This window comes from Bubalus bubalis, chromosome 15 (genome assembly GCF_019923935.1).
Source record: "Bubalus bubalis isolate 160015118507 breed Murrah chromosome 15, NDDB_SH_1, whole genome shotgun sequence".
Taxonomy (NCBI): Eukaryota; Metazoa; Chordata; class Mammalia; order Artiodactyla; family Bovidae; genus Bubalus; species Bubalus bubalis.
This window is the reverse complement of record NC_059171.1, coordinates 52,590,557-52,712,452: the sequence shown is the minus strand read 5'-3', so window position 1 is coordinate 52,712,452 and position 121,896 is coordinate 52,590,557. Positions and strand designations below refer to the sequence as shown.

The 121,896-nt window shown below is 40.2% G+C and overlaps 1 long non-coding RNA gene across 1 annotated transcript; it reads left to right on the top strand.

Moving 5' to 3' along the window:
* The first annotated feature begins 1,870 nt into the window (after positions 1 to 1,870).
* Positions 1,871 to 55,800, top strand: LOC112579172. Its single transcript, XR_003103630.3, has 4 exons — positions 1,871 to 3,479; positions 48,023 to 48,149; positions 54,750 to 54,846; positions 54,963 to 55,800. It is a non-coding gene; the product is annotated as an uncharacterized LOC112579172 (long non-coding RNA).
* Positions 55,801 to 121,896: the final 66,096 nt, after the last annotated feature.

Below are 121,896 nucleotides of genomic sequence, written 5' to 3'. Positions count from 1 at the left end.
CCCTTTTGCTTTTGTAACCCAGTGTCAACATCACTATATTCAATCCAGTTCAATTTATTTTACTTCCAAAGCATGCCTCGATTTCCATCACTTCTCTGACAGAGATGACTAGTTGACCCACCATGTCTGCCCACTCCTCCTCATAAGGGTCCTCAATTTTTAACTCAGCACATGGCTGTCCATTACAAAGACTGCTTTCTCAGCCTTCCTTGTATAAATAGTTAGATATAACCTTGTGACTGAATTCTCACGGTATACCAAGTTTAAGGTGTTACTTAAGACAAGCGTCCTTAATAGGCATGGCCAGGCCCTTTACTTCCGTTCTCTTTTCTGCTATTTAGAATATAGACACTATGCCTGGAAGCCAGGCAGCCATTGGAGCATGTATAAGTATATCGCAAATATTACATTCAGTGTTTTTTGTTGTTTATATGAAATTCAGATTTAATGGGATCCTTTGTGTAGAGCCAGACATCCTGGAATGTGAAGTCAAGTGGGCCTTAGAAAGCTTCACTATGAACAAAGCTAGTGGAGGTGATGGAATTCCAGTTGAGCTATTTCAAATGCTGAAAGATGATGCTGTGAAAGTGCTGCACTCAATATGCCGGCAAATTTGGAAAACTCAGCAGTGGCCACAGGACTGGAAAAGGTCAGTTTTCATTCCAATCCCAAAGAAAGGCAATGCCAAAGAATGCATTACACTCATCTCACACGCTAGTAAAGTAATGCTCAAAATTCTCCAAGCCAGGCTTCAGCAATAACTGAACCGTGAACTTCCAGATGTTCAAGCTGGTTTTAGAAAAGGCAGAGGATCCATAGATCAAATTGCCAACATCTGCTGGATCATGGGAAAAGGAAGAGAGTTCCAGAAAAACATCTATTTCTGCTTTATTGACTATGCCAAAGCCTTTGACTGTGTGGATCACAATAAACTGTGGAAAATTCCGAAAGAGATGGGAATACCAGCCCACCTGACCTGCTTCTTGAGAAACCTACATGCAGGTCAGGAAGCAACAGTTAGAACTGAACATGGAACAACAGACTGGTTCCAAATAGGAAAAGGAGTACGTCAAGACTGCATATTGTCACCCTGCTTATTTAACATATGCAGAGTACATCATGAGAAACGCTGAGCTGGAGGCAGCACAAGCTGGAATCAAGATTGCCGGGAGAAATATCAATAACCTCAGATATGCAGATGACATCACCCTTATGGCAGAAAATGAAGAGGAACTCAAAAGCCTCTTGATGAAAGTGAAAGTGGAGAGTGAAAAAGTTGGTTTAAAGCCCAACATTCAGAAAACGAAGATCATGGCATCTGGTCCCATCACTTCATGGCAAATAGATGGGGAAATAGTGGAAACAGTGTCAGACTTTATTTTTTGGGGCTTCAAAATCACTGCAGATGGTGATTGCAGCCATGAAATTAAAAGACGCTTACTCCTTAGAAGGAAAGTTATGACCAATTTAGATAGCATATTCAAAAGCAGAGACATTACTTTGCCAACAAAGGTCTGTCTAGTCAAGGCCATGGTTTTTCCAGTGGTCATGTATGGATGTGAGAGTTGGACTGTGAAGAAAGCTGAGCGTGTAAGAATTGATGCTTTTGAAGTGTGGTGTTGGAGAAGACTCTTGAGAGTCCCTTGGACTGCAAGGACATCCAACCAGTCCATTCTAAAGGAGATCAGTCCTGGGTGTTCTTTGGAAGGACTGATGCTAAAGCTGAAACTCCAGTCCTTTGGCCACCTCATGTGAAGAGTTGACTCATTGGAAATGACTCTGATGCTGGGAGAGATTGGGGGCAAGAGAAGGGGACGACAGAGGATGAGATGGCTGGATGGCATCACTGACTCGATGGACATGAGTTTGAGTGAACTCTGGGAGTGGTGATGGACAGGGAGGCCCGGCATGCTGCAGTTCATGGGGTTGCAAAGAGTCGGACACGACTGAGCGACTGAACTGAACTGAACTGAACTGAACTTTGTGTGTTTTGCTACATCCGGTAACTAGCTTAATTTCAGCACAGGACATCATAAAGCATCCACATAAGGCAACAGTAAAATTCTAGTTGCCCAACATCCCCTTCAGAAATCAGCCAAAAATTTCTCCTTCAAACACTGGCTACCAATGTTAGTGTCTTATGTACATTGGCTCTGCTAATTACACCAGAATCAATAGTTAGGTATAAAGGTCATGGGGTGGCCTTTAGATTTTGAGATACCCAGACATGGAAATGTTTTCAGAATAGATAGCAACTAGCCTAATCATCTATCTTCAGAAAATACTAATTATGAATCACATGAAGAGAGAAAAATACATGCAAAAACAGAAGTAGGACCAGAGGAAGTAAAGGGAGAAGATGCTAAACTGGAGTCTCTAAAGGGAGAGCCATGAAGGTCCAGATGACAGGGTGTACCCCAAAGCCTTCTGCCTCCAGCCCAGCTGACCCTCATCCACCAGACGGTCTAAGCTGTCTGCCTTTTTTGCTGTCCTCTTTCTAATCTATGATTAAGGCTTGAATCTCGGCCCTGCTTCCCTTGAGGCCTTCTCTTTTACATAAAGCATGTTTGGAAATCACCAAAACTTGAAAAATGGCTATGTCCCTGCATTTTAATGTCTATGTCCTAATCCCCCTGCTCTGACTTTGTTTTCTTTTGTTCTGTTTTTGACTGCTTGACTGTGGGATCTTAGTTCCCCAACCAGGGATTGAACCCAGGCTGTATGGCAGTAAAAGTTTGGAGTTCTAACCCCTGGACTGCCAGGGAATTCCAAGTTCTGCTGTGACTTTGAAAATACAAATACATGGGCTTGAGACCTCCCAGTCCACCCCTATGTGACTGAGACCTCTAAGTCCACCCCTATGTGGTCAATAACTTCTGTTTAGTGCACATTGTGTCCATGGCCCTATGCCTGGCCTTCCAGAGCTGTAAAAGTGGATGAGATTGTTCTTTCAAAAAGCTGGACCTAAGAGGACTAGAAGGGTAGACATTGGAAGGGAGAAAGAAAGGAGGCTTGTCAACATGAGATTGTGGGGTGAGATGAGGGGATTTTAAAACACACACCCATATGGCTGCAATCTTACGAGTTCCTGGGAAACAAATAATGTGTTGGGAAAAGGGGAGCTTGTGGGCTCCAGTTATTGGGAAACATATGAAAGTCCCACTGTGGGAACTGTCAAAGAAGAATTCCACACATTCTCTTTTTTAAAAAATTGGGAGTCTTTTAAAAGCAGGTTTGAGTACTCAAGCCTTCAAGTTCCCGTTAACTTCTGACATAAAATGTAAATAGAGTTTGAGTCATATCTTTAAAAAGAATGACTGTAGTTACAATTCTCCCCTTCCTCATGAGCTTTGTCTTAACTAACCTTGACTTCCTGCCCCCCTGTTAGAATTACGACTGCTTCTGGGCCAGAGAGTGAAGGAGAGGAAGGGAAGAAAATAAGAAAGGAACAAGGATTAAGAGGACCTGCCATGTGCCAGGTACTGCTTCGTGTTTTACTCACATGTTTTTCCTGGTCTTCAAAACCAGTCTCTGATGTAGGCATTACTATTTGTTAGAGGCAAAAGAAAACTAGGCTTCCCAGGTGGCGCTAGCGGTAAAAAAAACCCCACCTGCCAGCACAGGAGACATAAGAGACGTGGTTCAATCCCTGGGTCAGGAGGGTCCCCTGGAGGAGGGCATGGCACCCCACTCCAGTATTCTTGCCTGTAGAATCCCATGGACAGAGGAGCCTGGTGGGTTATGGTTGATAGGGTCCCAAAGAGTCAGACACAACTGAAGCAACTTAGCATGCACACAAAAGAAAACCAAGACTCAAAAGAGCTTCAGGTTACCCGTGATTATTCAGCTTGTACTATAGAGTCATTCTCCTTCCAGAGTACCATCCTGTCTTCTTTAGAGCTTTCTTTCACGAACCTTTCCCACCCAATCCTTCTGGCCTCCATTTTTAGGGATACTGTTTTTACCTTGAGCTGTCCATAACCATAGCACCCCACAAGGACAGTTGTTTCTCTGCTTTATACCTTGGCCTACCTCAGAGCTCTCTCACTAGCTCGGAGGCTAGTCTTGGTTTTTCCATCTGAAAAATGGCAGACTGCTTTCCCTATAGATTTATGAGAATGAAATTGTGAGCAGTAAATAAATGACAGTCAAAATGCCTGGTGCTTCTCTTTTTTTTTTTTTTTTTTCATATTTGAGCACCTTCTGCTCCATTGGCAGAGGGTGTAAGTAGAAATGAGCTTATCAGACAAGTTCAGCCCAGCTAAGGTGTTAGCTTGTTGATAATTACTTCTGCCCAATTAAAATGTAAAATGTGCCATTTCTTATTTGCTTAAGGTGGCTATTCTGATTGCATCTGAGACAGTAATTATATATATTTAATTATATATATATATTTATTTATATATATGTGTGTATATATGTATATATCCTGAGACTGCTGTTAGTATTGTTTAGTTATCACATAGTAAATAGCAAGGCACTTCAGATGTTGGCCCTGGACCTGACCAAAAATACCTTAAATCACAAATGCTTCCTCTTATTCTTTCTTTAAGATTAAAAAAATTGCACTTATTTTTCCTTTAGTTTTTCTTTCTCCTAAGAAGCCAGTTTATAATGTCAACCTAGTACTCACTTTAGACATACAGACATGGCAAGCAAGAATGCATATTAAAAAAAAAAATTGCTGTTGAATGAAGAGTGACCCAATAGTAGAGACCATTGTTAAATGTAAATCTTTTTCTTAATAAAGTACAATTTTAGGTAAGGCCTGGATGTAATTATTTTGAAGCAGCTTTAAAAATGGTGGAACAGATGGCTCTGATTATCTCCAAGAGGAAGGAAAAGATTCAAGAGTTTTGTCATTTCTTGTTTAATAGTCTTGGCATTCCTTATTCACACTTGAGTTTTGAATACTCTGGCTTATAAATTCACAATCCCATGCTAAACCTTAGTTCATTCTCATGATCTGACCCTACTTCCCATGCCAAGATTTGAGACTCCATCTCTGTTTCTGATTCACTGGCTTTTCCAACATTTCATTTTCTGATTAGCCTCTTAACCTAGACACCCAAAAACTCTTTTCTAGGGGGAGGGGGTGGGTGGTTTGGGCCAGGATGATTCTTAGAGAAGCCACAAAAGCCCTAGTCTGAAATAAAGTCTATCCACACCACCTCTCCACCACCACCAGGTTCTGCTGTTTCTACCTGTTACAGAAGAGATCCAGGAAGACAGACAGAGATAGACCAGCATGGGACTTTACTAGGACAGAGTCTGAGGATAAGTGCCAGGGGATTGAAACAGACAGACAGAGGGAGAAGTTTGCTCGGGATGCAACCTCAACCAAAGACTCGGGGTGGTGGGGTGGGAGGCTCATGAGGGAGGGGATATATATTAATATATACTTATGACTCATTCATGTTGTTTTACAGCAGAAACCAACACAACATTGTAAAGCAATTTAGTCCCCAATTAAAAATTTTTAAAAAACCAAAGACTCAGCCCACAAGGATATCTAGAGCCCATACTGCCCCTAGAATTGTCCCAAGATTAGGGTGAAGATCCAGGCTTTCAGAGCTCAGTAGCAACATGCCATTGGCTATGGACTGCCCTCAGGGTGACTGAAGGCCGGTGGTGGGGCGGAGGGGCACAACCTTGGAAAGGAGCTCTCTTTAGCTGAAGGCAGTTCCTAAAGCAACTGGTGACATTCCCAGAAGCTGGGAACACAGGTCCTCCCACCCTGACAGAATCTGAGTGACACAACCTCGTGAGCACATATGCATTATTCACTAAATACACAGTGTCCAGTACATACACAGTGTCCACCATATTCAGTGACCAGTACATATGCAGTGTCTGCTCCAGTGCCACAGAAATACAACAGGGCAGGTGACAATAGGTGGTGATGATTCCTGTATTCATCCATTTTGGAGTTGCTCTGTTTCTTACTAGCAGAACCACAGTAACACTAGCCTCTCAGCTTCTGTGATGACATAGCAATCATGTTTATTAAATGCTTCTAATGTTAAAGAAAAAAACTTTAGACTAAAGCCTGTAGACTGCAGTAGGCCTCTTATCTACAGGGGATGCCTTCCAGGATCCCCAGTGGACACCCAAAATGTCCAACCTTATATATGTTTCTCTTCCCCCTGACGGAGGCCAGCCTCTCTGTTTCTTCTCTCCCTCCAGAATTTTCCTCTTCAAATATCAAATACCTCCTACTTTTGTGAAGCCGAGCAGTTCAGTCCACACCATTTATTTGTGCCAACCACTCTCATGTCAAGAAGCAATAGAAAAATTTCTTCTGAACAATGAGCATATAATATTTTCCAAATACAATTATCATCATCAAAAATATCAATTAAAAAAATTTTAAAGCAAATTTAACTATGCTGTCTTTCAAAAATATAAGTAAATGTTAAGAAAATTAGAGAATACTAATGTTCCTTTCCTCCCATCCTTAAAGTTACTGAGATGATAGTGACTGGTCAATCAGAGTGCCTTGTTGTTGTTCAGTCACTGAGTCGTGTCCAGCTCTTTGTGACCCCATGGACTGCAGCACCCCAGGCTCCTCTGTCCTTTACTATCTCCCAGAGTTTGCCCAAATTCATGTCCATTGAGTCGGTGATGCTCTCTAACAGTCTCATTCTCTGCTGCTCCTTTCCTCTTTTGCCTTCAATCTTTCCCATCATCTGGGTCTTTACCAGCAAGTCGTCTCTTCGCATCAAGTGGCCAAAGTGTTGGAGTTTCAACATCAGTCCTTCCAGTGAATATTCAGATATTCACTGAATACTTGGTGGACAAATAATAACATGAGCCCCTTCTACATTGGTAGGTGTCTCAGAGAGTCCCACTTATAGACATATTGTGTCTTTTCTCTACCTGTTACTCCCCACCATTTTAACGATTCTTAATCTGGAAAGGTCCAAGGGCCAGTTTAACTTTTCAGAATTTCCTCCTTCTGCCTTCGGTATTCTAGAATCTCAAAATCCCATACTCTTTTCTCATGTCTCCGGGGTTTTTGCTTCTTCTGTATCAGTTCTTTGAACAGCCTGAAAATCTGTTCCTTACCTAGATTTCTCATCTGCCATTTCTCAGTAAGCCGCTTAGCCCTCTAGCATGTATACAAGCTCCAAGCCAAGAAAAGTGTAATACAATGCTGTAAGGTACTTTCTATGCTCACACAGAAATTAAGGAATAGGTTAGAATTCTACCCACCCACTTTTCTCTGCATTTCTGCATCTGGAATCAGAACATAACTATTTGGTAAGTAGAAGTCTGAAAATGAACTAGCATAGTTCTTTGCTGGTTTTTCAAACATTATCTCATGTGACCACTGGACAATCCAGCTGGCTGAATCTTATTATCTTCACTTGACACACATACCCGATAACTTCCCTGCCATCAAACACCTTGACTGTCTCACCAGTGTACACACCATGCTTGGCAGAGTATGTGCCACTTAGTAGAGTCTCAATAAATACTTGTTAAATGAATGAACATTGGAAAACTAATGTTCACAAATGAAATAGAATGAATATTTATTGAGTACCCACAGTGGGCTGATCACCAATCTAAATATTTTCATCTACATTTTATCTACACAATATTCCTATGAGGTTGACCAAGTGCAGGAGCTAGATTGTGCAAGCAAATGGATTTTCAATAAAATCTGAATTTTATTGGCACATTTTCTACTGTGTAGGGTTGCCTCACTATATTTAATGCATTTATAGATTATTTCTAGAAAATATATTATAAATATGTACTATGTATAATGCATATCAACCTACCATATAATTTTTCTCTTTTCTAAAAGATATTTCTAGATCTTGGGTCAATATTTACACAATATCAAAGCTTTAATTTGAGGAAAACATCATGATTACAGAACTAACTTAGAAGGAGCAAAGGGTAGGTTTAGTTGGTTGTTTCTGAGAAATAAAAAGAACAGACAGTAGGGGCTCTTAAGGGTAGAGGCTGGATAATTTTGTGTGTTTTATTTTTCTAAAGGAATAACCTAGAATAGATGGTTTGTAGACAGGACAAGAGTTGCTTGTCAAAATAACAGGAATGATTAACAACAGTCTCTCTTAAGGCTTAGTTAAGCTATCTGTTTTAGAAAGAAAACATCTCAACCTGTTCTTTGCCTCCTTAGAGTATTGAATTTCATTTTGCTGGCATTTATGACATGATCATTAAATAACAGTTACTGTAATGAACGGTTGAAAACCTTCTCCACAAGAATGTCAACTTCAGAAAACAGGGACTTTGACTGTCTAGTTCACAACATCCTCACACAGGGCCTTCAGTATAGTCAGTGCTTTATACATATTTGATAGATAGAAAATCACTCAGTATCTATTAGTCACTGTTTATGTGTTGCTTACTGTTCTGTGTTCTTGCATGTATATTTTCATCTGCCCTCACAATAACCCCACTAAGTTGGTACTTTTATAATCTCTATCTTAAATATGAGAAAACAGGTACAGGAAGATGAATAACTTGCAGGCATATAATCTCCATTCCTGCCACCATGACCATCTTGTCCATGAACTCATGGATTGACAATAGGAATAGCTGAGAAAAGAGGCTATTTATTGAGATCTTCTGCTGAAGTTGGTCTTTGGGAAGCATTAATATGAAACAACAAAAAAAATGCTTTTACAGTTAATAACCATGTGGCAAGGCTTATCTACATACCTCTGCTCTAGACCTCTTGTAAACAGTCTTCCAATCGTTTTTCTTCTAAATAACTGATTGTACAACTGAACTCTCATCTAATACCCATCAATCAATGAAGATCTGTATTTCTGGTCATCTTTCGTTTCTGGAAGAACAAACCACCAGGTGCATTGCCTGAAGTTCTGTCCATTTGGAGGGTTTATTTTCAAACCATTTTTCAGTTGTGAAATGGGCTGTACTGTTGCAGCCATTTATTTTTGGGTGGTGTCACCATATCATGCAATACTCTTTATACAGCAGGCTGAGTTTTTTGTTTTTTTTTTCTTTTTAAGTCATCACACTGCAGAAAACTGTGGTAGGTTGTGAAAGGAGGTAATGTAGCAGAAATCTGAGAATTGGTTCTAGAAATTAATTGTGCTTTTAAGATTTTCTTGAGCCTGATATATACATGTTACAATTGATGATGGAGTGCAGCTCTCTACATCCAACTTCATAGCTTGATGAGTCAGACCCAGTTCTCCATGGGCAGCTCAGGTTACATGGTAATTTGCTGGCCGCAGTCAAATGTTTTGTTTCCATGAGACCCAGAGGCAAGACAAAACTTTTTCAAAAGAATTGTTATAGGCAGAAAATTATGGCTTTGCTCTGAAATGTTATAGGTTTTTCTGTGACTCACCTTCAGAGACCTGCCAGTGGCTCCAGAGGGCATTTCTGTTGTCCATAGACACTTCAGACACTATCGGACCCGTTGGATCAAATGAACCCAGCAGCAGAGTCACTTACATAACAGCCTGAACCTGTTCAGGACTTTGTCTTGCTCTGAACCCTATCAAACTGGCAGGCTTCTGGGTTATTCAGTAAACATATTGGGGTATCAAACCCTAATGAGACACTTGTTTTCCTTAAAAATCCAAAATGTTCAGTAACTGTTGTGCTTCTTCCTTGAGGTAGGAGGAATCAGATGCAGCAACCTGCTTTTCTTGACCCTTGATCACCATCCCCTTAAAAAAATCCATCAAGGTGGCATACATGTGTCTAATGGGATGTCTAGAAAAGTTTAATTTCCTCTTCATAAGGTCAAATCAACATGATAACAATCAATGTAGTGGATCAGGAATGAAGAATGAATATGTGAATGAGGAATATGTGAATAGGTGAACGTGAATGAAGAAGCAATAAAGGTCTCTCCTAATTGGATTGTGATTAAGACAAGGGCTACAGACTTGATATAAGTGGATGGGACAGTGACTGTTTATTGCTGACCCTTCTAGGTGAAAGCAAACTGCATTTCTGAGATTAATAGCTGGTGTCCAGGGACGTATTGATGTGCTGCAATGGGGATCTTCCTGACCCAAGAATCAAACTGGGGTCTCCTGCATTGCAGGCAGATTCTTTACCAACTGAGCTATCAGGGAAGCCCACGTGGTGCAACAGCTCTAATTCAAATCATTGTCTTATTAAGCTCACAATATACTATTGTCATTCTTGAAGATTTACCTGTGTCCTGCATAGTCAACATAGGCAAGTGAAATGGGGATACAGTAGGAATTACCACTCCTGCCTTCTTTATGTTTTTGATGAGGCATAATATTCTTTAGTCATCTTTTTAATGCCCATGAGGTCTGTAGTGATGGCCCCTCTTTCACTTTTGATGTTAATGAGTTGCATAGCATCTCTTTTTAAATTAGTTAACCTGGCTAGAGGCTTGTAGATTTTGTTGATTTCTTCAAAGAAATAGCTTTTAATTTCATTGATTGTCTCTGCTGACAATTTCATTGATTCCTACTCTATTTTTATTATTTATTTTCTTCTGCTTATTTTGGATTAATTTGCTCTTCTTTTTCTAGTTTCCTTAGATGACTGATTTTAAACTTTCCTCTTTCCTAATATATGCATTCAATGCTATAAATTTCCCACTAAACATTGCTTTTTGCATCTCAAAATTTTGATAGCTGTATTTTCATTTTCATTTACTTCAAAATATTTTAAAATTTTTCTTGAGATCTTTTTCTTTGGCCCAAATGTTATTTAGAAGTATATTGTTTAATCTCCATGTGTTTGGGAATTTTCCAGCTGTCTTTGTGCTTTTGATTTCTATTAATTTCATCGTGATCTGAGAGCTGACATTGTAATATTTCTATCTTTATAAATACATTTAAGATGAACTTTATGGTCCAGAATGTGGTATATCTTGGCAAATGTTCCATGTGAGCTTGGGAAGAATGTATATTCTGCTGTTGTTGGATGAAATAGTCTATGGCTGTCCATGATACCCAGTTGATTGACAATGTTTTTGAGTTCAACTATGTTCTTTCTGTCTGCTTTATCTACCTATTTCTGATGGAGGGATGTTGAAGCCTCTATCTATAAAAGTGCATGCCTGCATGCTAAGTCACTTCAGTCATGTCCCACTCTTTGCAACCCTGTGGACTGTAGCCCACAAGGCTCTTCTGTCTGTAACATTCTCCTGGCAAGAATACTGAAGTGGGTAGCCATTACCTTCTCCAGGGGATCTTCCTGACCCAGGAATCGAACCCAGGTCTCCCAGATTGCATTCTTTACCATCTGGGCCACCAGGGAAGCCACGTATAGTAGTGGATTCATCTGTTTCTTCTTGCAGCTCCATCAGATTTTGCCTTATGTATTTCGATGTTCTGTTGCTAGGTACATACATTTTAAAGGTTGTTATGCCTTCTTGGAGAATTGGCCACTTAATCATTATTTAATGTCCCTCTTTATCCCTGATAACTTTCCTTGTCCCAAAATCTACTTTTTCAGAAATTATTATAGCTTTATTTTGATTAGCATTAGTATGGGTACTGTTTTCTCTTTGTTATCCTTGTTCCTTGTTCCTATTTTGTTCTCTACTCTTTTTCTGCCTTTTGAGGTTTTCATTGAATATTTCATATGAATTTCCATTTTCTCTTTCTCAGCCTATCAATTATACTTCTTCCTTTTACACTGTTTAGTGGCTTTCCTAGAACTTGCAATACACATTTACAACTAATTCAAGACCACTTTCAAATAACACCATACTGCTTCACAAGTAGTGCAAATTCCTTATAATAAAAAATAATTTTATTCTCCCTCCTATCCCTTAGGAGGACATCCTCATGGGTCATACTCTGTAGCTGAACCTCTGGAGTCATCTGGGATTTGAATCTGTTTGTAGAGTTAGAACCAATGAGAGGTGATGGGAGTAGGGCTTAAGGATGATAGTAATGCCCTGAAAATAAGAGATCTTTTACAGTTTCTTCAGACAGAAGGTAACTAATCTCAGAAAATGGTAGAAATCTCACTTTGATTGTCAAAGAAAATGGTAGAATTTGGGTCTTAAAAATCCTCAGCTTTCTTGGAATTTGTGTATGTGCCCTCCTCCCAAATTTCAGAAACTCAACTCTTTTCTAATTAATTTCTAATTAATTTTCTAAAAGACCTTGAGAACTTAGAATTAAATTTGCCTTGCAGTTCAGCCATCCACATGATTGAATTTTGGGTTTAGTTTTTAGGAATTTCAATTCTTTGACTACAATTTTAGTTTTTAGAAATAAGTCACCTAAGGGCTATTCTAGAAGTTTTCAATTCCTTACCAAGACCTTGAGTTACGAATTTAAAACCCTAATCCCATTTTCCCCCCTTCCATATTGCCCAGCACATTTAGAAACAACCAAATCAATCCATGGTAGTTTCATATTTATTTCCACTAAATTGTCCTATGGCAGGAACCACTTGGATATGCAAGGTCTTTCCAGGTGGCTAGAGGTGATACTTTTAAGTAGTGTTCTTTGAGGGCTTCCCTGGTGGTCCAGTGGTTAAGAATCTGCCTGCCAATTCAAGGTACATGGGTTCAGTCCCTAATCCAGGAACTATTAATATTAATAAGATCCCACAACTAAGCCTATGTGCCACAACTACTGAAGCCTGTGTATCCCAGATCCCAGGCTCTGCAACAAGAGAAGCCATCCCAATGAAAAGTCTGCACACCTCAACTAGAGAGTAGCCCCCACTTGCTGCAACTAGAGAAAGCCCACACACTGCAACAAAGACTCAGCACAGCCAAAAATAAATTAGCTAAAAAAAATTTTTTTAATATAGGTAGTGTTTTCCCATTGCATGCCATGGACTACCACTGCCCTATTTGCAACTGGAAACAGGATCATACTGCTGCTGCTGCTAAGTCGCTTCAGTCGTGTCTGACTCTGTATGACCCTGTAGACAGCAGCCCACCAGGCTCCCCCATCCCTGGGATTCTCCAGGCAAGAACACTGGAGTGGGTTTCCATTTCCTTCTCTAATGCATGAAAGTAAAAAGTGAAAGTGAAGTCACTCAGTTGTGTCTGACTCTTCATGACCCCATGGACTGCAGCCCACCAGGCTCCTCCATCCATGGGATTTTCCAGGCAAGAGTACTGGAGTGGGGTGCCATCGCCTTCTCTGAAACAAGATCATGATGGTCTTTAAATCCAGCCAGATCAAAGAACCCATTCTAGATTGCTAATACTAAGATCCTGTTACTCTGGAATTATTCTAGGTAAAAATAATTGTGTTGATCAAGAAGCAGAGCCTCATGCATACTGTGAGAGTAGGAAATTTATTAATCTGATTAAGCTTTACATGATTATGGTAGGAGCTAGGGAAGTGAAGGCATAGAAGGGAAACTCAGAAGACCACTGAGCAAAGCAACAACCAGGCCTCCTGAAGCACTGTGGCAGGTGGACGTGGTGGAGCTTACAGAGAAGTCATGGACGCATCTGCCCACATGGACTTACGAGAAGTGTGTGGGAAGTAGGGGCCTCTGTGTGGCTCTTGCTTTTACAAGTCTGCACTCCAGCATCGGGGGTAATCTTGGGGTTCCTGTGGGTCAGCCAGGCCAACAGTTGGAAAGACAAACAGGCCAGGAAGTGAAGTGAAGTGAGGAAAATCTGGGAAATTGAAGGTGCAGTGGTAACTTTAGAAGATAAGAGTCAAAGAGATTCTTCCTGCTTTCATCATTTACTATTGTGAACTTGTGAACCTTAATTAATTTTTGTGAATTTCTGTTTTTCTAGTTGGAAAAGACAGATGAAATATTTACATTTAGGGATTGCTTGCATACCTCTGATATTTTTTAAAAACTATTTTACCTATTTCCCACATTTTAAATTAACAGTGAAACGTTTTCATCATAAGGTAAAATAATATCAAAAGATGTGACTTTCAGCATATTTTAATTATTGACATTTGATATAGAAATCATATTGTCATCCTTTCAAACGTTCTAATCAATATAATTTAAGTGCTATAGTGACTTTATGCCCACCATCCTCATTTTAAAAATCCATGAATAAGCTCTTCTTTAACAACCAGAAATTTTACATTGTCCCATTTTCTCCTTGAACTCATATTTCCATTCCATTTCTCCTACAGAATTTTTTCCTAACATAATATATTTTTATGCTTGATGGTCTTTTATTGATCACATTTTATATGTTTCTGCTATAAAATAAGGTATATAAATTGAAATTAATTTTTTTATATTCTCTGTGACCAGAGGACCTAAGTGCTATTCTTCCTTCATCTGGATTAAGTTATCACTACAATTATTATTGGCTTATTATTGATCAAAGAAACTTAGTATTTTACAAAATGGATAGGTAAACCTTGAAAGTACAATTTAGTTAGAAATATACATTTTAATATTGATGGTTAAAATTATTATATTATTGGTGGTTAATTTATATTAATTTTATAATGGTGGTGGTTTAGTCACTAAGTTGTGTCCGACTGTTGAAACACCATGGACTGTAGCTTACCAGGCTCCTCTGTCCAAGAGATTCTCTAGGCAAGAGTACTGGAGTGGGTTGCCATTTCCTTCTCCAAGGGATCTGCCTGATCCAGGAATCGAACCCAGGTCTCCTGCATTGCAGGCAGATTCTTTATGACTGAGCTACAAGGGAAACCAGATGTATAATATATATGAATATATATGCATATATAACTCTCTCCTCTGACAGTGAGAAACATGGATTCCATCACCCTTAAAATATTTACTTATCTGATCAATCCTGCCTATGGACAGTTTCCCATCACCACTGCCCTGTCGCCATAAGCGCCTTACACCTTTTAGGTCCGACACCCCACATGTGGCCACCATGCAGAGTGCATGCATGCTCAATCCTAAGTCTTGTCCAACTCTTTGTAACCCCATAGACTGTAGTCAACCAGGCTCCTCTGTCCATGGGATTTTTCCAGGAAAGAATGCAGGAATGGACTGCCATTTCCTTCTCCAAGAGATCTTCCCCACCCAGGTATCAAACCTGTGTCTCCCTGCTTGACAGGTAGATTCTTTACCACAGCACCACCTGGAAGCCCTGGCCACCGTGCAGACACCTTCTTAATGATGCTCAGACAGACACTCAACACTGGGCATGTGCTCCTGTCTCCCCTCTTCATGTTATTTTGCTCTGCCCTAACTACTGGTGTATGGACTCAGTTATTCTAAAAGGAAACCAGATAGGGAGAGGGAAGGGACCATGCATGTTTACAAATCTTAACTTTTTAATTCTGAAATAGACATTGGACATAATTAGTTACAGCCTTTCTATGAGTTTCTATGAGAAATAGCCTACAATACCCTTTAGTATTTATTACTGGCACACTTTTGTTGCTTTCTTCTCAGGATCTTCCTCAGCATCCACAATTTTGTTGACGGGAATTAGGGGTATAGAAGAAAATAGATCTTTAGAGATGATTGTCACTTCTTCTTTAACCCAACTCTACATATATATCTGATTTCAGAATATTCCAACATGGGCAGAATACCCTATTTCTAATGCCCTAGTTTGTCTGGAACACAAAAACATAGTAGAAAGGGAAAGATAAGCCTTATCAAAGTCTTATCAAAAGTTTATGTTGATTCAGTTGAGGAAGTTTTCAGATACTTTTCCCTAAGATTTGGATTGGGTGAAACATAACCCTTTCTTCCCTTTCAGAAGAAAGGGAATATGAGGGAATATTCCCTCCCTAATATGAGGGAAATTTGATTGTTAGAAGGAAATGGAAAAAATAAACTAAATTGATGCCTTGACCCGAGACCTATTCTCAGGCAGATCAATTTTTGCAAAAAGTTGAGAATATGAAAATGGATTTTCGTCTACTGCCTACAAAGTTCTTGAAAAATCTTCATGGATACTCAGAGGCATATCTACTGAATTTGGTAATTATTGGCCTTTGTATTTGTCTCTTAGGCAATTTGAGTTGCTACAACAAAGTACCATAGACTCTATGGCTTATAAACCACAGAAATTTATTTCTCTTATTTCTTGAGACTGAGAGTCTGAGATCAAGGATTCTGTTGAGAGCCCTCTTCTGAATTGTAGATGGCTACATTCTTGTTGTATCCTCATATCGTAGAAAGAGGCTCTCTGGCCTTTTCTTATAAGGGCACTAGTCCTTTTCATGAGGGCTGTACCCTCATGATCTAATTACCTCCAAAGGCCCCACCTCCAAATACCATATTAAGAATTAAATTTTAACATAAGAATTTTGCGAGGGGGACACTGACATTCAGTCCATAGCAGTGCTTTACAAAATTAAATAGTGAATTGATGGCTGTGGAAAAACAGTTTGTGCAGATAATCAATAATGTGCACAGATGAGAATGAAAAGAAGTATGTTAAAATGTTATTCATCAAAGAGTGAGTAGGGATTGCGCTTTAATTCTATTAGGACATATAATGGACAACACAAAAATCATTTTTTAAAATTTTTGTCAAAACTTTCTGCCCTTTTAAATCCAATTTTCATATTAATACTCATCTCTGTCACATTAAAAGCCTCTTGATGAAAGTGAAAGAGGAGAGTGAAAAAGTTGGCTTAAAGCTCAACAGTCAGAAAACTAAGATCATGGCATCTGGTCCCATCACTTCATGGGAAATAGATGGGGAAACAGTGGAAACAGTGTCAGACTTTATTTTGGGGGGCTCCAAAATCACTGCAGATGGTGATTGCAGCCATGAAATTAAAGACGCTTATTCCTTGGAAGGAAAGTTATGACCAACCTAGATAGCATATTCAAAAGCAGAGACATTACTTTGCCAACAAAGGTCCGTCTAGTCAAGGCTATGGTTTTTCCAGTGGTCATGTATGGATGTGAGTGTTGGACTGTGAAGAAAGCTGAGTGCCTAAGAATTGATGCTTTTGAACTGTGGTGTTGGAGAAGACTCTTGAGAGTCCCTTGGACTGCAAGGAGATCCAACCAGTCCATCCTAAGGGAGATCAGTCGTGGGTGTTCATTGGAAGGGCTGAAGCTGAAACTCCAATACTTTGGCCACCTCATGTGAAGAGTTGACTCATTGGAAAAGACTCTGATGCTGGGAGGGATTGGGGGCAGGAGGAGAAGGGGCCGACAGAGGATGAGATGGCCGGATGGCATCACTGACTCAATGGACATGAGTAAACTCAGGGAGTTGGTGATGGACCAGGAGGCTTGGTGCGCTGAGATTCATGGGGTTGCAAAGAGTCAGATACGACTGAGCAACTGAACTGAATTGTCACATTATTTTATTAATAGATGTTTAATGAGAACTACCTCAACTATTTAGATTTAAGATGTTAAATTTCCGGGGCCACACCATGCAGCATGGGGGATCCTAATTCTTGGACCAGGGATTGAACCCATACCCCCTGAAGTGGAAGCATGGACCACCAGGGAAGCCCCTAAAATGTTAAATCGTAAAGGCAGGAAATATTTTTAGGCATTGGGTGAACTTATTCACTCTGTTGTTTCATGATTCAACATATAGTTGAATCCCTACCAAGAACTCAGTGGAGCCAAACACAAGGAATCTAACAATGAGTGAAATTCAGTATGGTCCCTGCATCCATGGAGATATATCACCCTTTGACGAAAGCAAAAGGAGCTATAACTTAAGCAAGAAAATGAGATCAATGTACAGAACCTAGATTAGCTTGACAAAATGAAAGATAAGCTCTAGAATATCCCTGTGGCTTTCAGCTTCAGGAACCTGAGAACTCTATTTTTAATAATTCTATTGGATCATCCAGTCATGGACACCTTCTGCATATATGGATCTTTGCTCTTATTTAAATCCCGCAAGGGTGAGTATGGTTGATGTAGCTTGTGTTGTGTTTCTATCTCTGGGAATCGTTGTGTGATTGTAAATGGTAGTTTCACCATAAGTACAAAAAAAAAAAGGTGTTCGTTAAGGTTAAAAAAATAACAGGGAGGGCAGGGTTTCCACTGAAAGGAAAAGAAAGTATATTGTGGGTAGGAATGTCTACTTCAATTTTCAGCCATGAACTAAAATCTGTATCTGGTTCATCTTCTTATAGAAAAGTCAGCTCATTAGTTTCTAATAGTTTATATTTTAAAACTGAACAGATAAAGAAGAGATACCCATAAATACAATGGAATATTGTATATTATACTCAGCCATAAAAAGGAATGAAATTGTTCAATTTACAGAGACGTGGATGGACCTAGAGAGTGTCATACAGAGTGAAGTAAGTCATAAAGAGAAAAATGAGTATTGTATATTAATGCGTATATATGGAATATAGAAAAATGGTACACATGAATTTATTTGCAAAGCAGAAATGAAGACAACAGATAGAGAAAAAATGTATGGACACCAAAGGAAGAAAGGGAGGTGGGATGAATTGGGAGATTGGGACTGATATATACAGTACTGTGTATGGTTTTTCCAGTAGTCATGTACGGATGTGAGAGTTAAACCATGAAGGCTGAGCCCTGAAGAATTTATGCTTTCCAAATGTACTACTGGAAAAGACCCTTGAGAGTCCCTTGGGCAGCAAGGAGATCAAACCAATGAATCCTAAAGGAAATCAATCCTGAATATGCATTAGAAGGACTGATGCTGAAGCTGCCACCTGGTGCGAAGAGTCAACTCATTGGAAAAGACCGTGTTGCTGGGAAAGATAGAGGGCAGGAGGAAAAGGGGGTGACAGAGAATGAGACGGTCGGATGACATCACTGACTCCATGGACATGATTTTGGGCAAACTCCAGGAGACAGTGAAGAACAGGGAATCCTGGCCTGCTGCAGTCCATGGGGTCACAAAGTAGGACATGACTTAGTGACTGAACAACAAACGCAACAGTGTTTAAAATAGATAACCAATGAAAACCAACTGTATAGCACTACTCAATGCTCTGTGGTGACCTAAATGGGAAGGCAATCCAAAAAACAGAGGATATTTGTTTATATATGGCTGATTCACTTTGCTGTACAGCAGAAAATAATATAACATTGTCAAGGAACTATACTCCAATAAAATTTTTTTTAAAAACTGAATCAGCACCTACAATGCTGTTTGTCTCCTTTGCTCCTCTCCCCCTCACCCTCTTTCTTTCTTTCTCCTGTTCCCTCCTGTTTCTCTCTTTGATAGTTTCCACTCAGTCATGTCCAACTCTTTGTGACCCCATGAACCAAAGCCCACCATAGAACTCCTCTGTCCATGGAATTCTCCAGGCAAGAATACTGGAGTGGGCTGCCATTTCCTTCTCCAGGGGATCTTCCCGACCCAGGGATCGAACCAGGGTCTCCTGCATTGCAGGTGTGTTCTTTACCATCTGAGCCACCAGGGAAGGTTTTCTCTCTTTATATCTAGGCAATTCTTTGAAAAGATACTTTGAAAAGATACTTTTTCAGTATACTTTTTCAGCTTTCTTTGAAAAGATACTCAACCATCTTTATATAAAATAAAGTCAAGGCTATAATATTTTTCTATAAGTATAATAAAATTAAGATAGAGTTAATAATTTATAGTTTTATAAAAGTTGGTTTCATGCATACAAACATTTGCTGTATGATTGACACATGGATGCTATTCTCACTGTGCAGCATGTAACACACAGAAACAACTCAGTCACAGCCAGTGCCTACAGTTTGTATCCTCTACGCTGTGGCCTGTTCATGTCCAGGGTGAAAGAAACACTCCACGGAAACCATCGAGGTTTGCAAAGGGAAAGCTGGCCCAAGGGAGGCAGTGAGAGCCAGTGTCTAAAACACTGGTTTCCTTTTACTATACCCTATGTTCATACAATGTTTTTGATCTTGATGTCATTTAAAAAATTTTTTTCTGTTTTTTTTTCCCTTATTAGTAACCATTTCAGTAGTTCTGGAAGCTCATTAATTGACCTCAGTGTGGAACCTTCGCACTGATCTTTTATTTTCAGTATTTATAGATAATGATACATTGCAGCCATTGAACCAATATTACATTCCTTGGTTCCGGGCTTGTATTTAAAACCATTGTTTGTTTTCTCTGTCCATGGAATCTTAATATGCATGGCATGTCTCTCTTGAGTAGCCGCCAAATTTCCCTCAGGCTGGACTTTTAACTACCCGTGGCAAGCCCATTGGATTTTCAGTCACATGGGCATGCCTGGGTTTCAGTGGTTCTTGAAGATGCCCGTCACTGGGTGGTTGGCTATTCCTTTCACCAAACTTCAAGCCTCAGTGTCTTTGGCAAAACATGCCTCTCCGAAGTGTCCTCAAAAGATTAACCTTTCCAGACTACCTTCGGACTCACTTAGAATGCTCACTTTTGTTTTCAGGCTTTTGATGATGTGAATTTAAGATTTACTCATTTTTGAGCTTGCCTTTTCTCTGGGATAATTTCTCATGACTGTAGCCAAAAGAACATTGAAATTCATGGTATTAGAACATCAGTGAACATTTGGAGCTCTCTTCATTTAAAACATAAAAGTGTGGTTTTTTTTCAAAATATGTACAGCATAAATAATGGAAATATTTAAAATTATGCTCCCTCAGCCCCCATACATAATTTGCATGATCGTGCACAGTATATAGTTTAGATTATAAATCAGAGCATTCCAAACATACTCTCAAAATTGGGTGAAAAATCTATTTGTTTTCATAGTGTGTGGTTTAAAGGAGTTAAATATACAGCCCCTTTATTTATAGAAATTAGCATCTCCCTGATGACACATAAGATGAAATTTCCACATTCTTGCTGAATTCCATGCTCTCTGTACACAGAATTGATAGTGTGTTGCTGAATATTTCTTTGTAAAGCCAACCCCTGTCCCCAACTCTCTATTATCCAACATTCCTAGAGCAACCCAGAGTAGCCACAGGGTTTCGTGTGTGTGTGTGTGTGTGTGTGTGTGTGTGTGTGCGCGCGCGCGCAGGCGCGCGCGCATGCGCGTGCACTCGGTTGCTCCATTGTGTCTGACTCTGTGTGATCCCATGGACTGTAGCCTGCCAGGCTCCTCTGTCCATGGGATTTCCCAGGCAATAATACTACAGTGGGTTCCCATTTCCCCTTCCAGGGAATCTTCCCGACCCAGGAATTGAAGCCTAGTCTCTTGTGTCTCCTGCATTGAAAGGCAGATTCTCTACCACTACACCACCTGGGAAGCCCCAGTTACGGGGTTAGAGCATAATTATTATTATGGTTATAGTGACAAAGGAGTCATTAGAAGTTATTCTGTTTTAAGTACAGAGCACAACTAAGGGAATGCTTGATAACTGGAAAAAGGAGTGTGAAAAGTGAGATGTGCCAAGAAAATTGGTTGGGTTTTCTAGATATTGCCCAAACTCTTTTGTTAGGACTTTGTTTAAAAAAAAAAAAAGCAATCATTCTTGATATATTATTTCCTCCTCGTTCTTGTGAAATTCTGTACTTCTGTCAATTGAAAAAACAAAAAGGCCAACATGACATGGAAGTTAGCTCCAGATCATTGATTCTCAGAGTGCCATATTTATATACATTAACTGATCTGTTTTATTTTAAAGAATTAATGATAGGTTGTCAATGACTAGACTTCAACTTCCAGGATGAATTAGCAAAGGAAATCATATTAAGTGTGACTAGGGCTTTCTGGTTGTCAGGAAAGTATTTCGTTTGTCCTCTGTATGCCTTCATCTTGTCCCTTTCATCTTTGGTTTGAGACTTTGAGAAATTTGACCTAAATTCTCTTGAGAGAAAAATGATTAGCAGGAGCTTACCAATGCCTTGTGTGAGTGGAGTGGCCCTTGTTGCCTGTGGTCTGAGCGAGACCAGAACACTAGCTTTAATAACTTGCACTGTTTTAGGTAGTAGTGTGGGGACTTTCCTTGTTGAATGTAAGGATTTATTTAAATTATGAGAGCCAGTGATTATCACTTGATAGGACTGGGTTGGCTAAAGAATTTGTTCAGGTTTTTCCTTAAGATAAACCAGAACAAATTTTTGGCCAACCCAATCAAATTATTAATACAAATGACCATTGTTTTATTCTTTATGAATCTCTGCTTTTTTTGAATGTTAAATTTTTTTCAACGTACTGAGTTTGCATTGGGATTTCATAAAAATGACAGTTGAAAAGCAGATTCACATACCCAAGATGTCCCAAGCATGCTTAAAGATTTGCCAATAACTGAACCGAGCATTTATTTTCGTATTTAAGTTGTCTATACATTTTTCTTGAATTTATTTTAAAGATCTAAAAAAGTAACTTAACAATTAAGATAACTAGTTCTAAGGTTAGTGGTCTGTATTTGTATCCAGGGTTAATCATTAAGCTCATATGAGTTAAACAGAAGAAATGCTTTAGGGATTTACATCTCCAGAGTAAGAGATTAGACAGAAACATACCAAAATATTAACATTGGCTGGTGGGGGCTAAAGTGGTTAAAATATTTTTATACTTGTCTATATTCTCCTAGGCTTCCCTGGTGGCTCAGAGGTTAAAGCGTCTGCCTGCAATGCGGGAGACCTAGGCTCGATCCCTGGGTTGGGAAGATCCCCTGGAGAAGGAAATGGCAACCCACTCCAGTATTCTTGCCTGGAGAATCCCATGGACGGAGGAGCCTGCTGGGCTACAGTCCACGGGGTCGCAAAGAGTCGGACACGACTGAGCGACTTCACTCACTCACATATTTTCCTATATATATATATGTCTATATTCTCCTAAAATTACTATAAGAAAGTAATTTTTCTTATCACTTTTTATAATTAGAGAAAGAGGTCCTCAACGGCATTGCTAAGGGCTATCTTGGATTTCCCTGGTGGCTCAGTGGTAAAGAATCTGCCTACAGTGCAGGAGATGCAGGAGACCCTGGTTCAATCACAGGTTCAGGAAGATCCCCTGGAGGAGGGCATGGCCACTCACTCTAGTATTCTTGCCTGGGAAATTCCATGGACAGAAAAGCCTGGCGGGCTACAGTCCATGGGGTTGCGAAAGAGTCAAACACAACTGAAGCAACTTAGCATGCATGCACATTATTGGGAGAAATTTGGAAACTTTGTAAATATTGTATTCCTTGTCAGAATTTCAGTGTTAGTCTCTCAGTTGTGTCCGACTTCTTTGTCAGAGTTTTATTTATTCATTTGTTGATTTATTTCGATCAGTGTAGATGCATGATTCCTAATTTATTAAAAGGCATATACTCCGTTCTTGCCATTCTTTTATTTTTCCTTCCTGTCACTCTTTCAGACTCAAATTATCTAACATTTGGGCAGTGGAAACTACTTCAAGATGGAATCTGTGTTCTTCAGATACATTCTTATCATTTTTTGGAGCATTTCTTTGCTTTCTGGCAAACAAGATGTTCCAGGCTTTCTTGTACACTCTGTGCCTCAGTCCTCCAAGAAGCTCTGGTTTCTTTTTGAGGAGGATAGTGTTGGGCAGTCAGCTTCTTTTTGCTAAGTATCAGTTGCTGTTGGGAAGTTGTTCTCAGATAATCTTAGTGGACTGCACTGGGTATGAGTTGATATATTGAACACTGTGAATTCACATGTATACATCTAATTCCAGTCCAATAGTGCCAAATTCATTTTAGTTTTCTTCCTTTTCTGTAACTGTAGCCCCTTTGGCAACTCTGAGAAACACAGCTCCTATAATCCTTAATATATTTACTTCTTTGATCGCTTAGTGTAAGTGTTAGTTGCTCAGTCGTGCTCAACTCTTTGTGACCCCATGGACTGCAGTCCACCAGGCTTCTCTGTCCATGAGATTTTCCATGCAAGGATACTGGAGTGGGTTGCCATTTGCTTCTCCAGGGGATCTTCCCAACCCAGGGATCGAACCCAGGTCTCCTGCACTGCAAGCATATTCTTTACCAACTGAGCTACAAGGGAATCGCCCACTGCTGGCTGCCACTTCATCTTGTCTACTACCTGAGTTCCTGCTCCCCAGTACCTGGGACAAAAGATGTTTTCTGGAGGAACTCTGCCCTTTCAACACCATTCCCTAAGATCTCAGCCATAGATTTTGCTCTGATAGGTCTTCTTCCAGGTGACCAGCCCTCTTGATGGGATGGGAAACTCATAAGACGGGCTAAGCCTTGTATCAAATGGTGTTCATTTGACCAACTAGAAACTCATACATCTTTGCCAACCTGAAATGTGTTAATGCAGGCTGTTCATTTTATTTTCCAATTCTATCTCTTCCTGTGTTCCTGCCTCTTAAAGAAGCTCAGTGACAGAAAAGTTGGGGGATAGACTCTGAGTCTCCACTTTGCAAGTATCCTGAACCTCCATGACTGATTTTCTTGGTACCCTCTTTAAGGGGCATACTCCCCTCCTCTCTTGTATAATGGAGAGGATGAAAATGGAGCAGCAGCCCTCCTAGAAGTTTCCTCCCTGTCCAGCTGTCCTTCAGCTTAAAAAGCTGAGTGGAGAGAGGGTCCTGGGGTGATAGGTTGATATAACAAGGCCAGTGTGGTCACTCTAAGCCAGATCGAGAAGAAGGCAGTCTGGTCTGTAATTCATCAATATTGGCTGTTGGCATCTTTGTCCTCAGCTTTTGTTACCAATCATTAATTTCAGGGTCATAAGAAAAGCATCTTCAATAAAAACAGAAAGAGCTAAAGTAATTATCATGGGGTGGGCTCTCTAGAAGAAAACCCTGAGATGTAGTTTGGGGTGCAAGATGTTTATTAGGGATCAATAACTGAAAGAAAGGGGGAAGGAAGCATGGGTTGGAACAAGAAGTTCAATTGTGATCAATATAAGACCTGCAAAGTCTTGGTCAACCCGTTGGGAATCTGAATGACTGTTCAACCATCAGAGTGTCCCTTGTTGGGTCAAAACTGTCCAGGCCTTTATGGCCCTACCTGCCATTGACACTGAGTGTGGACAGGTTGGGAAGCATGTACTCTTGGGCAGTTTTCTCTCTGCAGCTGAGGCAGATCCTGAAGATATTGAGATCCGGAGCCTGTCGTTGACCACAGTCCCTTCTGTGGGGCAGCAGGTCATCCCTAGAGGGAGTCTGGGTGGTGCTCCTTTGTGTCTACCACAAAAGGTAACTATAATTTTCCTGCCCTGCTTCAAATGCTGCTGACAGGTATATAAAGGACCTTAATAGAAGAAAGTTTGCTAAGAGTAATTGCTAGAAAAACTTACCTTTCTTTTTTTTCGATTGAAGTATTGTTGACTTACAGTATCATATTAGTTTTAGAGGTACAACATAGTGGTTTGATATTTTTATAGATTATGCCCCATTTAAAGTTACTGTAAAATGTTGGCTAACTCATTTTATACCTAGTAGTCTGAACCTCTTCATCTTCTTCACCTGTTTTCCTCCCTGACCACTGATTTGTTCTCTGTATCTTTGAGTTAGAATAACTTTGGTGTGTTCCCTTGCTATTTGTGGAAGAGTAAACAGAGGATGAGATGGCTGGATGGCATCACCTACTCGATGGACGTGAGTTTGAGTGAACTCCGGGAGTTGGTGATGGACAGGGAGGCCTGGCGTGCTGCAATTCATGGGGTAGCAAAGAGTCGGACACGACTGAGCGACTGAACTGAACTGACTGAACTGAAACATAGGTTAATCACTGTAAGAAGCTGAGAAAAAAGACTAAGTCAGCATGACTAAAGAGCAGTTTTTCCCAAAGTTTAAACTGGCAAAGCAGAATAGTCACAGCAAATTCTCTGTAAGATGGGCGGAGTTAACTGAAATTGAAATAAACATCACATCACACATCTCTTTTGAATTCTGGAAACAGTCATTCTTTCAGTCTACAGGGCATGACTAGCGATCGTGAAAGTGACAAAGATCATTTTCACACAAGTCTTCCAGTGGTGGCCACTGGGGAATAAAATAAGCCTGTTATTCAGTTAGACTGACTGATCCTCATCAGCTGGAATGTAGATTCCTGCCAAGTGATATTGAGAAAAGGAAAGATATCAGGACAGTTTGTTTATATCCTGTTGTTGATGATCATGCAAAAGAATTTATTTGATTTGTGCAAGAATAGCAATTAATTTTCATGGATTTCCTCCTTGGGTTCCCTCCGCCCCCCCAATTTCCGCAAACCACTGGATAATCAGTAGAGGAAGACTTTCCTGAATGGAAAATTAAATCCTTTCCAATGTGATTTTTGGATTATAAGCATTCTATCTAGATTTGCTGTTTTTACCTGCCTCTAGTTACTATACAGTTGAACTACTCACAGAATCACTTGCTGTTTAAACACACTTGTTCATTTATGAATAAAAAATATGTGTGAGATCTCTCTAAGGATTCTTATTTGCATATTTGTCTTCTGAGCATCTTCAAGTAACTTTTTTTCACCCAATAACTGAAAAGTGGTCAGTTTTTGTAAATAGTGGTTACTTTGAGAAAGTGGGAAAGAAGGAGAAGGTAAAATGATGATGCATATTTATACATGTCGCATGCCTTAGGGAAAGAAGAATATGCTCAATTTCAACAGACTAATGGAAATAAATGAAAGAAAATAGAGAAATACAAGAAAATAGTCACTTTCCTGAGCTCATAAGAAAAGTGATGCCATACCACAAAACGAGCAAACAAACATCACTTAACATTCTGAGGCCTCATTAAAAAATGAGTTGCATCTGACAGATGTGTAGTTGTATTCATTTTTAATCTCAGCCATGTGGAGGCTGAAACCCTATTAAAACAGTGCTACTTCAAGCAATCATATCTATGGAAATGGATCAGAAGTACTGAGTCTCATTCAAAATTGAGGGGTACAGTGGACAACTAGAAGGTTCCTGGAAGTTGATGTGAGATACCCAACAAAGAATTAGCAGTTAGGTATACCCATGTACATCGTCAGCAGATCCTTAGGAATTCTTGTGCTTTTCCACTTAGTATGAATGGAAGTTTTGTTACTGCGTCTTAACATAGCAGTAATTTAGTAACACTTTCATTTTTTTAGAGAAGAACATCACTTCAAATATTAATAGCATTATGAATAAAGAATCTTTTTTGATTGTGTCCTCCAGTATTCTTACCTGGGAAATCCCATGGACAGAAGAGCTTGGTGGGCTACAGTTCATGGGGTTTCAGAGTTGGATGCAACTTAATGACTGAACACACACACACTCCTACCTCTCACCAACTTGATAACAGAGCATTTTGAGTAGGGGAAGAATTCTAAAAGCTTCCAAATACCAGACAGATCTCTTTCTCAGATACTGTCCAAACCCATGGAGGTCAAGTCCTATCAGAGCACTGTTACCATGCATTCTGATAGCTTCTGTGTTTTTACTACAAAAGAGTAACTGGTTTAATCAAATGTTTTGCTAAATTAAGCTGCTGTAAAACTTCTGCTTTCTCTCCCCAGATTAGCAGAGTATAAACAAAAGAGATTAGGCAGGCTAATCTTGCCAAGACCATAAATTACCCTGAAAGAAGAAATAGCAGAATCTTTTCCTTTCAGTAATTTTTGTAAATAACATTAGCAAAGAAAGTTGAATTTCTAATCAGCTAACTTTAGTTGGGGGTTTGATAGACTTTAAATTTTTAAAATATATTATGAATATTCATATTTTATAAATATACATTCGTACATGTGTGTTCAGTCATGTCCCACTCTTTGCAATATCATGGACTGTAGCCATCCCCTTCATCAATGGGATTTTCCAGGCAAGAAGCTAGAGTGGGTAGCCATGTCCTTCTCCAGGGGATTTTCCCAACCCAGGGATCAAACCCAAGTCTCCTGCGGCTCCTACATTGGCAGGCAGATTCTTTACCACTGAGCCACCTGGGAAGCCCTCAGTTATACATTATTTCTATGTAAATATATTTACAATAATGTATGTTTATATAAAATAAAAAACACACTGAATGCTGACACTAGCATTGTAGGTGAAAATAGTTTTATAGTCAATTATTGTTTTCTTGAGCGTTACATATTTGTTTTGCAAACAAGAAGAAATATAAAGTGAGGTAGTCTATAGGGAAATGATTAGATGAGTAGAATCACTGGATCATTAGTAGCCAAGTGGCTTTTAGCAACTTCTTTACCTTTCCTGTAGCTTTCTATTTTTATCTGTAAGAAATTGAGAATAATAGAACCCATGCCCGTGTGAGATAATGCATATGAAGCATTTACTACAATGCCTAGCACTTAGTAAGAATTCCATAAATGTAAACTTTCAATGAGTCAAATCCTAGAACCAGATGCGTGGACTCTGAAGTGACTATGACTACATACTATACTGAATAGATTTTTCTGTCATCTACATGAACAGCTTTCCAAAGTATTGTCTTCTATTTTATAAGCAAATATGATACACATTGAAACTCCTAGAATCTTAAGTTGAGGTAAGATACATATGACATCAAAGATCAGTTGGCTGCTGATATGGCACCTCACAAGCTGGTAGTTTGTTAGTGGGGTCACTGGGTTCTGGTTTTATAAAGGGAGAAATTTGCTTTCTGTGGAGCAGAGTCGATCAGGTGGCGCTAGTGATAAAGAACCCACTGCCACTGTAGGAGACATAAGAGATGCGAGTTTGATCCCTCCATGGGGATAATCCCCTGGAGGAAGGCATGGAGAATCCCATGGACAGAGGAGAGTGTTGAGCTACAGTTTAACGGGTCACAAAGAGTCGGACATGACTGAAATGACTTAGCAGGCAGAATAGGTTCATTCTAAATAAAGTGACTAAAGATGAACATGTAAGTCAAAATAAGAGTGTGTTAATTTTCTTTGTCAAGCAGGAAATACTTTAACTCTCTGTTGAAGTCATTAATAGTGAAATAAATGTGTGATTTGGTGAAGGGAGAAAAGAAAGCACTGGGGAATAGATGGTTTTGAGAAGAGAATATCCTTTACCCTGGGGGGAAAAGCACTCACCAACTTCCTGTAGCAAAGTCAAGTCCAAGCTCTCATTAATGGAACACTGTTTTCTGGTAAAATCAGGGTCTTTTGCCTTCATTCAAGCTGTGTGAAGACTGCTAAATGTGTGCTCCCCAATTTTACAGTTTACTCTTCTTTGAAAATCAGTGTTGCTAAGTAGCTTCGGAGAAGGCAGTGGCATCCCACTCCAGTATTCTTGCCTGGACAACCCCATGGACGGAGGAGCCTCGTAGGCTACAGTCCATGGGGTCGCTAAGAATCAGACATGACGGAGTGACTTCACTTTCACCTTTCACTTTCATGCATTGGAGAAGGAAATGGCAACCCACTCCAGTGTTCTTGCCTGGAGAATCCCAGGGACAGAGGAGCCTGGTGGGCTTCCGTTTATGGGGTCACACAGAGTCGGACACGACTGATGCGACTTAGCAGCAGCAGCAGCAAGTAGCTTAAGTTGTGTCTGACTCTGCAACCTCATTGGCCGTAGCCCATCTGGTTCCTCTGCCCATGGGAGTCTCCAGGCAAGAATACTGGAATGGGTTGCCATACCCTTCTCCAGGGGATCTTCCCAACCAAGGGATTGAATCTGCATCTCTTATGTCTCCTGCATTGGCAGGTGGATTCTTTACCACTAGCACCACCTGGGAAGCCCAAAAATCATTTGTGGCAGACTACATTTTTCAAAGATAGTGACTCAATGTCTAGTCAGTATTGAGAACAACAGCTCGAAGTAATGTTCTAACAGGACAACATGCTTCAGTGGAACATATTAATAAAGATTTTCACTGAGCATACTCCAGTGGTTGAGCTTTCATTATTCTTTGATTTTGTATGACTGTAATCTGGAGAACTAAAAAACTTATACTAAGAAACTAAGAAGTTCAAACATACCTTGGTTTTCTGCAGTGTTGCTTGCAACAACTTGAATATTAATTTAATCATTCCTGTTAGTTTTAAATAGCACATGATACAGGAAGTTTATACATTTGGCCCTTTGGTAAAGATAATGCAAGTATTAGCTTGCAAATTTGGATATTTGAATCTCTGGTAAAATTAAAGAAGGTTATAATTGGAAATTTACACAAATGTTAAGACATGGTTTGAAAGTGGGTATCTTCTAGAAGCTGATGATACAAGTAGTAGAATTTGTGACAAGAAAATAATGTTTTCCTTGGTTAGAAAAATTAAATTATAATTTCTTCACCTTTTATAAGCTATATTGTTTCTACTGCATTATCTTATTAGTTGACAGATTTTGACAAAATAAAATACTCAGATGTTAATCTGTTCTTTCATCTGAGAATCTTTAAGCATGTTGTGACCCGAATGCACTATTTTGAAGTTTAGATTTGGGCGGGGTGAGATGTATTCAGTATACTGGAAATGAATTTAAGATACTCCCAGAGCTTTGTAGATGAAACTATTCTCAAACAAAATAAACCAATGAAAGAGGGATCATTTAGAAAAATATTTTGAACAAAGGCCCCAGAAAAATCTTGTTAATTTTACTTAAAAAATATGTTGAGGATCTGATTACTTCTCACTCCAAGTTGCTAGCCACCCACCTGAAGGTCCCTGCACATTCTTCCCAAGTACCCCAAGAGTGGCAGGTCCTGCCCACTCCTCACTTACACTTCTTAGGGTTGTGTTTGCAGTGAGCAACCTGAAGGGATGGGGCAATGTCATGGCATGAGGGATAAAAAACAGGTTGGCTTACTGCTTAGTGCTGCAAAAGAGATGGATTTCCTAAGCTCAGTGTTCCACAGCTGCAACACAGGCCCACCAATTATGCAGCGTTCATTTGGGCCCACCCATATTGCCTCCAAGGGACTTGGCAGGACAAGGGGAACCCACACAAATTCGACACCCATGCTGCTTGTTATGCTATAAGCACTAAAGTCCTTTGTCTCTGACCCAAGAGTCTCGTGTCTTCTGCCAGAATCTATGAAACAGAGTTTAGCATATTATTTTATAAGTAGGTAACGTCAATCCTCAGACCCCTGACCTTCATCAAAAATCACCCTAATCCAAGACACCATCATCTCTCCCTTGGATGACTGCAGTTGTCCTTGTTGGTCTCCCTGCCTGTGTCCCTTTGCTGTCATTCTCAACACAATACCCAGGATGATTCTGTTAAACATGAGTCTGGCTATGTCTCCTCTGCATAAAACTCCTCAGCACATTCTTTTCTTACTGAGAAGAGATGCAACCATAGAGAACTGACTTGTGAACACAGTTGAGGAAGGAGCTAAACCAAAATGCAGCTGCTAAGTCATGTCTGACTCTTTGTGACCCCCTGGATTGTAGCCCTCCAGGCTTCAAGGGGTTTTAGAGTGCATTGCCATTTCCTTCTCCAAGGGATCTTCCTGGATCAGGGATCAAACCCATATCTCCTGCAATAGCAGGTGGATTCTTTACAACTGAGCTCCCTGGGAAACCCTACGGGGTTGGAAAGGGTGAGACAAATGGAATAACATTGAAACATATAAATTACCGTATGTAAAATAGGTGGCTAGTGGGAAGTTGCTGTATAACACAGGGAGCACAAACCAGTACTCTGACAACCTAGAAGGTTGGGATGAGGGGTGCGGTGGGAGGGAGGTTCAAGAGGGAGGGGACATATGTATATCTATGGCTGATTCACATTGTTGTATGGCAGAAACCAATACATCATTGTAAAACAATTATCCTCCAGTTAAAAATAAATTTTAAAATAATAGTTCAAATTCCTTCATCTTCTTCAAATTGTGACCTCATCAAATGCCAGCTTCTGCTATAATTATTCTGTTATCAGCTATCTTCTTTCAATACAAACAGTACTTTCCTTATTTTAGTCTAATCTTATTTTTTCCAAATAAAATGCTTTTGTTACGAAAAACAGCAGAATGAAAGTCAGAGTTTTCAGTATAAGCCAGAAGACCCAACATTACCCCTCTTGACTGTGTCTCCAATTCCTTTCACCCTCGTTCTATCTTTTCCGCCAAGTACCCTGAACGGCCTCTCAGGTGTTCACTGGGTTGGCTCCCTCATTTCCTACAGCTACTTATTTACCCTCGTCATAGGTGAATATAATTTTCAATCAGTATTGAGAGCTACCCCTCCGAATTCAGCAGTTGTCCAGTGTACTATGTCATTAAATATACTGGAAATAAAATTGTTCTCAGAGAGAAGCAATTCTCAAATATCCTAAGTCTTTGTTTTTTTTTCTTCATAGAACTTTAATAATTAGTTTGTCCTCTAGTTCACTGTTCTTTGAGTATCCTAAAACTTCCATATCCACAAATGCCTGTCTATACAAACTGCAATATCTTCCAAATGCTGATAATGGGACCCAGGTTGCATTTACCTGGGTGCTTGGTGTTTGTTGTTCAGCAGCTAAGTCATGTCCAACTCTGCGACCCCATAGACTATAGCACACTAGGCTTCTCTGCCCTTCATTATCTCCCGGAGTTTGCTCAAACTCATGTCCATTGAGTCAGTGATGCCATTTAACCATCTCATCTTTTGTCACCCGCTTCTCCTTCTTCCCTTAACCTTTCCCAGCATCAAAGTCTTTTCCAATGAGTCAGCTTTTCACATCAGGTGGCTAATTAGACCTTCAGCTTCAGCATCAGTCCTTCCAGTGAATATTCAGGGTTGATTTTCTTTAGGATTGACTGGTTGGATCTCCTTGCTGTCCAAGGGACTCTCAAGAGTCTTCTCCAGCACCACAGTTTGAAAGTATCAATCTTCGGTACTCAGCCTTCTTTATGGGCCCACTCTCACATGATCAAACCTTAGGGGCTAGGACATATGGGGGCTACATGCTCATCAAGTAGTGGTGGTTTCATTTGGTGGTGGTTTTAGCATCTGTTACAGTGAGAGACTTTATTTTGGGGGGCTCAAAAATCACTGCAGATGGTGACTGCAGCCATGAAATTAAAAGATGCTTGCTCCTCGGAAGAAAAGCTATGACCAACCTAGACAGCATATTAATAAGCAGAAACATTACTTTGCCAACAAAGGTCCATCTAGGCAAAGCTATGGTTTTGCCAGTGGTCATGTATGGATGTGAGAGTTGGACTGTAAAGAAAGCTGAGTGCCAAAGAATTGATGCTTTTGAACTGTGGTGTTGGAGAAGACTCTTGAGAGTCCCTTGGATAGCAAGGAGATCCAACCAGTCAATCCTAAAGGAAATCAGTCCTGAATATTCATTGGAAGGACTGATGCTGAAGCTGAAACTCCAATACTTTGGCCACCTGATTCGAAGAACTGACTCCCTGGAGGAGACCCAGATGCTGGGAAAGATTTAAGGCAGGAGGAGAAGGGGAAGACAGAGGATGAGATGGTTGGATGGCATCACCGACTCGATGGACATGAGTTTGAGCAAGCTCCAGGAGTTGGTAATGGATGGGGAAGCCTGGTGTGCTGAAGTCCATGGGGTCACAAAGAGTCAGACACAACTGAGTGACTGAATTGTATTGAAATAACTCAGGAAGTATGCATCAGATACTGTTATCTAAGTGCTTCAGAGAGGAGCTACAGCAGAGGATATGGGGAAGGGCCTGTCCCTGACAGACCCCATAGTATCCTGCTCAGTTATACAGATGGGTCAGTGGAAATCGCCTCCAGCATTTTAATTCCTGGGCCTGTAATGACTGAAAGCCTTCTTTAAGATTTTTGCATCCTCAGAATTCTGCTTCTGGTCTTAGTCGCAGCACCTGGAGATCTTTTGTTGTGGTGCTCAGGCTCAGTTGCTCTGTGGCTTGTGGGATCTTAGTTCCCTGACCAGTGATTGAATCAGCATCCACTGCATTGGAAGGTGGATTCTTAACCCCTGAACCACCAGAGAAGTCCTCTTCTGGGCTCTTTACCTTGTGCCTCTTGTTACCTGTGCCTGAACCAGGTGCACTGTGGCTGAAAACTAAGTCCTTCTTTGATGTTCACATCCTTGTACAAGCATTCCTGAGTGTTATTATACAACCTGACCATGTTGGCAATAAGGGGAGAGAGTGAGAGGAGTGTTGTCTGAGAGAAACTGCTAATTGTTCTTCAATATACATTCTTTCTTTCTTCCTTTTAGTAATTCACCACTTCCTTCCCCTCTAAAGAATGTCTGTTTAGAAAGACATCCCTATTCCTAAAAGAAATTCTGATGACAGTTGTTCTAATAATATGGGCTACATAAAAAGAAATTTGAACAAGTATCGATATATATATGTATACTGTATATAAAGTGAAAATGAAAGTTGCTCAGTTGTGTCTGACTCTTTGCAACCCCATGGACTCTACAGTCCATGAGATTCTCCAAGCCAGAATACTGGAGTGGGTAGCCTTTTCCTTCTCCAGAGGTTCTTCCCAAACCAGGGATCGAACCCAGGTCTCCTGCATTGTAGGTGGATTCTTTACCAGCTGTGCCACAAGGGAAGCCCAAGAAGACTGAGTGGGTATCCTGTCCTTTCTCCAGCGGATCTTCCCAACCCAGGAATTGAACCAGGGTCTCCTCCATTGCAGGTGGATTCTTTGCCAACTGAGCTACCAGGGAAGCCCATACTATATATAATCCTCTTATAAATATCAAGCAAGTATTTTTGTTAAAATACTTTGCCCTGGTAGCTCAGTGGTTAAGAATCCACCTGCCAATGCAAGAGACACAGGTTCAATCCCTGGTCTGGGTAGATCCCACATGCCGTGAAGAAACTAAACTGGTATGCTATAACTATTGAGCTTGTGTTCTAGAGACCAGGAGTCACTCCACAACAAAAGAAGCCACTGTAATGACAAGCCCACACACTGCAACTGGACAGTAGCCCCCACTCGCAGCAGCTAAAGTCCATGCAGCAGTGAAGACCCAGCACGGCCAAAAATAAACATATAAGTAAATAAATAATATTTTTTAAAAGAAAAAACAACCATTTAAAATACTTTGCTAAAATGAAACCTTATTTTTTGTCAAAATACTTTTCAAAAGTGGGAAAAAAACATGGAATTTGACTCTTGTATATAAACAACCTAGAGTTCTTTGGAGCTTTATATTTTGTTTTATTTCAAGTTAAATGCTGATACAACCAGGGTTGCCATTTATGCAGGGGGAACTACTATGAATCCCCTGACACCAGTTATTAATACAACATCTCTGGTCTGCATTTTCTGTTCCTGTTATTGCTTCAGTTCAGTTCAGTTCAGTCACTCAGTCGTGTCCGACTCTGCGACCCCATGAATCGCAGCATGCCAGGCCTCCCTGTCCATCACCAACTCCCAGAGTTCACTCAGACTCACGTCCGTTGAGTCAGTGATGCCATCCAGCCATCTCATCCTCTGCCGTCCCCTTCTCCTCCTGCCCCCAATCCCTCCCAGCATCAGAGTCTTTTCCAATGAGTCAACGCTTCGCATGAGGTGGCCAAAGTACTGGAGTTTCAGCTTTAGCATCATTCCTTCCAAAGAAATCCCAGGGCTGATCTCCTTCAAAAGGGACTGGTTAGATCTCCTTGCTGTCCAAGGGACTCTTCAAGAGTCTTCTCCAACACCACAGTTCAAAAGCATCAATTCTTTCGTGCTCAGCTTTCTTTACAGTCCAACTCTCACATCCATACATGACCACAGGAAAAACCATAGCCTTGACTAGATGGACCTTTGTTGGCAAAGTAATGTCTCTGCTTTTCAATATGCTATCTTAGGTTCTTTTAAAACTGAAACTTGAGGATTAAGTTTCTAGCCATTGAATGATCTGGTAAGAAAGAGAAGCTGTTTCACCTGAAAGAGCTCATTTATGCTATGAAGTAGAAAAACCACTGTTAAAGAATTAAGAGCATATAGTAAGGTATGAATATTTGCATATTTTTTAATCCTCATGTCCTTATTAACAAGAAGATAGAGGCTTCCCATCAGGTAGAGCCATGACTTTGTGTCCTAAACAACAGTTAGGCTGAATGTAAGGGAGAGTCAAATGAGGGTGTTGGAGGTAGCCTGGGGGCAGTGATAGTGTTAACATGTATTTTTTATTTATTTATTTTTATTTTTTTTAATTTTATTTTATTTAACTTTACAATATTGTATTGGTTTTGCCATATATCAAAGTGAATCTGCCACAGGTATACATGTGTTTCCCATCCTGATTGAAGGATAATTGCTTTACAATATTGGTTTCATTTCTCCTTCCAAAGAGATTAGCTTGCCTTTTTGGAGGCCTGGGATCTTCTGCTGTTGTTTAGAAGTTGATTTGTAGGAGTTGTTCCCTATTTTGATGAGTTTATGATGTATGTGTGGGGAGGCAGGCAATCTCCCCATCTTACTCCTCCACCATCTTCTTCTGCTCACCTTAACATTTATTTTAAGTTTGTGGCCTCAGAAGCCAGATTCTCTGAGTTCAAAGCTCAGTTCTGTCATTTAATATCTGAATAGTCTTGGCTAACTTGCTTAACCTGGTTTTATCTATTCTGTATCTGTAAAGTGCGGATAATCCTAGTTCTCACTTCATAGGGCTATTATAAAATTAAATAAATACATGTAATAGTTATTTAATATTATTTAATATAATAGTGATAAGCATACTATTATTTAAGAGCTAAATAACATACATAAATATACTTAGCATGTTTTATGTCATTACTTAGCTAATAACATTGGGTTTCTCCACTGGCTCAGCAGTCAAGACTCTGCCTGCAAAGCAGGAACCATGGGAAATGCAGGTTCAATTCCTGGGTCAGGAAGATCTCCTGGAGGAAGGCATGGCAACCCACTCCAGTATTCTTACCTGAAGAATCCCATGGACAGAGGAGCCTGGCGAGCTACAGTCCATGGGGTCAAAAAGAGTTGTACACAACTGAAGCGACTTAGCATGCATACATGCATAGCTAATATCATTAAGATATTTCACTGTCCAGGATCGATACCAACTGAAATTTCAGTTTATGTGAACGGAGTCTGATACATCATATCCCACACCTCTGCAACTTATTTTTTGTTGTTTAGTTGCTAAGGCGTTTCTGACTCTTTTGCCACACCATGGACTGCAGCCTGCTAGGTTCCTCTGTCCATGGAATTTCCCAGGCAAGAATAGTGGAGTGGGTTGCCATTTCCTTCTTCAGGGGATCTTCCCAAGCAGGACTCTAACCCATGGCTCCTGCTGCTCTCCATTGCAGGCGGGTTCTTTATTGCTGAGCCACGGGGGAAGCCCAATTAACAAAAGTGACATATTTTATAATCGAAGAGATAAAAATGCTATCTCATTTGTCATAGAAAATTCCCTTACCATGTCTTTGGGGGATTCACTTACTTTAAATGAGAGTAAAAATCCTGAAGAATATGTGGTTTGTCTTATATGTTTTATATGTCTTTACATTCATGATAGTGTATACTTTTGTATTTTCTAGCTACACAGACAGATAATGTTGCAGTCACATTTTACTCTGCATTAAACATCTGGTATCAACAGAAGAAACAAGAAAATAACATGATTGTACTGTCAGAGTTAATATTTCAGGAGTATTAATCTGCTCTTATAATAATCTATCATGTATAATGCATTATCAGGCCTTGTGAATTTTTCTCTCTTGTATCACTTGTTGTTGTTGCTGTTTAGTCACTAAGTCATGTCCGACTCCTTGCGACCCTTTGGACTGTAGCCTGCCAGGCTCCTCTGTCTCTGGGATTTTCCAGGCAAGAATACTGAAGTGAGTTGGCATCTCCTTCTTCAGGGGATCTTCCTGATCCAGGAATCGACCCAGGTCTCCTCCATTGGCAGGTGGATTCTTTACCACTGAGCCACCTGGGAAACTCCTCTGGTGCATGGTTCTCTCTTATCTCTGGTGCTGCTTTGTAGAAAGTGTTTTGAGTACTTAAGAAAAAAAGTTTTCCATCACCATCAGTGAACCACTGTTGAACATCACTGTGATGGCAAATGACCCACGACCCCAAAGCATTGTCCTCAAAGATGAAAGAGCTCCAATGACACTGGGAAGGGATAGTCTCTAAGCAGGTGTCATGGTGGAAGGTTGCTGCAGCCCTCTAACTTCCTCTCCATGCTGAAATAAGATCTAACAGTGTTTGAAGTTTAATACGGTTTCAGACTTACAGCCACCCTTCTGTTTAAAACTAATTCTAACTTCTGCCTGCTGCATTCATGTTCCACACAGTAATTTTCCTTGTTTTGCAAAATAGCATTAACTTCCACTGCACTGTCACATTTTACTATGCATTAAGCATCTGGTATCAATAGACCAAACAACACAGAAAGCAGGAGTATGCTGTCAGACTTAATAATTCAGAAATATTAACCAACTCTCATAATTATCAGTAGTTCTTCATGTGTAATTGGCCCTTGATGTACATTTTGTACTTCTGTGTAACTCTCTACATACTGGTATAAGATAATACTGCCTAATTTTTCATATAACTAACAGAGTTAATTTGGTTAAATGAAACCAATTCATCAGAGATAGCAGTTCCTTGCCACCAAAAAATTAAACACACACACACACTCAAACATGCATGTTCCCACCTTACCGAACAGTATTTTTAAAACAACAAAACACGCTGAAATTGCATACAATATACAGAGGAGGAAAGATACTTAAAAAAACTTGAGAAAGGAGAAAAGTGAACTGTGTTTGAGAGGACCTTGCCTGTGAAGTTAATGTTTGCAGCCTGGTTCACTGCAAACTCAGGTTGAGACCATTTGCATCCCTGTTTAATTAAAGGTATTTGTCATCTGCTGTGACTCCTAACCTGTAATACTGCAGGACTGTTCGAGGTCTGTTTTATACTCGGTCATAAACAGCTTTACTAAAATTTCAACTTAGCATTTCCAGTGAGGACCCGTGTGTGGCACTCTGAGCTGAGGCAGTGGGCACTGGCCAGAAGTTCTTGTTCCTATAACACCCTTATTTGAGAATTTCAAGTTGAAAGTCAGTCTACTGTGTTGATCCTAGACAAACTTCTTGAATATGTCACTCGTGGATGTTAACATTCTACACACTTCTGAAGTGTCCCAGGGTCTTCCCTTGCTTTCAGCTGCCATCTCTTGTGATTGTCAGTCTATCTGAGAGGACTGACTACTTTTCTCCTGATGACCTTCTGCTATTTACGTGAAGTGGACTTGGAAACAATGTAAAGAAACTTGCTAAAAGCAAGGAGTGAATGTGCTCAGAGGGACCAAGGGAGGTTGACAGCTCAGCAGAGCGAATGAACTTCAATGAGTCTCTTCTCTTCTGCTTGTTTCTGTGGACAAGGGCAGAGTATTTTTAGTTGCTTCTGTGTTTAGGTGGATCAAGACTCTAATATCTGAGCTCTGCATAGGGGAAATGGAATTTTTTCTGTAAACAAAGACCTTTTATGTGTTGAAGGAAGAGTTCGGTGCATGCTTTATCTGAGAGTGACTTTTCCACTGACCACAGAAACAGAACAGGTCTATCTGACTTTCTCAAAGGCATTCTTACCGGGAGCAAGTAATAATAAATGCTATTTTCTATCCAATTTCTAAAGAATTGGTTGCATACACTAGCCCTTTCTGTCTCTATAATCAGGTTCCTAGTGGAAAGAAAAAGAAGGAAGTTAGAGGCTAGGATGAGTGGCTTCAGAGGTAAGAATGAGGACATAGAAGATAATAATGAACAAGCTCCTTGATTTTAGCAAATCTAACTACTGGAAGAAAGGATAAACATTCTTCATTAAGAAAGTTTGGAGACTTCCCTGGTGGTCCAATGGCTAAGACTCTGGGCTCCCAACGCAGGGGGCCTGGGTTCAATCGCTGCTCAGGTAACTAGATCCCATGTGCCTCAAGTTAAGAGCTCACGTGCTGCAACTAAGACCCAGTGCAGCCAAATTAATTAATAATCAAATTTTTTTAAAGTTCATTAACCTTTCTAAGACTGTTTCCTCATTTGTAAAGTTAGAATAATGGCACTCAAATAATGGACATTTTCTGAAGATTACATCTGTTATGTAAAGCACTAAGCATGTTATCTAATTAATGCTTTATAAATTTCAAATTTATAAACTCCCATTTTCCTCAAATACACTGAACATTAGTGCCCAAATTAGATGTAAACCTTTTTATATTAACATGCTGGGACTAAAGTAAGTGATGAAATATCACTATCTGATATGGAATATTATGAATATTGCATTCAAAAGATTCATTTTTTAAAATAAGCACTTTAAAGTTCTCTATTTTATGAAAAGCAATTTGCAACATAAAGCAACTGTAATATTTTCCCAAAGAATTTAATCAACAGGGAAACATTTTAAGACTTGAATTAGAGGGAAAAACTTCATGTTATAAAGTAATAAAATCTTGACTTCAGATGTGATTCCTGATGCATAAGTAGCAAGAGGACCCCTAAAAGAAGACAGTAAATCTGGATAATTTATTTTTAAAACATCTTTATGTTTCTTTCTTTGATTTAAAAGAAGGGTGTTGAGCTCTCTCTATATGCCTAGGGACAGAAAATACAAACTCCCTAAGTGCCAGGGACAGAAAATACAAACTCAAAATAACACTGACCTCAACTGAACAGACATCATAGCACCTATTTATAAAAACAATTTAAATCCAGTGATAGAAGTAGGTGCTAGTCTTACTGGACCATAGATAAAGTGAACCTGACCTGACCAGCATGGAACAGGAGAAGAAGAGCTTCCTGTAGGAGGCATTGCCTCTGCTGAATCTAATAGAAGTAGACAAAGGTGGACAAGGGACTCTAGGCAGAAGAGATTTGAGCAAAGGCAAGGTGTGTGCAGCAGTGGTGGGTGCAGGGAGCTAGAAGCAGAGGTGGGAGGTGAAAAGTGAAACTGAGGGTAAAATCAAGACATGCGTTCAGATCTCATAGAGCTCCATATGCTGAGTCGAGGAGCATAAGTTAACCCAATAGGTGAGTATTTAAATTTTTCATCAGGATCAGTTGGGTTCAGTTCAGTCGCTCAGTCATGTCTGACTCTTTGCAACCCCATAAACCGCAGCACGCCAGGCCTCCCTGTCCATCACCACCCCCCGGAGTCCACCTAAACCCATGTCCATTGAGTCAGTGATGCCATCCAACCGTCTCATCCTCTGTCATCCCCTTCTCTTCCTGCCCTCAATCTTTCTTAGCATCAGGGTCATTTCCAATGAGTCAGCTCTTCACATCAGGTGGCCAAAGTATTGGAGTTTCAGCTTCAACATCAGTCCTTCCAATGAGCACCCAGGACTGATCTCCTTTAGGATGGACTGGTTGGATCTCCTTGCAGTCCAAGGGACTCCAAAGAGTTCTCCAACACCACAGTTCAAAAGCATCAATTCTTCTGCGCTCAGCTTTCTGTATTGTCCAACTCTCACATCCATACATGACTACTGGAAAAACCATAGCCTTGACTAGACGGACCTTTGTTGGCAAAGTAATGTCTCTGCTTTTGAATATGCTATCTAGGTTGGTCATAACTTTCCTTCCAAGGAGTAAGCATCTTTTAATTTCATGGCTGCAATCACCGTCTGCAGTGATTTTGGAGCCCAGAAAAACAAAGTCAGCCACTGTTTCCACTGTTTCCCCATCTATTTCCCATGAAGTGATGGGACCAGATGCCATGATCTTCGTTTTCTGAATGTTGAGCTTTAAGCCAGCTTTTTCACTCTCCTCTTTCACTTTCATCAAGAGGCTCTTTAGTTATTCTTCACTTTCTGCCATAAGGGGATATCATCTGCATATCTGAGGTTATTGATATTTCTCCCAGCAATCTTGATTCCAGCTTGTGGTTCCTCCAGCCCAGCGTTTCTCATGATGTACTCTGCATATAAGTTAAATAAGTAAGGTGACAATATACAGCCTTGACGGACTCCTTTTCCTATTTGGAACCAGTCTGTTGTTCCATGTCCAGTTCTAATTGTTGCTTCCTGACCTGCATATAGATTTCTCAAGAGGCAGGTCATGTGGTCTGGTATTCCCATCTCTTTAAGAATTTTCCACAGTTTATTGTGATCCACACAGTCAAAGGCTTTGGCATTCATCAGGATATCCCATGAGTAATTTAAAATAAGACACTCTGACCCTTGTGTTTAAAATAAGACTCATATTTGTATTTAAAGGGATTTCCCTGGTGGCTCAGACAGTAAAGAATCTGCCTGCAACATGGGAGACCCAGGTTCCATCCCTGGGTCGGGAAGATCTCCTAGAGAAGAGAATGACTACCCACTCCAGTATTCTGGCCTGGAGAATCCCGTAGACAGAGGAACCAATCCCAGACCGGCAGGCTACAGTCCATGGGGTTGCAAATAGACATGACTGAGCGACTAACACTTTCACTTTCTTTCCGATTCTAGAGATAGGAAAAGAGTATTTAAGTAAGTTAGTTCAACAGATTTGCACCTTATTTTCTTTCATTTCTCTAGACACTAAATGCATACTGTTTGTTGTTTAGTCACTACGTCGTGTCTGACTCTTTTGTCACCCCATGAACTGTAGCCCACTAGGCTCCTCTTGTCCATGGGATTTCCCAGCAAGAATACTGAGGTGGGTTACCATTTCCTCCTCCAGGGGGTCTTCCCAACCCAGGGATAGAACCTGTGTCTCCTGCATTAGCAGGTAGATTCTTTACCACTGAGCCACCTGAGAAAGCCCTTTCCTTAGTTCTTATTAACTAGTCGAATCCCAGTATGATGTAATACAATATGTAAGTATGGGAGGAAGACTTTTAGCCTGGCACGTTGACAGGTAGATACTGATGCTCCTGTTGCCTGTGTAAAGGGAGCTGGAGTCCTTTGATGCAGTGTACTCATAATTGGTTTTGCCCTGGGTCTTTGTACTATCCTCTGATGCCACTGCACAGCTGGATGGTGGTGGGTGAAGAGCAATGAGGTATCTCAGACCCTTTTCTATTTTTCCCCTTTATAAAACTTTTTATTTTTTTTTAAAAAAAAAGAACTATGCAGATGTAACTGTAAAATCTTGATTCTAACGAGAGAGCCGAGAGCTTGGGAGAACCCACCTGGAAAATCCTCTTATTTTTAATATCTTTCCTGCTTTCTTTATAGACAGCTCATCAAGCTTGTAGGTTAGGGAGAACTTAAATGAAAGTAATATAGAACAAGAAATGAGGAGAATAAAGCAACAACAAATCATAATAAAAATACCAATGGAGAAGGAAGATGGAGTCAAAAATCAAATAATAGTGTGCACTTCTCTGGGAAATGTTAGACAGTCCATTTGAAAGAATCTGTGATCTGCCATTAAAATTAACTCCATAGTGAGATTTGCTTATCTTAGGTGTTTGGAAGTTTTGCCTTGGTAATCACAGGACAGACTTTGTTTTTAATAATAAGGGATGAATGAGAAACCACATGGGGAAGTTACTGGTGTTTATAATCTATAGAACAAGAAGAGGTTGGACTTCATGGCATTCGTCCTCTTTTTTTAAATTCTCTGTGAAATGACACACGTTATTTCCTTTATGGGGATTTTTTTCTTTATAGGAAATCTGAGTTACTATCTCTCAACTAAATTTAGGTAAGCACTTAAGAAGAACTTAAAGAAAGATACAACTTAAGCCTTGGTCTGCTAGGTTTAAGAGACCTAGAAAGGATTTTAATTAATTCATTTATGTCTTATGCAACTTCTTTGACCAATTTTCTCATCCATAAAAAGGAGGTTATAAAATCTACCTCAAAAGTTGTGGTGAAGATTAAATTAGTTATAGTTTGCTTAGAGAAAAATTTTGCTACTAATCATTGAAAAATGCTAGATGTTAAATATCCATTTTATTATTATCATTCAATATTTGTTAAAAATTCTTGGAGACCCTCTGCCAGGATGTAGGAATAAAAGAGGATATGATGACATCCCCCACCTGGTCCCCACCTTGTGGGAGTTCAGTGTGAAACAGGGGTTCTTAAATAGGATTCTGTGGATGGGTGTCAGGAATCCATATACTCTTCTAGAATTTTGGAGGGGAAAAGTTTTCTTCCAAATATATGCAAAAATTAGGAGACAGTTTTTTTTCTTCCTGAGGAGAGGATTTCCAGCTTCATCAGATTACCATGGGCCCAGTGATCCTAAAGAAAGGAAAGACCATTGGTCTGTAAAGTTGACTTTATTACAGAAAAGAGGAGCTTGTGAGCCTCCTCATGGACCAAGATGGGCCCCCAAGCCTCATGGAAAATCAGAAATTCTTTAGAGCCCATTGATTGCTTTATCACAGAGTTCTTTCCTCTCTTTGCTTTCTTCAGAAAAAAAAAATTCCCATCGTATTTTTTATGAGGTGTGCATGAACACACAGCCCCACCTATGCCAATGAAAGAGGAATTGATCCTAAAAAATTAGAAGTATTTGCACCTTCATAAGAAAGGGTTTTTCTGAATTTTCTACAGAACGTCTAATACCTCCCCTACCCTGTGCAGGATCCAGTGTCATGTTGTAAACATCACCCACCTACTCCCCTCCTCACCTCCCCCAGCAGCTTGTGCATTCCCAAAGGGTAAGACCAGAGAAGGAATGTTCTTGAACACTCAGTAGCACATAGTAAATGCTCAGTAAAAGTTTGGTTCTTAATTGAATATTAACTGAATTATAGCAAAGTATACAGATATACATTTCTTGTGAAAGAGCAGGATTAAACCTATGAAATATTTTTGCTCTCTGTGTTGTCAGAACCATACTCACTGAGGCAGATTTAGCCTAAAAAGATTCATCAGTAGCTAATGATACTGAAGCCAAAGCTCCAATACTTTTGCCACCCGATGCAAAGAGCCGACTCACTGGAAAAGACCCTGATGCTAGGTGAGATTGAAGGCAGGAAGAGAAGGGGGTGACAGAGGATGAGATGGTTGGATGGCATCATTGACTCAATGGACATGAGTGTGAGCAAACCCTGGGAGATGGTGAAGGACAAGGAAGCCTGGCGTGCTGCAGTCCATGGGGTCGCAAAGAGTTGGGCACAACTGAGTGACTGAACAACAACAAAGTTTCTCTTGATGTTATTTCTATGAGGTCATTTGTCTCTGAATGGATCAGCCTTGGACACATGACTCCACCTGGGCCAGGAAGGTTCCCTATCCTAGGAGTTTGGCATCAGCACCCCACCAGGACTGTAGAGAGAGGGTGTGTAAAGTCAGGGCTTACACAACCATTTCCCACAGGGCATGCTCATGTGCTGTTTGTGAGTCACATGCAGCACCGCAGAGAAAAGTTAAGGCTGCATGGCCTCAGAGAAATGGAAAGAAGGACTTTGATTTCTGGTTTCCGGTTCCCACCTTGAGTTCATTGTCAGATCTATCTGCTCTTCCTGCCTTGGCTTCATTGGATACGACGAGATTTCTATTGTTATAATCAAAGTTTTCAAATTGTGGATATCTAACAGCCACACTGGTCGTCTTGGTTCTTGTTTGTGGACAAGGCTATTAGTTATTTATTACCATTCTCACTCTCATCCTCACCATTGCTGCTTCCCAAGGTTACCTGTGAGGGGAAAAAAAAAAAAAAACTATTTCTGGCAAAAGGGTGGGAGGGGATTGAATTTTGTTAGCAAATGTTTCAGAAAAGTTTTATTGACAAATAGTTGAAAGTGAAGTTTGTTGAGGATAACTCAAAAGGTAGACAACTTTAGATTTCAAGGAAAGGAGAGAGAGGCTCAGCTACAGAGGGAGCCAAGATGAAGAAATTCACATTTCTACCTAGGACTGGCCTTGACTTAGCTTTTGAAACAGAAAATTCTTTAAAATAGAAGGTAACCAAAGTTATAGGGATTTCCCAGTGGCTCAGACCAGGGAAAGAATCTGCCTGCAATGTGGGAGACCCAGGTTTAATCCCTGGGTGGAGAAGATCCCCTGGAGAAGGAAATGTCTACATACTCTAGTATTCTCATTTGGGAAATCTCACGGTCAGAGGAACCTGGCTGGTACAGTCCACAGGCCACAAGTGTCGGCCACGACGTCGCAACTAAACAACAACAGTAACAGGGGTATAAACTTTAAACCAACATGCATTTGGTTTTTTGGGTTTTTTAATTAATTTATTTATTTATTTTACTTTACAATATTGTATTGGTTTGAATATATATTTTTTTAAGTTTAAATTTCTTATAAACTGAAAACACAAGTCCTATTTTCTATTTTCCTTTGAAAACTATGTTGGGCTAAGACAAGGGAACCAAGGCAAAAGTCAAGCAATGAAGACTATTCTGTAATGTAAGAAAATATTTGGTATGCTGTAGGTTTCCATCACGGCACACCTTAGGGGCTATGCACCTGATTTGCTTTTGTCCGTAGCTAATAATTGGCGTTTTAACAGAATGCTCTCTTAGCAAAATCACCTTATGGCACTACTTTCAACATCCGCATCTATCACAAAATACATCTCAACTGTTTTGCAAACAAACTTTCTTCCAATTAATAATTAAACAGAGGAACAGCTTGCAGTGTATGCTTGGAAGTAACTTTACTATATATAGTTGGAAATGACAGGCACACATGAAGATGTGACTGAAGCCGGGTAACATTTAAATATTCAGTTTTTCCTCTGTTACCTTGACTCAAGTAAAGTTAGTTCCCAAGGTAAAAACTAAGTGGTCTGCCGGCATATGGTATAACCTCCATTTGAGCGCTAAAAGCTGGATACTGTTTTTGCGAAACAGATGTTGCTGAGTGCAGCAATGCACAACTGACTCTAGCTAACAGCTGGGAATCCTTGGTGACCCATATAGCGAGAAATAAACATAGTCCTATGCTTGGCAAAAGTGTAGGAAGGCAAATTTCCATTTGTTAAGAGCTTATCAAAATGAAGAATAAATGTTTTTAGCCATAAACTGATTTTATTCACCAGAGTAATCTTTCCAGCAGCTTCTGTGATGGCCTCATCATATCAGAGGCACCCTTTGCCAGATTAAGGCTGCAGTCACACTGACATATAGTACAGATGGAGAATAAACATCTGCCTCCATCGAGAGAGAAGACCAAGGACAAGGTTGACGAATATTATCTGGCATGACTGTCTTCGCGGGGAAGCATATAAATGCTACAGGACCAAAACCACTGGCATCGTCTGGTGTTGTCCTTATGTGGTTACTGACCATGAAGAGAGATGATTACTGTGTACTCTCTAAGGAGGCCGCTGCAGATGCTACAATGATATGATTCCAACTCCAGGATCTGCCTCACTGTAGCCATATCATGCGAGTTGCCCAGTGATTCCATTCCCTCCATTTTATTATTTTTTTTTTTTTCACATGGTTCGGCTGCATTGATTGCTTGCAAAGTTTCCATTCTTGTTGTGGAATGCCGCAAACAAGGCAGGGAGGGAGAAACAAGAGGAGCTACTATGGAAAAGATAAAAGCATCATTTTGTTTGTTTGTTTCATTCGTAGGAAAATGTCAACAAAGCCGCCTAACCCAAGTTCAAATCAAATGCTTTTTTTCCCCAACGAGGACTAAACCCCAACATTTTGATTGTGTATTGCTATATTTTAGTACAAGATCCAATTTCACCTTTGGCAAAAGCCAAGTGGGATGACATATGTTCTGGGAAAGGCACAGGCGTGCTCACACACACACATGCACGGATACACACACATCCTGTAGTTCTAGCACTGAGTTCCTTTTGTCCTTACTGCAACCAAATGATTCATGTGGCACAAATAATATGACAGATGTAGCTTTAAAAATTCAGTTTTACTGCGAGTGTCTTTTTGACTGAAACTTCTTTCATTTTCTGGTATCTCTTGTGACCATATGGAGTTTAGATGGCAATGAATTCCCTTCTACTAGCTCAAATCCTTTTTCTGCACCTGGGCACAGTTTTGGATAAGGAGGTGAAGAAAGGGGGGAAAGTGTCAGGCTTAATCTACAGGATTACATTACAAGTAGAGAGTACTTTTCCTTTTTGTGAAAAGACAATTTCACTCCTATCCATTTTGGATATGTGGATTTTTTTTTTTATTCTTTCCCTTGAAGGCAATGGCACCCCACTCCAGTACTCCTGCCTGGAAGATCCTATGGACCGAGGAGCCTTGTAGGCTGCAATCCATGGGGTCACTGAGGGTCGGACACAACTGAGCAACTTCACTTTACTTTCCCTTGACTAAGAAAAAGAGACTTGCTTAGATTCTGATCCTCTTGTTGAAGCAATCATGATCTTATCTCTTGAGATTCTAGAATGAGCTGAAATCTCCATTTTTACTACTAACAATAGCAAACGTTTATTGACTGTTTATGTATCAGGTGGTGTACCTAGCACTTTATATGTACTGACATATATGTAGCATTTAATCTTCACAAAAATCCTGTGAGTTCAATACTGTTATTATTTCCATTTTACAGAGAAGAAAATGGAGTCACAGAGAGGAAGTAATATGTCTAAAGTTACACAACTCATAGTAGAACCAGCATGTGAACAGAAAGATCTGACCCAAGTCCATGCTCCTGACCGTGATGCCACCAGTTGTGTGTATGTATCAGTCGCTCTTGAATCTTCTGCATTGGCAGGCAGAGTCTTTACCACTGAGCCACCTGGGAAGCCCATGTGTGTATATGCACACACAATAATTTATTTGACCATTTTCCTAATGGTTGTTGTTTCATCCTTTATGTTTTGCTACATTAACTGTTGATTTTTTCTTAATACAAACAGTGACATGTTTATAAACATGCTTATTCTTACATTTCTATGTGTTTTTTGTTAATATCTATATCAAAGATTCCAAGGAGTAATCATCAAGGGGAGGTGTGTTTTTTTATTAGGTGAATTAAAACTTTTTAAAAGTACAAAAAATTTTGGCCCATAGGTACACACTTGTTTATAATTGTCTCCACAGTAATTCCCTTTTCAGTGAGCGATATTGAAGTATACTTTACAGTGAGATTCTCTTGTTAAAGAATACCGTTCTGTGAGCTTTGATGCATATGTGTGGTTGTGCTCTCACCACCAGTCAAGATGTAGAACTGTGCCACCAACCCAAAACTTCCCTCACACCCCTCTAAGATCAGCCCTTATCCCTCCCCGGATACCCACTCCTCTATTTTTGCCATTTCCAGGATATCAGAGAAATGAAGCCAAACAGTATGTAGCTTTTGGACTTGGCATCATGCATTTGAAGTTTGTCCATCTAGTTGCTCATATCAGTAGTCTATTTCTTTGTATTGCTGAGTAATATGCAACTGTATGGTTGTACCAGCACTTATCTATTTGCCAGCCGAAGAGCGTTTGGTTTGTCCTTGGATTTAGTGTTTATGAATAAAGCTGTATTATTTGCCTAAAGGTTTTTGCATAAGCATGGGTATTCATTGGGAAAATATATTTAAAAAAAGGGAATTTCCCATTATATGATAAGCACATGTTTAACTTTATGAGTAAATATCAAACTGTGTTCCAGAGTGTCTACCATTTTGCTTTCCCACCAGCAATGAATGTGAGTTCTAGTTGGTCTATGTTCTTATCAGTATTTGGCAGTTTTTGTTGTCAGTGTTGGTTTTTTGAGTTTTAATCATTCTAATAGGTGTAAAGTTGTATCTTGTGATTTATAATGTGCATTTCCTAATGACAAATGATGTTAAATATCTTTGGGGGTGTATTTTTGTCATTTGTATCTCTGCTAAGATAATATATGTATCTCTGTGCAAATCTTTTGCCATTTTTATTGAATTGTTTGTTTTCTTATTTTGGAGGTTTGAGCATTTTTATATATTCTAAACACGAGTCTTTAATCAGATAATGTAACTTGTAAATGTATTCTTCTCATCTGTGACTTATCTTTTTATTCTTTCAAAGAACTGACATTGTTAATCTTAATAATTGTTTTAATATTTATTTTTCTTTCTTTCTTTTTTTTGCTGAGCCTGTTCTTAGTTGCAGTATGTGGGATCTTCAATCTTCATTGGGGCATGCAGGATCTTTTTTTTTCTTTTAGTTGCAGCATGAAAACTCTTAGTTGTGGCGTGTGGGATCTAGTTCCCTGACCAGGTCCCTGAACCTGGGTCCCCTGCCTTGGGAGCATGCAGTCTTAGCCACTGAATAACCAGGGAAGTCCCACTGTTAATTTTGATAAAATCAATTTATCAATTTTTCCCTTTTGAATTGTGGTTTTAGTGATTTATTGATGAAATATATGCCTAAAGATCTTCTACTTCTTTCTAAAATGTTTGTAATTTTAGATTTAGTTTAGCTGAGTTTAGATATAGTTTTATATCAGTTGGTTTGGCTGTATTTTTCAATAGAAATATTACTTTCTTTGAGATTACATTTAGTGATAAAGTTTGCATCTTTTAAACTCACAGTGCATCACTTACGTGCATGACCATTAACTTAGACACCTCAATCCCATGGGGAGATGGGGAATGTTTCACTCTGGAAGTCTCTGTCATGTACTCCACTACTGTTCTCATGATGCTCATGAGGTCCTTTTTTTATTATATAGATCTGAGAGAGTAGATTTAGCACTATCTGAGAGTGTTAAATAGTCTGATAATTTTCTCAACATGCTATTTCCACGTCTGTTTAATATTGATTGATTTATCTCCTGATTTTGAATTCTACTTTTTTGCTGCTTTGCCTGAACTGGGTTTCTTTTATTAGATGCTAGCTACTGGGGGCTAGCATCTAATAAAAATTTGGGGGCTTCCCTGGTGGCTCATATGGTAAAGAATTTGCCTATAATGCAGGAGACGTGGGTTTGATCCCTGGGTCAGGAAGATAGATTCCCTGGAAAAGGGAATGGCAACCCATTCCAGTATTCTTGCCTAGGAAATCGCATGGGCAGAGGAGCCTGATGGGCAACAGTCCACAGGGTTGCAAAGAACTGGACATGACTGAGTGACTAACACACACACAGGTAGTTTTTAAGGTGTGAGGGCAAACCCTATCCCTGTTAGTACATCATGGCCAGAAGTTCAAGTCTCCCAGAGCCTGTCCCTTGTTATATCATTTTTTGAAACTTCGTTTAATCCAAACATCTGCCTTCTCTACTTCTATTTCTGAGATGCTGGGGGGCCGCTGGAGAAAAAAAATCACATAAATGTGAGCAATGGTGACATTATATTTTTATGGTTCTCAATTTCAGCTGCCTTCTCAGCACCATTTCCCATTACAGCTATTTCAAATGCTTGCCAACCCCTTCAAGTCCCCAATTCCAACATCTAGAATCTTTCTCTAAGCAAATTAACCTCTTTTATATGTTACAGAGGAGAGTAAGCATTTCTTAATGGAAATTCCTTAACTCTCCCATCATCATGCCTAAAAACACATCTATTTCCTACTTCTATTTTTCTTCCTGTCTTTTGGAAAGATGTGTTCTTGGCCTATTAAACCAGGTCCTTCCCCTGTACTCTTTACTTATTTCCTTTACTTTTTTCTGTGATTTTGATCCTAGATTGCTTTTTTCTTTGTTACCTTTCTCATTGTCTATATATTGCCTGTGATTGTAACTTTATTATTTTGTCTGATAACATGATTGTGGCAAAAGATTAAAACTCAATGGAAGAATATAACCCATTCTCCACACATATAAAAATTAGTAATTGACATAAAAACTCTTCTTTGATATAAATTGTCTTATGCGTTTGTATAGTGCTGTCTTGAAGGACATCCTTCGTGACCTCATGAATGTGACTGAGCAAGACTGTTGTGCGGGCCACTGTTGTCCTTTGAATAACACTCGTATTTCCTCAGTGCTGATCTCAGCCAAGGGTTTCCTTTACTCTGAATCCTCAAGGACTCCTCTTTTTTGTAGAGTAAAGGCCAAAATTCTAAACTGTCCTAGGAAATCCTGCAGGGACTGGCCCTTCCTGTCTCTCATCTCCAGTTATCTCCCCACCCCCTTCATTTCATCCTATCCTCACTTGTCTGCTTAAGTACCTTGTATAAGAAACAGCTGTTTTCTCAATCTGGAATCCTCTTTCCCAGAATGCTGGAATGCTGAATTGTGTACGTGGATATCCCAAAAGAATCTAAGAGAATACATACAAAACTGAGTTCATTGTCTTCCCTCAACTGTGTTTGATTCAGATTTCTATATAGCACCTGAAAGCCTTTGTTATAAGTGCATGCATGCTCAGTCATGTCCAACTCTTTGAGACCCCGTGGACAGCAGCCCTGCCAGGTTCCTCTGTCCATAGGATTTCTCAGGCAAGAATATGGAGTGAATCGCTTTCTCCTTCTCCAGGGGATCTTCCCAACCCAGGGATCGAACCCATGTCTCCTGCATTGGTAGGCGGATTCTTTACCACCGAGTCTAAATTGGTTTCATTGTACTAGATCAACAATATTCAGATAAGAAGCTGGAGAATATGGAAGCCCCCAGTCTGTCCGACTCTTAAGAAAATAAAACCTCCAGGTTATAACTCACTTCTGGAATGTCTTGCCCATGTGCTGCATGTGGAAACAGGAAAAATCCTAGGAACTTATTCTTAAATGGTGAATCCTTGAAGGCAGAGACTGAGTGTTACTCATCTTTTGAAACTAGCATACCAACCTGAGCATATTAAGTAGCCAATATGTGATTATTAAATTAACCTAAACTCACTCTTGGTTGAGCCTTGGTTGAACTCACTCTAGGTTAGTTTATCCTAACTCTAGACTATAGGAAAGTAAATGTTTTCTATAAAATTGAAATTTATATGCTAAATTGAATGACTACAGGACAAAAATATTGAAATCTTAAAAAGTAAATCAAATTTTCCATTACTTCAAGCAATTGTACTCTGTCAAAGAATTAAATTTTCAAACTTATTTGCACATTTAACTTGTAGATATGTTAACTTTATTATTTGGCATGTGAAAATATGTCATATTTTTGACCCCAGTGTTTCTGCTTCCTCTTCAAACACTGTTGATTCTTTTATTGAATGCCCTAAAAGGTTCTGCCAGTTTTAAACCCAGGAGGCTGGTACCCCATCTGTTTCACTGGAAACTATCTAATCCAAACAGACACTTCTCTTCTTAGGAGGTATTTCCAGTGCTCTGTGAAACCAAAAGTTTCCATTCTGTGATGCATATATATCTCTCGATCTGACAACGTGTTGAACACATTGAGGTAAACGTCCAGATGTCCTTGCCACCATGGAGTTTGGCTAAACTGTGGAGAAGCCCCAACGAGAGAATTCTAGAAAAGAGCAAGTTACCCACAAAGAAAGAGGCTATCTGGGAATCTAATTTGATACAAATCCACAACCCCATTCACATATTGCTGTCAAGCTGAAAAGAATCTTATGGATTTAGAGAAGATATAAGCCAGCTTGTAATATAAGAATAACCTAGGCTTGTCCCATAGCCCTAGGCACTTAAAACTCATCTTCATATTCAAGAATGAATCTGCAGAATGATATAGAATTGGACTGATTTTTTTTTTTCAGAATTACAATTACATTGGATATTGTTTTTTGTCATGTAAAACTTTTGGGGAACTTCTATTTTAAGTGTACTTAGTTATACACTAATATTTACACAGACTGCCAAACATCATCTGGGTTAAAATTATTGCATTTAATATTTCTATTTTTGTTCTTCTTTTTGTAGATGATCTCTAGTGTCTGGCATTGCTTCCTACTTTTTTAGATTGAATGTTAATGTGCCAAGATATGTGATAGTTGAATGCTACTGTTTAGTTCTCTGAAAGTTTGCTGCTACTTAATTCAGTTCCTTGATTTGTAATTTGTTGCTGCAGAAGAGGACAGTGTTAAGTCATTACTAGTTTCACCAAAATATGACTTTTTATTGTTACTGTTGAAGCACACTTGTTTCCTGTTCATGTTTATTGCTTCCTGGCATCACATTAATCTTCCCCTTTACCAGAGAATCACTTTATATAAATGGAAAGAGTCCCAAAATAATGTCTTAATACTTTCCTCTCTTGCTTTTGTTAATACATTTTATATCCTTTCTATTATTCTACACTCTTCATTTTATGCATTTCTACCATCCTTGAACACTTAACACTTGTTTCAGCAAATATTTCATTTAGTTCAGTTCCATTCAGTTGCTCAGTCATATCCAACTCTTTGCAACCCCATGGACTGCAGCACGCCAGGCATCCCTGTCCATCACCAACTCCCGGAGTTTACTCAAACTCATGTCCATTGACTCGATGATGCCATCCAACCATCTCATCCTCTGTCCTCCCCTTCTCCTCCTGCCTTCAATCATTCTCAGCATCAGGGTCTTTTCCAGTGAGTCAGTTCTTCACATCAGGTGGCCAAAGTATTGGAATTTCAGCTTCAGCATCAATCCTTCCAATGAATATTCAGGACTGATCTCCTTTAGGATGGACTGGTTGGATCTCCTTGCAGTCCAAGGGACTCTCAAGAGTCTTCTCCAACACCACAGTTCAAAAGCATCGATTCTTCAGCATTCAGCTTTCTTTATAGTCGAACTCTCACATCCATATATGACCACTGGAAGAAGCATAGCCTTGACTAGACAGACCTTTGTTGGCAAAGTAATGTCTCTGCTTTTGAATATGCTGTCTAGGTTGGTCATAACTTTTCTTCCAAGGAGCAAGCGTCTTTTAATTTCATGGCTACAGTCACCATCTGGAGTGATTTTATAGCCCCCAGAATTAAGTCTGTCACTGTTTCCACTGTTTCCCCATCTATTTCCCATGAAGTGATGGGACCAGATGCCATGATCTTTGTTTTCTGAATGTTGAGCTTTAAGCCAACTTTTTCATTCCCCTCTTTTACTTTCATCAAGAGGCTCTTTAGTTTTTCTTCACTTTTCTGCCATAAGGGTGGTGTCATCTGCATATCTGAGGTTATTGATATTTTTCCTGGCAATCTTGATTCCAGCTTGTGCTGCCTCCAGCCCAGCATTTCTCATGATGTACTCTGCATATAAGTTAAATAAGCAGGATGACAGTATGCAGCCTTGACATACTCCTTTTGCTATTTGGAACCAGTCTGTTGTTCCATGTTCAGTTCTAACTGTTGCTTCCTGACCTGCATATAGATTTCTCAAGAGGCAGGTCAGGTGGTCTGGTATTTCATTTAGTACTATTCTTAAATATTGTCACCTTAAAAGTTATTTTTCAATGCCTTTATTTTCAGTTTTCTTCTCCAGGTCCACTTTTCTGTGACACATTTATTATTTGCCTATGGTCTTCAGTCTTCTTTTGGTCATTGAATGGTACACATCAAATTCTTTGGAGGCCAAGTAGGTATGTTTTTATTTCTAAAAACACTTATTTTAATAAGTAAGATCTTTGTCTCTCCAGCTTTTACTGATCTTTTCTTCCCTGGATTCAAGTCCAATCTGTATGTCCTATCAATTTAGGTAACTTGCCCTGCCGTCTGGAATTCCCAAACTTGTGAAAGAGATCAGGAGGATGTGTGACTACCAAACTGAAGAGAAGTACCATGTTCGCCAAGACGTAAACACTTGAGTATTTCTGAATAGAAGTGAAGTCAGTTAGAGCAGCTTATGTAGATTGGCATCCCCAGCCCCACTGTACTCCTAGAAGCTTGCCAGCCTAGAAAATAGGCTCTCTAGCCTTTGCCTGTGTCCACCATGGGTTCTCATGACACCATCATTTTTTTAAATATAGCTCCTAACCAATGCTGGTAGCTTTTATCATTGATGAAATTTAATTTTATTAGGTAGCAATAGCCTACAAAATCAAGAAACTGGGAAGAATGAAGTGTGAGCAGTAAGACACTAATAGTCTATTCCCCTCCCCTATCCTTACTTCTCCTGAACACATGCAGACACCCACAGTCAAAAACAACAACAAAAAAAAATCAAGGGGATCTCCAGATAACTCACTTATTGATTCCACAGTGGAGCATCTTTATTTGCCTAATCCTTTACACACTGGTCTGTATGCTTTATGCTTCTGTGTCTGTATCCATATTTTTCTTTAAACTTTTAAAAATAGTCACCAGCATGTGAACTATTTCACCTTACTCATTCTTACATTAAATAAATAGATAGGTAAATACATAAATAAGTAAAATGAAGAGTATAAAAACAGAAATCTTGTCTAGAAAGCAAACTAAACTATGATTGAGTATTTGTGTGAGCTCAGTTGCTCAGTCGTGTCTGCCTCTTTGCGACCCTATGGACTTTAGCCCGCCAGCCTCCTCTGTCCTTGGGATTCTCTGGGCAAGAATACTGGAATGGGTTGCCATGCCCTCCTCCAGGGGATCTTCCCCACCCAGGGATCTAACTTGCGTCTCTTGTATCTCCTGCGTTGGCAGGTGGATTCTTTACTACTAGTGCCACCTGGAAGCCCAATTAAGTATTTAAAATGAGTAAAAGACTAGCATTGTTCTTGGTGCACAAAAAGCAGTGTTTTCCCCCCTATTACTGTGCTTAGTATGAAACCTAAACTTTTTTTTAAGTCAATACTTTTAGAAGCTTGTTATTCATTAATTAAAGGATTAATCTCTTTTTTGTTAAGATATTTAAACATCCTAATTATAGGAAAAGGAATTAAGACTTACTGAATTTAATGCCTACTTAGTCTACTAAAATAGTCCTATGTGGGTGTACAACTTTTGAAAGTTTTTGGAATTGCATGACATAGTTTGAAACAATTGACATCTTTTTTTTTTTTTTGAATAACTGTATTTCAGAGGTTTAGTTGAGACTGGAATTCACAAGAAAAGATGGGAGATGGATATTCTAGCTTTGTGAACCCCTAAACCCCATATCTTCCTTAAATTATCTATTCTGCATTTAAAATATTTTTATCATATAATAAAATGGCCTTATATGACCACTCCAATTTTCTGAACACTTTTTATATACTTTCATAGACCCCAGTATTGTTTTCAGGCATTGATTACATTTTCTTAATTATATATTGGTATAATTATTAGATTGATATTTGATTTCCTGATCAGACCACAAACTCAGGGCAGGAACCAAGTTGTCTTTTAATCACTGTTGATCTACAAATCTGTCAAAACACATGATGTCAACTAGGTTTTACACCAGTACGATGGCATCACCAATGCAATGGACATAAACTTGGGCAAACTCCGGGAGATGGTGAGGGACAGGGAGGCCTGGCATGCTGCAGTCCGTGGGGTCGCAGAAGGTCGGACACAAGTGGACGGCTGAACAACAAGGGATGACTGAATATTATAGGTCTTATTTTTTGTAGCATGCATTAGACTTTGATGTTGTTGTTCAGTTGCTCAGTCACGTCCAACTCTTCTGCAATACCATGGACTATAGCCTGCCAGGCTCCCCTGTCCAAGGGATTTTCTAGGCAAGATTACTGGAGTGGGTTGCCATTATGACTAATTCTAAAATCTCAGGATTTATTTGAGTGAGTGAGTGAAGTCGCTCAGTCGTGTCCGACTCTTTGCGACCCCATGGACTGTAACCTAACCAGATTCCTCCATCCATGGGATTTTCCAGGCAAGAATACTGGAGTGGGTTGCCATTTCCTTCTCCAGGAGATCTTCCAGACCCAGGGATTGAACCCAGGCCTCCCGCATTGTAGGCAGACGCTTTACCGTCTGAGCCACCAGGGAAGATCCAAGGTCCTCTCAATTGCTGGGAGAATCACTGGCAGTGATTACCAAATCCACTCACTTCAGTCATTAAGCATTTAATCATTCATTCAGCAAGCTTTTTGTGAGTGTTTATTGTGTGCGAGGCATTGTTTTTGTTGTTGTTGCTTTAACATTTATTTGGCTGTGTTGGGTCTTACTTGCAGCACCTGGGAGCTTCATTGCATCATGCAGGACCTTTTGTTGCAGCACACTGGCTTAGTTACCCCTCAGCATGTGGGATCTTAGTTCCCAGACCCAGGATTGAACCTGTGTCTTCTGCATTGCAAGGCAGATTTTTAACCACTGGACTACCAGGGACGTCCCCAGGCACTGTTCCTGAAGCTGGGGTTTGTCAGTGAACAATGACAGCTGCCTGCCTTTGAGGCACTTATATTCTGTGGGCAGTAAAAAACAGAGACATTACTTTGCCAACAAAGGCCCATCTAGTCAAGGCTATGGTTTTTCCAGTGGTCATGTATGGATGTGAGAGTTGGACTGTGAAGAAAGCTGAGCGCTGAAGAATTGATGTTGAACTGTGGTGCTGGAGAAGACTCTTGAGAGTCCCTTGGACTACAGGGAGAGCCGACCAGTCCATCCTAAAGGAGATCAGTCCTGGGTGTTCATTGGAAGGACTGAAATTGAAGCTGAAACTCCAATACTTTGGCCACCTGATGTGAAGAACTGACTTATTTGAAAAGACCCTGATCCTGGGAAGGATTGAAGGCAGGAGGAGAAGGGGAGGACAGAGGATGAGATGGCTGGATGGCATCACCAACTCAATGGACATGAGTTTGGGTAAACTTCAGGAGTTGGTGATGGACAGGGAGGCCTGGTGTGCTGCAGTCCATGGGGTCACAAAGAGTTGGACACAACTGAGTGACTGAACTGAAGTTTTGTGGGATCAGTGCCTCTAAACCACAAGATGTAGTGAGACTTCATTATGAGGTCTAAGTGGCTTTCAGCTGCCTTAGTTTTAGGAAGGCTTGAGCTGTGAGCTAAGTATTTACATCTTTCTAATCCATCACACCTCACACTACCACCTGTTTCTGATGCTCCCTGCAGCTTCACCGTTCCCTGTTCATTCCCCCCGCCACCCCTAGTTAGACCAGACCGGAGGAAGGAGCCCCTATACTTTCTGTGCCATCTCAGGCCTTGTGGTTTAGAAAACAACCCTCTAGGACAGGGGTTTTTCGGTAGACTGTTCTGTGCTTTTTCGGATTTGGTTTCTGTGTTTCTTCACTCTGTGGTACCTTCGCTGCCCCTCAGGCTACTGGCAGGAAGAAGCATCACTTAAAAAGTAATTTAGGAAATAAGTGTACTCCCCCTGGGGTGCAAATAAAAGGAAAAGTTGTGGTAAATAGCTAATGTAAGCACAAGGTGCCTTGGGGGACCCCTCAGAGTCACTTCTTTCAAACCAGCAATAACTTCTGGTGCTATTGGTCCTGGGGCAGCGCCGTCAACATTGTTTAAAAAAGCTCCCTTATGGTGTTCTCATTAATTAACTGCACTGTTTGTTGATTCTAGATTGATTCAGTTTGTTCTCTGGAAAGTGTTTTTGGAAACTCAGTTCTGCCTTGATGCGGAATTTCATCTTCAGGCCCTAAATTCCCAGGATGGTGGTTTACAGGGACATATAGAAGATGAAGTGAAAAAGAGGATTTGTTAGATAAAAATGATAATCAAAATATTTTAAATTCAGATGTAATTTTTGAAGATTTTCCCCATAGAGCCAAAAAATTACCTGAAGCAAAGTTTGACTGACAGGCGGGTTTAACAAACACAACAAGACAAATGGCATGCAAAACAGATAGGGACGTATTTGTTGCTAATTACTTGAGAAAGCATTTTAATTAAGTTGTTTGCCAATTAATGCCTCAGTTTTAACATTCTATAAATATTTAAACATGTTTCATAAACTTTCCTTCTTATGGAAGCATTTGCAAATGTTATTGTGAAGTTTCTTTGGGAATCTCATAAGAAAAAAAACCGTACAGTTTAGACAATTCTAATTGCCATATTCATAAGTAAATAAATAGTCCTTTTTATCTTGGTAGCTTTTATACTTTAATATTCTCTATCTGCATAAACTTTTTTCTATGTTTTACTATGGAGAGTATATAAATGCAAGTTACATATTTTTTTTGCTCTTCCATAAGAATTGAAAATAATAAAGGATGTAGGCCATAATTTCAGTCTTTTAGGCAAATGCAAGAAAATTATTTGGGATGATATAAAGTCAGTTGTTAATATTTCAATCATCTCTAACTTAAAACCTTCCCAAATGCTACCTACCCATTAAAATAAGGCAAAAGACAATATATGCAAGCAAAACAGAAAGATTTCTCTGGTACCAAGTTGGAGCTTAATCTGTGATATAAGCTATTATGAACTTAACCAAAAATATCTCAGGCATTTGCCTAGTGCTCTGGCCAGGTGGCCAGGACCACCCCAAGCATCCACCAGCACACAGTAGGTTCCTGCTTCAGGCTCTCTGGATCATGTGCTGCTTCCCACTAAGGCAGAGGCTGCTTTGCCAAAGAGAGTGTGCACACTTAGAACAGAGCTGGGTGGATGCCAGTCCCGTCTCTGATCAGGCCAGAGCCAGCCACTGCCAGTGCGTGCACTCACCACCTGGTGAATGGGAGAAGATACTTGCAAATGGTAAGTCTGATAAGGGGTTAATATCCAAAATATATAAAGAGCTCATATAATCAATATCTAGAAACAATCCAATTTAAAAAATGGGCGGAACACCTGAATAAAAATATTTTCCAAAGAAGACATATGGATGGCCAAGAGGCACATTAAAAAATGTTCAGCATCACTACTCATTTATTGGGCATTCCTGATGGCTCAGACAGTAAAGAATCTATCTGCAATGTGGGAGTCCTGGGTTTGATCCCTGGGTTGGGAAGATCTCCTGGAGAAGGGAATAGCAATCCACTCCAGTATTCTTGCCTGGAGAATCCCATGGATAGAGGAGCCTGGAAAGCTACAGTCCATGGGGGTCACAAAGAGTTGGACACAACTGAACGACTAACATACAATCATCTATTAAATGTAAATCCAAACCACAATGAGATATCATCTCACACTTCTCAGAATAACTATTGTCAAAAAGAGAACAAACGATGAATGTTGGTGAGGATGTGGAGAAAAGGGAACCCTGCCACTATGGGTGCAAATGTAAATTCATGCAGCCACTATGCAAATCAGTGTGAAGGTTCCTCAGAAAACTGAAACTAGAATTGCCATATGATCTAGCAGTTACGCTTCTAGATATACATATCCAAATAAAACAAAAATACCAATCTGAAAAGATATTTGCAGAGTCACATTATTTACCATAGTCAAGATTTAGAAACAACCTATCAGTAGATGAATGGACAAAGCTGCGACGTGTACACACAATGGAATACTACTCAGTCGTAAAAAAGAATTGGATTTTGCCATTTGTAAATGGATAGACCTAGAGGGTATTATGTTTGGTGAAGTCAGTCAAAGACAGACAGATACTGTATGAAAATAGCATGGAAACAGACTCACCGCTAATAGAGAGCAAACTAGTAGTTAATTGACTAGAGAAGCGTGGAGGGATGGGCAGGACGGAGAAAAGGCGTTAAAAGGCGCAAACTATTAGGCATAAATAAATAGGATACAAGCATGAAATGTACAGCACAGAGAATATAGTTAGTATTTTCTCATAACTTTAAATGGAGCATAATCTGTAAAAATATCAAATTCTTGTTGCATACCTGAAACTAACATAGTATTGTAAACAAACTACATTGTTGTTGTTTTTCAGTCAATAGGTTGTACCCAACTCTTTTGTGACTGCATGGACTGTAGCCCACCAGCCTCCTCTGTCCATGGGATTTCTCAGGCAAGAATACTGGAGTGCGTTGTCATTCCCGTCTCCAGAGGATCTTGCTGACCTGGGGACCAAAGCCCCATCTCCTGCATTGGCAGGCAGATTCTTTACCACTGAGCTACTTGGGATATCTATAAATCAACTGTACTTCAATTTTAAAAAAAGAAATCAAATTTCAAATTGCCTTGAAATTCTGGGTGGAGGAGGGAAGTGGGGAACAACAAGAAAGAAAACGTCTCATATTAGAGCCTTTTCCCATTCTATGTGAATGGGAAAATTGCTAAAATTAATGCGAGTCACACTGCTGCTTCTAGTCAGGAGAGTATAACTGGGTCTGGACTTGTCTTCCTGCTATAAATAATCAAAACTGGACAAAAATATATGGGCCTGCTTTCAGTCATTGAGTAATAGCCCTGCAGGACTGCGATCCCAGAGAATGACTGCCCTGGCTTTCTGCCTGGAGGCACTTTCCTACCTGGCATGCAGGGCATTGGCTGAGTCTGGAGTGAGGGGAGGCTGGGGAACTGGAGTCTGTGGAGCAGAGAACCAGAGAGGATAGCAGGTGGGCCACAGACAAAGAGCTCCAGGACACACAGGGTCCTGGACTGGTCGTTGTACTCATCTGGGCACACCCAGGGTCAACCTCTGCTGGGTAGGGCAGAAGAGATCAGGAGCTATAAAGGGAGAAGTCGTCAGAGCTCCCACAGGGCTCTGAGAAGCTGGGGGACCTACAGCCTGGATAGAGCGGGGGCCTTGAAAAGAGGCACTGAGATGCAGAATAAATCGAAACTCAGGGAAACAGTGGGCTCTTAAAAGACTGAGGGACAAGGAAATAGTTTCATCTTCTTTTGTAACCAATTAATGAAATCTGAATATTTGAAATTTCTAGTATGATTTTCCTTTTCTTTAATTAGCTAGACTCACTTTAGTTTCTAAATATATGGGCTTGGGGGAATAGATCTTTATTACAAATTTCCAGTATTTTAGAACCATGTGACATATTTATTGGACATCATATATGGTCATTTTTTTAAAAATTATTTCAACTCTACTTGAAAAAAAAAAGCATGGTTCTTCTTTGTTGCCTTTTCCTTTTCTTGTTGGACTTAATGGACTTTTCCATCTTCTGTTTTCCTCTACTTGAAAGCTCCCTTCTCTTTGGAAGTTATACATGACTCTTTCATTCTCCCAATGGCTGCTTTTAACTTTTGATATATATACCCAGGACAGCCCCAAGATTAATTAACATTTTTATTCTCCTTTTAAAGAAGTATCCTACATTCATCTTCTGATAAATATTTCAGAGTATTTTGGATCCACTGAATTTGAAACACATCTCCACCCTGCTCCCCAAATTAACCAGCTTCCTTACCATTTCCCAAGTTCATAGAGGCATTTCCTGTCCTTAATTCACAGACCAGCAGATTTTCCGTGGCTCCTGACTGCAGAAAGCCCAGCTCCACCTCCCTGGTTCACGAAGCCTGTGACTCACCTCTTTGGTGGGCATTAAAACCACAGCTCCCAACCCTGAAGCCAAGAGCCATTTTAAATATTTAACAATTTATTTGTTAACTGAAGTGAGGATCCAAGTAAGAACTTCGATTGTAATTGTTTGATATTCTAAATATCTTTTAATTTTTACTTTTGTTCAATCCTGCTTCTCCCCCACCTTTTATGAAATTTATCAAGGAGTCCAGGTGGTTTTTCTGTAGTTTCTCACGGTCTGAAGTTTCCTAATGTCATCCATGGGTTTCCCAGGTGTTGCTAGTGGTTAAAAAAAAAAAAAAAAAAAAGCCCACCTGCCAATGCAAGAGACATAAGAGACACAGGTTCAGTCCCTGGGTTGGGAAGATCCCCTGGAGAAGGGTCCAGCAACCCACTCCAGTATTCTTGCCTGGAGAATCCCATGGGCAAAGGAGCCTGGAGGGCTACAGTCCAAGGGGTTGAAAAGAGTCAGACATGACTGAAGTGACTTAGCATGCATGTATACAATGTCATCCCTCTCATGTTTACCATCTTGTATTCGCTTCAACATGGCATGTGCTCTCTTCCTCACGACTCTGTATATTCTCTGCTTTTGCCTAGAATACCCTTGCTCCTCTCTCTCTTTACCTGGGTAACTCCTACTCATCAGTCAGATCTCATATTAGATTTTCTCCTTCTACGAAGACATCCCTGACTCCTTTACCTTAATGGTTACAATGGATGCCCTTCTATTTTGCTCCTAAAGCATCTTGATATTCTTTGTCATAGTATTCATTTTCCTCAGTTGTTAATACTTGTCTATGCCATCTTGGGAGACAGCCTAGTTTTATTAATCATGGTATTCCCAGGTTCATGAAAGTGGCACAGGTACATGTTTAAGAAATATCAAGTGAGTTAATGCATAAGCAAAAAAATGAATGTATGAAATGGAGATAGGACAAGGACTTTTGTTTTACTATTTTCCACTTCCCTATGTTCTCCTGTATTAAAGAAAGAAATTTGTATTACACAGTCATTTTGTAATCATATATCTGAAGTAATTACCCATGTAATTTATTAGAATGACTGTGATACCCTGCAATCTGGGATCTACACCTATGTGACGAAATTTGACAAATAGCTGGAAGGTGCTCACCGAGAAACACCTCTGCACCTGCCATTCTGCTTGAGATTCCAAATTTTTAGAGTTATTCCCAACGTTAAATATTGCCAAATAAAGTTTCTCCTCTTTTTTTTTTATGTTCAAATACTTCTAATTTGGTTCCATGATTCAGCTCTCCTGTTTGTCTTGGGCAACAAGAGAGAAAAAGAAGGAAAAAAACATGTGTTAACCATTCCACACACCTGGTACCATCATATGTCATCCTTTTTAATCATTAATAATAGTGCCAAGTTATCACCTTTTTAAAAAAAGCCCTTAAGATTGAGAGAAGCACAAAGTAATTTGGCCAAGGTCACTCAGATAGAAAAGAATGTGCTGAGAGTTGAATCCAGGTCTCAGGATTATATGATTGGAATTGTGATACTGTGAATGTTTGCCTTCAGTCTACCAGAAAGTTTAATCTAATACACTACCTCATTAGTAATATTTAAGATACTTGTTATATGAATGGAAATGAAAGATTAAGGTACATGAGTGCTTCATAGACCAAGAGCAACTAGGAGGTCTAACAAAGGGAAGTGAAAGATGTGCTATCTGTTAAACCCAGCTTCAGAGGCCAGAGAAAGCAAAGACTCAAGCAGGAGAGGCTGGTATGGGAAAGAACCAGCAAAGTCATCAAACAAGAGCAGGTCCTCTCTGTGATAGCTCACTTCTTGATATTGTTGTGCTCAGTTGTGTCCAACTCTTTGCAACCCCATGGTCTATAGCCCACCGGGCTTCTCTGTCCATGGGATTCTTCAGGCAAGAATACTGGAGTGGGTAGCCATTCCTTTCGCCAGGGAATATTCCCAACCCAGGGGTCAAACCTGTGTAGCGTCACCTGCATTGTAGGCAGATTCTTTACCTCTGAGCCACCAGGGAAGCCCTACAGAAGTATAAATAATAAATTTGTATTGTTTTCAGTCACTAAATTATTACAGAAACAATAGGAATTAGGAACAGGCCTGAGTTAACAGTCAAAAGTAAGTTGTTCAATAGAAATGCTGGTATTTCCAAGGAAACCAGAATTGAAAGAGACACTTGTACCCCAGTGTTCATCGCAGCACTGTTTATAATAGCCAGGACATGGAAGCAACCTAGATGTCCATCAGCAGACAAATGGATAAGAAAGCTGTGGTACATATACACAATGGAGTATTACTCAGCCATTAAAAAGAATACATTCGAATCAGTTCTAATGAGGTGGATGAAACTGGAGCCTATTATACAGAGTGAAGTAAGCCAGAAAGAAAAACATCAATACGGTATACTAACGCATATATATGGCATTTAGAAAGATGGTAATGATAACCCTGTATGTGAGACAGCAAAAGAGACACAGATGTATAGAACAGTCTTTTGGACTGTGGGAGAGGGTGGGATGATTTGGAAGAATGGCATTGAAACATGTATATTATCATATGTGAAATGGATCATAAGGCAGGTTCGATGCATGATACAGGATGCTTAGGGCTGGTGCACTGGGATGACCCAGAGAGATGGTACGGGGAGGGAGGTGAGAGGGGGGTTCAAGATGGGGAACACGTGTACACTCGTGGCAGATTCATGTTGATGTATGGCAAAACCAATACAATATTGTAAAGTAATTAGCCTCCAATTAAAATAAATAAACATATTAAATAAACAAACAAACATAAAAAGAAATGCTGGTGTTTGCAGCCTGTTTGTTTTGGGGGAGGGGCTCCAGGAACATGCTAATTTGCGTAACGGCCTCGGAAGTCTGGGTCTGCCAGCAGCTAGACAGTAGCCTGGGATTCCCTTCAGCCTTTCATTGGCTGGAAGTTACCAGAAGACTCAATGCAGGCAGTTTCACTGCAAATGAGTCACCCACAATATCACCCCTGTTCTGATATGCCCAGACCTGTTAGAACCCACCTCACATAGATTTTCTGGGTTGAGCCAGCAATACCTGACAAACACCCAGGAACCAATCGCAACACACGAGTCCGTGAATTTATGATCTCCAAAATACATGCTTATATTTACTCAGGGGAACATGTTTGGAATTGTTGTTAGTAGAAGTAAGTTTGCTGCTGCTGCTAAGTCGCTTCAGTCGTGTCCAACTCTGTGCGACCCCATAGATGGCAGCCCACCAGGCTCCACCGCCCCTGGGATTCTCCAGGCAAGAACACTGGAGTGTGTTGCCATTTCCTTCTCCAGAAGTAAGTTTAGATCAATGTTAATATCCACCTCTTTTTTTTTTTTTTTTTGACAAAATACAGTGTAAAACAACAAAAATTGCTTTTGCTGATAGTTTTAGATTCCCAGAGCAGTTTGGTTATTAGCATCGGGAGGTTTAAAAGTCTAGATTCCTGAGCTTATTAAGGACTTTAGACCTCTCTTTGATCTGAAGCAGAAATAGAAACACTGGACACACACAGTCTGTGATTCTAGGACCAAAGGTGGGGGGCAACAATTGATAGAATTGTATGCGGAATGGTTCCTGGATTGATTATCAACTGCAGGGATCTTGGATATGCGATCATAAGACAAATGCATTGGATATTTGAGACATCATTTGTACTAAATGCCTTCTTCCTACCTGAACTGTGAAGACCTAAACAGGTATGAGTCATTTCCTTATCAGCCACTACCCCCAGGAACCCAAAGAATTCAATGTTAGTAAGAAGAGAAAAATACAGAGCAGCTTCTCAACACTAAGCAAGGAAATGACACCCTGTGTCTGTGTCCTCTTTTCAAAAGAAATGTGTAATGACTCATGATGTTGATACTGACTCAGGAGATGTTCGATTCTTGTAGAAATACCAGCTTTGACAGGTGCCCACTAACCCCTACATCCTGAGCAGTTTATCAGGTTGAAAATGAACTTGTCCAAGTGAGGAAAACCTCCATCAGTTGTTTGTTTCTCTCTGTGTGCATGCTAAGTCACTTCAGTCATGTCTGACTCTTTGCAACCCCATGGACTATAGCCCATCAGGCTCCTCTGTCCATGGGATTCTCCAGGCAAGAATACTGGAGTGAGTTGCCATGCCCTCCTCCAGGGATAGATTCCAAGTCTCTTATGTCTCCTGCATTGGCAGGTGGGTTCTTTACCCCTAGAATTCTCTTTTGATTTCACTAAAGATTATTTCTAGAATGGCAGATAGCATGGTTTGGGGCAACAGTTTTAGAGAAAGAACAGCTAAATATTTAATCTACTCTTATTTGTCGTGCTACACTGCTTTGTGAAACTGTCACGAAAACTTGGTACAGAACTGTGTATTGAAAAGACTGAAATTCTAGATTTTGCTTAGCCAAAGCAGCCAGTACTTTACTTATGAGGCATCCTTATATTTCATCTAGTAGAAATGTTTAAAGGGAGGGAGAATTCAATGGACTGAATCAACTGCGAAGAATAAATACAGAAATTAACTCCTGGCACATCCTTTGTTCTGGCCCTTTATACATTGTGTTACAGTCGGCCCTGTTGAATCACTTCTGAAAGAATTTCTTGCATAATGGCATTTTAGTCATCACTGTAATGTCAACAAACAAGGCAGATTAATGCTTCCAGTCCTGAGCTGTCTTGCACTCTGCTTATTAGAATTGCAGTCAGAACTTCATTAGAATGAATGACATCTGATTCCATAAGGCAGTCACAACAGAGGCACCTTCTTGCTATGGTGTCACCCTGCAGATGACAATGTCGGCCATTATGAATGACACTCCACAATTCGTTACTTCCTGCCTCAAATTGTAGTTAATCTTTCATCCAAACTGTACACATGTGTGGCTTTAAGTGGCCTATCACAGTGAGTACCCTGTAATGCCGCAAGCACATGGAGACTGACAGAAGGTAAATTGCTTGTCAGGAGGTCTGTATTTCAATTCACAGCATATTCCAAACACGTCGTGGTGAAAGCACGCCACAACAGCTGCTTTCATTGCTAACTATTTTTGATGTAAATGTCAATAAAGCTCCAGGCCCTTTCATATTTTTGGCCAAGAATGTCCATCTTTTCCTATGCAGGCTGGCAGGTGGAGTTCCATTTATCTACTCTTAGGAACATGTCCTATAATAATGATGGCCCCTGGAGGCCGTTTAGAGTGATTGAGAGCAGTGATTGGGACAATAGGCTGCTGAATTTCATGGCTGGAGTGGGTTGACAGGTGACTGCTTTTATACCCTCTCATCTGGTGGAGAAGGAAATAAAACACACACTTCCATCCGGTCCACAAGCAATCACCTCCAGGTTGAAGATCTATACTTATCGTTTATTCCATTCATCGGAAAAAAAAAAATGATTGAGAGCCGTGGTTAGAAAACAATCACAAATTCCCCAGCATATCTAGAGTTTTTAAAGAGATAGCTACAGCATTTATTTTCTGTAGGCATACAGATAGGAGAATTAAGCAAACAATTTTGAATGGGATATGGAGGCCTTTGAGGACCTTCCTCCTTTTCCTTGTAAATGTGCCTTTTGGGATACCAGCTGTTCATGCTGGTATAACAAACTCTCTCTTTTAACTAATGCTCTGAGGAAGATGACTGAAGCTTGACCTTTTGCAGCTGAAAGCTAGCAGATATATTAAAAATCAATTCAAGGACGCTGCTTTTGAGCATATTTGCATTCAAACATGTCTGTATGTTACAGCAGTGAGCATAGAGCATAACAGCATAAAGTAAAAGCTCATACTCTTTTATTCACCACACTTATTGAGCGTCTGCTATAGGCAAGGCTTTCTATTTTACACTAGGGTCAGGGACACAAACTAGAGTTAGACAAACACCTACCTAGAGGTAGTAAGAGTGATAATATGAAGTGAAAGTATACTAAATTTGTATTTATTTCTTATAGCCTTCCTTTGACTTCTAATTTTGTGTGTTATTTGTAATGTATACACTCTTATGATTAGACTATTACAGGTAATATTTATAATAAATGGTTGAAGTACATTCTCTTTTTTTTTCTGTGCTATTAAGTATGTAACTTAGAAGTCCGGATACAGGTCTCAAGAAAAAAGCGTAACTCCAAAACTGGAGTTGTTGTTCAATCCCTCAGTGGTGTCCAGCTCTTTGCAACCCCATGGACTGATCTGTTTTTAATCCAGTCTCCACCATTTAGTAGCCTACTAGCCTTGAAAGACAAGTAAACTTTTAGCCTTGCATGCATGCCAAGTCGCTTCAGTTGTGTCCAACTCTTTGCCACCCTATGGACTGTAGCGCCAGGCTCCTCTGTCCATGGAATTCTCCAGGGAAGCATACTAGAGTGGGTTACCATTCCCTTCTCCAGGGGATCTTCCCAACCCAGGGATTGAATCCAGATCTCCAGCATTGCAGGCAGATTCTTGACCATCTGAGCCTCCAAGAAAGCCCTTATTAGCCTTAGTTTCTTCATATGTTAACTAACAACAGCTAACTAACGTGTGCTGAGCATTTACTATGCATTGAACACTTCATTTGCATTATTTGATCTAATCCTTATAAAAGCTCTTGGAATTGATTGCTTTAATTATCCCATCTTACAAAGAGTAACGTAACAAGGCTAGTAATGGAGCCAGGACTGGATTGCTTATAACCCAGTGAAACACATCCCGAGAAATAGGTTAAGGGTATCAAAAAGGAAAAAAAAATGCAGTTGATGTAAAGCAGACTTAGAAATTTTGAATTATATTCAAAATATTGACTTTATTTTTACAAAAGGATATGGAAGGTGAGATACATTATTTTTTTCTTTTTCACGTTTTTTTCTGAGCCAAAGACTTAGTCCTATTCTTCACCTTCTTTTTAAATAGTTAAAACTAAAATGACTCTGTACTGTACTTTCTTTACCTTGCTTCCAGCCAAGAAAATCTATTTATTGTTTTACTTCCTCTCTTCCAATTATTCTAGCCTTGCAAAAAAGGAAAATAAAAGGATGGGGCAAGAAATTAGTCACTGAACATCTTTGAGTTTAACCACAAGATTTTTGGATGGGGATCCTAATTCAACAAATACATATTAAATTATCACTATTTGCAAAATACTGTCTCTTTGCTAGGGAAACCTCATATTACCCTCCTGAAGCTTACATTCTATTGAAAGAGACAGTCATTAAACCAATACATTTACATATAATATAATTACAATGGAGAATAAAAAGAGTCGCATTTGACATGGCTATTCGGAAAAGCTGCAATGAGAAGATGACAGTTGATCAGGAACATGCATCAGAAAAAAAGATTCTAAACTTCTATTTCAATTTCGTAGTGCTGACTCATTGTATTCTATTCAATACAATGAGTTAAACATTTTTTTTTTGAGGTACAGGAGTTGCAGCAACAAATTATGACGCATTTGGTGGTCAGATTCAAGTTAACATAGATGACAAGTAACCCAATGAAACACATCCTGAGCATGTAATTGGTCTCTAGCTCTTCCTACATTTTTTTGAAACCAAGAGTGTGTATTATTAACTATTCAGTTTTCCTATCCATTCAGATATGAGAGTGTCATCACAGAGAGAGAATGTAGGAGATGATTTCACAATGACTGGGGACTGAGTAATTTCTAAATTAACTAAAATATTGACAGCACCACTTCTCGATTATCCCAGTGCTTAATCTGAACTGAATATTGGACTAACTAAATTGCTGGGAGATCAGTGGAGATGGTATCCATTTTCCTCATGGCTCTTTTCAGTGTCTGGATCAGACTTTCTCTTGGACCAACAGACTCTAACACCTCTTCTGGAATTGATTCCAACCGATGATGAGCTACATCTGGCCTGTGAAATGAAAATAGCAAAACCTTTGATTGAGTCCAAGTTAAGTGGATCTACATCATCTGCTCAGTCAACTTTTGCCAAGATGAATGATGCTGTGTCAGTGTTCCATAATTTCAGAGGTGGAGTTCCCCTTTTGAAAGACAAGGTGTTTTCCTTTATATAGGCAGTGAAAGCAAAAAAGCAAGCAACAACAACAAAAAACTGCTGTGTGTGAAAATGCATTTTGGCTCTTCTATATATTTGGACCAAAAAAACCCTAAAATAATCCTATTTTAGCCCTTTTTTGTTTTTGTTGGATCTCTGCCATCCTGGCTGGCCCTTATCAAGTTGCACAAGGAGAGCACTAAAGTTCTGGAGAAGTGATTCATTTCCCTGCCTCCTAGTATGAGAAGAGTCTAAACAGGAACAAGAATGTGAGGGAATAGGAGCGAGCCAATAACTTTCAGAGTCTGTGAGTGTTTCCCAGTTGTTTTAACTCCCAGCTCAGATTCAAAAATATTTACTCCATAAGGAATACAAATGGTGGCAATAAGCAGAGGGAGAAAGGCAAGAAACTCGAAGTTTATTTTACAAATTTGTCCAGCTTCCCACATAAAAGAGCAATAGACATAGAAAGGGCAATGAGCCGAAATGGATATTTTTGAAACTTGGGAAATCACCCAGCTTTGGGACTAGAGGCTATGGTGTAGGCTGCAATTCCAATCCCAATGTCTAAAGCCCATTCTAAGTCTAGCTCTCTCCATGGGGAGAGAGGGAGGCTGGGGATTTTCATGTTGTGGTTGCTTAAACATCACCATAAGTGTTTGGGATAATTTAATAGAATGTGTTGTAATGCTGAAATTGCTGGTAAAACCCCTATACCTTTAGATCCTGCCAAACTATGATAACAAATGATCTTGTAATCATGAACTTCCAAGTTCTCTCATCATGATGTCCCCATTAAACTAACTCTAGGCTTCTATCTCAGAGAAGGCAATGGCACCCCACTCCAGTACTCTTGCCTGGAAAATCTCACGGACGGGGGAACCTGGTAGGCTGCAGTCCATGGGGTCACGAAGAGTCGGGTACGACTGAGCGACTTCACTTTCACTTTTCACTTTCATGCATTGGAGAAGGAAATGGCAACCCACTCCAGTATTCTTGCCTGGAGAATCCCAGGGACAGAGGAGCCTAGTGGGCTGCGGTCTATGGGGTCGCACAGAGTCGGACACGACTGAAGCGACTTAGCAGCAGCAGCAGCAGGCTTCTATCTTCTGTAGCAATTTTCTAAGTGACTTATGGGATTTGGGGATATTCACATTACTTTCTATCACCAAGGCATGATGTAGGTTTACTTTCTGATTTTGTGTTCTTGTATAGTTAAGAGCCTCTAAAGCCATTTTCCTCTTCTCTCCCTCCTCAATTAACTTTACCATTAGCCAGAATACAAGAGATTCTTCAGTTGTCTTGTAAAGGCTGAACAGTCACAGTAACATTTGACTCTAAATAGCTCTTCCTATCACTTGTATTAATTTAACTTGAATTCACTGCATCCATTTCTTAACCTCTCTCTGTACTATACTAAATTATCTAACAACAAATAAGTAAATATAGACCTGAGAAGTTAATGCACTGCACCAAAAGAAAACTCATTAATGAGCTTCAGGCTGAGGTTAATCAGGGCTTAGGGAAATAAAAATTAATTTTAACTGTATAACTTATATGTACATAAACTTATATGTACAAAACAAGCTACTAAACTCATATACAAACTCCATAAGTTTATTTTTTAAGCAAAGATTAAACTGAAGAAATGCAAAATCATCATTTGTTTAACCACGTAGTCATGTCCTACTCTTTTGTGACCCCATGGACTGTAGCCCACCAGGCTCCTCTGTCCATGGGATTTCCCAGCCAAGAATACTGGAGTGGGTTGCCATTTCATTCTCCAGGGGATCTTCCTGACCCAGGGATTGAACCCACATCTCCTGCATTGGCATGCGGATTTTTTACCTCTGAGCCACCAGGGAAGCCCTGTGGGGTCAATAAAAGCAGAATTGCCAAGGCAGAGAATAGAGCCAGTAATATGGAGTATAGGCTTCTTAGAACTCAGAGAAAAAGTAAAAAATAAAAATGATGGGACACTTTTTTAAGATATAGCCTGGAGACTCAATATAGAAATAATGTGTCTGAAGAAAAAAAGATGAACTAAATATCAGTAACTATGGACGGAGGCGCCTGGTAGGCTGCAGTCCATGGGGTCCTGAAGAGTCGGACACAACTGAGCGACTTCACTTTCACTTTCACTTTTCACTTTCATGCATTGGAGAAGGAAATGGCAACCCACTCAGGCGTTCTTGCCTGGAGAATCCCAGGGACGGGGGAGCCTAATGGGCTGCCATCTATGGGGTCGCACAGAGTTGGACACAACTGAAGCGACTTAGCCACAGCAACAACAGCAATGACATAATATTGGGAATTTCCTGAGCTAAAGGAAGGCAAAAGTATGCACATTGCAAGTCCCCACCATAAAATGGGTAAATTTAATAAGTTTTTGTTATTGTTTAGTCACTAAGGCGGAGCCTGGTGAGCTGCCGTCTCTGGGGTCGCACAGAGTCAGACACGACTGAAGCGACTTAGCAGCAGCAGCAGCAGTCACTAAGTCATGGCCGACTCTTTCATGACCCCACAGACTATAGCCCACCAGGCTCCTGTCCATGGGATTTCCTAGGCAAGAATATTGGAGTGAGTTTCCATTTACTTCTCCAAGGGATCTTCCAGACCCAGGGATCAAACCCAGGTCTTCTGCTGGCAGGTGGATTCTTTACCATTAGTGCCACCTGGGAAGCCCAATTTAATAAGTGGCACATACCAACATATTTCCTACTGAAATTTTTGGACTGCCAGGAAAGTGAAAATATTCCCTAAAGACTCATGCACTAAAAACAGCTTATCTTTAAAACCATTGAATCAGGTTAGCCTCAAACCTCACCCACAATATATGAGTAGGAAGAAAATCAATAGATACTTAACAATGTTTGTTCAGTTCAGTTCAGTTCTGTCCCTCAGTTGTGTCTGACTCTTTGCGACCCCATGAACTGCAGCATGCCAAGCCTCCCTGTCCATCACCAGCTCCCGGAGTTCACTCAAACTCGTCCATTGACTCAGTGAGTCCATCCAACCATCTCACCCTCTGTCGTCTCCTTCTCCTCCTGCCTTCAGTCTTTCTCAGCATCAGGGTCTTTTCAAGTGAGTCAGCCCTTTGCATCAGGTGGCCAAAGTATTGAAGTTTCAACTTCAACATCAGTCCTTCCAAAGAATATCCAGGACTGATTTCCTTTAGGATAAACTGGTTGGATCTCTTTGTAGTCCACGGAAACCTCAAGAATATTCTCCAACACCACAGTTCAAAAGCATCAATTCTTCAATGTTTGTAGGGAAAAGCTAACTCTATAAATTTCAATGAAGAAATAACAGCAAATATTTTATCAGGTATACATGAAATCAGAAAATAAACATCAATGTGTACTTCTAAAAATACTATGTGAAGGCTCACTCCGACTTGGTTGTTGCTCAGTTGCTCAACTGTGTCTTTTTTGCAACCACATGGACTGTAGCCACCAGGCTCCTCTGCCCGTAGGATTTCCCAGGCAAGAATACTGGAGTGGGTTGCCATTTCCTTCTCCAGGGGATCTTCCTGACCCAGGGATCAAGTCCGAGTTTCCCACGTATCCCACACTGCAGGTGGATTCTTTACAGCTGAGCCACATACATCATTATACATCTGTACCAACCCATAGACTATACAACACCAAGAGTGAACCTTACTGTAAACTGTGGACTTTGGGTGAGTATGATGTGTTGATTTATCTTTGGTAAAAAATACATTAATACCATTCAGGAGCGTGATGTTCATTATGGGGAAGGCTATGCATGTGCCGGGCGGGGGGTATGGGAAATTTCTTTACCTTCCCATCAGTTCTATAATTAACCTAAAACTTCTCTCAAATTAAATCATAACAATACTTTAGGAGTTATGGTAGAAATATTTTAATTAGAGAAAAATGGCCTAGTTTTCAAGTCTGCCCCTTGGAGCCCTTGGAGTTTCACAGACCCACTCTGAGACAATGATGAACTTGAAAGACAAAAGGATGTGGAAGAAAAAGACACAGAGCCCGACACTTTGTAGATAAGCAACACATGCAAACAACAATAATCCCAAAACAAAACAAAAGTGCCTCACCGACATAAGGTCTAGAAAATGGTAGAAGCAAGTTAACTGAACTGTTTGAGAATCAGTTTTCTCATCTAACAAAATGGACAAATTTAAAACCTAGGATTATTTTTTAGATTTTCTTATACACTGAATGTAAAAAGCCCAGACATCCAATGATGACTTTCTTCTCTGTCTCCCCTCCATCAAAAATTAATGGGGACTAGATTATATGCTTTGAATCATCCTTCTTCAACCTGTTATTCGTATGGATCATTCCTGTATACTCAAGAAATACTACACTTTCATTTTTGCCTAAACTAAAAAATGTCTGGCAAAACTAAATTACAAAAGCATATCAATGCCAAGCACAAATGGCTGTTAGATCATCCACAGTTTGTGATAGTGTGCATCTTCCATTGGCATAGAGCATTGGGAATTGACTCTTTGCATATTGCTGCCTAATGCATACAAATTCTCTCTCGTTTTAACATCCCGTGCCAGTTAAGTGTCTGGATACTCTTTTTATTCCCCCAGAACAACATTCAAATATGCTAGAAAAAAAAATTCTCATTGCATCTGGTTTAATTGGTGGGGAAAAGCTCACATGCAAATGCGTATGTTGATCCTCAATAGCTCTGTACCAGAAAAATGTGTGCGTGACACCAAGCTCTAAGTTTTCTCTTTGGGGTTAAAGGGGAAGTTCTGTGGAGAATAGTAAAATTCTTCTTTCATCTTTCCCTTATATCCATCCCTCTCCCTTTCTCATCCTTCCTATTCTCATGGACTTCCACATGCACAATACATAGAATGTCAGATGTAGGTCAATGGGTGTTGCTGGTGGCAGAAGGTGACATTCTATGTATTGTGTATGAGAAAGTTAGGAGGAGTTATATTTTCTGGAAAAAAAAATTATACATGTCCATTTAGGGCAGTGGTTTTTCTGCCTCAGCACAACAAAGAGTTTCAATACACTCTCAGCCTCACTAGTTACTCTATTTTTTTTTCAATGTTTCTTTAAAAAAATTTTTTATGGTTCTTTTTTAAAATTTGTTTTTTAATTGGAGGAAAATTGCTTTAAAATGTTGTGTGGTTTCTGCTGTACAACAATGCCATAATTATACATTCCCTCCCTTGTGAGCCTCCCTCTGCTCCCCGTCCCACTTCTCTCCATCATCACAGTGCTGGGCTCCCTGTGTTAAACAGCAACTTCTCACCAGCTATCTGTTTACCCATGGAGTGTGTGTATGTCAATCCTACTTTCTCCATGCATCCCACTCTTTCCTTCCCCCACTGTGTCCAGAAGTCCATTCTCTACCTCTGTGTCTCCATGCCTTTCCTGCAAATAGCTTCATCAATGTACTTGGTTTACTACTGAAGAATGGGTGTCCTCTCAGCCTACCTTCAAGCCCACCACAAGAAGGATTCCTAATTCAGCAAAATACAAAAATATCTAGACACTTACTCCTCAACAGAGGTTAATGCATACATCAGGACTGTCCAAAAAGTTTTGTCTGTGCTTTCTGATAATTTAATTCTCTACATGGACAAAGCTTAAAGAAACGAATACCCCTTTCCTCTGTGCCAGTCCAGCTTTGTGAGTTCCATTCATTGTCTTCTTGTGTTTGTGAGCTACATGTGTTTGTGAGCAAGCAGCCCCATTGGGCTTCCTAGGTGGCACTAGTGGTAAAGAATCTGCTTGCTAATGCAGGAGACATGGGGTTCAATCTCTGGGTCGAGAAGAGCCCCTGGAGAAGGAAATGGCAACCCGTTCCAGTATTCTTGCCTGGAGAATCCCATGGACAGAGGAGCCTGGCGGGCTACAGTCCATAGGATCTCCAAAAAGTTGGCCACGACAGAGCAACTAACACTTTCACTTTGGAGTTTGCATTTTACAGCATCTCTGGTGATTCCTGAGTGCAATAGAAGTAGGACCAGTACTCAAGCATATTGACTCCCCAGCATTAGCTATTTCCCACTCTGGAAAGATCACCCTTCAGCCAGAGGGCCCCACGGTCTCCCAAAAGTGGAAGTTTCCTAAAGCAGGTATGAGAAATCTTCCATGTGGATATCATGCCCCTTACTGAACTCACTGATTTTCTGAAAAAATGTAATGGTAATAGTAGCTGGGGCATTTAGAACGCTCTTAAGAGCAGGGTTTCCCTGATCGATCAGGTGGTTAAAAATCTGCCTGCAACGCAGGAGATCAGGTTTGATCCCTGGGTCGGGAAGATCCCCTAGAGAAGGGAATGGCAACCCACTCCAGTATTCTTGCTTGGAGAATCCCGTGGCCAGAGAAGCCTGGCAGGCTACAATCCATGAGGCTGCAGAGAGTTGGACACAATGGAGTGACTAACACTTTAAGTGCAATAGCACTCTGAGTGTTTTACATCTGCTATATCCTCTAGCAGCCTCTGAGGAATAGGCAGCCCCCTGTATCCAGATGCAGTCACCATGGATACAGAGCCCTGACTATGGGACTGGATCATCCACAGATTTTAGTACCCCCAGTGGGTCTTGGAACCAATCCCCTGTGAATACCCAGGGATGACTGTGCTATTTTGTAATCTGTTCTTTCCAGCTAGGAAACCAGGGAAAAACAAGCATTTGAAGAATAGTTTGGTTTCAGAGGCTATGCTTTTATATCTGTGCATGACACTGTTTCTGGGAGTCATCTGGCTGAAAAACAAGTAGACAGGTAAGACTTGATGGAACGGATAAGCTTTCCTTTGAAGTTTGCTTAGGGATGCAGAGAGCAGAAAGGATCATCAGACAGTGAACAGACAGTTGCTCAGAGGATGTTTCAAAGAGGAGTTCAAGAGGGACACTGTGAACATCGTAACTTCTCTTTAACTTGTTTGTAAATTTTGTGAGTAGTTAGGGTTCAGGTAAAATAGTTTCAGACATGAAAATTATTCTTTTATGGATAGAATAAAACATGTAGGACTTCTATGAGGCTTTAAAAACCCAGAAAAGGAAAATTTTCCTCAGGTAAAATTAGTGTGGTAAATCTTATTAGGTTTTTAATTTTCATTGAAACTTAGATAAATAATAAAATACATTATAGCATTAAGTGGGTTGCTAATCTTTATCTCATGTCAACTTTGCTAAAATTTTGCCCTGAGGTTTCCCTCTTGTTTTTTTATATTCATTTCTTCATGCTGCCAATATTCAGTCACTGGATCTGTTCTAGAATGCCTGACTTATCTTTGCATCCCAGGAAATAAGAAGGTCTTGGTATAAAACAGACACTCTGCGTTTATTGAATTGTATTAAGTGCTGCAGTACAATTTACCCCATGAAAAAAGTATATATATATATGTGTGTGTGTCTGTGTGTGTGTGTGTGTGATGCAGGAACTAAAATGTGTATTCTCCACTCTCAAGTTGCTTATAATTCACCTTGATCCTGGACATTTTCATCAGAGAAGGCTAGCTCTTCAATTTTCAAGTGACGATAGATTATGAGATTAAATGATTGGATAAAAGACTAATTTACTGAATCTAAAATGGAATTTGGTGATCCTCTGGTTCAGAAGTTTGCGTGCATGGACACTCCGTTGCTTCAGTCAAGTCCCACTCTTTGCGACCCCATGGACTATACCCCGCCAGGCTCCTCTGTCCATGGGATCCTCCAGGCAAGAATACTGGAGTGAGTCACCATGCCCTCCTCCAGGGGATCTTCCTGACCCAGGGATTGAACCCATGTCTCCTGTGTCTCCTGCATTGGCAGGCAGGTTTTTTACCACGTGCCACCTGGCAAGTCAAAGATGGCTCCAGAATTCTTGAAGGCTGTCCTTTCTGTAGCTGATTGAGTTGTCCTTCCAAATCAGGGTTAAGGCCACTGGGCATGGCAATTTCAGAAAAAGAGCAAATTTGCTTGCAATATACCTGGCTGGTGGATGGAGACTGGAAATTAGTTTCTACTGCTGCCAATCTCTTGACCTTCAAAACACAAACACTGATCCTGGGGGGGAAAAAAAAATAGTTTGGTGGTTCAGTTTCATGACATTTTCCCCTCAAATGGGCCACTGATTAGGGGATCTTATTTACATTATATACATTGAGGATTTTAAAATACAATCAGAGTATTCAGAGGGACAGAGAGCCCCTTTAATGAAATTGTAGAGGAATCTGCTCTTTTATATGCAAACTATATTTCCCATTTCTGGCCAACATGGATTCTCTTTTTTCATTTTTCATTGCTGGATAGTGTGACAAATTTTATTCTCTCGTAAGAAGTACTACTCACCTTCCTGCATATATAGAAGCATTTCAATTCCATTCCCTCTGCAGGCCACTGGCTGGGTTTATGTTTTCTTTTCTTTTTTTTTTTTTTTAAGTACTCAAACTCAAAGAATGTAGCATGAAGAATACCTACTCAGATTAGCCACTGCAAATACAAACAGAGAGGTTCTAAATATTGCATTTGATCACTTTTTCTGTAATTTGCTGTTCATACGGATGCTTTGCATATGTTGATTAAATATGCACTTTCCACTGCCTGGGGAGCCCAAGCCCCTCACAGCAGACCAGTGTTATCTGGTCCCAGGAGACGGCAGCGCTGCAGAGGGGCACTGTCGCACCGACTACCTGCTTCAGCTTGTCTTAGCAACAATGATTGCCATATGTGAAGCTGCAGGAAAACAGATGCTGTTTTTCCATTTGTGAAATCAAGTTGTTGGAAAGTAGTCAGGTTTCCAGTGTACGAAAGCTCATCTAATCAACCTACGGAGACAGTGTGAGCTTTCTCAGAAATATTTGACAACATTCCCTGGTATTGGTAACTAGACATATATGAAATCCTAGTTCCAAAATGCTAATCCTCTCCCCATTCTTGTATTGATCGTATCTGTCTTGATGGCTGAAAATGGAACCCCAAATTTTATTTTTTTAAGGAATTTTTAAAACATAATTTTATTTATTTATTTAGTTTTAGCTGTGCTGGGTCTTCGTTGCTGCAAGGTCTTTTTCTCTAGTTTCAGCAAGCAGAGGCTGCTCTTCATCATGCTGGCTTCTCTTGTTGCAGAGCACAGGCTCCAGGGTGCATGGACTTCAGTAGTTGCGGCTCCCGGACTCTATACAAGCTCGATAGTTGTGGCGCATGAGCTTAGTTGCTCCATGGCACGTGGGATCTTCCTGGACCAGGGATCGAACCTGTGTCTCCTGCACTGGCAGGCAGATTCTTTCCCACTGAGCCACCAAGGAAACCCATCACTAACTTTCTTAAACAAAGGATATGCATAACCCAGTTTTCACCTGCTAAAAGGGCTTCCAGGCACAGTCTCCAGTTGTAGAGAAGATTTACTGCAGCATCTTATTATATCCTAAGTGTCCAGGATTATGTCTCTCCTGATGACAAGGGACAGCAATATAAGAGATTCATAATCCTTGTTTTATCAATTCAAAAGGAAAATTTCCACAAAATCCCAGTAGGTATTCTCTGATCCACTCCCATCTTACTCTTGCCTGAATCTTAAGGACTTAACATCACTTGCTATTTGTATAACAAAATACTTTACTCTAGCTGCGTGGAAAGCTCCTTTTCATTCATGAAAATTGACCTGCTTCTCAGAGTCTGTGCCCTTAGCAAAGATTAGATGGAAATCTGATGAAGTAGAATGCAGAACATACCATGCCTAGAAGGAAAGAAATAATGGAGCAACATAGTCACTTACAAACCAAATCAACTGTGGATATTAATTTTTTTGCAGTTATTACTATCTGAAGCTTCCCAGGTGATGCAGTGGTAATGAATCTGCCTGCCAATGCAAGAGACATAGGAGATGCAGGTTCGATCTCTGGGTTGGGAAGATCCCATGGAGGAGGAAATGGCAACCAGTTCCAGTATTCTTGCCTGGGAAATCCCATGGACAGAGGAGCCTGGTGGGCCACAGACCATGGGGTCACAGAGTCAGACATAACTGAGTGTGTACACGTGCACACATGTGCACATGCACAAACACACACTACTATTTCTATATAGGGAGAAATGTAGACAAAACCTGAATATGAGCAATATAAAGTTCACATCCAAGGAGACTGGCTTCTGAATCCTGTTTTCATCATTCAGTTCAATTCAGTTGCTCAGTCGTGTCTGACTCTTTGTGACCCCATAAACCACAGCACGCCAGGCCTCCCTATCCATCACCAACTGCTGGAGTCTACCCAAACCCATGCCCATTGAGTCAGTGATGCCATCCCAACCATCTCATTCTCTGTAGTCCCCTTCTTCTCCTGCCCTCAATTTTTCCCAGCACCAGGTCTTCTCAAATGAGTCAGCTCTTCACATCAGGTGGCCAAAGTATTGGAGTTTCAGCTTCAACATCAGTCCTTCCATTGAACACCCAGGACTGATCTCTTTAGGATGGACTGGTTGGATCTCTTTGCAGTCCATAACTACCTGATTTTATTATAGCCTGAATTAACTCTTCTGTCTATAAAATGTAAGTAATAAAGTTTTGAAAAGTTGTCACAATAAGAAATACAATAAGCTTTAAGAACTAAAAATCTATAGATTGCCCAGGCATTAATACACTGCCACAAAGCTCAGCTGGGAAAGAATCCACCTGGAATTGTTTGACCTGGTCCTATTCCTGGGTCGGGAAGACCTGCTGGAGAAGAGATAGTCTACCCACTCTAGTATTCTTGGGCTTCCCTGGTGGCTCAGATGGTAAAGAATCCACCTGCAAGGTGGAAGATCTTGGTTTGATTCCTGGGTTGGGAAGATCCCCTAGAGAAAGGAATGGCTACCCACTCCAGTATTCTGGCCTGGAGAATTCCATGAACAGAAGAGCCTGGCAGGCTACAGTCCATGGCGTTGCAAAGAGTCAGACACAAAGAAGCAACTTTCACTTTCACTTTTCCTCATGTTCAGGAGTTTGTCCTGAACATCGTGGTACCCTGACACAGGAGATGCAACTTCCTGGAAGGTAAATCTCCTTGAGATGACAAAGAAATCAGATGAATGATGACTTCATGATAGTAAAAATATTATGGACACTGACATTTCTATTTGTTCACAAGGCAAAGACATGTGCCTACTTTGAGTAATTTAAAAGTTAGCATTTGAGCTGGGCTTTGAAATATAGAGATTAATCAGATGGGGGTACTTCCCAGGAAAGAAACAGCATTAAGCTTCAGGAGATGGAAGGAGAGTACCAGACATTATAGGGGTGAAGAGTTTTAAGTTAATTTGGCAAGAGAAGGTTGAAATTTAGGGGAAAAACACTGGTAAGTTAAGGCTAGATGAGGAAAGGTCCTGAATGAATGCTATAAGGAATTCAGATGTGACTCAGAGCAGTGGGAGAGGGAGATGGCTTTTTGCAGCTCAGAACCAAAGTCAGAGCTTGCTTTGTACACATCATCTTAGCACTGGAGCATGTAGCACAGTCTGAACCTGCTATGCCCTGGCATCTCCTCAAATGTTAAAGGAGGAATGACTATGGTAAGGAATCTTTCCATCCAGGAGGAAAGACCAGAAATACGAAATATCATCAGGAAGGTTAAAATGAGTGCCAGCTTATACTGTGTGGTAACCACAATTGTCATTGAACTTTATAGTCTCCAAACCACTTTCACAGTGTTAATCTCAGCCCCTCAATGAATACTTCCTGAATGAATGAATGAACAATCAACTCTTTGAAGTAAATAAGAAATGTAAGAAATCTGAATTCACATGGGCAGTAAGTGTTGATCTGGGACTCAGAGGATTTCAAGGTACCTAATCTTCTGCTTTCTACAGGTTTAGATAAGCGGGAATAAAAGGGAAAAGAACTCATTGAGTTCCTCTGCCTTTAAAATCACCTAGTACTATGTGAGGGAAGGAAAAGATAGATTATGTTCAGCTAATCCATGAATTAAATATTTCTCTGAAAAAAGCATTCCTTCAAGCAGATATTTAGTGACCAGGTAGTGTTACTACTGGATGTGACAAAAGTATCTTTCATTAAAGATTTTGGGCACATGTGTGTGTTCATGTCTGACTCTCTGCAACCCCACATAGACGGGATCATTTCTCAGCCCTCTTGGCAATGCTGAGAGCCATCCAGGAGCCTTCCAATAAATCAACTTTCTGCTTCCATCAGCCAAAACTGCTTTCAGGCTACTAAGAACCCTGAGTGATATGGTAACTTTCATCAATAGATGTTGCAAAGCCCTCCAAAGTTTCTGGACCCAGTCAAGTATGACGCCCACGTCAGAGTCTGGGCTCATTATAGCATATGTATCCTTGGACACGTCACTTACTCTGGATGAGCATATTTTATATTGATAAATTGTTCAGAAACAATTTCCATCCCATCTACCCTTATCAAACAAGTAAATGCATGCACAATTACTCTGTCAAATGTAAAGTGGTGTATGCTCTAAAAGGTAAAGGGAGGGACTTCCCTGGTGATCTAGTAGTTAAGACTTCATCTTCCAATACAGAGGGTGTGGGCACAATTCCTGGTCAGGGAACTAAGATCCCATATGCCTCACGGCCAAAAGAAAAACAAAAATAAAAAAGAAGTAATACCGTAGCAGATTCAATAAAGACTTTAAAAATGGTCCACCTAAAAAAATCCTTAAAATGACAACAACAAAAGAAAGGCAAAGGTACTGTTTGTCCAGATTAATCTCACCAATTGGTGAGAAACTATAAATGCATTGCTTTGGATGTTATTCTAAGTGGGAAAGTTAACTTATTCCTGATTCTTACATTCTACTGTCATCTTCTGTATTCTCAAGACACAAAGCCTCAATATTATTCCACGGAAGAGAGAAAATTCTCTTTCTTCCTCCTAGTTTCTCTGAAGGAGGCTAAGAAGTCCTCAGAAAATTACTCAGCCAATCCTCTGTACGATGGAAAGATTAGAGTATCTCTGGGGGCTTGAAACTCAACAGACAAGAGAATCAGAAGTTGGGAGAATAAGGAGCAGAAAGCTTACAACTCATCAGTCTGTTTCCAGGGTGTTGGCAGCCAAGTTCATGACCAGCCACTCATGTCTTGAAGGGAGACTATCACCTCCCTCTAGTACATCTTCTTAGTGCATCTTCTCTCCTCGGGGTTACAACTTCCGGCTCATCACTTAGACAGATGCCTGGGATTAGGGCAATAGAAACCACACGCTGGAGACATGTGTGGTATTGGAGGGTTCAAGTTATTCTGTGGGCAAGTGACACTTGCCTTGGCTTTTGGTCATACTGAGAAATATGAAAACTGGGCTTCCAAATTGATTGGCAATGGTTCCAAATTGTGCAAGCGCCCAGGCTATGATATGACAGAAGGATGTTTTATTGAGAGGAATAAAAAGACCACAAACATTTTGTGTCTATAACTGGTAAAGACAAATTACTGCAAGCTTCACCAAAACCCAAAATGTTGCTTGTAGAGACTAGATATCTGAATGTTGTTTTCTGAGCTATTCCTAAAAATAAATAAATAAAAACCTTTTATTTCTCACTTCTGTTCATTTAGACAAATATTAATGGCCATCTAGCATGAAGTAGGGAATTCCCTGCTTGCTCAGATGGTAAAAAGTTCACCTGCAATGCAGTGGACCCAGGCTTGTTCCCTGGGTCGGGAAGATCTCCTGGAGAAGGGAATGGCAACCCACTCCAGTATTCTTGCCTGGGAAATCCCATGAACAGAGGAGCCTCGCCAGCTATAGTCAGACACAACTGAGCCACTAAGCACAGCACAGCACAAGGGATGCTCAGAAATTCATGGGGAAGGGAATGAACCACTAACAATACACAAACACACAGTATGAAGTGGGTTCTGATGATATGAAGACCAAACACAGTCTCATTCTCCTGGGATTTATAACATGGAGGATTGCCCTCTGTTGCTATGAAAACTCTACAGAATTAATTCCTACCTCTTATTCCTATCTGAGTAATGGAGAAGATTACCTCCAGCATCTTGTTCTCTCCATCCAACTATCTCTGATTTCAGATGGCAAGGGCTTCCTGGTAGCTCAGTTAGTAAAGAATTTGCCTGCAGTGCAGGAGACCCAGGTTCGATCCCTGGGTTGGGAAGATCACCTGGAGAAGGAAATGGCAAACCACTCCAATATCCTTGCCTGGAAAATCCAATGGACAGAAGAGCCTGATGGGCTGCAGTCCATGGGTTGCAAAGAGTCGGACATAACTGAGCAACTAACACTTTCAGATGACTGCTTTTGTTTGCTCAGTGTGGAATCCCACATTTACTACCCCAATAGTAAGTGCATACAGGGGCAGCCCTGCAGGAATTTTCCAAATGTTTCCTTGTACTTTAGGATACATACATGGTGAACGCAGGCTGAGGCTTTCTATCATCCTGACATCACTGTAACTGTGCGACTAGTCCTGTGTGATACCCAACCATATGACTTTTTAGAGGGTCCACTTGATCTGTTATTCTTTTTTATAATTTTTATTGGCATATAGTTGCTTTACAATGGTAGGTTAGTTTCTGCTGTACAGCAAAGTGAATCAGCTTTATGTGTATATATATCCCCTTTTTTGGATTTCCTTCCCATTTAGGTCACCACAGAGCGTTAAGTTGAGTTCCCTGTGTTATTAATTCCCTGTTCTCATTAGTTTTCTATTTTGTATATAGTAGTACGGGAATTCCAATCTCCCAGTTCATCCCAGCCCTGCCTCCCCAGCTTAGTTCTCTATGTGTGCGTCTCTATTTCTGCTTTGCAAATAGGTTCATCTGTACCATTTTTCTAGATTCCACATATATGTGTTAGTATATGATATTGGTATTTTTCTTTCTAACTTACTGCACTCTGTTTGATCATCTCTAGGTCCATCCATGTCTCTGCAAATGGCATAATTTTGTTCCTCTTTTTGGCTGAGGGATACTATTGCCTTTCTCAAGAAGGCTTGCCTGTTTGCCACATTTCTGAAGCAATTTGACATTCTTATTGGTTAATTTTGTAGTAGAGTGACCTTAAGTAAATATATTCTTTATTTGTGTAATTTGTTTAAGAGAAACGGGATCTAATACATTAGCAAATCCTGTCAGTTCTACCTTAAAATATATCCTGAAATGAGCACTTTAGTCTCCTCCATCCTTATTACCACAGTCCCAGCTGCTGTAATGGCCTGCCTAAAAATACTGCAATCATCTTTTTCATCTATCTTTCCTGTTCTCCCCCGGCCCCAGCCATATTACAAGTCCATGCTCCACATGGCTGCCTAAACAGTGTTTGTAAAATGCAACCACATCCTGTCACTTCCCTGCCATCAGTCTTTCCATGGTATCCCATCAGTGGCGGACCGAATGCTACAAGGTTTGGTAGTGGGAAAGGAGGTGAGAAAGTCAGCCCAGAGTTAGGTTTAGTAAGCCTATTTCCTCCCGCCGGATCCTCACCCACTCCTCGCCCAGCTGTTACTTCATTAAGCAAGTCAGGTCCAAGTCAGTAATGCTGAGCTAACTGTTCCTCTACCCAGAATTCTCTTCCCCTAATTCTCAGGCTTTGCTTTCTCACTTCCATCCATTCTGCTCAAACATCCCTTTCTCAGACCCTTCCCAGCCCTATCACACCACCACCTTCCCATGGCCACTGCCCCTTTATCTTCTGATTCTGTGGTGCTGCTTCATGGAATTTAAAACTACTGACATGATAAAATCCATTTATGTATTCCTGTTTCCTCCACTAGAATGTAAGTCCTAGGAAGGCAGGAATATTGTTTTGTTCACTATTGCTTAGAAGAGGGACTTACACAAGGACGGTGTCTCATGAATTCCTTTGGAATGAATGAGTTATTTTACCCTCTCCAAAAATGATGGGATAATCTCAGCAGAAGAGGCACCCAAGGTTCATAAAAGTTAAATCATTTGGCTGTTCAATACCAGACAGATCCGAAGCATAAATTCATTGCCTCCTGATGTCAAAAGCCCTGGCTCATTCCTCTATAGTTCTCTGGATAAATAGTTTGGACGTTTATCCAACAAATACTTATTAAAGAATAGATTCCAAATGTGTTTGAGAAAAATATCTCAATTGAATTTTAATTCTGACATTTAAAGTCTAAAGCAAAGAAATAACTTTTACAAATGAGCAGCCTCTCTCATGGACTCTTCAGGATCATTGGTACCAAGAGCTACATCACTGGTACCAAGGCTCTCTGCATCGCTGCCTACCCCTTCACCTGTGCTGGTCTTACCATCCTTTGCCCCATGGTCCTGCCCCAAACCATAGCCTTGCATCATAATTGGAAGTGGATATTTTAAGATAAAAGCTGTACCTGGCAAATAAAGAAACACATTTTTTCTAAGTTTAATTAAATAAGTCTGGGCAGCCTTTTTGCAATATGGAGATTAACTGTCAAATTTATGTTAATATGATCTCAGAGAATGAAGCTGCTATAAAAAGTTTCTCCCCTCACCCTTCATTTAAGCTCCTCAGGCTGCCTTCTTAAAGTTTCTTTACATTGGTGGTGTCTTATTAAAATACCACTAGGTCAACTCTGCAAGAACAAGACAGTTAAAAATATCTAACAAATCCCAAATGTTGAAGACATCAATACAAATAAACTGAAATCATATCTATGCTACTGAGAGAAAACTGTCACCATGGTCGAGTTTTCAGCATCTCTTTGGAATCACCCAATGCCAAGCTCTTCTTTATCTGATTAACACAGGATTATAAAGATCTTCTGAGCACTCTCAGTATAATACAAAGAGCCTTTCAATTCTCTGAGCATCCCTTCCCTTTTGTGTGTGTGTGTGAAAAAGATGTGCCATCCAATTTTTTTATTTTGTGATTTTAGAAAAAAATGCTAACAGTTTGAATCATGATTCCTGTTGTGGGGACTGAGTTAATTAAAAACCTGATGTATACATACAGCTGATCCTACCCACCCTAATGAAGAACATTAATTCTAGGACATGTGTGGCTGTAGTCACATTGCTACAAATTACTGGACTCTTTCCTTTATCTGTTTCCAAGAAAGTCTCCCCCTGTTAGTTAGGAAAAAAGAAAAATATGACGCCTTAGTTCTGGGCAGCATAAATTACACGCATCAATCAGAAAAGCCTAAATTAAAATACACATTTGGCAAACAAATATGAATATGTTGATCTCATCTGTGAATCAAAATGATTTAGTGCCGTGATGACCGCCCCCCAACCCCCCGCGACTGTTCGACATGAAGGTCACCGTGAGCAGCTTGCTCTCATTGAGAAATGTTTTCGTGTTTTTTAAGCATGTAATTTTATATATGCCCTGATGTTCCATCTAACTAGCGATTCCTATGTAGAGCGACTGATTTATTTTATAAAGAAAATACAGGCTCGTTTTTATTTATGTAATCCAAAACAGATAGCTAAATTAAAATGTTGGGGGGAAAATACAGTGGTTTATAGTTCCTGGGCTGGGGATTCTCCAATGTGTTTATGATACTTTCTAATCTAGCAGAATACTATTTGTGAAATGGGATGCTACACCTTGCCGATATTGAGGGATCATAAATCAGTCCATTCTTATCACCTACTGCATGCATTCTTGGGGCAGGGATAACTGCTTGAGAGATACCCATTACATGGCAGACCTTAAGTAAGGATGATCCGGGGCCTTGCAGACTGTCATTTCTCGACAAGATCTGTAGGCGAAGCAGGCAGATTGAGTCAGGCAGTGATCTCTCTGGACAGAACCATGTTTTATGTTATGACACTTATTTTGAATATTCATGTTGTGTTTTCTTGCTAAGATTTCCTTCTCATAACTACAAACCAGTATGACGATCCCGTCTGTATTAAAGGAGGGGTATGTAATGGTTGCTTTTGATAGGTTGCAACTCAACACTGAGACCCCCCTCATAGCTAAATGGAAGGCAAACAGCACAACTAAGATAAAACTGCACAACATGCATGCTTTGGTCTGCAACAGTCACCGGAGGAACTTGTTAAATTACAGATTCCTGGGTCTCACTCTCCCCAGTTTTCAAAAAAAATGTATTATTTACTTTTATTTTCTGGGCTGTGCTGGGTATTTGTTGCTGCAAGGGCTTTCTGCTAGTTGTGGTGAGCAGGGGATACTCTAGTTGTAGCGCACAGATTTCTCACTGCCGTAGCTTCTTTTGTTGCAGAGCACAGGCTCTAGGCATGTGGGCTTCCACAGCTGTGGTTCCCAGGCTCTAGAGCACAGGTTCAATAGTTGTGGCACACAGGCTTAGTAGCTACACAGCTTGTGGGATCCTCCCTGATCAGGGATCGAATCCCTGTCTCCTGCTTTGGCAGGTGGATTCTTTACCACTGAGCCAGCAGGGAAGCCCTCCCACAACTTCTAATTCAGTAGATCTGGAAGGAGGCATAGGATCTGCATTTTTCATTTCTTATTAAATGTTACTCAGAACAAACTTTGAGAAAGACTGACGGAAAGATGAATGGGTGAAAAAGAAGATCAAATTATACATAATCAGTTTGTTCCCAAGCAGTCTGACATAAGATTATATTAAGAGATTAAATTCTGAGTTGGGATGAGCGATTTATACTGCAGACAGCAGAAAGCTGGGCTCTAGGAGATGTATTAGTATTATGACAGTTGCTTTATATTGAGGTGGATTTTTTGGAAGGCAGGGGGAGTAAGGATTATCAGAAGGGTTCTGCTCAGAATAAGGCACCTTTGAGCTACACAACAGCCAAACCTCTCAGAATTTTTTTGATCAAATTCCAATTTGAAACAGTCAGTTCTATTATCCCCACACCATATGGACCAATAATGTTTGATTCAGGAAATATGATTACAATATTTCTTGGGCAAATTCTTAGACAGACTAGGTTTTGCATTCTAGGGTACTGATTAATAAGCATGGGAACTTTTGGAAGAAAGAAACCTGCTAAGGTAGGGTGAACAAATTACTATTATGTTTTACCTATTTCAGAAGGTGGCGGGAAAATAGTTCTGTCTGTTTCCTTCTATGGTGTCACTGAGAACCACTGAAGTCTTCTGAAAAGTAAAATGATGTGACAAAAAAAATGTTTGAGAAATATTGTATCTTAGGGAGGGGACAGAAAGAATCTAAGTCGATTCTGCATAGATCCATGTTGATCGTTATGATGGCCAAGATGGATGGATTGGTTATGCTGCAGTCTGTTCATTTGGCTCAGATAGGCAGTGCCAAGAGGAACTTGGGTACAATTTTGCTCCGTGCTAATTAGAATTGGTCAAATGGTCCTCTGATGAATTTCCTCCCCTGGATAGAATTTGAGAGGATATACAACAAAAAAGTAATTATCAAGGGGTGCCAATTATCCATAGGGTCATCGACACTGGATCCAGGGATGTAGGACTGACTCTCAAATTCTTAGAAATTTTATTCCCCAACTAAAGCAACCCCATTAAAAGTCCTCTTTGAGTGGGCACACAACCAATAGTGCATATGCTGATAGCATTTTCACATACAAATCTGATAGTTAGGCACGCCATTACCCAATTTACACATGCAAATGCAGTAATTGTGTGCACTGGGTGCTCAGGAAACCTGGCACACACCCAGGATGGAGGCCTTTTCAAAGCATGGCCAACCCACCAAATTCCTCTTCCACAACAACTCAAGCTAGGGTCTTACCTCTGTTATACAAAGTCCCATGGGATTCTGGGAGAAAGGATATATGCTTTGTGGGTTTCCCCAGGGACTGAAACTTTTTATCTCATTTGATGTGGACATGTTTTAAGTTCTCTCTTTTTTTTTTTTTTCTTCAATTAATGGACTGTAGACTTCCTCTCCTTTGTAGTAATTCGCCATTTTGTTTCTCTGCTTTTTAAAAAATCCACTCTAATTAGAAAGTACAAATTCCCTCATTATGACTTATTCTCATCTAGAACCTGAAATGAGAATGATTATGAATTGTTGTAATAAGCGATTTGTGCTTTTAAAAGACTGGAGATTGCTGTTTACAGCCACGTGCACAAGAGTTTACTCCAAGATGCATTTGATTATTCAAATTTACCAAGCTGCTGCAGAAGCAGGCTTTAACTATTTCCTATTTCTTTGTTTATGGATTTTAAATATTCTGGGTTCTTGTGTGGTACTCAGGCAGTACCACACAGGCAAGTAATTTTTAAAATAAAATAGGATTGAGTATCCTTGCTTTGCCAGTGTTTCTCAAAGAGAAGTCTAAAAGTCTGACATTGATCATGGCAAGATTTTTAGATTAACCAAAGAAGGTAGCAGAAAAAGCATAGTAAATTCTACCAAAAAATGGAGAAATGCTGATATTTTGAGAGGTAAAATTGTAATTGAAAATGATAACGTTTGTGTATTCATTCAGAAAAAAAAATATACTGTGTGTTTACCACATTCCATAAACTGTTCTGGGTATCCTTTCTCGTCTCTCTGAACATTCTGTTTCATCTCTGTCTGACCCTTAACTGATGGGATTCTCCAAATTTCCAGATTTCAGTCCTCAACTTTCTACTTACTTTACTGTCTCTTCATGAGAACCTTTATCTTCATTTCTGACCTCCATACTTATCTCTTTCTCCAAGCTAGATTTCTCTTCTAAATTCCAAATCTGTATTTCCAGAAGCCTTTTCATATACTCAGATGAATACGCCAACATACAGCAATATTAACAGATCTAAATTGGGATTTATATCTTCCTCAGATTTCAGGCTAGAGTTAGCTTTTGGTCCTCTCTGGATCTTAAATTCATGTATGCTATTGGTTCCTGAGTTCAGTAGTGCTACTGTTTAACCCCAGGCTTCCCTTGTGGCTCAGCTGGTAAAGAATTTGCCTGCAATGTGGGAGACCTGGGTTCAATCCCTAGGTTGGGAAGATCCTCTGGAGAAAGGAAAGGCTACCCACTCCAGTATTCTGGCCTGGAAAATTCCATGGACTGTACAGTCTATGGGGTCGCAAAGAGCCAGACACGACTGAGCAACTTTCACTTCACTTCACTTTACTGTTTAACCTATCATATTATGTACCTTTATGTAATTGTTGTTGTTGTTTAGTTACTAACTTGTGTCCAAATCTTTGTGACTCCATGGGCTGTAGCCCTCCAGGCTCCTCTGTCCATGGGATTTCTCAGGCAAGAATACTGGAGTGTGTTACCATTTCCTTCTCCAGGGGTTTTTCCAGACCCAGGGATTGAACCTATGTTTCCTGCATTGGCAGGTGGATTCTTTAGCTGAGCCACCAGGGACACCCCAACTTCATATAATAAATTTTGGTAAATAGTTGCCTGCTTCCACATTGGATTGAACATGTCTTAAATCAGGAGTTGTGTTTTATTGACCCTGTCAATGTCCTTTACCCAGTGACAACCAAGAACACCAAGAACACATCCATAGTTGGTCTTATTGCTATTCCAGAGAGAAAGAATACTCCCCATGGGGCATGTTAGAGTACTAGGAATAACTATATATATATATCTATATAGTACTAGTATATATATAGAGAGAGAGTATAGTACTCTAACACGGAGAAGGAAATGGCACCCCACTCCAGTACTCTTGCCTGGAAAATCCCATGGACGGAGGAGCCTGGTGGACTGCAGTCCATGGGGTCGCTGAGGGTCAGACACGACTGAGCAACTCCACTTTCACTTTTCACTTTCATGCATTGGAGAAGGAAATGGCAACCCACTCCGGTGTTCTTGCCTGGAGAATCCCAGGGACGGGGGAGCCTGGTAGGCTGCCGTCTATGGGGTCGCACAGAGTCGGACATGACTGAAGCAACTTAGCAGCAGCAGCAGTACTCTAACATGCCCCTTGGGGAGGATTCGATAGATAGATAGATAGATAGATAGATAGATAGATATCACATTTGGGTTTGTCTTAGTTGCTTTGGGGGAGTATTTGGGGAAGCAAATCTTTGTTTTGGATTTGATTTCGAGTTGAAATAGAAGTAATTCTGATGGACAATCTTAAAAGATCTCACCTAAAAGGGGGAAAATAAAGACTGCTGTTAAAGTTGTAATTGCTAAAGTATCAGTGCTTACGTGTATTAGTCATGAGAGGGGAATGCTTGATAATGATGGGGTTTAAAAATGTTCATGTTGTGTTTGTGTTCAGACATGATTAGGATGTGCTCTTGTTTTTGCCTTGATGCTTCATGGTCACAGAAGTGGCCTGATCCAATATGGGTGTTCTGTGGAATGGCTTATGTCTAACTGGAAAACATCAATGCCTAGCTTTGAGTGCCTGGCCTGCTCCAGCAGCATCAGAGGATGGATAGTGCCAGGCCAGGTTTCAGCTGTCAGGTCCTGCTTTTCTTTATCAGTCCTCCTTTTCAGTCAGAGGAAGACAGACAGACCATGGGTTATTAATCCATGATATTCAAATTTTCTCCATTGTCAAGACTGTGCTGATCAGGACCAGGAGGGTGTCCAGAGAACATAGTCAATCCCTGTACCAGGGTTAATCCATCCTTTTTTTATATATTATAGGATGCGTTGTTCAGGCTTCCCTGGTGCATCAGTGGTAATGAATCTGCCTGCCAAGCAGGAGATGCAGGTTCAATCCCTGTGTTAGGAAGATCCCATGCAGAAGGAAATAGAAACCCACTCCAGTATTCTTACCTGAAGAATTCCATGGAGAGTGGAGCCTGGGGGGGCTACAGTCCATGGGGTCACAAAGAGTCAGACACAACTGAAGTAACTTAGCAGCAGCAAAAGTTTAGAAAAGGGTGCTGAAGAATTAGAAAATCAGCTTTATTTCATTGTCTTGCATGGAATCTGTCTACTTTTGCAATCACCAGCTTGTTCCAAAGCTTTGATTGGAGATTTCTACTTATGTAGTAAACTACCTCACAACTGCACTCATCTCACACGCTAGTAAAGTAATGCTCAAAATTCTCCAAGCCAGGCTTCAGCAATACGTGAACCGTGAACTTCCTGATGTTCAAGCTGGTTTTAGAAAAGGCAGAGGAACCAGAGATCAAATTGCCAACATCTGCTGGATCATTGCAAAAGCAAGAGAGTTCCAGAAAAACATCTATTTCTGCTTTATTAACTATTCCAAAGCGGAACTCCAAAGAGGAACTAAAAAACCTCTTGATGAAAGTGAAAGTGGAGAGTGAAAAAGTTGGCTTAAAGCCCAACATTCAGAAAACTAAGATCATGGCATCTGGTCCCATCACTTCATGGGAAATAGATGGGGAAACAGTGTCAGACTTTATTTTTGGGGGGCTCCAAAATCACTGCAGATGGTGATTGCAGCCATGAAATTAAAAGACGCTTGCTCCTTGGAAGAAAATTTATGACCAACCTAGATAGCATATTCAAAAGCAGAAACATTACTTTGCCAACAAAGGTCCGTCTAGTCAAGGCTATGGTTTTTCTAGTGGTCATTTATTGATGTGAGATTTGGACTGTGAAGAAAGCTGAGCGCCGAAGAATTGATGCTTTTGAACTGTGGTGTTGGAGAAGACTCTTGAGAGTCCCTTGGACTGCAAGGAGATCCAACCAGTCCATTCTGAAGGAGATCAGCCCTGGAATTTCTTTGGAAGGAATGATGCTAAAGCTGAAACTCCAGTACTTTGGCCACCTCATGTGAAGAGTTGACTCATTGGAAAAGACTCTGATGCTGGGAGGGATTGAGGGCAGGGGGAGAAGGGGACGACAGAGGATGAGATGGCTGGATGGCATCACCAACTCGATGGACGTGAGTCTGAGTGAACTCAGGGAGATGGTAATGGACAGGGAGGCCTGGTGTGCTGTGATTCATGGGGTCACAAAGAGTCAAACACGACTGAGTGACTGAACTGAACTGAACTGAGTTGTCACTTATACAGATTTCCTGAGAATCCTCTGTTTAAGATCCCTTTATGGAATGTATGTCCAATAGTAAGGAGGAAGCAATGTATGCCCTTGGGCTGGCAAACATTTTCCCAGTGGTTAACAACCTGGAGTTTTACTACTATGTGAGTTGTTAACAGTACCTGCTAGCTTCTTTTTCATCAAGGCTCAAGGGCAATTTGTCTCTGGTGCCTTTTTCAAAAGATCAAATCTGTACATTGTGCAGAGACAACTTAGGTGGATGTTTTAGAAAGGCAATTTCTACTTACTGCTGACAAACCTTAGGTATCATACAAGTCTATTGCATTAATAGTCATATCAGCTTGAAAAGGGGCAGAATCTACAATTGAAAGTAATTTCCAAAAGCCCGAGTAATTCTTTTATTGTAGGAGATAACTTGTGCATCCTAGAAAGGATTTGTCTTAATATTATGAAAGTTAATGATGGAATTTGGGGGCCTTGGAAGTTTAGTATATTATTTAATATTATGTGAAGTATAATATGGGCCTTCCAGGTAGCGCAGTGGAAAAGAATCCACCTGCCAATGCACAAGACACCGGAGACATGGGTTTGATTCCTGGGTTGAGAAGATCCGTTGGAGGAGGAAATGGCAACCCACTCCAGTATTCTTGCCTGTGAAATCCCATGGACAGAGACCTAGTGGCCTACAGTCCATGGGGTTGAAAGAGTCAGACACAACTAAACACACACACACCCACACACAGTATAATATAATACAGCAAAACACAAGTATATCATATAATGTTTTAAAGTTAAAAATTAGAAAAAATCCATTGACTTGTACACACATTTGTCTTTTTCTATAGCTATTGTACCTACTTTAATCATTTATACAGATTATCTTTAATCAAAATTGTTTCGAAAAAAAACAATTTTTTTATTCTTCATTATAACAGAAAACCTGAGAACAAAAGATCGTGAAATTGTTTAGTTATTCTATTACATGAACACTTACTTAAGAAGTCAAAAATTATTTTATAAAAATATAAATAAATTATTTATATAATTCTATAATTTATACAATAAATTAAATTATTAATATAAATAAATTATGTTTATTTTAATGTTTATTTATTTATTTTAATATGTATAATGTCATTCAAAACTATTTGCATATTTTGTTAATAAATTACCATTTTAATAAATAAGAGTAAAGTAAAATTAGACTCAACTACTCAATGCTTGTGTCTGTTGCTTGTTTAGAAATTTTATGAACTTCCAAAGATTACCTATTAATTAACCTAATCATTTTCTTAAAATTGAAATTTAATTAAGTATCTAGAAATTACTAATTTTAGTTAACACCTTAAATCATATGATTTGCAGGATTGTAAGAATTTCATACAATTAAATCTTAAAGAAGTTATTCATCATTATCATTCCATTTAGTTGATTATAATTTAATATATATAATTTTAAATTTTAAACAAGCTATGATAACAGTGACACTCTACTTAATTTACCAAACTAATGTAGGATATTAAAGATGGTTAAATCTTAAGAAATTTACTGTAACATTATTCTTATACAGTAAGCTAATTTTTTTAGTGTCTTTTAATCATACTAATGCATATCTTTTGTCTCAGAAGTAAAGCTTTTTCTTATCTTGTAACTATAGTAACAGAAGCTACCATATAAATATAAATAAATAGAAACACAAAATACATAAAGAGAAACACAAAACAAAACACAAAGAGAAACACAGTTAATAACTAATTTTTACTTTCTTTGGGACTTTAGACTATTTATCTGGACTAAATATTTGAGTGGGTACTGACTTTTTATATCAGTTAACCTTGAATGTTTCCTAAAAGAGTTGAAAAAGAAGGAAGAAGAATAGAAAACAAATGAGAGGGATTCAGCTTCATAAAAATATGAAATTACTGCTGTAAAAAGTAATTATATGACACAATTGTCTATGTAGGAAACAATTCCAAAGAATCATCAACAACAACAAAGGCTGCTGGAACTACTAGGTGATTCTAGCAAGGTTGCAAGATAGAAGATTAATATACAAAAGCAATTACGTTTCCTCTGTAAGAAAATTAAGTTTGGATGTAGATAACAGCTTGACATACATGTACACAAGAGAGTGATCTACAACTGGTTTAGACAGAGCTTGACAATTTCATCATAACAATTAAAAAGCTAGCATTTGGGAACTCCCTGGCAGTCCAGTGATTAGGGCTTGGCCCTTTCACAGCTGTGTCCCAGGGTTCAGTCTCTGACCGGGGAACTAAGATCCCACAAACCACATGGTATGGGGAGGGGGGAAAGTCAGCATTTACTAATCCCTGAATATATATATATATATATATATTTTTTTTTTTTAAGAAAAAGAAACAACAGAAGTCCATAGAGAAAAGCTTGTCCCCTCTGTTAAACAAAGTCATCTTTTAGACAAAGGAAACAACTTTCTCATAAAAGCATCTTTGCTTTTGGTTCTAAGCTAATGTCAGTTAAATAATCTCTTTCCTGTTAAAAACTCCCCAACATAGCCACTGAAATTCCAAAAATTGTCCCTGGTGCTATCGTGACCGTTAAGAGAGAGAGGCATGTCAGTTAGTATCATGGCGAGAAAACAAGGAGGAAGCAGATGTTTGACCTGAAGGAGGCAGAGCTTTAGGTTGAGAGTATCCCATGGTGGGTGCCTTGTACAGAATGGGTGCTTTGTACATTGTCAGTTCAGTTCAATTGGTCAGTCATGTCCAACTCTGTGTGACCCCATAGATGGCAGCCCACCAGGCTCCCCCGTCTCTGGGATTCTCCAGGCAAGAACACTGGAGTGGGCTGCCATTGCCTTCTCCAATGCATGAAAGTGAAAGTGAAGTTGTTCAGTCGTGTCTAACTCTTAGGGACCTCATGGACTGCAGCCTACCAGGCTCCTCCGTCCATGGGATTTGCCAGGCAAGAGTACTGGAGTGGGTTGCCATTGCCTTCTCCTGCACTTGATAAGGCAGACAAATACTGAACTGACAAATAAAGCGATGAAATACTGAAGTTGTGTTCTTTTTCTTCTTACTGTTTAAAAGTATTTTCAGGAATTATTCACATCTTATAAGAAAACTTTAGAATTTTTATTCCTATCTACCCTTGAGAAATACTAACTGAAAGCTAATTAAATAAAAATAATATTGCCAGTCACACAAGCTCTGTGAAGACATAGGGAAAGATTGTTTTGTTCATTGAGCTCTAGCCTAGAAGGGCAGCAACTGCCTCACAACTTTTTATCAGCAGCAATAAATTGGCAGCCTCAATCCACTGTAATTCTCCTGGGTGAGTGTTGTTACACATTCGTTAGTTGGATGCACAGAAGTGTAACTGGAGAACTAAGCTGCTATACCAGGCTCAAAAATGGAGAGGCTCTCTTCAGAGATTTTTAACTACTTTATTTTTATTTTGACAAATATTTCAGGGAAAACTGAGGCTAATAGAAAAGAAGAAAAAGACTTGTATTAAAATAACTGCAATGATAGCTACGTATATTAATATATTCTGCTGTACACCTGAAACTGACACAACATTGTTAATCAACTATACTCCAATATAAAATTTAAAAATTGTTAAAAAGGAAAAAAATGCCAAAGCAAAATAATGCTATGGGGAGAAAAATGACAACAATGGGAGTCATATTGGCGGTGTAGATGCTCAAGACCGGTCGAGTGGGAATGACAGAGTTATTTTTCCATCTTGAGACTGAGACACAACAGAGCATTGAGGCATCCTTGGGCGGAGTCAGTGAATGAAGCTCACAAGAACTGAATAGGTTTGAAAGACGGCTGTGGAGGTGCTATTAAGAGGCCAAAGAAAGTGTCCAAGTGTTAAGGCAAGCTTAACAATAATTCAGACAACAAGTAGCTTGGAGTTTGTAGAAGTGGTGGCAAGGTCACAACAAGAAATTGTGGCCCACAGAGAAGAATCAGTAGGAGGCTGCCACCATCTGGGTTCACTCACCGGAGCAGCAGGCTCCAGCTACTCAAAGAGTGCTTCTGGGCAGACCTGAGTTGTTCAGACAAAAGTGAGACCAAAGCTGCAAGCCTCACTGTTGGCTGCCTGTGGGTGGGGAGAGCTGGGACTAAAAAGGCAGTGAGAAGACCACTGGGACACCTTGATGGGGTGGCTGCCCTCTACCCCACCTCAGAGATCTGAAGTTATATGAGGATGGTTCTCAGAACATCATGTAAGTAAGTCACTTTTAAACACAACTAAGCATTAGGTGATCCAGTGAAGTGAAAGTTGCTCAGTCGTGTCCGACTCTTTGCAACCCCATGGACTGTACAGTCCATGGAATTCTCCAGGCCAGAATACTGGACTGGGTAGCCTTTCCCTTCTCTAGAGGATCTTCCCAATCCAGGGGTCAAACCCAGGTCTCCTGCATTGCAGGCGGATTCTTTACCAGCTGAGCCTCAAAGGAAGCCCGAACCTAAGTGTACTCATCTTAAAAATGGAGATAAAAATAGCTACCTTACAGGCTTTAACAAAAAAATGTAAACAACAACCCTGGTATATTATGTAGTAGTCACTACATCATCAGGGTTAGCATTTTTATATTATATTAAGCTTCCCAGTGGGAGCCCAGGTGGAACATACTTACAGTGACTTGCTGGTTAAAAAATGAGTGAAGTCAGAAAGAGAAAAACAAATATCATATATTAATGCATATATGTGGAATCTAGAAAATGGTATAGATATTTGCAAAACAGAAGTAGAGACACAGATATAGAGAACAAACATGTAGACCAAGAGAAAAAAGAGGGTGGGTGGGGTGAATTGGGAGATTGGTGTTGATAGACATACACTATTGATACTATGTATTATGTATCAAAGGTCCCTCCAGTCAAAGCTATGGTTTTTCCAGTAGTCATGTATGGGTGTGAGAGTAGGATTATAAAGAAAGCTGAGCACCGAAGAACTGATGCTTTCGAACTGTGGTGTTGGATAAGACTCTTGAGAGTCCCTTGGACAGCCACGAGATCAGTCAATCTTAAAGGAAATCAGTCCTGAATATTCATTGGAAGGACTGATGCTGAAGTTGAAACTCCAATACTTTAGCCACCTGATGAGAAGAACTGACTCATTGGCAAAGACCCTGATGCTGGGAAAGATTGAAGGCAGGAGGATAAAGGGACGACAGAGGATGAGATAGTTGGATGGCATCACTGACGGACATGAGTTTGAACAAGCTCTGGGAGTTAGTGATGGACAGGGAAGCCTGGCGTGCTGCAATCCAAGGGGTCCGGAAGAGTCCAACACAAATGAGCAACTGAACTGAATCAAACTGATACTATGTATAAAATAGAAAACTAGTGAGAACATACTGTATAGCTGAGGGAATTCTACTAAATGCTCTGTGGCGACCTAAATGGGAAGGAAACCCCAAAAAGAAATAGCTGGTTCACTTTGCTATGCAGTAGAGGCTGACACAACATTGTAAAGTAACTATATTCCAATAAAAATTTAAGAATGAGTTTACCCTATTTTCCTGGCCTCATTTGACTTTATTTCCCTATTTTGGTTTCTTTGTTTTTATCCTTATTCTTATAGATTAAGTAAATATCAAATTAAGAGTTAAATATTATTTTAAAAATATTGAACCCAAATTGCAGATGGTAAATTTAATAAACTAAGTAGATAAGATTCTGATTTCTTATTTTCCTTAAAAAAAAAGAAAGAAATGTAGATTGTGTTTTGGCTTCAAAAAGTGAGATCCTGCAGTTGAAACATGATAGAAATAGCCTTTAAAAGCTAAATGAAATGAATAGTCTTGCAAAGGGAATAAAGGCGGAATTTTTCACAAGTCTCTGGAAACCAGCAAAAAAGCATCAGAACTGTTGTTTGCAGTAATAATTGTGATTACTTAGTTAAAATATCCTGTACAAGAAGCTTTCTATGTTTTTTGCTCCTCTACAAGGAAAATTAAAACAGAACACATAGCATTGGGGCCAGTTTGTTTCCAAAGAAGTCAATTATTAATATAGTATTTAGTATTTAATGAACTAAGCCTGGTTATGTGGAATGCTGCAAAGAGATCGCCATACCAGCTGAGAACAGGTGTTGAGGTAAGCTTTGTGCGTATGTTTACCAGCTGATTAGTACCCATTAAAATAATAATAATCTAATAAAAATTACTTTATATCTAGTGGAAGTGGAAAGTCCCCTGTGTGTTGGAAAATAATTTTACTCCCTTTGCCATGGCAGCGGTGAGAATCCACACCCAAAGCAGCCGGAATATTCTCAATTTCTATACCTTAGACTTTTCTCTTTAAGCATCCCTTTCTCCATAAGTGTGGTCCAGGCAGTTAGGGCAGTTCACTTTCTTATGGTTTCAAGGGACAGGCAAACATGTATCCATTCACCACCATCCTCTCTGGTAATGGGAGAAAAACAGGAACCCTAGTAAATGATAATGCTCTGTCTGCAATAAGACATTGGATGGACCTATGGGTGTCCTGAAGCACCATCCTGAGCCTTGGTTGTCCCAGAAAGCCTTGAGTGGCTGCTAGGGCAGCTCTTAGTGTCCCTTGAACTGGCAGTCCCTGGGGAAGTCCCTGATTTCAGGCTAGTCATACTCAAAACTGTGATGAATACCAAGTCCCATCGTCCCCAGCCTCAATTCCTACCATTTCTCTTCATGACATGTCTACCTATTCTGTTTCAACTGAGCCTGACACACTTTACTTTTGTTCTACAAAAAGCTGAGCTCAAGAAATTTTTAGGAATTTAGCTACATACACTACAGAGTAGAGACTGAAAACTAAGAGTTATCTGCGGTGTGACCAGAATCAAATCCTTCCAAGATAACCAAAGGCTCACAAACTCCAAGAACAAACTTATAGTTACCAGAGGGGAAGGGTTAGTTAGGGACTTTAGGATCGATTTCTATTTCTATATTTAAAATGGATAACCAATAAGGTCCTACTGTAGATCACAGGGAACTCTGCTCAATATTATGTAACAACCTAAATGGGAAAAGAATGTGAAAAAGAATAGATATAAGTATATGTATATCTGAATTACTTTGCTGTATACCTGAAACTGGGCTTCCCAGGTAGCTCAGTGGTAAAGAATCTGCATGCAGTGCAGGTGACCTGGGTTTGATCCCTGGGTTAGGAAGATCCCCTGGAGGAGGGCATGGCAACCCATTCTAGTATTCTTGCCTGGAGCGTTCCATGGACAGAGGAGTGTGGCGGGCTACAGTTCATAGGGTCACAAAGAATCGGACACGACTCAAGCAACTAAGCAGCCACAGCATACTTGAAACTATCACAACATAGTTAATAAACTATGCGCATGCTCATTGGCAGTCCTACGATCTCCTTAAAGATAGAGTATGTCTCCTTTGGGAAATTTGGAGAAAGTGATAGCATTTAGTACATATAGGTTGAGTTTAGGGTAACTAATCTAGATTGGAAAACTAGTTGGAACAAGTGCTTTATGGATAATATGTGGAAAGAAGTAAGGAGGGGTTTTTCTCAAGTCCACTCGGTTTATTGGAGTGACTACTTCACTGATTCATAAGAGGTCAGAGGAAGAGTAAGGAACAGAGAACATCCTTCCAGACTCTAGTGCCAGGGTCCAGCCAAGGTGGATCCAGGGAATTCGAAGCGGGGACGGCGTCGGCGAGGATCAGGAAACAATTGCTTAATTAAACGTTAATTAAGGATATAAAGAGTGGTTAAATAAGGATAGCTCAGTGAGGAAATTCAGTGGAGAAAATAGGCTGAATAACTTGGTTTACGTGGAAAGCTAATAAAATTCCAAAATAAGGAATTTGCATCACCTAAGTAGGCTGCAGGTGTCCTCCCGTTCTCCCGAAGGAGAGGAGACACTAAGGCCTCCCTGGTCAGATCTTAAAAGCCCAGGCAAAATTAGTAGGCTTGACGAGCCTCCACGCCCCAGATGGAAATTCAGCCAGAAGGTGAGAGAGAGAACGACATGGGGAGACCAAGTTTCGGTGAACAAAGCCCGCACTTTATTTTCCAAAGTAGTTTTTATAGCTTAAGTTATGCATAGAGGATAATGGGGGAAGGGGTAGAGTCATGCAGTAAGCCAGGCTTTCTTCCTGCAAACTTCTCATATGCAAAGGTTTAGGTGATTTACATCATCTTCTGGCCTGGAGGCCTGTTAACATTTTAAGACCCTTTCTTCAGAAAACTTATTTTTCTCTAAATGTGATTATTCTAAAGTCAGGCGCCACCCTCTGAAAGCATTAGATAAAGTTGCATTCTTATAGGGCAAAGGTGTGGTGGGCTATAACAAGAAAAAGAATTAACTCAAGGGTCCAAGGTTACAAACATTAAAGCTACTACTTACATTCCTATACACCAATTATATTAATCAATACACTGCTAGGGACACAGTAGGTAAGGGATATGGAAACTTAGCAGCAAGCATTGGCCCAAGAAGTGAAAAACCCTTCACCAATACAATTTCTAATCAATCTTTTAACTGCTCAAAGGAATCTGTATTCAGACAGTTTAGAACATCTCATGCCTCTGACGGTTGTGAACTAAAACACTCTTGTCACGCCCAGGAACTTTATTAACTGGAGCTGTAATTTAACTCTTTTTCAGAGAGAGGTGGTGGGGGACAGCCCCCCATAAAGTCAGAGGTGTAGGTGAGAGCACAAAGCAGTAAAGTAGGCAGACTCTGGTTTTGGGGGTAGATGCTCAAGAATTTCCAGGGGGACTCCTGAGGCTCGATCCCGCCTTTGTGTATGCCGAGCCTCCTTCCTCATGACCTTTGCCATGGGTGGAGTTCCTCATGCTGGCTCCTGGCACTCTAGGAGCTCTCCTTGAGCCTAGGGAGAGCCAGGAAGCCTGTGCTCCTCCTCAGTGCAAAGTAAGGACCTGGCCAGGTGGCTACAAATTAAAAAATTAGCGGGCATAGCTGATTATGTGATGCTAGCCCTTTATTCAAGTCCAAGCCACCCATAGGCTACACCATGGTTGGTTCCTCAAGGAATATAGAGCTGTGACTCCTAGGAAGTGAACACTTTGGGGTCCATATTGCTAACTCAGTGTCCTGACTTACTACTGGTGGCTGGATCTCTTGGACTTCCCAATGTGTGGACACGAATTCTGATTTCTCAGGCCTTAACATCCTGCCCAGCTTTTGATCTTGTCCATTTTTTCTTGTAGCAACATCTTTGTGGTTGTAGGCAGTTAAGTAGGCTCACTCTACTCTGGCTTCAGAACCCTTCAGAAGAAGAAGCGCTATACAGACACAACAACATAGATTTGTCTTCCTGGCTTAACCACAAGGCTTTGGACAAGTTTTGGAGACAAGTTGAGTATCACAGTGGCTATCATTAATGCTGAGTACTGTATTTTCCATAATTTGGCTGCTAGAGGTGGTAGAAGAGGGACCCTGGGACTTCCAGGAACTACGAGTAACTCTGAAATGCAAGACTGTAAGGGACACCCCCTTTCCTTTGGTCCTGGAAGCCAACAGGTGCTGGTGCTGGGATCAGAGGACAGAATATCATGATGGTGAGCACTTCCCGTTAGAAGGGTCAGGCTGTTATCACAATTCTAGTGAAACCTAGAAGTCAGCTGTCCCCTCTACCAGACTACTTGGGATAGGACTTTGTATAATAGCTCCATGCAGTTTTCATAAGGAATTCATCAGCCCACAGATCCATAGTGAGCAATGTGGAATTTTCTGTAGGTTTAACCCGGGAAATAGAAGAGAAGACTATACAAATATCAACACTGTATCATTTAAAAATGCTCATGGGATATGTTTGTTTTCCAAACTTTCTTCCAAATTTTCATCTCCCTAACTGGGACCCAGAGTAGTTTTCTTCTCTTCTTTCATCACACAGTACCCAGAACCTTCTGCCGGATTCCTCTCCTCCCTTTATTAATGACACAGTTACTGAGACCAGTCTCTCTTAGAGGGCAATGGTGAGTTATACAAAAACAAAGCAACAAAATACTTGTATTACACCAGCGTAAAATCCTTAATGAGAGGTGACCACTGCCATGTCCCTGGTACCTTGTATCCTCTTCTGCAGCCTTTGGAGGTAGGAATTACTCTCTATAGCTGGTAGGTAACTAAAGTTTAGGAAGCTTCACAGTGAATTTGCAAAAAGAGATGACGTAAATCCAAATTATATAACTCCAAGTCAGGGTTATTTATTTTTGAACCACACAAGGAACAAGACATTCTTGGATACTTAACCTCTAGGGTGAAGGAAGAGATTGTTGCCCTTTCATTATAATCCTAATCACAAAAGGATAACAAATTTTGTCAAGAATGAGGTTAGAGGCCTTGATTAAATCCAGCTATCTGCTTTCTGGAAACAGTGTGTTCTAAGAAAGGAAGTAACCAAGCCAAAGGAAACCAGGGACTCTAAGTTAACAAAGAAAAGGAGAGCCCTCACACAGCATATTTCTGTATAATTTTGTTATTTTGTTCAACTCATTTTGTCAGCAGGGGTTCTCTTTGACTATGAAAGAGAAGAAGAAAATCTTTTCTTAACAATAATATACACTTGCCATGAGAGAGATGAAGCAGAAGATTAAGCAAGAAACTCAGCTATTTTATTGCCCTAAGGCATTATTCATTTCCCTGACACATTATGTTTTTAATTAAAATTGCATGTGAGTTAATTAAAATATTCACTCAGGCACTTTCCCACACCCCCGCCTCTTGCATGGGTTCCTTGTTCCTCTTGAAGCTTTTTGGTAAAATTCAGTTTCATTTTAACTTTGCTGCCTTTATTGGCTACAGCTTTACCAGAGAGTCTATATACAAAGTTAACTGAAAAAAAATCTAATTTACAAAATTCATTCTGAAGTGGCCAGGGGAAAGGGAAGTGGCCAGAGGTGGAATTGTTATGGCTTAGACATTTCTTCCTGCTTACTTAATCAAAAACATGAAGTTGGCATTGATAGAAAGCATATTAAAAAGGGATCCTTTGATTTTTATTGTGATAGGCATGTTTATCCCTCTGTAGTCCTTTGTTCTGGAAATAATCATCATTGATGGCCCCTGTGGTTGTGTAACCAGAGCTTTCTCTGTTTACAGCTGATAGATTCACCTTTGGTAGACATTTATCTATTGAAACCTATCAATTGACAAGCCAGTTACTCTGAGTAACTCTGAGAGACAGGCTCCCTCTTGAAAAGGTTGATATAGAGACAGAAAGACCTTGGTCACCGGTGGCATCTCTGTGGTTGGTTGGTTCATTTGCAAACATGAAACTGACTGAAAGGAAGAGTAGAAAGAATCAGAGAGGGCTGTAGCCACATGGCTTCTGAGCTGGACAAGACAGAACCTCGAGTTTCTTCCCATGCCATTACCCATGAGGAGTGTCAGTATTCTTGAGATTTTCTTTTTTGTGGGGGAAGGATGTTCTTTTGCTTGTTTGTTTTATAATAAATCCCTCATTTTTAGGGTCAGCTAAAATGATTTTTGGATCCTTGTAAACAATGAGCTTTGCCTAAAATATCCATGCTTCACAACTCCATATATCCCTAAGTAGCCCTGATAGAGATAATATTAAAAATCAAAATCAAAATGAGTAGAAAGAAGCCATTATGAAGATCCACTGACAAAATAAAGTTCAGATCTGAGAAGAATATTTTTTAACAACCACAGAATCCCTTGTGAAGAGTTTGGGGAAATTTCATTTTTTTCTGTGTTTTTTTCCATCTCCAGTGATGTTTCATCACCTCAACAACGTGTCCCTGAGATCCTAGTGCCCTGGGGCAGCTGCCTGGCTGACAAATTTGCTCATTTTCCCTGCTACCTAGATAAAGGTGCCGTGTCTTTCTCCACGATCAGATTTCTAATACCAGCATTAACCCAGCTGGATGTGGTTGTTGTTCAGCTACTAAGTCGTGTCTGACTCTCTGCGACCCCGTGGACTGCAGCACTCCAGGCTCCCCTGGCCCACACTGTCTCCAGGAGTTTTCTCAGATTCATGTCCCTTGAGTCGGTGATGCTATCTAACCTCTCATCTTCTGCCACCCTCTTCTCCTTTTCATTTCCATCTTTCCCAGCATCAGGGTCTTTTCCAATACACATATCCCCCACCTCTTGGACCCGCCTCCCACCCTACCTTCCAACTCATCGCTCTGGGTCAGAGCACTGAGCTGAGCTCCCTGTGCTATACCTCACGTTCCCGCTAGCTACCTACTTTACACATGGTAACATATATATTTCAATCCTAATCTCCCAATTTGTCCCACCCTCTCCTTCCCCTTCCCCCCTGCTCATGTCCATATGTACATTCTCTACATCTATGTCTCTATTCCGGCCCTGCAAATAGGGAGCCTCCTCATCAACAAAGTATGTACTGTTATTTCTTTTATCTTAAAATCTTTGCTTGATTCTTCTTTCCTCTTTAGCTACCATGCTTTCATTCTTCTTCCCTAACTGATGAACTTCTTGATGAAATTTACTGAATTATTGCTTCCTGTTCTTACCAAACTAGCGTGTCCTGTTCCTCTTCTCTTATTCCCTCTTGAATCAACTCTGATCAGGCTTTGGTCCCCATCCACCCCATCAAAACTCTTCTTATCAAGTCTCCAATAACCTTTATGGGCTTCCCAGGTTGCGCTAGTGGTAAAATAATCTGCATGACAATGCAGAGGACTTAAGAGATGTGGGTTCAATCCCTGGGTCAGGAAGATCCCTTGGAGGAGGAAATGGCACCCCACTCCAGCATTCTTGTGGGGAGAATCCCAAGGACAGAGGAGCCTGGTGGGCTACAGTCCATGGGGTCACAAACAGTCAGATACTACTGAGCATCTGAACACACAATAACCTTTACATTTCTAAATCCAATAACCAGTTTTGAGTCCTTATATACTTGACTAATCAGCAGCAGTTACCAGAGTTGAGAACTTCTTTCTCTGTGATACACTTTCAGCATTTTGCTTCTAGGACATCATACTCGCTTGGTTTTAACAACCTACTAGATACTTCTTAATCTTCTTTGCTGCTGCTGCTTCTTCTCCATGACCTCTTAATGTTGTGGTTCCCCATATTTCTATCTTTTCTTATTACTCTATAGTCCCACCCAGGTGATGGCATTGAATCTCATGTTTTAAAATGTAATTTCTATGCAAAAAACTCCAAAATTTATATCTCTAACTCGGATATTTCTTCTGAGGTTCCTATGTTCCCCTGCCCACTTGGTATCTTCATTTGAATATCTATTGGAAATCGCATAGTTCAAACTAAAACTCTGCTCGTGATATTCTTCCCACTAATCTGCCTTGTCCATAGCTTTCTCTGTCTCGCTGAAGAGCAGCTTTACCCTTCCTGTGTCTCAGTCCCAAACTTTCTAGTTAATTAAGATTCCTCTTTATCTCTCTTTCATGCTCATAATCATTATTTTATATGATTCTGTGTCCTTTACCTTGAAAATATTTACCTGAATCTAATCACTTTTTGCTGTCTCTATTGCACCACACTTGCCCATTGATTACGAACACCGCAAGGACCATTTAACTAGGCTTCTCTATTTCCCAGTTTGTGTCTCTACTGTCCATTCACAACACAGCAGCAAAAGTATTTCTTTTAAAATGTAAGTCATACCATATCATTCTGTCACAAATCCTGCAGGGGCTCTCTACTTTGCTCAGAGTAGAAGCCAAAGTCCTGGTGATTTGGCTCACAAAGGCCTCACAGAGCTCACTTAGACCTACGCACAGTGACTCTGCTGATCCTTCTGAATGCCAAGAACATCCTCTGTTCCCTCAGCTTTCCTCTTAGATATCCACACACTATATCCTTTACCTCATTTTGAATAAGGTCCCACCCTTACCACCTAGGGCTTCCCAGGTGGCACTAGTGGTAAAGAACCTGCCCGCCAATGCAGCAGATGTAAGAGATGAGGGTTCGATCCCTAGGTTAGGAAGATCCCCTGGAGGAGGGCATGGCAACCCTCTCCAGTATTCTTAACTGAAAACTGGACAGAATAACTTAGCGGGCCCCTGTCCCTAGGGTGGCAAAGAGTCAGACATAACTGAATCGACATAGCATGCACACATGCTTATCACCTATTTAAAAAAAATGTAACCTCTATCTGATGTCTTGTAACCTGCTCAATTTTGTTTTCTACAGAGCTGCTTATCATCTTCTAACATATGATTGATGTTTTTATTATTTGTTTATTCTCTTTTTATTCTATTGGCTTGTCTCCAACATATGCAAATGTAATCTCCCTCTAAAATTAGGGGGTTTGCGTGATTTTTGCACTAATATTTCCATGCATCCCAAACAGTATACCTGGCATATAGTAGGTTCACAATCAATATTTGTTGACTGACTGGATGAATGAAGGCTTCTAAGCTAAGGAGGGCAGATCAAAGACTGGGGAGGCAAAGATTAACATAATTTACATGGAAAAGTATAAGATGAAGAGTTCCAAAAACCTAAATATGGACACTCTTAAATCTTCTGTCTAATACTAAATGTGACATGTATAGGGGTAAGACTCCTTGAAGCTGGGGAAACAGCAAATACCAGGGAAAGAATAATTACTTGGCGCTGCAAGCTATAAAGCTACTCAAGCTTGAACATGATAGCCCTGATGGCCAGAGTGCAGAGACTTCCTTGAACACCAAGTGCACTCAGTAAAGCTTCCGTCAAGATCATGGCCTAGGAGTTTAGTACCAAACTCGACCATGAGAAAAGGCTATTCAAGACCTGCCTAAAAAAAAAAAAAAAAAACCTTAAAACTCTCAAGCTAATCTATAACTAAATCCACTCTCTGTAAGACAAATCAACACTCTAAAGAAAGACAACAGAATCCATACACATAATCCAAACAACGAAAACAAGAAAACTCAAACATTGGCTATTGTAACATTTAGAATATATATCATCTAATTTTTAATAGGTACCACACTTGAAAAGAAGTAGGAAAATGTAACTCATAACCATGAGCAAAATCAACTAGTTGAAGGCAAAACGTGTAAAAGAGAAAAACTGTCTTTGGTGCTTTCTTCCTGCACATTCAGTGGAATCCCAAGATCTCAAGCCTTTCCAAGCTTGTAACATGCATCCCAACTTTAAGGTGCTCAGAGCTCCACACTGTCGTGTCCTTTCTTCTTTCTCTATATCCAACTGTGCCCACTTGATTTATCTTTATATTATTCTTTTTAGCTGATGTTCTCTCTCCTTTATGTATCAAGATCACAACTAGCTAAAACATGAGTATTGTAATGAGGAAAAGCTAGAGCTGTAAAATCTCCCGTCCCTAAGACTATATGGGGCTTTTCCTCACCACCCTACGGTATTATTGTCTTACTCTAAATTATAAGAACTTTATTTGAATAACAGAAGAGGTAATTGGGTAGAAAAGATAACTTTGGATGTTGGAAACTCATGGAACCACCTATTGATGAGGTGTAAGTGTATAATATACTTTGAGTTTCATATCTGGGAGCCAAACCAGTCATGATTACTATTATTGAGACACAAGACCAGGAACAGACAGGCTGTGATGGTGATGAGATGCAGAATCACCAAATATTGGCCAGATTTCCCTAATTTTCTCCTGCCTTTGGTTGAGATGATGGTGCCAGATGAGACTGACATAGCATGAATCTAACAAAAAGATATCAAATGGCCCCAGTGAGGAATGAAGTGGATGAGAGATTCAAGGAGTTAAAACCTGACAGGAAAACATCATTATTGCCAAATAAAAGAAAAAATTTAGTAGAAAACTGTTCAGTGAGCACTGGTAACTCTCAGTTTAAGACCCTGCTGGATATTGATACAGAGGGACTCAACCTCTGCACCTCAAACTTTTGACTTATCCTTGGAATGATCAGTTTATTTGGAAACATTGATTGTTGTTGCTAAACATTTACCAAAATGTTTAGCTTAACCTAAAATATGTTAATATAGTTCTCTTACAGAATAAGATAACTACCTAATTTTGTAGAAAAATTACCAGCATTTCTTTTTTTTTTTTTTTTTGATGATTTAAACTCAGCAGGCATCTCACCTCAGAAATAGCAAGGCATTATTTAATTCCAAAAGTTCTTTAGTGTGACATTTTAGGCATTTTGAAAAGTGCATAAAAGATAAGGTTACCTGACAGTAGGGCTTTTCACAGCATCATTGCACTGATAACAACCAGAGTCATTTCATTCGCATGAAACCATTTGCTTATGGCGTTAGGAATCAAATGATATTGTATTTGGAGCCATTTGTGTATCCTATTTATTTCAGCACAATACATATTCATTGGTGTTTTATTCACCATGTAAGTCACATGTTAATAATAGTTTAAGAGACTTTAGAGTGTTACCTTTTCAACAAGTTCATGAGTAATTCCACAAGGTACACATATTCATGAAGAACTCCTAATCACACATAAAAAGCAGCATTTCTTCCACCACTGAACGAATACTTGTATGATATAATCCCCTTTCTAGGGTTGCCAGGTTTAGCAAATTAAAATATAGGATACTAAGTTAAATTTGAATTTCAGATGGACAATGAATACATTTTTGTTATAAGCAGGTCTCGTGCAATATTGGGGACACACTTATACTAACAGTTATTTATCGTTTTTCTAAATTTTAAGTTTAACCTGGCATTCTGTATTTTATCTGAGAATCCTGCCCCTTTGTGAAAGATGGACTTGTTAATTACTTTTTAAAATATTCAACCACAGATATTTCAAGCTAGTACAGGCCATAAAGAAATTTCACTTCAGTAATGAGACATTTGGTTTAGTCGCTCAGTCATATCCCACTCTTGCACCCCATGGACTGTAGCCTGCCAGGCTTCTCAGTCCATAGAATTCTCCAGGCAAGATTACTGGAGTGGGTTGTCATTTCCTCCTTCAGGGGATTTTCCTGACCCAGGGATCAAACCTGGGTCTCCTTCATTGCAGGCAGATTCTTTACCAATGGATCCATGAGGAAAGCTCTTTAGAGATGGCTTAAGCTATTAACTCTCCATTCCCAACAAAGCCCCTGCCCTCTGGGTCTTGGAAGTTGCCAAAGAAAGCTGGGTGACAGCCCTTTCCTATAAATTAGATCTAGTGAATTACATTGTGTGGAGGAAACTATGGGTGTAAAAAATTTTTTTTAGATCTTGATTTAGAACTACATTAGCCCTCTGGGAAGTTTAATTATTTAAAAAAATGATTGGCTGGTGTCGCCCAGCCCATGAGATTGGGTTGTAGAAAACCACAACTGAGCCCCTGATAGGAAACCCACCATCAACACTGATGGAAGCTGGCCTGAAGTTTTAACTCCCCTGACAGAGCCAAGGTACAAAAGGGGGTTGGATGCAGGTTCTGGCTTGTCTTGACACAACCTCCCCTGGACTGTGTGCATTCTCGGGATCTTCACTAATAAGAGCAAGGGATGAATTGAGAATAACTCCCTACTAAGGCTTCATCTTGGTGCCCAGCAACACAGGCAGGCTGCCACTAACAGCCAACAGATGGTGAATGGCAGTTCAAGACCTGAAGGCTGAACCGATGGGAGGCTGGTCTAGAATTCTTGCCCTTTCTTCCCATGCCTAACTTTGTCCCCAGGGCTCATCCCCACTTCATATTTCCACTGAGAGGGTTTGGCTAGGAGTTACAGGTGAGGAGACACAGACCACATCTGCATCACGTCGGCTTCATGTGGCTAAACCAGAGATGCCAGAGGCTGATGCTGACTCAGAGCTACTGCCAGTGAGTGAACTGCCCTCTGTGTCCAGGAGCTGTCAACGCCATCTACCTCTGTGCGTGCTTTGTTCATGATTTGTGTGCCTCTTGCCAACGGAGTTCATAAACTAAAGATTAATGAGAGGAAGAGGCAACCCACTGGGGACAAAACATTAGTAAAAGCAGGAAGGTCTTTTGCTTTTTTGGAGCTGGAATAACCAGGAGGATTCATCATTGTTGCAGCCGACTTTGGGGTCCAGCCAAGCCAGAGGCACTGGCTACAAGCACGTTTGGCTCCATCTCCCCCTCTGCCAACCCCAGTGTCCCAGAAATCCTACTGCCACTGCACAAGTCATTGCCAGACAGAAAGACAATAGTAGTTCTCCTTTTTCCTCCCTCTTTGCTATTTTTAGAGAAATCTGAATAACAACCTCTTCCCCTCATTTATTATTCTTGATGAATAGTAAATTATTCTAATAGCATTGACTGTTCTATTCATTTATTATTTGAGGATGATTAGAAGTGAATAGCTATTATAAAGCCTCACCAGTTCCAAAAATTAGGCTGTAGAATTTTGTGTTTCCTTTTGGCTCTGAGTAATTATCTCTTATTGCTTCCCTAATTCTGTCTCTCACACACACACCTCTTCTTTCCCAGTCATGGTCTGTTTAGACTCCGGAATCAGGATGCCCAGTACTTAAAAGTTTATCCAGAGAGGTGATGAATGAGCCTCTGAAATGTGATCTCATACTGTGATCTCATGTATCCCAGACATTCATGGTGCAGGGGTAAAGAATCTGCCTGCCCATGCAGGAGACACAAGAGAATTGGGTTTGATTCCTGGAGGAGGAAATGGCAACCCACTCCAGTATTCTTGCCTGGGAAATTCCCAACTTCTATATAACCTGGCTCGTCCCCTCATCTCTTCAGAGCAGTTCTCTCAGGGTTACTTGAGATGCTGCCTTCTGGGATTAGCTTCTAAAAATTTCCACCAAATAATCATAACTCTCAACTTTTAGGTTGTGGGTATTTTTTAAGTTGACAGCTCCATTCACAATCAGTCACTGTCATGAATAAGAATAGATTCAGGTTTTTATAGGGCTTCATGCTTACATAATTTGGGGGATCTCCATAAAAAAAGAATAAAAATTACAAATACTAATATACTTACAAAAGAGAATGTTTTGGGGGTGATAGTGTAAATGGCGAAATAAGGAACTCTCAAAGTCCACCCCTTCATAAGAGCAACAACAATGACAAAACTGAAAAATTGGCAGAAACAAAATCTTTGAACCTCAGAAACTAACTGAAAGCTTGAAGCAATGTGAGGACTGCCTATTCAAGCAAATGGATGATTTTTGGAAAGGACAATGAGCTTTGTGGCATTTTAATTTACTCTAGTCTCACCACAGGTCCCTTTGTAGTAGACTTGAAAATAATAGCCCACATGTGCTGGAGGGAGAAGAATGGACCTTATTTGCAAAGAATTGTTATTTTTCGTTTTGAATAGTCTTGCTTAAAAGATTTGTCTTTATCCCCAGGAGCTCAGATGGCAAAGAATCTGCCTGCAATACAGGAAACCCAGGTTCAATCCCTGGGTCAGGAAGATCCCCTGGAGAAGGGAATGGCAACCTGCTCCAGTATTCTTGCCTGGAAAATCCTGTGGACAGAGGAGCCTAGAGGGCTATAGTCCATGGGGTCACAAAGAGTCAACTTAGCAACTAACACACACATATCTAAGAACATGTCCAGTGCTAAAGCTGCAGATAGTGGGTAGGAATAGGAGGCTGAGGTTGGTACATTAGTTAAAACATTTACAGGGAAATCTTTTAGTTGTTATTGTGAGAAGCAATGCATAACTGTTGGAGAAAACAACAGACTAATCAAAAAGCTTGGAACGAAAGGCTAAAGAATAAGATGCTTTCCGAAGTGACAACTTTGAAAGGCTTTGATATTTGAAAATATCTGAAATCTTTCAGGTATTTCTGAGAATTGAGAAGACCACACCCATGCCCAGGGTTGTGTGCACGCTCAAGGAAGGCTCAAAAGGATCCTAAGCTCTCACCTCTGGCTGACTTTGAAGCTATGTGCAAGGAAAAGAATGAAGGCTAAGTCAGTGTTGTAAACTACCTGAAGAAGTTTCAGATGTATAACCCAACACACACAGTGATCTTCTGCAAAAACTGGGACATTGTTGTTGTTGTTGTTCAAAACGTTTGAAGAAATTTTTGTCCAATCATTCAGTTCAGTTTAGTCACTCAGTCGTATCCGACTCTTTGTGACCCCATGAACTGCAGCACGCCAGGCCTCCCTGTCCATCACCAACTCCCGGAGTTCACCCACACTCATGTCCATCAAGTCAGTGATTCCATCCAGCCATCTCATCTTCGCTGAAGATGAGATCTCCTTGCAGTCCAAGGGACTCTCAAGAGTCTTCTCCAACACCACAGTTCAAAAGCATCAATTCTTCTGCACTCAGCTTTCTTCACAGTCCAACTCTCACATCCATACATGACAACTGGAAAAACCATAGCCTTGACTAAATGGACCTTTGTTGGCAATGTCTCTGCTTTTCAATGTGCTATCTAGGTTAGTCATAACTTTCGTTCCAAGGAGTAAGCGTCTTTTAATTTCATGGCTGCAATCACCATCAGCAGTGATTTTGGAGCCCCCAAAATAAAGTCTAACACTGTTTCCACTGTTTCCGCATCTAGCTGATCACTAACTTCCCTTGTGGCTCAGCTGGTAAAGAATCCACCTGCAATGCAGGAGACCCAGGTTCAATCCCTGGGTTGGGAAGATCCCCTGGAGAAGGGAACGGCTATCCACTCCAGTATTCTGGCCTAGAGAATTCCATGAATGGTACAGTCCATGGGGTCACAAAGAGTCGGGCATGACTAAATGACTTTCACTTTCAAGCAAATAGAATAGAGATACCAGTGAATCTGCTTCTGGTATGTTTCATTCTCTATGGTAGACTGCCAGGGTATACAAGTAACAAATCTGCCATGCTCACATCATTACTTGGCTGCTATGATGTCTAAGCTGATGTCCCCTTCCTTCCAATAATGTTATGTGCTTTCTTCTGAGAGTTACCCACTCCATTCAAAGAGTACAGATTTCCAGACAAAGGATTGTTTGGTCATGGGTAAAAGGGATACTTCACTCGCCTGCTACAACTGCCACACAAGCTCTTAAGATCCATTTGTAGTCTCTGTGGTGCTCAAATCCTGGTTCAGTCATTTACTACCTGAATGAGGTTAGCTATGTCCTTTTAGCCTGTGTGTGTGTGTGCTGACTCACTTTAGTTGTGTCCAATTCTTTGCAACCTTATGAACTGTAGCCTGTCAGGCTCCCTTGTCCATGGGATTCTCCAGGCAAAAATCCTGGAGTGGGTTGCCATGCCTTCTTCCAGGAGATCTTCCTGACTCAGGGACTGAACCTGTGTCTCTAATATCTCCTGTATTGGCAGGTTCTTTACCATTAGCGTCACCTCAGAAGCCCTCCTTTAGCCTACCTGAGCTTATTTCCTTATCTGCAAAGTAAGCACAGTTTTATCTATGTCATAGTATTGCCATGAAGAGTACATGAAATAAGTTCTTAATATAATGCCTTTTTCAGAATGGGTGCTCAGTAAGAGGCAGTTATTGTTTTTCTTATTCTTCTGTTTATTTTTAATTTACTCTACCCTCCCAAATAATTTACTCAAAAACTTAGATTGTGAGCTCTAAAAGTAGAATCCATCCAATGATTAATCCACCCATGGATTCACCCAACTCATCCAATGATTCATTCATGTCCTCTATACTTTGCACAGTAGGTGCACTTACTGTTGGTAAGTGCATAGTAAACATTATGTTATTGAATTGGTGGAATTTGGACAAAGCTCTCACATCCTCAGCCTCAGATTTCAGAAAAGAGTGTTTCTTTGCTTATCCAGCACCAACAACTGCACAGGAAACCTTCCCTCTCAGTGGGTCACTCCATGGTGAGAATTCATGTGTAGTGGATATCACCTATTATTGCTTATTAATCCCAACTCTGCCATTTATCTGTTGTGTTGCCTTGGACTAATGCCTTTGCACCCTTTGTTTCAATCTTTATATCTCTGAAGTGACAGTTGTTCAGTCGTGTCCGACTCTTTGCAAGTCCATGGACTATACAGTCCGTGGAACTTTCCAGGTCAGAATTAGAGTAGGTAGCTATCCTTCTCCAGGAGATCTTTCCAATCCAGGAATCGAACCTAGGTCTCCCACATTGGAAGTAGATTCTTTACCAGCTGAGCCACCAGGGAAGCCCCTTTATATCTGTAAAGTGGGGATAATAAAAGTTTCTACCTAATAAGACTAGTAAAGACAAAATGAGTCTGAGGACTTCCCTGGCAGTCCAGTGGTTAAGACTTCACCTTCCCAAAACACAAAGACTTCACCTTCCAGTGCAGTGGGTGAGGATTTGATCCCTGGTAAGGGAGCTTAAGGAGAAGACAATGGCACCCCACTCCACTACTCTTTCCTGGAAAATCCCATGGATGGAGGAGCCTGGTGGGCTGCAGTCCATGAGTCTCTAAGAGTTGGACATGACTGAGTGATTTCACTTTCACTTTTCACTTTCATGCATTGGAGAAGGAAATGGCAACCCACTCCAGTGTTCTTGCCTGGAGAATCCAGGGATGGGGGAGCCTGGTGGGCTGCCGTCTATGGGGTCACACAGAGTCAGACAGGACTGCAGTGACTTAGCAGCAGCAGCAGGGAAGCTAAGAGCCTACATGCCTCAGGGCCACAAAAACAAAACAAAAACGTAAGTAATATTGTAACAAATTCAATAAAGCCTTTAAAAATGGTCCATATTAAAAAAAAAATCTTAAAAACAAGATAAAACAAGACAATATACACAAAGCTCTTAGAAAAGTACATAACTGAGAAAATGTTTTATAAATGTAAATGTAATTAGTACTAGTTTTTTAGATTTTTTTTTTTTTTTTTTTTTTTGGTGATTTAGGTCACCAAAATAGTCCAGACTTTGCTAGAATTTGAGTGTTCAGAGCTCAGTAAAATGCTACCAAGCACCAGTGTCTGGTGGGCCTTTTTGCCATAGGCCCACCTTATTTTTTCACTTCTGTTGTTCATTTGAGGTTTCTGGCTGGTTCTTATGACAGAACCAGTAACTGCTCATGAGGCTGTTTACTTGCTTTTGAAATTTTTCACTCTCAACACCTGAGCAAACTTTAGATTTGGAATGCTGAATAGAAATCCATTCAAGGAATTTAATGAGAGTACTTAACAAAAGCTAAAAGACCACTTCAGACTAATGCTCACCATATGGAAACATGTGTCTTTCCTCTAGTGACTGCAAACAGAAACTTGATGAAGAAAACTCGAGTCCTGGACAGAAGATGTCTGCAACGTGGGCTTGATTTAATGAGCGTTTTGACATTTCCCATTTCACTGAACTGATAGTTTTTAAAGAAAGAAGAGAGCCTCACATTAGTTAACAAAGGGAATATTTTCATATTCAACAGCACTCGGTTTGCATTTCCAAGCAGAGAAGATCATTCTTATTCCCTGGATATTTTTACCATTCACTTGAACTGGTCATTGATCTGAAGCTCATTCTATGCTCAGTCGCTTCAGTCTTTTCCTACTCTTTGCAACCCTGTGGACTGTAGCCTGCCAGGTTCCCCTGTCCATGGAATTTCCCAGGCAAGACTACTGGAGTGGGTTGCCATTTCCTCCTCCAGGGGATCTTCCAGACCCAGGGATCAAACCCGCATCTCCTGTGTCTCCTGCATTGCAGGTGGATTCTTTACCCACTGAACCACCTAGGAAGTCCAAAGCTCTACTTAATACATTTCTGATTTTAGGATCTCTATTAACTGCCAGTTCTTTTCCATCTTTGCATTTGTTTCTATTGCATTTCAGTAGAAACAGCTGAAATCAAACCTGCCCCCACCTCTCATTCTTGGAATTATTTCATTGATTCATTTTATTCATCTCTGTATATATTTATTTAAGGACTGAAATTTCACTATGGCAAAGGGTGTAGTCTCAGCCAGTGCTGTTGACACATCAGTTGGAAGGGGGGCAATCACCTGTCAGGTACAGTGATTTTGAGTTGAGTGTTTCACCTCCTGACTAGTTTGGCTTCAGGATAACCTAAGTCATGCACAGGTCTGGTGGTCCAGTATTTGTTGCTGTTCAGTCACTAAGTCGTATCTGACTCTTTGTGACCCCATGGATAGTAGCCTGCCAGGCTCCCAGGCTCCTCTATCCATGGGATTTCCCAGGTAAGAACACTGGAGTGGGTTGCCATTCTCTTCTCCAGTGGATCTTCCCAGCCCAGGGATTGAACCCATCTCCTCCATTGGTAGGTGGGTTCTTTACCACTGAGCCACCAGTGAAGCCGTGGTGTTCCAATATAGTTGTACCCCAGATTCACTTATTGACTTACCATGGGTAAATCTCTTGCATTTCTAAGCTCTGGCATCATTTATTAGGAAGATAAATGAGAGTAATTAAGCTTCAAGGCCATAAGTGTTGAAACTTTTTGGAATTAGTGAGCTATTAAAATGACAGAGTGCCTGGCTCTGCCTAGGTAAGTCATGGTCTCTAACCTCCAGCTCTGCCTCTTGGAGTGACCTCTGCTGGCTCTCCTAATAGCGCATGTCATTTCCATGCAGCCAAATAGAACCCCACAGGTGATGGAATCAATGAGCGGCCAGATTGTTTTTAAGGAACATTTTGGCTAGATTATTTAATGCTAAACTAGGCATATGATAAGCATTGTGTGTGTGTATGTGTGTGTTAGTTGCTCAGTTGTGTCACCAACCCCATGGGATTCTCCAGGCAGGAATACTGGAGTGGGTTGCCATTCCCTTCTCCAGGGGATCTTCCCGACCCAGGGATCAAACCCAGGTCTCCTGCATTGCAGGCAGATTCTTTACCATCTGAGCCTCCAGGGAAGCCCATGATAAGCATTACCTTTCAGTTAATGTTTGTTAATCTATTAAATTGAATAGCTGCTGATCAACTGTCAAAAAAAATAGCAGTTACTTCTTTCCCTGACGGTTCAGTTGGTAAAGAATCTGCTTGCAATGCAGGAATCCCTGGTTCGATTCCTGGGTGAGGAAGATCCACTGGAGAAGGGATAGGCTACCCGCTCCAGTATTCTTGGGCTTCCCTTGTGGTTCAGCTCATAAAGAATCCACCTGCAATGCAGGAGACCTGGGTTCAATCCCTGTGTTGAGAAGATCCCCCGGAGAATGGGAAAGGCTACCCACTCCAGTATTCTGGCCTGGAGAATCCCAGGGACTGTACAGTTCATGGGGTCACAAAGAGTTGGACACAACTGAGCAACTTTCACTTTCACTTTCTTTTTACAAAGTCAACTCAGATTTCTGTCTTTTTCTTAAAAATAAGCCAAGTTTAGGATTTAATCATTTTAAAATAGTTAAAACATAATGAATAAGTTTCATGCATTGCAGAAGGAAATGGCAACCCACTCCAATGTTCTTGCCTGGAGAATCCCAGGGACGGGGGAGCCTGGTGGGCTGCTGTCTATGGAGTCGCACAGAGTCAGACACAACTGAAGCGACTTAGCAGAATGAATAAGATCAGGTTGGTTTATTTTTTTTTATAAGTGATGTGAACAAAATAACCAGGCCTCTTCACTTTCTTAAGAGAGAAACGATCTTGACCAGAATCAATAAGTATAAACAGGTGTGAGAGGAATACATTTGACTTGCATTTTCCTTTCTAAATATACTCCTAAACTCCTTTGTAGTTTAGCAGATCCTGGGTGTGAAAAATACCATAGAGTTACTGTGAATTTGTGAATTATCCTCATTTGATATTTTTCATTATCTGAGCTCCCAGAATGCATCAGGGGACCTTGCAGAGCAGTGTTTTACATAATTTTCCTGGCCAGCGCTCTCACATTCTAAACTGCACGGCCATTATTTCACATTTCAAATCTTTTTCATTATTTTATTTTTTTCAAACTTTTATTTTGGTGCACATGAAACACTTTTCCTTCCAATGAAGTAACAAACAATTTTACAATGCTCCTTTTTTTCCCCCAAAACTTGGATGGTTTGAAAATATGAAGTAAATGTCATGAGACATTATAACAGCTTTTCATGGTGGATTTAAAAGATGTAGAACTTCAGCAAAGCAGAAGACCACACTAAAGAAGCATGATTTTTGCTTAAATAGGACATTCTAATTATAATGCTGGTAATTTTATTATTTATGAGAAGGCAATTTTAATATCATCTGTGGTAAGAAATAGTCTCTTAGAATTTAACACTTCTTGGATTTAACCAAAGATCCAGCACAGAATTTAAGAACTTAAATCATAAAGAAAATGTTGGACTGATGAACTTGAAAAACTACTAAGGACAATATTCTGATAAACCATTTCTGTGCTAGTGATTTTTCTCTCTCTCAAAGGCATGGTTTGCTTTCTCTTTCTAACTCTTCATTACTTTTCCAAATTATTTTCTTGTCAGTTCTCTTCTATCCATAGGCACACACAAGCATGTGTTTTAAAAATCTTCCCATCTGATTGATCATATATTTAAGAAAGGAAATGCATATTTTGCACTGTTTAAAATATTTAACATTTAAGCATTTTTTTAAAGTATTGAAAAATAAGTTATTTCAGAAAACCAGCATATTGTATCACTAGACATAGCAAAGCAAGATGTTTGATGGTTTGTTTTCACAAAAATAGCATTCAGGTTAGAACGCATATTTCATGAGGGCAGGAATTCTTGTCTATTCAGTTCAGTTCAGTTGCTTAGTCGTGTCCAGCTCTTTGCGACCCCATGAACCACAGCATGCCAGGCCTCCCTGTCCATCACCAACTCCCGGAGTCCACCCAAACCCATGTCCATTGAGTCGGTGATGCCATCCAACCATCTCATCCTCCGTCATCTCCTTCTCCTCCTGCCCTCAATCTTTCCCAGCATCAGGGTCTTTGCAAATGAGTCAGCTCTTTGTATCAGGTGGCCAAAGTATTGGAATTTCAGCTTCAACATCAGTCCCTCCAATGAACACCCAGGACTGATCTCCTTTAGGATGGACTGGTTGGATCTTCTTGCCATCCAAGGGACTCTCAAGAGTCTTCTCCAATACCACAGTTCAGAAGCATCAATTCTTTGGCGCTTAGCTTTCTTTATAGTCCAACTCTCACATCCATACATGACCACTGGAAAAACCATAACCTTGACTAGATGGACCTTTGTTGACAAAATAATGTCTCTGCTTTTTAATATACTGTCTAAGTTGGTCATAACTTTCCTTCCAAGCAGCAAGCATCTTTTAATTTCATGGCTGCAATCACTATCTGCAGTGATTTTGGAGCCCAGAAAAATAAAGTCAGCCACTGTTTCCACTGTTTCCCCATCTATTTGCCATGAAGTGATGGGACTGGATGCCATGATCTTAGTTTTCTAAGATCATGATTTTTAAGATTTTTAAGCCAACTTTTTCACTCTCCTTTTTCACTTTCACCTGCTATAAATCCCAGGCCCAAGATAGGTCCTAGTGGATGTTCGATAAATGTTTTTGAATGAATGAAAGGATTCAGACAAAGTTGTAGTAGTCTTTTAAATTTATATTTAGATGTAGATTAGATTTATATTTTTTATTTTAGATTTATATATCCAAATTGAATATGAAAAGTGGTCAACCTAATCACATTTATTTATATGAATCACATTTCATCCTATAGTTTACTTCCTTCTGTCCTACCTCTAAAATTTTAAAATCAAATTCAAGACTACCCTAAATGACCTTCAGTACTAAATTTCAGGATTTCACATTTTGTTGCTAAAGAAATTACACAGCAACCCATGACTCTTTAACACTGAAACTTCATTTCTTGGAAAGATATATTTTAGC